Source organism: Equus caballus, chromosome 3 (genome assembly GCF_041296265.1).
Source record: "Equus caballus isolate H_3958 breed thoroughbred chromosome 3, TB-T2T, whole genome shotgun sequence".
NCBI classification, from domain to species: Eukaryota; Metazoa; Chordata; class Mammalia; order Perissodactyla; family Equidae; genus Equus; species Equus caballus.
This window is the reverse complement of record NC_091686.1, coordinates 117962309-118101787: the sequence shown is the minus strand read 5'-3', so window position 1 is coordinate 118101787 and position 139479 is coordinate 117962309. Positions and strand designations below refer to the sequence as shown.

Below are 139479 nucleotides of genomic sequence, written 5' to 3'. Positions count from 1 at the left end.
AACCTCATTTGGGAGGCTTGGACCTAAACCTGTGGTCTGCACTCCTTCACACCTCCCTGCAGGGGCTCTGGGCCAGTCACTCCACTCCTCTGCCATTCTTTCTTTTTGCACAAAGAACTCCCGTGAGTTGTAGTATGACCACAGCCACTTCTCCTCTTGCCTCTCCCTGCTGTCTGAGACTCAGCACGGTGGGTGAAGTCGTGTCCTGAGGGCTGGTGACAGAGTCCGTCCTCACCTCTGCTTCCCTGAAGGACCCTTCCTAGAACATCAGACTTTTCTGCCGTTGCACTTCTGAGCGCTTTCTGTGAGCCAAGCATGGTCTAGCATGCTCTCCCTTGGATCAGAGGGTATGAGTTACCCAACTTCCAAAGCAAGGAGTGCAACCAGGATTCAAGGTTGAATCTGCCTCCAGAGCCCAAGCTGTTGTCCTTAACACCTGAGGAAGGGCTGAATTGGACAGACCAAGATCTGCAGATCCCAGTTGTCATCTTCAACAGGCTATGCTGTCTTGTTCCAGTAAATGGTAGAATCCAGTGTCTCTTCAGGCAAGTTCAAAGATGGTCAGTCACACTCTCCAGTTGAAAAGCTTTGTTCTTATCAGATGAATATCCGCAATTACAATGCTTTTGCCTTTTCCTTCTCCTGACTTATGCCGAAAATGGTCAGGCCCTCTGGCTGTGTGGTCAGTCATGATCTGCTTGGCTCTAGGCAGTGGCGTCTGTCCTGGTTGCATGAAGCAAGGGCGTGGCTACATGATTGCTTGGCGTTCTGCAGTGCTGTGGGGTGCCCCAATCCTGCAGAACTAGATCTGAGTTGCTCTGAGGATCTTGGAGAGTGCCAAAGCATTCCAGAAACTCATCCTGGCTTCTGCCCACACTTCCCACACCAGACCACTACCCCAACTCCTTGGAGGTCACTGCTGGCCACTTGTAAACCTTCACACTATTGGTGTTCTCTCTAGTCCACTTTTTTTTTTTTTTTTTTTGGCTGAGAGGGCTATCCTGCCCTTCTGCTTCCACAGAGAGTAGCGCTGACTGGCTAGACATGCTCATTTTCTCCACCCTTTCAGCTTGGGGAGGAGTGATCTGACTGGTAGGTCAGCCTAGGAACAGGACAGGCATCCTGAGCCCTTTGGGTTCTGCCTGCATGCTGAGGACAGGTGTGCTCTGCTTCCTTGAACTGGTCACATGTTTCCATACAGACATCCCCACCCCAAAGCGGGGCCGACCTTGTCCAGGTCTGCATGTGGCTAGAAAGGTGTATTGGTTTACTTGGGCTCCTGCAGCTAAGTACCATAAGCTGAGTGGCTTAAAACACGTTGTCTCGGTCTGGAGGCTGGAAGTTTGAGATCAAGACAGTGGCAGTGCCTTCTGAAGGATGTGAGGAAGAGTCTTCCAGCTTCTACAGGCTTGCTTGCAGTCTTTGGCTTGTGGAAGCATCACCCCAATCTCTGCCTTTCATGTTCACGTAGTGTTCTCCCTGAGTGTGTCCCGGTTTCCCCCATTTTTATAGGGACAACAATTAGATTTAGGGCCCACCCTGCTCCAGGATGACGTCATCTTAACTGGTTACATCTGCAATAGGTCTGCTTCCAAATAAGGTCCCATTCTGAGGTATTAGGGATTCAGACTTGACCGTATGATTGGGGGGAGGGACACAATCCAACCCATAATAGGAAAGATGGGGCTTACCTGTCTTACCCCCTCTTATACTCCCCTCAATACCCTAACTCTGGCCTCAGTCCCCCTGGAGGGAAAGGATACAAGTCAGTTGATTTGCAGATACCCGCTTTGTCAGTGACAGTGGCATTTACCACCATAGTTTTGCCATCCATTCTGGGGTGTTTACCCTTGGGGAAAACCCCCAACCAGGGTACAAACTGAGATCAATGGGCCAGTGTCCTGCCAAAGAGTCCCCAAAGAAGTGACTATGAAACAGCTACTCCCCATCCCTCCCCCAGATCTGGCTTCCATTCTAACATGCTCAAATGCAGCAGCTTAAAATAAATAGCAGCCTTTAAAACAGCCACCAGAACACTTTTGTTGTGTCTGGCACCTGGTGGTACCCATGGGGCTGTGGGCCCAGTTCCTCAGCCTGGCTGATATGGCTGTGAGGTACCGTGTCCAAGTGCAGCTGGAGGATAGTGGTGGCCTCAGACACCCAGAAAATGCTGCTTTGCCTGGATGCCTCCAGCTTGAGTCTGAGCTTAAGGTTCCAGGACCGTTGTCCCCCTCTGGGTGGGGTCCAAACCCTACTGATGGCAATATTGGGACCGGATAGTAAGGGCCTCTGTACACAGACAACTTCAGTTGTGTGTTATGTTTAAGTCAATAGATCCAAAGGGAGATTCCAGACGTGAGGCTGTAGATGAATGAGCTCAGACTGATGTCAAAGTCGATGGATCGAGTAGCACCACTCTGTACACTTTGGGGACATTTGGCATCTGGTTTTGATTTTAAACAAGGCTCAGTCTTATCCAGGCATGTCTGTCCCATTGAAACCCTGCGTCTACTTGGGGCTAATAGTTCTCGGGAAGTTGGTACATTTGTCCTATTGATCCCAAAAAGTGGGGAAAGCTGCAGTGTTGGCCAGAGTGGAGACCTACAGACTCGTGGGAGAGAGTGAGCATGGGTCCTCAAGAGGCTCGGCTCTGCAAGTTAAAGATGACGAAAGCCAGGCAGTGTGACGTTTCCACATCAGCCAGGCACCTGGTGTCTGCCTGGTATGTTGTGGATGTTGAATAAATGATCCTCAATCCCTGCACCACTAGAAATCAACGGGAAGTAGTTTTCAAATTCCAAGACTGTTGGAAGTGAGAAATGTTCATAGCGGTGTTTCTTGTAACATCTAAAACTTGGGAACTGTAAGTGCTTAGTCCTGGGCAGAGCAGATGTTGAGTCAGCGGTTCTGGTGGACGTCTGTCTTTTGTGTATATACAATACGTCAGTATTGGTTCACAAAAGATCTTATTTGAACCATCTCTTGGGTGTCCCCCCAAACCACACCCCCATCTAGTACCAAAACACTTGAGTATTACCCTTGACTGTGGAGAAAATGTTAAGCCAACATAACCTTGAAATATCCCGAAATGTGACTATTTGTGGAATCATGCTTGTATATTACACGAAAAATCATGTACATACTCATTGCGCTAATGCGGACACAAAGTTTAGAAGCAAATGGAAAACGTTCTGGAGGTTGGTGCGTGTTAGCTTTTCTATCCCTCTTCGTGAAATTGTATCACAGGAAAGAAGCATAATCTTGCTGAGACAGGTTGTATTGGAAGAACCTGAGCATCATGTATGTGCCAGGGAGCTGGAGGAGCTATGGAAACTGGGGCATGTTGTCCCTCACTTTTCTAAGAAGGTCAGGGAACATCTTGCAGGAGAAGTGACTCCAGAGTTGAAACCTGAAGGATGAGTAAAAGAGTGGGGAGGTGTGATGGTGGAGGGAGACTGCGTACAATGTATCCAGCAGTAAACCTGAATGTGCTCAAAGTAACGTTCTGTGGAGTGGGAGCTGGCAGAGGAGGGTGAGAGAATGCTGAGACGTTGTCTCATACCGTCCTCTTGAAATTTCTCAAGTTCAGACTCAGTGGCACTGAGGAAGTGTTTCGGGACTTAGTTCCAGATTGTTGGAGCCACTCTTCTGGCCTTGTGGAGAGTGGATTGGATGGAGGCAGGAGGACCAGCTGGGGCCCACTGGAGTGCTCAGGGTGAGACAATGGTGGTGACCTAAACAAGAATAGTGGCAGTGGGGAATGGGGAGGAGGGAAAAGGGGGTGTGGGGGCAGTGGAGTGTACAGAACTGTACTTAGTGTTGGGGCTGAGGGTAAGGAAAGGAGCCCGGGGATGTCAGACTTCTGGCTTTGGACATCTGGGTGGTGGGTGATCTTAAAGGTAAGCCACAAACGTCAAGGGATCTGAGTACTGCTTTCGACCCACTAGTAAGTGCTAGTCATTTTCCTGACTCAGCATTTACAAACTTAGGCTCCTGGTAGCCCTATCATATTGTAGAGAAGGGAAATGGCTGAGGGTAGCCTGGTGTGTTTCGGTTGGGCTTAAAATTATAACTAGCGGTTTTTTTCCTAAAAAAACACTTGACATGTTAAACATGTAGTGATACCCTTCACTTAAAGAATTGCAGTTAGACCGTGACTTTCAGGGAGTAGAGCGTCATGCAGCCAAATCTATGACACTCTGTAACAAATAGGCTTCATTTTAAGTTCATGTCTACAGAGGAGTGGTGTCTATCAGGGGTGTGTAGATCCACGGTCGTAACTAATAGCTTATTACTTTTCGAGGTAATAGTATTGTTGGGTGCGCTACGCTCGGCTGCAGTCTGTTCTTTGGGGGTGTCACGACCACTATCGGCATGAGTCCAGGCAGCTAGAAGAACCTAAGGTGAGCCCTTGGACACGATTCTGAGAGTAAATGTTAAGTACCTACTGTCTTGCATTGTCTCTGCTTGATACAAACATTTGGATTTAGAATACACAGCTGACTTGCTAACCATCTCAATCTGGACAGAATTTGTGTGCAAATATAGTTGAAGAGGATTTAGAATCCCAAAGTTACTTCCTATAAAGCCTCATCTGATTAGTTAGCAAATCAACTAGTTTCCTCTGGCTGACTCATTAATGATGATAAGTTAAGTTCTGCTTAGGGTGAAGGGAATTGGCTGAGCTAATAGTGCATAAGAAACTTTAGTGTCGATAAAGTAGCTTCATATGTAAGGGGATATCTTGGCTGTAAAAAGACATTCTCATTCCTGTGGCAAATTACAATCACTAACATGGCAAATTACATGATAGCAAGCTAGACACTTAAATAGTAATTAGTTGCTACCTTGTCATTTGTGCACACACAACTTATGAAGTCTAGATAGACTTGGTCTTGTCACTGGTTATCTGTGTTGTTTGAATGCTTCTTGGCTAATCTGAAAGTGAGCGATGTCTCCCAGCTTAAGTTAGGCCCTGCAGACGGGAATCTTGACTGTTCAAGTTGCATCTGACATTGGATAGAACATACAAATGAGCGTTGGCCTCATGGACGCGATGTGGCACAGGCTATTTCTAGCTTCTCAATCTGCTTGACAGTGGTGAATACCTAATTTATAAGTGGTGGAATAGTTTTTTGGGGCTTAGAGAGGATGGTAAAGGTACTTTGTAAACTGTCATTGCTCTCCGAGTATGTGAGAAATCAACATAGTTAAAACTTAAGAGGCATATTATGTTCCAGACAGCTGCTGAGTGCCCAAGACATCTCGGCTAAAAGACTGAGGGACTACGGCCCAGGGCTGTCCCATGCCCAAGTCCTTGCTCATAACTCTTATGTTAGGGTACGTAAGGACTGCTAGGGCCTTGTTTTGGAGACTGCACTGGCAAGGTGTTTATCAAGCAAAGGAGCTTGGATTACTCATGGGGGAGGTGAAAGGATGATAGCGTCTACCCAGGAGGAGTCTGGGTGAGTTCAGATGGAGGAGGGGTGCTCCCTACCTCTTGTGATCTGGAAAGACTTTTTGATGGACATGGCCTTGGGGATCCATCTCACTAGGAGTGAGGGTGTGCCAAAGTAAGGAGAGCCTCCCAGCCAGGGGAGGAGTCTATAAAAGGCAATCAGAACAAAGTCTGGTGGCAAGTGGTAGGGTGTGTTGTGAGGCTGGTGAGTTATAGAGCCAAGGGTTATCATAGGGTATTATTCAGAGGGAGGGCTGGGGATGGGGCTGGCCTGGGTGAGTTTTCCTGAGGAGGAGGGTGGGCAAGCCTTTGGAGGCTTCTTGGCAGGGAAAGCTCTCCAGACTACTACTTGAGGGCCTGGCTTGTGTCTGTTGTCCCCACATCCTCAGGGACTGGCAGAGAGCCCAGTGAGTCCCTGATCTAGGGACACTCCTGACAGCTGTGCTGGGTGGACTGTGCAGATGAGGAAGAGAGCAGGAACAGGGATGGCTGTTAGCAAAGGCATCTTCAGGAACACCCTTTGCAGTCTGTTCTCTGAGATATGGGACTGTCTGGTTCTGCTGTGGTGACAGCCAAGCTCAAGCAGATGGGTCAGGGCCTTCTCGGAGTAGGCGCCAGTCCTTTAATACAGGCATACCTTGGAGACTTGGTGGGTTCAGTTCCAGACCACTGCAATAAAACGAGTCACGTAAACTTTTTGGCTTCCTAGTGCATTATAAAAGTTATGCTTATACTGTAGTTGATCAAATGCAATAGCATTTCTAAAATGATGTACATACCTTAAATAACTTTATCAAAGGGTCGAAAGGAAGAGAGGTGTTTATTGAGCTTCCTGGCTTGTGCATCTTAGAGATTTTCAGTGGTCTAGGACCTTCCAGCAAAGAGCTGTTCCCACATTCTTGGCCCTGACCTATAATCGAGGAAAGATGATTGTCCTGAGGGTGGGAATGGTCTCTATAACCCCTAGATTAGGGACCAATCAGTGGATATGTCCATTCTGGTCCCTCCAGAGCACCCATTTTCACGTACCCCAACTTGTATGGTCTTCAGACATCAGCCACACACAGAGGTGCCTCAGAAAAGCTCCATCCGAGAGAAACGGCTCATGGCTTGTCCACACAGGGAATGTTTGTGACTAAAACTTGAGAATCACAGGAAAGAGAACAAGACAAAACTCCCTTTCACCTAAGATAATACTTCGAGGAACACTTACAGACATACCTCGGAAATATTGTGGGTTTGGTCTGTTCAAGACCACTGTAATAGAGTGAATATTGCAATAGAGTGAGTGACATGAATTTTTTGGCTTCCAAGTGCATCTAAAAGTTACGTTTATACTATATTGTAGCCTATTAAGTGTAGAATAGCATATGTCTAAAACAATATATGTACTTTATTGCTCAAATACTAACCATCATCTGAACCTTCAGCAAGCTATATCTTTGCTGGTGGAGGGACTTGCCTCCATGTTGGTGGGTGATGACCAGGTTGGTGGTTGCTGAAGGTTTGGGTGACTATGGCACCCAACTTTTTTTTAGATTAGCATCAGTTGTTAGATCAGGTGCCAATCTTTTCTGCTTTTTCTCCCCAAATCCTCCCGGTACGTAGCTGTATATTTTAGTTGTGGGTCCTTCTAGTTGTGGCATGTGGGGCACCACCTCAGCACGTCCTAATGAGCAGTGCCATGTCCCCACTCAGGATCCGAACTGGCGAAACCCTGGGCCGCTGAAGCGGAGCACGAACTTAACCACTCGGCCACGGGGCCGGCCCCAACATTCTTGAAAGACAACAGTGAAGTTTGCCACATCGAGTTGACTCTTCCTCTCACAATGTGTCTGTAGCATGTGATGCTGTTTGACAGCATTTTACCCACAGTAGAACTTCTTTGAAAATTGGAATCAACCCTCTCAAACCCTGCCACTGCTTTATCAACCAAGTTTGTCAGATTCTAAATCCTGTGTCATTTCAACAGTCTTCATAGCATCTTCACCAGGAGTAGATTCCATCTCAAGATACCACTTTCTTTGCTCATCTGAGAAGCAACTCCTTATCTCTGTTTTATCATGAGATTGCAGCAATTCAGTCACGTCTTCAGGCTCCCCTTCTAATTCTAGTTCTCGCTATTTCCACCACATCTACTCTTACTTCCTCCACTGAAGTCTTGAATCCCTTAGTCATCTTCCGAACTGCTGTTAGTGTTGATAATTTTGACCACTTCCCGTGAATCATGAATGTTCTTAGTGGCTTCTAGAATGGTTGAAGCCTTTTCAGAAGGTTTTCAAACTACTTTGCCCAGATCCATCAGGGGAATCACTATCTATGGCAGCTATAGCTTTATGAAATGAATTTAAGACTTGAAAGTTGAAATTACAGTAGCATTTTCAGGCTGGTCACCTTAATGTAAGTACTTAGATTATGTCGTGCCTGTGCTGCGTAATTTGCATCTGATCCCCTCATCCACCGTGGTGCTCAGTTTCAGAGTGAGGGAACTAGGCAGACTTAGACCAGTCTGGATACAAGACTTGATTCTGTCACTAAGTACTTTGCTTCTATAATTTCTGATCATACATGGAAAGACGATTACTTTTAGAAATACAAATCAAGGTTGTTCAAAATTCTGAACTTGAACCCTCATTCTCAGGAAATTTTGCTGCTCGATTTCTCAGTTCTTCTATAGAACCAAGGATTGTTTTTTGCTTTGTGCAGTTCAAGACCAGAAGATCAATGTTTTGCCAGTTTTGGAAATCACTGTCCATTTCTAGAAAGCCCAGCTGTTTCTGGCATTGTTCTAAATGCTGGTTGTGACAGCATGACGTTGCTAGCTTTGAGAATTGGTTGAGTTCTAATTGCTGATTCTAGTTGACCATTAGGATGAGCTGTTTCTTGAGGTGTCTCTGGAAATTTGGTGCTAGGGTTGTGGGTGGTGGGTATTAAGCTCTAGAAGGTTTCTCGGTTTCTATAATGGGGGGCTCCATTCAGAGGTGATGGGGGTGAAGGGACAAGAACTGCCCACCTCTCCTCTCCATGGGGGAGGGGAAGGGGAACACAGCCCCCATCCCTGACCCTACTGGAGAGGACTGAGTTGTCCTTTTGACTTTCTCCATCCTAATCTCCATTGTTCTTGCCACAAGGAAACAGGTTCCTTTGGGCAGTAAAATCACAGTCTTCCCAAGCCCTGGCTTCTGGCTCTAGCTTTCTTAGTTTTGGGTCTATATGGCTGCCCTTAGTGTCCTGCAGTAAGCTTCCTCCTCATGTAAGCTCACTTAACAGGAGCTTCTCATGCTTGTGTTGGTGTCCAAATCCAAGCTTCGTTCCCTTGCAATCTCTAGAGGGCAGTGTACTCAAGGAACTCAAAACAAATGGAGATGGGTGAATCCATTTTTGTATTGGTAAAGCTCAGCAAAGATAAGTTGGCTCAGGTTCCAATCTGATATGGAACTTCTAACCTCTCACTAAGTGCATTGTTTTAATAGTCTAGTTGAAGCCGGAGACCAATGTGTTGGAAGAGAGAACTTGCTCGTGTGGCTACAAAGAACTGGTGGTGTTCTCTGCTTGTTCTTGGCAGGCGTGGGCTGCATAAGCAGGAAGCTGGGCTCTAAACCTGTGTTGGCTGAAGTTACTCTATTACAGCTATAACTGGCTTTAAGCTGCACAGCCGTATGGGTTCTTGTAACAGCTGGAGCATCAAACATGGTTTTAGCTGGACTCCTCTGCACGCTCAGTCTGAATAGACCTCAGGATTTGAGCAGTTTCTTTGCTGGGGTATGAAGAGCCTTGAGGAGAGCAGGCAGGGAAACCAGGACTCAGCACCAGAGCATGTGGCCCTGAGAGGAGCCATACTGGCTATTGCCTACTCATCTAAGTCTCAGTGATGCCTTCTGATAGTCCACTTTCATTGGGGCCATGCTCAGTGAGAAAAGTCAGACTTCTTAAGATAGAAGGCATGGGATGGGAGCCAGGAGTGCTGTTTGGCTGCATGGTGTTATCTATAGAGCCCTTGTAGATGTTGACCCTAGTGAAATAGACTTAGTGACCTCTGAGTGTGGAATGTATCCAGAGAAACCTACTCAGCAATATAATGCTGGCTAACTTTTGGAGCCTACTTTGTGAACCAGAGCAGGTGAGCAGATCAGGAGCATGGAGGCTCTACCCTCGAGTCTTGGCCTGCCTCAGATAGGCTTGCTGAGTGTGCTGCCCCTGTCCTGAGTGGATGGGGAGCTGACTTGGGGTTGCCCCAGGACACTGTTATTCAAGCAAACTTAGTATCAGTCCAAGTTGCAGTTGTCTGTCCCCCATGTGTGCAAGGCTTCTCTAGACCCTGCCTGTCATGCACAGGCTGCTGAGCTGATAAGAATCAATAGGCTATGGGGGTGTGGCTGTGGAATTCACCAAAGAAAGTAGGGCTGTGCTAAAATAGGGCTTTGCTGGGATTTTCTCACCCTACATAAATGATGCTTGAGCTGCAGGGAATGGGGTCTTTGAGAAATCAACGAGGCAGGCCAATTTTTATCCTATTTGCACCAAGATGACTCTATGAATGCAGCAACTATGAGAGACTTCGGTGACTCCTAATCCTCTAGGAGATGGAGTAACTGTCGCTGGGAGAAGTTCCCTGAATGTCAGTGTGAATAGCTTTCAGTGAGTACTCATCCCACAAGATACCCTAGAGCCCTCATACTGGCTTTATCTACCTGTTTATCTCCTTACTTCATGCTTTGTAACCTCTTGCTCACCCCCTCTTTTTCAGGTGTGAGGGCCGCCTTGAGGATTTCTGGGGGGGGGGGGGGCCGTCGGCGGTGCACATCTTGTGGCTCCGAACTCCCTTAGCTTTTGTTTATCTGGGAAAGTTTATTTCTCCATCATATGAAGGATATTTTTGCTGGATAGAATATTCTTGGCTGAAAGTTTTTGTCCAAAGATTTGAATGTGTCATTCCAGTCTCACCTAGCCTATAAGGTTTCTGCAGACAAATCTGCTGAAAGCCTGATAGGGGTTCCTTTGTAGATTATTTTCTTCTGCCTTGCTGCTTTTAGTATTTTTTCATTGTCATTTATTTTTGCCAGTTTCACTACTATATGCCTTGCAGGAGGTCTTTTTACATTGACACATTTAGGAGATCTGATAGCCCCTTCCACATGGATTTCCATCTCCTTCCCTAGGTTTGGGAAGCTCTCTATTTCTTTGAACAAACTTCCTGCTCCATTCTCCTTCCCTTCTCCCTCTTGAATTCCTATAATTCTTAGGTTGCCTTTCCTAATTGAGTCAGATATTTCTCAGGGACTCTTTTTAGTGTTAGTTCTCTCTCCTATCTGGAGTGTTTCAACATGTCTATCCTTGATTATGTGGATTCACTCCTCTGTGATGTCTACTTGAGTGTTCAGGGAATCTGTATTTTCTCTCTTCCATTGTCTTTCATCTCCAGTATTTCTGATTGATTCTTCTTTATAGTTTATTTGATAGCTATTTTGAATTCTGCCACTTAGATTACATATTTGTGTCTTCAGGACTGATTTCTGGGTACTTGTCATTTTCTCTCTGGTCTGGAGATTTAATATTTTTCATACTGCTAGAGGGCGTGGCTCTGTTTTTGCACATCATGGTATTTGGTTGCAGTTACTGCCTATCACCCCTGGGTGGAGGTCAAGAGCCACATATTCTGAGCCTTCTGCCGGAGTGCTGGGCAGGTGAGGGGAGGGGCGCTTTCTTCTGTGTGCTCTTGGATTTTCTTGCTCTTCCCTCCCTATCTGCTCTCCTGGGGTGTAGACTTGGGGAGGTCACCCCCATGTTAGCTTTGATGTTCCCGTGAACAAATGTGTCCCCTCCCCTGTCCCTTCCCTCTCGGAGGCCTCCTGTGGTCCCAGATCCCAGTCTTGTGGGGAGGGAGTGAAGTTTTCTCTTACCCTGTTCCACCTCCTCCGAGGGGTCTCTAGCCTCTCTGCCCTCTGTTGTATGGCTGTGTGAGTCTCTTAAATGTCTTTTGTGTTGTTTGGATGTCTCTGTTGGAGTATGAATGTCCTTGTTGTATGGTGGAGGGGGAGAGATTATTGGGAAAGCTCACTCCACCATGATGCTCCCCAGAGCCCTCATACTGGAGAGAAACACCAGGAATGTAGGAGATGTGGGAGGGCTCCCATGGGGAGAAACTCCAAATGTAACTGGGAGCACCTTGAACAGTCCTTATCCGTTATCCTCCATGGAGAAGAATCCTTCTGTGTCAGCCTCTTTGGGAAAAATCACCCCACACTAGAGAGAAACCCTATCCCTGAATTAGATGTGGTAAACATGTGAGCAAACCTCCTCCTTTCCTTCACTGGAAGGCAACACAAGCAGGGTGGGGATGCCCTCAGCATTTCAGTTAGTCTGGATTTTGTTGAGTAAATCTTTCTGGGATTTAACATATTTCTCTCGTTTGCTGTAAACAAGTTCTTCAGATTCCATGTTGATGTGTTTTTTGTAAGACGTCGATGAAGATCCTGTTAGATTGTCTGAAAGTGTGCCTCATAGGAGAGCAGTCATCTGTCCTCCACAGCTCTGGGCACGGCACCTTTAGATGGGCTGTGAATCCCAGTATTTAGGTCACAGCATCCGCTCCTCGGCAGAGTATACAAAAGACATTGAGTTTAAGATGGAAAACAAAGATGAGACCTGTGTGCATCAGTTTGAGGACTTGGTGGTCATGTCTCTGACTTCTGTGGGGACAACACTGTTATGTTAGTGGCATCTAGATGGGGCTACCTTGCCCTGGTCTTTCCTCTGAAGTTCTAGCTCTGCAGCCTTGGCCAGTTCTCTGTAGGCATCTGTCATGGTAATGCTCTAGTGTCTGATTAAAAACCCTTCCTGGATGGAGATATCTTGGGAGAGCTATGGAGACAGATGCAAGGTTGGCCTGGAAGGGGGCAGACGCTGTTCCAACTTTTTACTCATGAGATGTTTTGTTTTCTTGTCTATTGATGTTCACCTTCCAAATATGACTTGATGTTGTAGCCTATTTATTGCAGGTGCAATAAATAAAGGTGGTGGGGGGGAGAGAAACAGCTATAAACAATGTGAATAGACTGGCTATGGGAATCTGGATCCTACTAGGTTTTAATGGGCTCTAGTGAAGTACTCAACAGAACTAAATGAAATGTAGGAGAAAGTCAAATTAAATTCAAAAAAGCTATAACAAGACCAAATGCCTCCCTTTAAAAACAAAACCCCTCCATTGTGAGGGCTGCAGAGAAGGTCAGCTTTACCTCTTTGGCCCAACGTCATGGCACTTTCCTTGCCTAACTTTTCCCCAAATAACATTCCTTTATGTAGGGCTTCTAGTTCGACACAGCTGCTCCTTGAAATCTGTATCTTCACTGGCCAGAGGCCTAGTCCGTGAAAGAGGAGCCCCAGATGTGGTCGGGTGGCTGAAAGGAGACACAGGCAGAAGGGCAGGCTGGGAAGTGGCCAGCTCTGCACAGGAGCACAGCTGGAGTGGGCTCGCCAACACCTGCCACTAGGGGGCGCTGGAATCTGGGCAGTGGTGGGATAGGAAGGGACCAGGGATCCCATCCTGGGAGAGCTGGGCAAGATGGGCAGAAGGGCACCAGCAGCTTCTCCCAGTCAGTCACTTTGGAATCAAGTCCTACTTGCCAGAATCGCAGTTCTACAAGTCTGAACTAACACCAAGCTGTGTCTTCATATCCCACACAGCAAACATGTCCTGGAACTGCCGAGAAACAATCTGGTCTTCAAAACCTGCATGTCTGACATGGTTGAGGAGATAATGTCCTGATGAGGCAGGTGGGCACAGGGGCCCTTGGGGCAGCATCCACAGGGAAAAGGCAAGAAGCTGGAGTTGTGAGCCCATGATGGGGTGTGGGACGTGTGTGTAGTTGGATGTTTAGTAAACTGGTACCAAGTTTGCTCAGTTCTGGCTGTAATGGAGATTGCCATGTTTCTCTTACTGAGTGAATGGGATGGTGTCAGTGCTGATATTCTAGAACCCTGTAGATCTCATGGTAATTGGTTGAAAGTGTGGGAGAAGACTTAGGAATGGCCTCTTCAGTCCTTCCTTCCTTTTGTTTACATATGTTTGGACATCCTGTCTTGGAATAAGGTCCCCAAAGTCCAAGACCCCTGGCAAGACAACAAGCGGTGTCCTCTGCTGGGCACTCAGTGCCTCCAATGACACACAGGTCAGAGCCTCCTAATGTGCCAAGCAGGGAGTCCTCACTTGCTTCCTGCAAAGTGCTGGGGGCTCTGACCTGGGCCTCAGGATGGCTGCAGTCCGAGTGGTTTCCAAGACTGCCTAGAAAAGGGATATTGGGAATAAGAAGTTCATGGGGTTTTTTTTCGGTAGTGCCAGATGTCTTGGAGTGTCAGAGTCCATGACGGATATTACAGCTTCTTATGGGGGTGTGGGGGTGCTGGGGTGGGTTATGGCAGGTGCTTTTAGGGGCAGCATGCTTGGCTTGGTGTTCACCCTGGTGGACATGGAATTCTCCCCACAATGCCTATGTCATGTCGGTGAACTTGCAGGACCTGCCAGTTCTCTTCTCACCTGATTGACGTCAAAGTCACACCTTCTCCACTGTAGTCTCTGCCAGACTGGAAGCTCAGCGAGGGCAGGGAAAGTGTATTGATGATAGCTTTGTTACTGGCGCTTAGGAATGAAGACAAACTTGTTTCCATCTTAGAGCTTAGGTTGTAAGAGGAACGTTCAATTCCCAGAGGTGTTGCGTGTGTGGATGTTTCCTACACAGAACAGCCAAATCACGTGTTGGATCTCTGGTTTCTCTACACTAAGGTATTAAGGTAAACGATCAAGGCCGTTTTGAAGGGGGAGCTATGTTCCTCTGATCAAATTGAGATTTCACCCTTTAGGGTGGACAGAGCATGCTCAGCTTAAGGACACTTGATAATTGAGTTTGATCCCCTATGAATGGGATGAGGCTGCTAGTTCCTGGATGACTGACTGGTGTCAGGCTTGGAAATTGCTGGACTCTTGACCCTCGCTGACCCCTGCTTCTCCTGTTCTCCTTGCTATATACCTTGTCTTCCTTCATGGAGATGCCAGGAAAGGGGGATGAGGGTGAGGGAGAAAGGGGTCATAGATCTTGTCCTCAGAAGGGGGACAAATGGCCCAACTTCTGAATTCTGATAGTTGAGTATTTAATGACCTTGATCCACAGGCTGTTTTGGACTCGCCAAGTATCTCTGCCCTTTGTTGAATCATCTTAGATTTAGAATCCTCTGTGGCATGTGAATTTTATTAAATAGCTTTATTGCTTGAGTGGCTTTCACTGACTCTTCCTATGTAGATTTTTGAGGACACTCTTACTTCCGTCAGCTCCAACGACTAGTCTTTGAGGCTTTGTTTTAATTCCATGTTTGCTTTCCTCTGACCTGTACTCATTTTAAATTGGATGTGACAGATAACCCTCATCCATGGAAATGATAGCTAACCCTTGTCTAGTTCTGACTACAGACTTAATCAGTATAGGGGAAAGCAGTGATATCTCTGAAGTCGTTTCCTCATTTACATGCCAGACCTCAGGCCATTGGTGGCCTTGAGTCATGGCCCACAAGATGTTCCTGAGCTATGGGATGGGACACTCCTATACTGAGTGGTATCCCGGAAGAGTGGAGGGAGATGCACTTGCCAGAGGGGGATTTTTGTGTCAATGAGATTATTATAGGTTCAGTTGTTCGATAGGCTAATCCTGATGGTAAGAGAACCTTTTCTTTTTTCTTTTTTTTTTTGTTGCAGTCTCACTTGTGAGCTCACCATGGTTGACTCAGGGGAAAAAAGTAAAGTTTTCTTCAAACTTTTTTCTGCCAAACACTGGTGGAGCCTAATCTGAGGTGTTCAGGTGAGACTGAGCCTGCACTAACTGCATAATGAGGTTGGGGAGGATGCTGTCTTGTTTTTGAGCCCTGGCTGGATCCTCTCGGGTTGTCTTGCAACCCTCTGTGCCAGATATGCCTACCTCTTGTCTGCAAGGGACGTGTTTCTCCTCAAGGATCCTGTTCCCTCAGTGCTCACATGTTTGGATGATTTTGTGGGCAATGTTACCACCTTATTAAATTGAGGTAGAAGGAAGAATGATGTCCGAGTCACTGAGAATAATGGGAAGTGTTTTCCGAAGTGTATTCAGGCCTTAATGCATGGGGAGACGCCTTTTGTAATTATCTCGAGCTGTCACCAGCTGGGTGTCTGGGCCCTTGCTCCTCTGCATGGACTCTTGGCTCTGTCCCCATGGTGGGATGTGCAGCTTCAGGGCATACGAGCTGCACAGCTGGAGAATTGCCTTGCTGGGCTCCTGGGGGAGAGCAGGCTAGGCTCATGGCCCCTCTGCTCTTCTGTTTAGGCTGTCTCTTGCCATGGAAATGTCAAGATTTGCTTTGTCTTGGCTTTCTGAGTCTCGAATATGATATAGCCAGTGTAGATTTCTTGGTATCTATCCTGCTTGGATTTCTCTGAGCTTCCTGGATCTTTGGCTTGGTGTGTGTCATTAACTTTGGAAACTATTCAAGTATTTTCTCTCTATACATGAGACAGGAATGTTAAAGGGGCTGAAGTTGCATATTGCTCATCTCTCAGGTCCCTTAGGCTTTGGTAAAATAGTTTGCAGGCCTTATTGAGAACAGAGCTCTGAGCATATTTCAAAATGGCTATTCTGCCCTCTCCCTGCTGGAAGCACAAAGATATTTCTCTGATCCTGAGTGAGACCTGGTGGGGCTCCTAGAGGTGTAAGACAATAAAATTGTTGCCCCCCGCCCCAAGACTGGTCGTCCCGTGGGAGTTCTAACTCAACTAGCCCACACTGAGCCAAGCTGAACTTGTCAGTTAGTTTAAAATGTTCTTACAGGTACTAGCTCAGCTCAGGCTTCTCCTGGGCTTCTGTTCCCTGTAATCTGAGACTGGATCCTCTTGTCTGGTTCTCAGTTTGTCAGGGCAACAGTTTAGTCTGTGACCTCATCTTTGGATCAAGGAGTTTTTCCCATTTCAGTGTTTTTTCTTGTTTCCTACTGGCTTCTGTAACAAAATACCGTAGACTGCGTGAGTTAAACAACACATTTCTCACAGTCCTGGTGGCTGGGAAGTCCAAAATCAAGGTGCTGGCAGATTCAGCGTTTGGTGAGGGCCCTTTTCCTGTGCCCTCATGTGATGGAGAGAGCGCTCTGGTCTCCGTAATCCCATCATGGGGGCTCCACGTTCATGACCTCATCTAAACCTAATTACCTCCCGAAGGCCTCACCTCCGAATGCCATCGTTGGGGGTTAGGACTTCAGTATAAACTTTGGGAGGATAGAATCCTTCAGATTATAACACGTGGACTTTCTCTTTAGCTCTCACATCACCAAATAGATCTGCTCTTCCCGCCTCCCCCCCAATTTTTTGTGGTAAAACACATATAACACAAAATTTGCTATTTGAACCATCTTTAAGTATACTGTCAGTGGTATTAATCACACTTGCAATGTTGTACAACTGTCATCACTATCTAATTTAAAAACTTGTTCATCACTCTGCAAAGGAACTCGGCAACCATTAAGCAATAACTCCTATTCCCAGCTCATGGCAACCTGTAATCTACTTTGTGTCTATTAACTTGCCTATTCTCAATATTTCATAAAATTTTATCATAGCATTTGTCCTTTTGTGGCCGGCTTATTTCACTTGGAATAACTTTCTCAAGGTTTATGTTGTAACAATATGTTAACGCCTCCATTCATTTTTCTAGCTGAATAATGTTTGCATATCAAGTTTTATCTACTCATCTGTTGGATACTGGGATTGTTTCCACGTCTTGGCTCTTGTGAATAATGCTGCATTGAACCTCAGTGTACAGGTATCTGCTTGAGTCTGTCTTCAATTCTTTCAGATATATACCTAACAGAGGAATTACTGGGTCAGATGGTAATTATGTTTAGCATTTGGATCTAAAGCATAAACTACTTCTGTGGAGGTGGTTCTATGGGGAAGGCTTCTTCCTGAGGCCCTTTTGGAATAAAACCCCTGTTAGATGACAAAACCAACTGCTTGTAATTTCATGCTTGAAACTGAACACCCAGGTAGGTCATATCTGCTTCATAAAGGCCTAGATCAGGAAGCCCAACCTCCCACTTGGATGGTCCAGATCCTTTCTTACCTCCAGGACATTTTGAGATCAGTGGCTGTCAAGTCAACACACAACTGAAAGCTTAATTGGTCCTCTCTTCCCAGATCAAATATGAATTCTTTGAATATCTGGACCCCTTTGTCCCTGGTGAGAAATGTACCCAGAAAGGGCTACATGAGCCCCTGAGGCATCTTTGATCAAGATAATTTGGTACAACAATCTTGAGCGCCTACCAGTAAAGAGGTGGGATGTCCCAAGACATCAACGCCCATGAGATGCTTCTCATAGCTCGCCCTTCCTTTGAAGGTTACCCTCAAATGTAAGCCATGTGGATACACTCATCTGAAGGCATAGTGTGCCTAAGCGGATTGGCCACACAGAATAGGGAAGGTTTGTGCTGCCTGATGCCTTGCCCCTGTCTCATAGGACTAAATACGGCGCATTCTTATCACCCCGGGGCATGTGCCCCTCACAGAGCCCGGAGAATCTCCAAGGAGTTACCATCCCTTTGGATCTGAGTTCACTCTTCTAGAACAATTCCTGCCTATAAAGAGTGGTCTTTGGGACCGCAGAGAAGAGGATCCAGTCTTTGCGTTGAGGTAGGTGCTCTGGAAAGATGTAGTTGTTGGCTGAGACCGAAGAGAGAGTTGAGCCTCTTGTGCTTCTAGGGGGAAGGAGGCTGTCAGGACTGCAGGACAGGCACTTGTCTTGAGCGCCCCCTGCTGGTCTCCATTCTGCAGTCAAGTGCTGGCGCTGCTGGAGGCTGGGCTGTGATTCTGTTTGTGGAGTGGGGGCTAGGGGCTAGGTGGGTGGCGGGTAGGGCGCTGTAAGAGCAACCTGCAGGTCAACCAGGTTTTCCATCAGGGTCATCGGTGGTAAGTCTGGCCTGCTTTTCTGAACTTCCAATAGTGTGAATCTTACTCTTTGATAACTGAAGAGTAAAAATTTACATGAAATCCTGACTTAAGTGTATAACAAGGACTTTATATTAAGCTTCATGGCTTTTGTCTCATCATAGACTTTGAAATTTATCACTTACGCCAAGTGGCAGTGGATTTAACAATCGCCACCTTAACTGACTTGTTAGCCTATTCAGTTTTGTTCATGTTATTGTGGATATATTTTATAGTGTGAAGATACAAACACTGAAGCAATTCTTGGAAAACATCTGTTAACTGTCAACTTTGGCGGGGTTATGGGCTTTCAAACTAGCCTGTCCTTTGTCTATGACCTGGAATGGAATAGTATAAATGCTGCCCATCTCCCCACACTTCTGACCCCTTAATCTCAGTCTCCTACTGCTAAGGAAGGGAATGAACTGTAGAAACTACTTTATCCTGCTGTTGCACGACAGTGAGTTTTAAGATCTCATTAGGAACATATGTAGCGAGCATAGTGTAATGTCACCACACAAAAATGAGGTTCCACCTGATGTGCATAGAAAAAGCTGATTATTATGGCATCAGCTTTTGGGAAAAGAAATCAGCTTTATTGTGAGACTGATCTGCAAGGAGACAGAGGCATCAGCTCTTAAATCTGTCTCCCCAGTCCATAGCTTGGGGCAAAATTTATGAGAATGAAGGGTAGGGTGGTCTTGAAATGTGGAGGTAGATGATTGGAGGTAAAGAGAAGTGGGGTAATCGATGATCTGTGCAAGTATAGTCAAGCTTCATGCCTCTTCATGGGACACATGTTCACAAAATCTGAGGGTAGAGTTGTCAGCCCTTTGACATCAAAAAGGTTACTTATCGGGCATTTGTACAGGCTTAGTTGTTGGGTTGGTGGTCTCAATTGGCCTGAACTGGACAAGGGGTCTCAGTTCCTGAAAAGCCACTATTAATTACTCTAAGAGGGGGTCCGTGGTTATACTATGTACGCAGCATGATCTTCTGGACTCTGCAAACTATTCTTCATCAAGTGCCTTCCAAAGTCCCACCTGAAGGTGATCATGGGATGCTGCCTGTGCTAAGCAGATAATGGCCTATGTCACTTATCAGTCTAGCAACCAGTGAGCATAAAATCATCTAAGCAGGGACGTCTGTCAGGCCGGGGTCAACAGCGCCACTCCACCTAAATGTTGGATCTAGGAGATGACTTCTTCCGAGTACTGCTTAGCTTGATGACTGGGTACTTACACGTTAAGGAGAATGCATCCCCCACCTCCCCAGACAGAGCCATGCTAACGTCCAGAGACGGGAACATCTCCTGGGGAGTGTCTCATCTCGGTGTGTCTTGCTGCCTGTGAATAGCATCTCCAGCTCGTCCAGCTGTTCTGAGATGGATGTGGTTGGGAGCTCCTTGGGGGTCTCTGTTCTGGTGCTCTCTGGCTAGAAGATCATGTGGTAAGCAGGCTCTTGGCCTGTGCCAGCTAACCAAGGCCAGCCTAGCCCTGAGGCTGATGCAGGGCCAGCAGAGAGGACGCAGCTGGAGGAAAGACATGCCCAGGCATACCCCTGAGATGCTGAGTGGATGTAAGGGTGTTCCAATACCGGGCTTGGGGAGGAAATGGTTGCTAGTCCAGGCCCAGCCTGACTTCATGGAGTGTCTGATGTGGAGGGAAGGTTCTAGGGGGGTTCAGTTTTCAGAGTGGTCGTCAGATCATAGGAAGGGAGATGCACAAATCAACCCAAATGGGACTAGGGCAACCAACTGGAATACTATAGTTGCAGGATCCAGGGCTCAAGGAGTGATCTGGGGAACAGTAGGACAGATTGCCTTCGCAGCAGGAATATACCATTTCAGGTGAAAATTCCACATTCAACTTTGCATCCTCTTGTTCAAAATCGGCGATTGCCCTGACTTCTACCATGAAGCCCAGGAGGCCCCCAGCATGCTGTGGTCATTGACCTGAATGAGTCGAGTCCAGAGGCTGTTTGCTCTGTGAAGCAGTTATATAGAAGTCTGGTTCAAATAGGTGAATTCTTCAATGAGGCCTGAAGAGAACAAAAGTCTAGCTTATACAGAGGTGATTACTCAAGAAAATGGTAGACATCAGCGGATTTCTCTCAATATTGTCTTCTCGGGGGGTGGAGGATGAGCTAGTGTGGCTTCCTGGTGCCTGGATGTGGGCTCTGGGATAGGTAATAGAAGGATAAGGGACACGATGGGAACGTGTTACCTTGGATGGGGCGAGGGGAGCCATCCTACGAAACGATTTTTGGTAGAAATCCTTCGATGTATCCTCTAATGCCTGTCCTGTCAACTAACCCCTTTTCTCCTTCATCCGTATTCCTTCCCCAACACAAATATAACAATTTTTCTCAGTCATAGGAAAGTAGACGTCTACACAGTGAACCCAGAGCCATTTGGGGAGGCCATATGCTGCCTTTCTCCAGCTGACCCTTTGACAATGACCCTAGACTGAGGAGTCCCTGTCTCTTGGAGGCTCGGCTTCTGTCTGCCTGGAACCCGGGGGGCTGGCTGCTGTCCCTGCTTACATCATGAGAAGCCACAGGCCAGAGCCTGCCTCCTCATACCACTTCTATGTGACCACGTTGTCTTGTTCTCTCAACTCAAGTTCAGCTACATTTTTTCCCTCTAATGGGGTGATGTCTGTGTCTCTCTCTCTTAGAAGATCGGTTTACTTGTAAAGATTAAGGTCTCATGGCCATAGGGGGTGTGGGATCTCCCAGGGTGGGGTTGAGTCCAGACTGTTGAGCATCCACAGGCTTCTGAACTCCGCATCTGCTGTTGTGACATGCCAAGGCCACCAGGTGGTGCTAAAGGACTCCCCTCAGCCAGCTGCCAGGATGGAAACAAGTCCTTGGCTTTCTGGAGACTCTCAGTGGGGAATCTTCCCTCTACCTGACGTCTTTGCTCTTGCCCTGTTTCCCTTCAGAGGAATCTTGATCCTGTGTGAACCATCTCGCCCCATCCCCCCCATACCAAGCTCGCCTGCCTCTTTAGATGTAGGTAACTCCATACCTGGGTGTACCTCATGATGAGCGGGAGAGCCCGGATCCGCTGGAATGGGTTGGGCGCCTCCCTCAGAGGCCTCCCAAGCCAGGGGTCATGCACTTTGGATAAATTCATTTCTTCACACAATCCTGTTGATTGTGAACGTTTTGTGATGTGACTCATGTGGCCTCAGGGTAAACTATTAACATAAAAACACACTTAGGGACCACAATTTTAAAATCTACCTCTGCAAAGGCCAAAGTAAAATTGTTATATGATAAAGGATCTGATGCCATGCAATTAGTCATCTTTATAAATTCAAAAAGCCTAACATGACAAATTACAGTAATCCATGAGGTTGCAGTGATATTTTAATTTGCCTCTAAATCTTTGATTTTTTGAGTATTCAAGGCGTAGGAGTGAATTATAAAATTCTGACTTTGACTGATATTAACAAGCAATTACCTATAGTGATCCTAACAGTATGAAGCTTTTATTAAAATGTATTTTACCTAAAACATTGGTAACGTGCCCAATGGCCCAGAACTGCATTTCAATTGCTAGGTTCACAGGAGGATCTTTGTCTTTCTCTCCAGAGTTTCTCTACTGTTGATGAGCTAATTTCTTAAGCATCATATGGTCCAACTTACAGTCAACTGCTTTTGCTTGGAAGAGGATTTCTGTCGACACGAGAACTGAGAGCAAGAGCCTAGCATCAGAAATCCAGGTTAAGACCCCGTAGGCCAGGCCTCACTAGAAATATGAGGGGCATAGAGCGTTAAGAATTTAGCGAACAACTGTAAGCTGATGTCTGTTTCATGAACAGCTGGAGGGCACCCTAAATCTGTCAGATGTAAGGACGGAATAAGTGTTCTTGACCGACTCAAAGGACACGAGAACAAGCAGAAAAAGGAATCACTGTGTCGTTACAGAATGTCAAACTGTTCCTGTGTGGTTAACGTCATCCTATGTAGCTCTAAGAATAACTTTCTTGCCTTTTCAAACTACTTAGCTGCTTCTCTGATCTCTGGAGACAGTTTTTTCTCAAGCGTTTTCTCTTGTTCTTTCGTGTACTCCTAGGGAGACCTCTGACACGGTCTGAGATTCAAACTTTGAGAGGGGAGCCTACCTACTCAAACTTGGAGAGGAACAGGAAGGGCCTTGGGGACAGGCACACACATACCTGTGCTCAGTACCAGGAAGCTTCTCCCTGGGAGATCCAACCTTCTTCCCGCGAGGATGTGAATCTGGAGGCTCCACAGGGAAGAGTGAAGCTGAGGCACTGCAGCCTTTTGGAATGGGCAGAGGGAAGGAAAGCCTGAACATCTAGAGACCTGCTGGGTCCAAAGGAATGAAAAGGCTGGGAAGTCCAAGATCAAGGTGCCAGCAGATCTGGTTCCCAGTGAGAGCTCTCTTCTTGGCTTGCAGATGGCAATCATCTTGCTGTATCCTCATGGTGGAGAACAAGCAAGCTGGTCTCCCTTCCTCTTTGGATGCTAATCCCATCATGGGGGCCTCACCCATGGCCTCATCTAAACCTAATTACCTCCCAAGGCTCCACTTCCAAATAACATCATTGGCTATTAAGGTTTAAAACATAACCTTGTGGGGACACACATATTCAGTCCCTAACAAAGTGTCACTGGATTTGGGACTCGATCTACCCACTGTGATCTCTCAAACTTCCTTGAGCCTTCTTAGTTTGGCTTTCCCAGAGAGCAGACCCTGAGACAAGGATATGGGTGCAGGTAGTTCATTTGGTAGGCGATCTCGGGAAGCATGAGTGAAATGTGAGGAAAGCAGGCCTGGAAAGAAGGTCAAAGGTTGTGTTAAGTGGGTTTACCACCATGGGCAGCTGCAGTTGATTGTGCTGGGAACCTCTGATGTATGTACTGTGTAGAGCACACCTGAGACCCTCCCACTCCATGCGGTGGCTGAGGCAGTCATTCCGTGACGATCCCTCCCTCATTGGTTAGGGTGCAAGTACCTCCAGGGGCGTTAACTCCCTTGCAGTTTGTAGTTTGCAATTGTTTGAGCAAACTCCCATGGTACCAAAGAAAGCATTCAGGCAAACAGGAGAGACGTGGGTACATGAGGTGGGGAAGCTGTAGGTGTGCTGGAGATGTCTCCTGAAACTGCTGGTGAACTCAGGTGGGTGAGTAAAGAGGGCGTTGCCACAAATCTGAGTCCTTCTACCCCTTGGGCCATGTTAAGTCTACTGCCACTGATGCTTCATATGGGTTGTGCCATTGAGTTTTCTGGGAAGTTTGTGCTGAGAGAATTAACACACATACAGATCTCTTGCATTCCTATGTGCCATCAGGTTGGTTGACTCCTGGCAACCCTATGAATGAGTACTGTCTACAAAATCCTGTCCTTAACAGCCTTCGTGGCTCCTGTAGACTCTTGCCTATGGCCTCCTTTATGGAGTCAACCCATGTCATATTTGGTCTTCCTCTTTTCCTGCTGCCTCTACTTTTCCCAGCACTGTCTTTTCCAAAGAATCCTGCCTCCTTATGATGTGCTCAAAGCCTCAATTTTATCATTTTTGCCCCCAGTGATAGTTCAGGCTTAATTTGCTCTAGGACCCACTTGTTAGTCTTCCTGGACGTCCAGGTACGTGTAGAGCTCTCCTCTAACACCCTATTTAAAATGAATCAATTCTTTTCCTGTCAGCCTTCTTCATTGCCCAGCTTTTGCACTTGTATGTAGTAATTGGGAAGACGAAGATGTGGACAGTCTTGGCCTTGGTCTCTAATGACACTTCCTTACGCTTGATAATCCCTCCTAATTCTTTTATTGCTGCCCTTCTGGGTTTGTCTTTTCTTGACTGCAGTTTCCATTTTAATTGACTGAAACAAGGTAAACGAAATCTTTAACTTTCAAAGTCTTCATTGTCTGTTATGACTTTTGTCATCTTGATAATGTGGTCCTCTTTTGGTGGTACTTTCATTTTTGTCAGAAGTCTTAAGTCATTGCTGCTTTCTTGCCAGTAAGGGACTGTCATCTGCACATCTTAGACTATTGATCTCCAATTTTCACTCCGCTTTTGAGTCTAGCCCAGTTTTTCATACATGTTCTGTGTACAGGTTAAACAGGGAGATAAAGTGCACCCGTCTGACACATTTGCCTATAGGAAACCATTGTCTCGCCGTATTCTGTCCTCACGGTGGCGGCTTGTCCACAATGCAGGTTATGCCCTCATCAAGACAGTCAAGTGCTGAGACATGCCTCTTTCTTTTGGGGCAGCCCACAGCTTGTCATGATCCATGCAGTCAAAGGCTTACTGTAGTCTATAAAATATAGACTAGATTTTCTTCTAAAATTCTTTGGAGCACTCCAGGTAGCCAATGAATAATCGCAACTAGATGTCCTGTGCCTCTCCTTTTTTGCGATCTACCTTGGACAGCAGGCATTTCTTGCTCCATCTAAGGCAAAAGCCTTTGTGGCAGCACCTTGAGCATCACTTTACTAGCATGGGAAATGAGAGCAATGATCCTGTAGTTACTGCGCTCCTTGGCACCTCCCTTCTTGGGGATTGGGATGTATATTAAGTGTATCCAGTCTGTAGGCTATTGGGTTTTTTTAATATTTGTTATCATATTCTTAGGATTTCGACAGATTCAGTCTCTGTGGCTTAAAATAATTCTATTGATAGCCCATCTACCCCTGGTGACTTATTTCTTCCCAGTACTTTTGGGGCACTTTGACTTCACTTTCTAGAATTACAGGTTCTTAGGACACTTTCTCAAAGGCATCTGTCCTCCTTTTGTCTCTTCTGTATAGATCTTCAGTGTACTGTTTCCACCTTCTCTTTATCTTCTGATCAGACAGTGTGCTTCCCTGCTGGTCATTCAGCGTTCTTAGTTTGAATTTCCCTTTGACTTCTTCAATCTTCTGGAGGAGACCTTTTGTTCCTCCTCTTTTGTTTTCTCCTATCTCTCTGCATTGGCTGTTAGAGTAGTTCTCTCTCTCTCTCTGTGACAGTCACTGAAAAGCATGTAGGATTCTAACCCTGCTTTTGTCACCTTTTACTTTTGCTTCTTGCCTGTCCTGTCATCGGTCTTGATTTTTTTTCTGTAGGCGTCTTTTCACATTCTTAATGTTTCTGGTTTCAGTCCACAGTTCTGGTTCTTGGTCAATAAAGTTTAGCAATGCAAATCTCTTTATGTGGACTTCAAATTTGTCAGGAATGTCTACATTATATTTTGGCACTACAATTTCTTAGTGCCCTTCAGCTTTACTCTGATATTTGCTGTTAACAGTTCATGGGCACCATAGGCGTTTGGCAACACCATGGACCTGAGCACGTTGGTTTGGACCCACACACTACAGCAGAATGCAATGGTAAACCACTGCTGTTCGTTTTTTTTTTTAACTTTGCCTAGAAAGCCCTGTGATGAGATGGTCCAAAATGAAATGAGAGTGCTGGAAGAAGAGACCCCCTCCCCCCAGATCGGAAGGCACTGAGTTACAGGGGTAAAGCAAAGAAGTATGAGTAATGCTGTTGCTAATGACACAACCAAAGCCAGAAGGATGTCTAGTGGCTGAAGTGCACAGAGGGGAAAGGGAAGTCTGATGCTGTACCACACACACAGCTGGAACATGGAATGTGAGAAGCATGAGCCAAGGTAAACAGAACTGTAAAGCAAGGAATGGAACGTTTAAATGTCACAATGCTTGGCAGTAGCAAACTAAAGTGGACTGGAATGGGACACTTTGAGTCAGATGACTGCAGAGTACTCTACCTCGCAAATGACAAACTCAGAAGAAATGTAGAGGCTCTAATCCTGAGGCAGGGTGTAGTAGCACAGGCAGTTAGGGGCTATAATGTGAAGTCTGACCCAACAATATCAATCAGACTTCTGGGTAAACCTATTAAAATGACCTTCATCCAAATCTATGCTCCACCTACAGATGCTGAACAAGACAAAATTGAGTTTTTACACAAGTCTTAAAGAAGAAATCGATCATACACCAAAACAAGACAACTGTAGGTGACTAGACCTACAAAGGTAGGTAATAGAGCAGAATAAAATGTCATCAGAAAATTTGGACTAGGGGCAGGAGACTGGCTTGTGGATTTCTGTAAAGCCAATAGTCTGTCCATCGCGAACACATGCTTCAAGCAACTGAACAGCCTGTATACACGGACATCACCAGATGGCCAAGATAGAAAGCAAATAGTGTAATTGGAAGCAGGAGATGGAGAAGCTGTATTCTCTCTGCCAAAACAAGACAAGGAGCTGATTGTGGTACTGACCACAAGCATCAGAGTAAAGCTGAAGAAGAGCAAAATATTTACTGGGGAGTAATGTCTGAACAGAAAAGGGAAGAGGCAGCATTATGCAGAGGGAGCTGTCAGACTTTCTGCAGCCCAACAGGGAGTTCTGGGGCACAAACCAGTTGGAGGAGTCTCACATTGGATGGAAATGGCTAAGCTTGCTCAGTCTTCGGCTTGGAGCCACTCCAAGAAGAGCTTGAGCTAACAGCTAGAGGCTGTTGGGTAACCACGCTCCTCACAGCTGGACAGCAAGTTCTTTTGTGAAGGGGGGGAGCTGTGTGGCACGTCTCTGTCTACCAGTAATGTGCAGCTACGATCCTCCAATTCTTCAACTGCTGCTGCAGCTGGTCCGTAAGCAACATAATCATAAGATATAATATTCTCTATCTCCTACTCTCAGTCCTAGAGTCGTCCTCCCTTGGTCAGCACTTCCATTGGTTTAAGTTGTTTTGGTTGGTGACCAAGACCTTCATTCCTAGGAAGTCTGAACCACTGGTGTCCTTCTTAACAGGCCATGTTTGCTGTACTTGCTTACTTTTAACACTGGGCATGGAAGCACCAAGAAGTGTCCCCAGTGAATCACCTGCGTCCCATATTCTTCCCTTTCCTCTTTCATGTAGCAGAAAAATCTTGCTGGTCTACTGGCAAAAGGAGCCCAAAATGACCTGGCAGCACCGTTTGAGTCCCCTGGTGGAAGCATGTAGATCTGGGACTTGTAGATTTGCTGAACTTAATTTGTGCTTTTGAACCCCACATTTTCCCAGTTGGGTCACTGGGAGTTATAAGGGAGAAGCTTAATTCCACACCTTGGTTCCTAGACCTCTATTATAGCTACTGGGAACACAGCATCACATATAATGGCCATTAGTTTGCTAGCAAAGAACCCTAACCTGTGACAAGCACATTCAAATTGCAGTTCCTGTTTTGAACTGTCCTGAAACTGCTGGTGAACTTAAGTGGACTATGAAAGAGGGCATCAAATGATTCCTTCCACTCCTTGGACCATGTTGAGTCTACTGCTACTGACACTTCATAGTGGTTGTACGGTTGAGTTCACTGGGATTCATGGTCTAAGGTGACTAGGAATGCAAAAGAAAGTTTGGAGCATAAAATGTTTGTCAGAGGGGATAAGTTAGACTGGGATGGAAGATTGGCCAAGCTTTGCTTTAACCAGGTGGGGCACTCCAAAGCAGATATCTGCCATTAGAGTCTTCTCACAACAGACTGATATGGCTGGGATTCCTACTCCTACCTCATTCAGTCCCTGGATGTGGGCTGTCCCTGGAGTGACTGACAGCTAGCCAGAGGCTTTTTGCCAACTGCACCCTACCAAGCAGCATATCCTTCCTTGAAGGGGGATCTAGATGGCGTGTTTATGTGCCTATCAGAACACCCCATGCCTGTAGTTTACCCTCAGCCTGGTGCTTTCACTGAGCATTTGAAGTCATTCTAATATCAAGTCCGGCTGACAGCTTTTAGATAATGTATGGTAAAGTTAATGTTTCCTGTGATCATGTGCCCATTGTTTACCCTCTTTCACTGTAAAATGGGTCACTTGTGTCAGGTGATTAGGTATTCTGAAAGCCCATAATGGTGCTAGCACAGGCACTGTGCCTGGGCATGGAAGGTAAATCCATGTCTAGAATCGTTACCAATCACAGGATGGATGCTTCCTTCCTTTTCCAAGGCAATGAGGTCTGATGTAATCACCTTGCTAACAAGAGGCTGGAGGTGCCATGTGGAGGGCTTAACGTCTGTTTCTGCTGCTGACAGGTCATCCTTAAAGAGTGGCAATGGCAAGATCAGTCTTATGAGGGGGAGCCCACAGTGTTGGACCCATGGAGTGGGCAGGCCCTTTTTATAAGCACTTGGGTGGCTGTGCACTGAAGGCTGTCTTCTGGGCAAGTCATCCTGTCCACTTGATTGAGTATATCATCTGCGATGAATACTCTGGTAGGCACTGTCTGGTGATATAAGAATCCTTAGGCTTTGTGCCTATTCCGGTATGTCCTTCTACATGCCTCTTCCCCGCAACTCCTTGTCTCTAATCTTCTAATTTTGCTTCTTCCAGGACCCTGACAAGCCAGCCAACCATTTGTTAATGCATGTGATTCTGAGTATGCATCTTGGACCCCTTCTCCTTTCATATAAAAGAGATGACTAAGTGTGCCAACTGAACTTCTGCCCATTGGGAGGATTTTCCATGAAAACAGTGATTTAGGGTACCCTCTAAGGAGTCCTAGTATTGCAGCAGTCCGTTTACAATTTGTTATATTTCAAACCAATCCATATATGAACCAGAGCTTTAAATTTTCCCCTTTCTCATCGGGGATCTCCCCACATGGCCACAGGCGTGAGCTGAGAAGTGTAGGTGCAACAGAGGTGGGCGATGGAGGGGGAGGTTTGGGCCACTCATTCTTAAGTGTGACCTTAGATTTGCTTGGACTTGCCAAAAATATACTATTTCCTGTATAAAATTTATATTGTACCCACTTGACCTTATGCCTTTGAATCTTACAGCATCCAACTCATAATGGGAAATTCTAAACACATAGTTACTTGATGTTTCATGGCCAGGAGCTCAGTCTCTACTAACATGCTTGGAGCTGATTTCCAAGGACTAAGTTGCTTTCTACTGCAACTTCTTGGACTTACTTTGAAATCTTAAGGGTCTGCTGTGCAGCTTTCCTGTTGAGGCCTGCAGAGACCTCACAACAATTCCTACCATGGGTATGTCTCAAACTGAGACCTACCAGGATTACATTTTCAGTGGCAAGGCCACAGGTACTACAACCTAGGCCAGTTGGAGAGTCCTATTTTGCTCCAAGTCCTACTCAAAACTTGGCAGCCTTTGGAGCCCACTAAAAAAAGGTGGAGTAGTATTCCCGAGTGTGATGAATGCTGTGTCTACAATCCAAAGAGACCTGCCAATTTTGAAGTTACTTTCTTCATGGTAGGAAATAAAAGATGCAACAAATTGTCCTTGAATTTGTAAGTTAGAAGTGATGTCCCTGCATGCCCTAGACTCTTAAAAGCATCACTGATGTGGGAGGCTCCCGAATCTGGGAGGTTTACCTCCCACACTCTGGCATGTGGGTGCTTTCTAGAGTACTTGCTACTTCCTGATTTCCAAGTCTAATGGTATAGTGCCAATAATAAAGTGAACCAGCAAGATCTTCTGTGGAATGTCAGTATAATCAAGGTTCCTGCAGATTATATTATGGCAGAGATTAGGAAAGTTAACCCTAAAACAAGGCTCTGAATGCATACTGCTGACCTTTCCGTGAAAAAACAAACTAGTATTCTTTCTCACTGGGGATTGAAGAAGGTATTCTCTAGATTGGCAGCTGCATGCTAAATGCCAGAAGTGGTGGTCTTATTGGTAAAGATTCCGTATCCTGCATGACACCTATGATAGGTTAAATATATTGTAGTTCGTTGTCATCTGTCATGGGACTCCGAACGTTTAACTGAAACAAAGAAATACAAAGATCTCTGATCAAATGCAGAGTCACTTCCATTCCATACTTAATGGCCAAGTAAAGAACAAACACATAAAAGAAGGCCTCTGATATTGGTTAGTCAACTTGAGCCAGTGGTCAAGGTGAGTTTTTCTGTGCTGAGAAGACTTCCTGGTCCATTTGCTAAAGCGGAACAGAATTGCGCTTTGGGGGACATTCTAGAACCATTCCAATTTTCTTCAAAACGTGAGCCCTTGAAGCATCAGTTCCAATTCTCTTTTTGAGGCAGGACATTTTTATTGTTACAGACACATTCTTTATCTAGAAATCCAGGTTTCCTTAGGAGAACTGGGGTTCCAGCCCAAGACACGGAGATGATAGAAAAGGGGGATGTTCAGGCAGCAACCACAAGGAGGGTCAGCAATGGCTGCTCAACTCCTGTGGGGTTGGCTTCCTTCTAAAGACGCAATATCCACCCAGATTCTCAAGTCATAAGAAAAAATTACCTTCACTGAAGTGGATTCTTCTGCCAGTCTGCACATTTTTGCACCTAGAGTGACTTACGAACTGTCAAGGCAGTGGGGCGGGGGAGAATAGAAAAAGGTCCTAGGGCCTAGGTTCAATAAGTCTCTTACTGTGTGTGTATCAAGGTATAATTACCAGCTTTCCAAGCCAAGAAGCTTGTTCCTGACTCCATGTCTTTACTGCTTGCTTGAATTTTTCTTGTTGACCATAAATGAAGTGCTTGCAATGAAACCATTGTCTATGGCTCTATTCACACATTTATCCCTTGGACTGTCAGCAGCAGATAGAACAGGGATGAGGTTCACAAAGATCTACCTAGAGGAAAAACCTGTGCTTGGGAGGTTCGTGATGCAGGAAGCTTGTTCTTTTGACGAAGACACCAGCCTTCACTTTTTACAGAGACATGACATGCTAATGAGGTTATTTGAAGAGTGATGAGCAGCTTGCCACAAGGAGGTGCTCAGAGTTGATCCCTGGATGGCATGAGTGGCTCCAGGCTATGGAATGCTTTTCTGAACTTCCTTCTGGTTAGGTTCTTGTGTTGCAATGCTTTATGACTGTTTCTCCCATCTATGTGAAAACATGAAAATGTGGCTGGTGTCTGTGTGGTTCATGAGTCAGATGTGGTAATGCTGTCTTCAGAGGCTACTGAATGTCTTTTCAGTTTACTTGAGCTTTATTGTTCCCTGATATTTGGAGGAAGGGAACTATGATGCTAGTTGAAAGACTTAGAGAAAAGGAGGAAAGCAAGATTTTTTTTTTAATGGAAAGTCTGTTCTCTACTTAGGGAAAGATATAGAACTTTTCTGCCTGTTTTGTATTTAACCATGGAGTATTGGTCCTAGATGGTGAAAGAGGCTTGTGGTGTTTGGGACAGCTGGTCATCGGAGATTCCCGTACTTCGAGACATGCTGTTACTTGTGAGTTGATCAAATGTCCTAGAATTTCCTAGACCAGACCCAGGGGTCACTGTGAGATGGTGTGGCTGAGTAAGGAGTTGAAATTCTGAGTGCTGGCAGAACTGGGCTGAAAAGTCCATTCATGGCAGTTGAAGCTTCACAGGCTCTTTGCAGAACCGGAGAGAGGAGGCACCTTGGCTGGCCTCTCGTTTGTAGGCTATGAGTAAACAGATGTATCATTGGATAAAGGTCCCATGACAAATGAATGTTGGCAACTTCAGGACAAAATTGCTTCAATGAAGCTTGAAAATTAAGCACGTCCGAGTGAGAGGATTTTTTGGGTCATAGAATGGTTTAAAAGGCGTCACAACCATTTTCTGTTCTCTAAATCCTTTTATTTGTAGAGAATTAAAGCTGAGACATTGTCACCTCGAGTGTCTCTGGCTATGGCTTAAACCTTAGAGAATCCTTGTGTTTGGTGCCTTTTTTTCAGAGAGGTGGCCTAGGCCACCTGTTGATTGGGTGGCATCCAGGTAACTACTTACCCCGAGGAATGAGAGTCTATTAAGTGTCTAGATTGGGAACTACATGGCTCTGTAAACCTTGCTTGTGCTAATGAAGCATGAGGCCTGTCATTGCTACAGCCAGGTACTGTGTTTCTGAGGACCAGGGGATACTTCTGAGTCTGTGTGGTACTTGCAGAGAATTAGTACACTTCAGGCTTCTTTGGTTTTCCTTATTTCTTCGTGACCTGTCCTTTGATACAGGAAGATGTTACACAAATTCCTCCATAAAAATAAAGAATTGGTGCCATAACATCTCATCACATTTGAGGTCCTTCAGAGACTAAGATTCTCATATTTGATTTCTGCTCAGTGACTGAGCTGCATCTAGAATCCAGCCCCTCTGAGCTGCAGAGCAATTGATGGTAGCAGTGCACCTGGAGATGACACCTCATCACCAGGTGGCTGGGTATGAAAATCTGACGGCAGAAGTGTCTCCGAATGGAGCCTCTGGACTTCCAGAGTTTTCTTGCTGGGGCAAGCGTTGGAACAACTAGGACAAATACTTGAGCTGCCCTTTACGTCTTCCTTTGTTCCTATGAGGCCTAAAGATGACTTCATTCTACATTAATGTCTTTCACAACTTCTTCCTGGACCACCATGACCTTGAATAGTCCAGTCTGTTATCTGTCAACTAAATTCTACTCCTTCTCTCTTTGCTTCAAGAAGCTTTTAAAATCATAATTCACGGGGCTCCTAGCTATCAGGAGGCTTAAAGACAATCTTTAGTATGAGGCCACCAACATGTGTTTAGGGGATAATGACATGCATAAGTGTAAATATCGCAGGATGGAGCCCTTATGTCTGAATGCTTGGAACTTGGAGACCTGGGACCATTTTGGAGCCAGAGGTACATCTCCTATACATCTTTTACATAAAGCACAGCAGTTGAGTCACGTGAGATCGCGATGAGATCTGCATTGTGAAAGCTGACACGTGTCCTGGTGAACGTGAGGGAGATGGCTGGCCCCAGTCTCTGCACCCACATCGAGAGAGCTTTGATGGTTAACCCTTTGTTTTATGGAATGTATAACTCAGAGATGACCATTTCTTTCCTTTTGGGTGGACTCATACTGCCGGAGGAGTTCTGGGTCCTTATTCAGATGTTATGTAGTTCATAATTGGCTTGTATGCAGGGCAGGCGAGTGGAGGAAGGCATCCTCCCCTATTCATGACTGAGAGAGAAATTTCTCCTCAGCAAGTATCTGGACTGACCTTTGAAAGTGAAATGTTCCTCACTTCAGTCATATTTCCAAAAACCCTCCTGTGTCCTGCCCATGTTTAAAGAACCTGAGAGGACCCCTCTGGGTTATGGGAAGGATGCCTGTTTATGCAGAAATGGTTTTTCTATTGATCACTAAGTATATTTTCTCTATCTAATAAGCTCTAAAGCACCCAACCATCTTACCAGGAATTGCTACTCCCGTGTTAGACCAGAGCAGAGTGGGCGTTGCCCGAAGGGCTTTGTATGATGGAAGAAAAAATGCAGCTGGGTTTGCAGTACATCCATGTCAAATTCAGGTCAGAGCAGATGTTCAGTAAGTTTAGCCCCTTTAAAGCATATCCCATTCCAATCTTTTCAGGCATGTTGAAGATATGGATCAGTGGGAGATACCAATGAAATTATCATGGTGGATGTTCCCTATTTCCTTCAGTCCCTTGTTTTATTTATCATTTTACCATTGTCCAGTAATTCTTGGGAATATGATCTTGTGGGAACCATGGATGCTTCCCACAGATACTGACTTGAGGCATGTGAAAAACAAATTTTTTTTTTCAAACCGAATGGGTTTGCTTTCTGTTAACATGAGAGAGAACGTGGGATCTATAGCTATTAAGATCTATTTTGGCTTCTACTCAGGTATAAAATACCCTGACAGCTGCAGTTTGACTACAGTTACTCAGAATATTTATACTTTATCCAGATTAGTCATCTGTAGAAACTAGAACAAGAAATTCCTAGTGCATTTAGTAGACTTCCAACGAATATTGGCATTTTCCTTAAGGTCCATGGCTTAAACAGCAGTTCATTCCTCTGCATACAGACCCGAGTTCCCTTCCATAGACAAAATAGAATGAAATAGCCCATGCTGTAATGCCTTGTGGGATTGGTGTGAGGAGATACCCATGAGATCTTGGGTCACAGGATGTTGAACTTCCCCCTGGGAGTTTCTGAGCTAAGAGGTGCTTCATGACTCCTTGGTCCTCTCTCCTTTAAGCTCTCTAGGAAGTAACTTGGTGAAGGACCACACCAAGTCTATGACTTAAAGGATCTTGAGATCCATTCGCAGTTGGATGATGAACATGATCTGGGATGAAGGTGAGGCTTTTGTCATTATAATCTTCCCAAAGAACAGGAGATGAGTAACTCATCCTGTAGGCTTAGTGGCAGTTGAAACAATGCAACCTACCTTACTGCCTTCCTCAAATGATCAAAGAAAGTTCGGGACTGTTCTTTCCAATCACCAGTATTATCCAGTGAGTTGAGTGATGGCTGTTCTTCCCACTCTCCTTTATTTCTTTTCCATCTGCCAGGGTTGGAGAAAAAGGATGCCATGTCCACAGCAAACTTTGCTCTGTCCTTAAGGAAAAGTATTTATCAACTTAGGTTGACAATAAAGATCAAAGAACTGTCAAGTTTTGTAACGTGCTTTAGACTTGCCAGACAGGTTAAAGAACACCAATCTGTAATATGAAAAGAAAGGCACACGTGAGATTGGGTGTCTGCTAGGGCAGGCTGTGGGTGGCCCTCAGAACTTTCTCAATTTCGTTTTTGTAGTACGAGGTGAGCAGAGTCTTTAGTTGCAATTAACTACCATTACTGTGCAATAGTAAACCCAGGGAGCTGATGATAGTTTGACTCAAGGAACAAAAGTTTCGTTTTCTATGTCACCTGAAATTTGAGGATGATACAGGGTATGTGAAAAGCCAAGTGTCTGAGTTTGGGTTCTCTAGAAGCAGGCTTGGAGATGGAAACTTAGATGCGTTAGGTTTACAAGGAGTGCACTTGGGACAACACCAGAAAGGAAGTGAAGAAAGCAAGATAGGGCAGAGGGAGAAGCTGAATTATGTTTCTGTAACAGCAGCTTCAGCTAACCCCACGAGGAGCTCTGGAGCTGGGCTGGCCCTCCAGAGCCACCCTGAATTGAGCTATGTGGCTGGGCCCCTGGATACCTCAGACTAGCTGCTGAATATGGTTTCCCCTAGGGAAGGGGCATAACCTTGGGTTAGGCAGCTTCCACTGGGGCCAGGGCCATTCCTAGAGAGAGATGAATATCTTTGGCGCTTCCAGTCCAGGGGTTATCGGTGACATAGACAGCGCACACCTCAGGAAAGATGTGTATTATGTGTCCATCTGGGAACAAGCAGATCTTGGCAGAGTTCTTTTTGTCCTGGGCTTCCGTTGTTATCCTCATCTGGTGAGCTTTCCTTTACATCTCTGCAGGACTGTGAGTTCCTCAATTCCAGAGCTGCTGACACCTCAAGAAAAGCTCAGGTGATGTGCTGTAGAGTTGGAAGCAAAGCTCCTGGATGAAGCCCTAGTTTGGTTCATGCTTTGGATATTGACACAGGAAGCAGCCAGAGGCAATGGAGGTGGTTGTACTGAAAAGGTGATGTCAAGGGCCTTGGAGTGGTTTGGGAGCCCTCTGTACCATTTCTAGTGGGACATCCCAATCTTTTTTTGCTAGGGTCTTGTTTTTCATTTGGGGAGTCGCTGTAGCTATGTGAGGCTCCTCACCTGTTGCCACACACTAAGTGATGACATCAAATGAACTGAGTGGGTTAATCATGTCTCAGGAATGCCTCACTGCTCACCATGAACGTCGCTTCCTCCCTGGGGACTATCTCATATGAGCTAGTGGTCAATCTTTGAAAGGTTTACTCTGCCTACCTCACCTCTTCTGGAAGAAAAATTACCCAGAAGTCCTGGGTCTTCCATAAATATCTTGAAGCATAGTTTCTTGAATACCTGCCTATCTTTACTTAGTGTCAGGAAAGTCTGGTTAATTTGGGAGACTGCTAACATAACTGGAAAGTCAGAGCAAGCCCTCACCCAGAAATCATCAACGCTGAAAATCTATCTATGCCCTGAGCAGAGCTCAGTGGCCTTTGCTTGTGAATCAGGATATCAGAATGACCCATCTCTAATCAAGCAGTCTCTGTATAGATAGATGACCATAAATTGGTTTTCATTGTCCTTGCCGAATGCAGGGCTTTCTGCGCTTGTGACCCTGGAGTGTTTCATCCACCTTGTACTCTGGCTAGAAAGAGTACAGGATGTACAGTGTGGCTGGTGCAAGAGGTAGATGTGGTGCCCATTGGTAGATGTTACTTGGAAAAGTAGGTTATGGAACTGCTGACATTCAGGCTATTTGACCAGGATGCATCTTCTCTGGGATAAAGCTTGGAAGTATCCTGGGATTGACAGGAGGGCTTGGCCAGAGTAAGGGTGCTTTACTAAAGCTGTATCACCTCTACAAAATGCCCTCACTGAAACACCTAGATTAGTGTTTGGTGGAATAACTGGGAACTGTAGCCTAGATAAGTTGACAAACTGACCATCACAAGGTCTAAATACCTTACTTCTGGGGAAACTGAGTCCAATGCTGGAAATAAAAAATCCTGTTGTGCAATCTGACTTTTTTCTATACTAGTTCTTTGAAATCACCAGGTAGTTTCATCACCAAGACGTTTTTTTCCCAAAGCAGAAATTCCCACAGGTATCCAGTCTGACCTCATGTAGCAGAACCCAGGATGGCTACTCGTATAGCATATGCCAATACAAGGTACAGGGACAGGCTTCAGGTCTGCATGGATTCATGAATTCTTCTCTGGATTATTTCATGTGCTGCTGTAGTCTTGTCAGTTCTATAGGCTTCCGTGGATCTGGAAATGTGGATGGTACAATGAAGTTTAAGGAGGAGACATTTGGTCTCAAATTATATCTTACTGGATGTCTTTATTATCACCTGATAACAAAGTCCAACTCTTGGTGTGGGGTCTAGGTCACAACCATGGGTAATTCAGAGTAAGTGAGGGAAGAGAAGATGTTTCCCATGGAAAGGATGTTTCTATTTATGTAGGGAATACCTATACATTTAGGGCTTGCCTCATATTTGGCCTTGAAATATTGGCCCTGGGCAACCTCAACTTGCTGGTGAAGGGTTGGTGATATTGGGACAGCTGGTCACTGGTGATTCTTGCCCTCAATATGTAGTGCTATCTGGATAGAGAAAGCAACCTGCATTATCCTAGGGCATGTGCTGTGGCCTTCACTTGGGCCTCAAGTTATCAGAATGAACCACACAGGCTCATGTCTAATCAAGCAGTCCATCTTCTGGATGGACGACCTCAGAGGATTAATCCTTGTTTTCCGTGCTTTCTGGTCTTTCTGTATTTGGTGACAAGGAATGTTGCCCTCAATCCTCCTTGAGCTTGCTTGCAGGATGTATACATCCATCCTGTGCTCTGGCCAGAAGGCGTGGGCGGCTGCAGTTGATGGGAGAACTAGACAAGTTGAATGAGCTGCTTGTGTAGATGCCAGCTTGGAGGGTTGGTCATGGATCTGCTGAAACCTGACCTATTTGATCAGGGTGCATCTTCTCCATGGTGATGCCTGGAGATGTCCTGTATATGTAAGAGGGACCTGTTCAGGAGGAGTGAGGCTTTCTTTTGATAAGGCTGTGGTTCACCTTCCATTGTCTTCCCTAATCCTAGTCAAGTATTTGAGCATCTTCATGTGCTAGCCCCTTTCTAGGTGGTTGTGGAGCACAGGGAGAAGAATGAAAGTTTCTTGTCCCGTGAGGGGGATCCTGGAGGCAGACCAGGTAGTCTATTCAGGTTTGCTATCAATGTGGTCTTATGCTGTGTTCTGAGGCCCCCCTGCGTTGGTTGAACTCTCTTCTTCCCCATTAGATTGTGTTGCTTTGTGAATGCAGTCTCCTGCTTTCCACTGGCCCCGAGCTGCGCATAGTCTAACTCTCCTGCAGGTCTGTTTCTTGCATGTCCATGAGTAAGCTTTTTCAGGAGCCCCCTAATACCAGGCAGCGTGCCTAGTCTGGTCCTGAGGTGGGTAATAGCAGACCAAGACACTTCAGTTAGTGTCCTAATTTTCCTCTTAGGATGCAGCTGTTGAGGAGGACACAGGGACGGTGACAGGCTCTGTCTTTCTCACTCCAGCTCTCTGGACCTCATTTGGAACACGGAATATTTTCGTGGTTGTATGCAGTATCAGGCCACCTGCTCTGTGCCACCAGATCTAGTGTACTTGTGTCTGGTTGTTGTCACCTTGGCTGCATCTCGCCAACATGACAAGCTCCTCTTAGTAGGCTGGGTACTCCCACCGCTTCAGCTCCATCAGTGTTGCTACAAAGGGCAGCAGGAGCTTGTAAGAACTGACACTACAATGGGATTGAAAGGATGGCTGAGAAAATGGTGGTGGGAGTGGGCAGCAACTGATGGATGGAGGGCATCAGAGATGTTAGACACTATGAACAGGCTTACCTTTAATTCTAGGTGCTCCAGGGCCCTGAGGTTCTCCATCAAGAAGGTCAAAGACTTGACAAAACTTGAGGTTGCTACTGAAGACATCTCCTGGTAGGTGTACAGGGGGTGGTTTCTAGTATCTGTTGCAACACAGCTTCGTGGCTTCCATCAGTGGCAGTCAGCAGATGAACAGGCGTACGATCAGCTGGATGGGCAGGAATAAGACAAATACAGCTCCTGGAGTTGGCCCAATTAGCTCATTGGGGTCTAAAGTATCTTTGAACCTTATCAGGTACAGGAGGAACTCTGTAAGCTGAGGTTGCGTTCATTTGATTCAAACAACGGTCTTGTAATCTTGATCCGCATTGACTAGTGAGGCTCCATTACAGACAAATGACAGAATTTTCAGGGCAACAGCAATGTGGAGGCTGCAGAGGTGTCTCCCACTGCCAAAGTGTCAGGACCTCGTACTCTTCTTGAAGTTACCCTGCATGAAGGAAAATAATTAGTTTGCCAGTAGCCATTGAGACTAAGACATTAATTTCATGGGTAATCTGGTCTCCTGAAGCTTTAGAGTCTGAATTTACACTTGTGAGGTCCTTGTCCATGCTGGTCTGCTGCTGCTTTGTGGAAGGAATGCAGAGAGTGAACACAAAGCTTAGCACGGAAAAGGAACCTGGGCAGGACCACAGAGCTTGCTGTCTTGGGGTCTGAGTCCTGTACATCAGACTTGGTCTCCAGTGGAAAGAGTGGGCAGGTTGGTTTCCCAGTCACAGCTTTCTATGTCACCAAATGGCCCCTGTATTGACAATGTCCCCAGAAAGAAATGGGGAAAAGTCAACTTACGTTCACTGTCTGTGCACACTTTTGAAGGCAGCAGTGCATGGCAGAGAAGGGTCTTTGGGGAGGTCTTCTAAGAGATAGTTGGAAGACGTCTTATCTCTTTGCTCTGGGCAATGAGCACCAACAATTTGGATTGGGCTTGTTCATCTTTGTGCTTCTTCGGGTCATGAATATTTCAAAATCCTAAAGGTTTTACCTGTGCTCCTGAACCAGATACCAAAGGCTGCAAATTGCTCAGATTTTCTTTTACAAGCTTATTCTGTGTTTTTCAACCTCAGTACTGTTGACATTTTAGGCTGGATGGTTGATTCTTTGTTGGGGGCTTGCTGTGCATGGTAGCATTTTTAGCACCCTTGGCCTCTTCTTGAAGCTAGTAGCACCCTTCCACAAGTTATGAGGACTAAAAAACATCTCCCTATGTTGCAGAATCATGAATATAATAGACTGTCTCTCTAGGCAAGAGTGCTCTTGCGTCTCACGAAAGTTTATAGCACTACAGCCCCTCGGTCACTCACGGACCCTTCTGGTCTTGCTGAAGGGGTTTCCTGCAGGGCAACTTGCTGGGCTGCCCAAGCCCAAAGGGCCAGCCAAAGCTCTCACACGGTCAGAGCCTACTGTGGTGTGGGGAGCCTGCCTGACACTCAAGGGGACCTGAAACTGAAGGGAAAAGCTTGTGTTCTCTACGGAGGGAACTAACCTACTGGAACTGAGTAGAAATATCAGTCTTTTGCTGGCTCCTCCCTGCCATCTTTCTTTCTGCTACTGTCTGGGTAGTTGATGGGAAGAAGCCTGAACAGGGTTAAAACAACTCCCAGCAGTGCCCACCACGGGGCTCAAGCACTTGCTGACCTCAGGGTTGCAGTTCAGTCATTTGCCGGTTGATGGAGCCAGTTTGACCTTTGTTTCTGTTGCTGAAGCAAATTTGGAACTTACCTGTCTCGGTACAATTCACTGGCCCACTGGAGTTTTTGGAACCTTGAAGAGACTGGCTTGAAAATGGGGTTGGACATGGGATTGTCTTTCCTCTTAAAATGCCATCTCGTAAGTCAGATGTCCAGATGTTGGGCAGGTGAATTCCTCTTTGACACCCTCCCTATCACTTTGGACTCTGGGAGTGGTCATCTCCATGCACCTGTGTATATGAAAGTAATTTTACATTTCAAAGCAGTGTTTATTTTTACACTGTTTGACTGTTTATCCTTGGATGTATAAAGTGAACTTCTCGGCTTCTGTAAATATGCTCTACATACCTCTAATGTCTTATCATATATATGTTGTACACAGTACTGGCCTATTCTGTAAATGGATGTATTGTACAGAGAATTTGAATGTCTTTTATGTCTTTGGTATCATTGCATGAAAGTGGTGTAATTGGAAAAAAAAAATAGCGTAGTTGGGGGCAATATCGCTAAGCTCAATCTTTCCTGGGAACACTAGAGGGTATCCTGCAAGACCTCTTCCACTAATCAGACAGTGGGTGGAGTATTGGATGCTGCTGATTTGAAGTTTCCATTGATTCCAGAAAGTGGGGGGAGTTTGGATGGCCTTGGTCAGAAGCTGGGGGAGTTCCCCAAGAGAACAGGCCCTCTACCTCCTTGGGAATTGCTCTAAACTTAGCTCTTAAGGCTTCTGATAATTGTCTTACTCTATCCCCTCTCTCTTTGGGAAATCCCTTTTTGCCTCTTGAGTTGTCCTGCAAATTGAAGCTCAAAGTCATGTCCTCATGTTGTATATGCCAGTATGGGCTTCTCGCTACTTAAGATTCTGAATCTGACATTTGTGTCCTTGTGTGGGATGCCGTTCAGTTACATTTAGCTTGTCTGGACTGAGGCTGAAAGAAACAAGTCTGTCCTGAGCCACTGTGATGTGTATACCTGGAGGTGGCATGAGTGACTGCCCCTGACCGTAACCACCTTGTTGCTGATAATCACCCTTGGATGATTTCTGACCACCTTCAGGAAATCTCTGGAGACTTAAATTCTCAATCCCTGGTTGGTGTCTTAGAAAAGTAAAGTTAGTTGTACAAAAACACTTTTCTGATTTCCAACACTGACCGGTGTTTCTGTAGCCATTCTCCTTAAACCTCCAAGAGATGTTTTCTTATGGCATAATTAGAAATCCATAATGCCTGATTCCTGTCCATCCCTGAAATCCTTGCCCGTGGTAGAAGGACTGGATAGGGAAAGAGAATTTAGCATGTTGGATAGCTGGCTATGGGAGACCTCAAGGACATGCTGTTAGGTGTGGGCTGATCGAGTGTCCTGCAGGGACCCCACACCAAGCATGGGGGCTGGTGTGAGGTAGGCGTGGCTGGGTAAGGGGTGCTGGCAAATCTTGGGTGATGGGAACTGGGCAGAGTTGGAGCTTCACTGGCTTTTTGCAGAAGCAGAGAGGGGAGAGAGCACAGCCCTTGGCCCATTCTCTTGTTTGATGTGCTGGACCAGGCTGTGAGTAACAGGTGAATTGTTGGATTGATGTCCATGACCAAAATGAATGTTGGCAACTTCATAAGTGTTCCAGTGAAGTTCTCTTTTGGCATTAAGCAAAGCCCAGTGAGACTTTTGTGGGGTGAGGCGGGACGGGAGGAGTTCAGAAGGTTTCCAAAGAAATTGGCACAATTTATTCTCATTTCTCTAAGTGTCTTCAAGCTTCAATTCTCTGAGATTGTTGCCTCTTAAGTATTTTGGCTTTAAACCTAAGGAATACCTAATATGTTAGTTCCCCTCCCTGAACAAGGCACCTATGTTCTCACGCTTTCTGGTGTTTTGGTTTTGTTTTGTATGCCTCCCCTAGCTGTATTCCTGCTCTTTGCAGGTAATTTGGGAAATATTTAGTTGATACACCTGTGAGAGATGATGGAGAATGAAGCCTGTTCTCTTGTGATTATTTTGTAACAGATCAGAGCCATACCAAGCGTGTGGGATCTTCCCCGCATGTGTAGCACTGGCAGCAAATTAACATCCTTTTGATTTTTTTCTTTTACTGGTCCTTGGTACAAGAGAAAGATCTCAAGTCACTTCAGGTGATTCAAGAAATGTTGCTTTGGGGCTGACCCCGTGGCCGAGTGGTTATGGCCACGGTTCGGATCCTGGCCACGGACATGGCACCGCTCATCAAGACATGCTGAGGCAATGTCCCATAGAGCACAACCAGAGGCACCCACAGCTGGAATATACAACTACGTACTGGGGGGCTTTGGGGAGAAGAAGAAAAGTATTGCTTCAAAGGCGAAAAATAAATGCTACCTTGCAAGGGTTTCAAAATAGATTCTGAACGAGAACTAGGGCTGCTAGGCCTACAGGGGGTCTCCCTCTCTGAAGAGGCTTTGCCAGTGGTGTCTGACAGGTGAGAAGGGCCCTTAGGATCTTTCCAAACATAGCTTCTGAGTTGGAGATGGCTGCAGAACGAAGCCGTTGACAGGGCTTCACATAGAAACCTATAAATAACAACGTTCGGGGAAGCTCCATTGTGATGGGTGTGGTCTTTAACACGAATTTTTCAAAGCCTGCTTCTCTCGACTTCGGGCTGAGTTACTGTTACCCTCTTTTTGCAATATTTAATTTCTGGTCATATATGAATTTCTCCAAAGCTTTAGTCCATCTTTATAGGATTGGAAATTGGTGCAAATTCCCTTGGCATACTTGCTATACTGACAAATCCTTGTAGTAACGCAGGTGGTGTGCACAACCAAGAGTGAAGGATAAATGTTTTTCAGCTTTTCTCTAGCAAATCAATCTCAGTTCCAAAAAGCCAGAAGTTAAATAATTGGGTTGTCAAGGAATTTCTCAATCTTTTATGCATCTTACGTGGACAGCCTCCTAAATCAAGGGAGAGGATAGGGCAAGAGTTATTGAGGACAGCCTGTGAACTTAGTCACTAATCATCACTAAATGATGAGTTCTAAACCCTAGTGACTTTTTTTTTTTCTTGTCCAAGATTTCTGCACTTGTGCCGAAATGATCTCATGATGTTAGTCTGAAAGCATCAGGGAGTAACACTTCCTTTTTCTAAATCTCCTGGATTGAATCTGCAGTTGGACTGGGTCATCTTGCTCTCATTGGCCTTTCGTTGATTTTGTTTGCCCCATCTAGAAGTCTGAGGACACTCCAGGTTGAATTAGCCCAAAATGCTAGTCCTTGCTATGCTTCATTTTGATAAATGCCTAGTTTCTCCCGGCCACTTTCTACATCAGGTCCTGTTCACTGTCCAGGCCAGTGCTATTGGCTGACTGCTAGTCACTCTCTGGATAGGGTTCTCTTCCAGGATTCATATGTTAAACTCCAAGGCCAGACTTGTGGGAGACAGAGTTGCCCAAACCTCAAGGACAACTGTAGGTGAATTACCCGCTACAGACTTGTAGCTCAAGAACATCTGAGAATTTGCAGGAGACCACAGGCCTGAGGAAGGACACTGTTTTGAAGGCAGGCAGTGAGTGAGGCCACAACTGAGGCTAGAGGAAGAATGTGACCACTAATTGGAGGACAAGTGAGACCCGAGAATGGTAATCAATGTTCCAGAGAAGCAGGCAGAAGACTGAGGACTAAATACACACCCAGGGTCATTAGTGAGTGGGGTGGTCTTACTAATGTAATGTTGTACAGCCTTTGTTCACATTCATTATATCTCTGTCTTATGGCCTTATCTTGTCAGATAACCACTATGGCTTTCTGATGACATGGGCTTTATTGGAGTAGCTTAAGCTGTGGTCATCACATTGTTGTCATGCCACCATACTGGCTGCACTGCACTGTCTCCTGTGGGTGCATCTGTCGCTTTAATGTCACAAGTCTGAAAACTTATGTCTGGCTTCCTGTGGGTCACTTCTTTGGTGCTTGAGTCAGATTGCCATATCATGAGGGTAGATACGTCCTATAATAACTATACTTTTGTTACCACACTGAAATTCTGATGTTTACAAGACTGGCATTGTTGCTGTTGCCTGGACTATGTGGACACTGTGGAAAATTGTGCACTTATACCCTAGTGGACTCCGAATTGGAGCCTGCATTTTTGGGTTCTCCTGCATCACCAGTCTTCATTGTGTATCTTAGATATTTTCCTCTCAGCTGTGATCATATACCCTCGGTCACCACGGGATTTAATGGTGTGAAATGTCCAGCCCTGGCTGATACCAGGTCCAGGTTGTCTCTTGGTAATTCTAGGCACCAGAGACTTGATAGGACCTTTTCCCAAAAGATTCATTGATGGAGATACCTAGAAAGTGAACCTGACAATCCATTTCCTTCTTCCCCAAAGAACCTGGGGCCAGAAGAGAACCCCTTTCCTCCAACCTGGACATTCTTCCTTTGCTCTCTGATTTGGGAAACGTAGAGTTGAGAGACGTGGGAGATCAGAAAGGGTCACACTTGGCCAGGTGTGTCTCAGGTCTTTTTAAGCCACATCCAGATCTCCAAGTTCTATACAAAAAGGGAGGAAGAGAAGGATGGCTTTGCCTTCTTTAGGAGGATCTGTCATTAAGCTTCAAACTCAGTCATTGCTTCCCCCAGCACCTTTAAATAGTCTGTGTGTTTCTCTGGTGTCCCTCCCAAGTTTTCCTGAGGCAATCTTGGCCCCCCACCTTTTGATCCTTTAATTTCACACATGCCTGCTAATTCTTTGAGGACTAGGAGTTTTGTGAACTGAACCCTTAGGGTCTGGCTGCCTTTGCTAAAGGCTGAGCCTGTGGGAGGGAGATGTTAGCTCCTCTACTCCAAGGAATGCCCACAGCCAAGCTGTCCATGTGACACAGCCCTTCCAGGATGTTAGGAAGGTAACACAGGTCGCAAGGCAGGTGTGCAAATAGTATGCACGAGGGCACAAGAGCATTTTGCGGGGAGCAGTACAGCTTGAGTCTTAAGTACGAACAAGTATTGGCCAGATAGGAAACTATAGTATCCAGCTGGCTTTTTATTTTGGTATCTTAAAAGGATAATTTTACATCTTGCATCTTAAAAATCTAACCTTTGACTATTTAAGATTTCTGGAAGACTTTTTCTTAAATAGTTCAACTTCTCCAGGTGCCTTTTATTTGTTCATACATCATACACTCAAGTGTTAGCCAGGCTGTAACACAAGCATGAGCTAGTTTTCCCAAATAGTTAGTAATTGTTACTTTCAATTATGACTCTTTAAATCTGCCTCTTTGGAGATTTTCTATCTGTTGGAGAGAATTGAGGAGGAACAAGGGTCAAAAGACTTATCACTATCCTTCTTAGAAGACTAAGTTCTCTCCAGTTTCCAAGCTCTAGTAACCAGAGGAAGCTGAGTCCTGGTCACTGACTTGTGTTTGGGGAGGGTGAGAAGATCTCCCTTCCATGATCAGATCCCTTGTTTCTCTCTGAAGCAGTATTTTTTTTTTTGTCCCAAACGTGACACATATCTGGCCAACTCGAGGCTGATTTGATGCCTTCCTCTGAGGAGGTGAAAATACCCAAGGGAAGAATCGGAGTTCTCCCTGGAGGCTCTGGAGGGGCAGTGCATGGCTCCAGCCTGTGGCTCCTCCTGCTCTGCACTGCCAATTCTCCCCTACAAGGGGCCCTGGCAGGAACCACTTGTGTGAGAAACTCCATTTGATAGATTTCTAAGCACTCTATTTACGACTAGCATCAACAGAGTAGGTAGCTATCAGTCCAAAGCCTTTCTAAGGAGTAAGCAAAATGAGTGCTTAGTGCACAATGACTTCCTTTGCTCCTTCTCTTCCCCCCAGGATGGAATTCTGGATCATCAGCTGCTGGCGTGTGGCCAAGTTCTCAGGAGAATCTGCGTAGTTGAGCTATAGGTTTTAGAGGGAAGCTGTTGTATTTCCATTTGGTTTTTACGGGGCATATGGACTGAAGTCCATGGTGCCAGGCAGGGGACTCTGGGATTGTCTCTCATCATGGTCAAACTGAACCTGGACCCCAGAGGATGATGAATGAACCTTAAAGCCTGTGTGTCCTTGTCTCTGCTGATCCCCGTACGGACCATGGGCTCTAAGAAATTTCCAGGGACTGAACTGCCTCTACAGATGAGCAGACATTTGTAGGCCATGATACTTCAAGGCTAAAAGCATGTTTCAGCAGCTTCCTGAAGAACAAGTGGTTACTAAACACACCCTTCAGAATGTGTAGCCAACATGAGGTCCCATGTCTATGCTGGAAGTCCAGGAAGAACTCTTCTGCCAGGTGTTTGACTTAGAGTTGGGACTATTTTATAGCCAAAGACACATCTCACTGTCAGCTAAACTTACATATGTCCTTGAAATAAGCTTTCTCTTTATAAATCAAAACCTGTCTTTCTTGTAAACATTGACATGTATCCTGGAGGATGTGGGGAAGATGGCAGATGTTAAGTTCTGTACCCATGTTGGCATGGATCTCAGAGTTGGCACTTTGTAGCATGCACTATGGCTCAAGGCACCAATCCCTAAATTTTGGTGACTTCGAGATTGGCTATTTCTAGTATTAGGCCACAAATGAGATTTCCCTGAAGACTGTATCCCCAGTCAGGACTCTAGAGGGGTCATATTTGCAGAGGCAAAAGGCATATCTCCTACCCATACCCATGCATCAGGTTGTATGCATCCAAGTGGTGGTCTGTTCTGCCTTGAGAGGTATGAAACCCTCCTCATCCCACTGATTGCTAGAAATCTTCCCCAGTTTTTACTATCTTCAAGGTGGATGGGAAAGCCTTTCACTGTACAAATCTCCATTAGAATTGAGAAACTTTTTAAGCAAGATAGAATTTATTTTTTCATATTCAAGAAATCTGGATCTAAGGCTGGTACAGCATTCTACAGCAAAGGAAACCTCAACTTCCTCTGTGTTGTTTCATTGTGGGTGGATCCTATTCCCAACATCGCTTCATAATCCAAGATGACTGCAGAGGATCCAGCCAAAAAGGAAAAAGGAATAAAGCGCATACTCTCCCCACTTTATAGACGTACCACTTATACCAGGTGAAAGAACACGCATCATTCCCAGGGATGGTCCCGTTGGCTGAACATCTTTTTTGAAATGTCCCCCCAAACACTACATTTTCTCTAGTCAGTTGCTTCTAACCACCAGTCCTGATCTTCCTCAGGAATTCCCGTTCCTGTGCTCTTAGGTGAAACTCAGCAGGTGCTGACTGAGGAAGAACACAGAATGTGCAGCTTCAGAGTTGGCTGTTGCACAGGAAGCTAAGAACAGGTGACTGTTGGAACACAGCCCTATACTTTTTCTTCCTCAGAATATTGAGACATGGGACTCTGGAAAGGGCCTGTGTCTTTTTCTTTTGGGTAAATCAGTGTTTTCATGAGGGAGGCAAGATAATGCCTGCCTTTGACACAAGAAATAGAATCATGAGCACGTGCTTAGTGCCCCTGGAAACAATCATTGCTGGCGGTTGTGTACTCCCTACCCCAAATGGGAAATACATTAGTCCAAAAGCACAATATGAGATCATGCCCCCATGTGGTCCCCCACCAGGCCTCCCACCAGCTGGTCAGCTCCAGGGTTCTAGTCTGGGCAATTGACTCCAGTCCTTGTTTTCATCTACTCGACAAATAACTGACGAGGTAGGGGTGGCATCTGGAGGTGTCTCTTTCGTGGAAGTTTTGGTAGCTGGGACCATCCCCTGCTGCCTTGTGGACAGAACTTTCTGGTGGTGGATGGCAGACTCAGTGATCAGTTAAATTCATAATGCTCACAGCAGTTTGGCAGAGCCGCACTGGGTGTATTCCTGATGAAGGAAGTTTCTAGAAGCTGTCCTGAAAGATGAATATCATGGCTACCCCTATCCTGCGCCTCCCAGCGTCTGAGGTGATTCCTTCCAAGGTGTGCCTGCGTTTCTGCTCTCCTTCCACTGTCACAGAATCTGTGGATCCTGTTCCAGCAGCCACAACTCCATTCTTTCCCAGTCGTCCTTCCACTCTACCCACACCTTTTGTCCAGAGGGCCAGGTGCAAGAAGAGCAAAAGCATTTTCATAAAACTGAACCAGTATTAAGTCTGAATCCCCTAGCACTGCTTTTGGCTGAGCTGCCAGCTGGAGGGTGTGCCAAGCAGGTGAAAGAGCATACGTCATTCCTATGGTGGTCTGGGCAGAAACCTATGTTCTCAAAGCAGGCTCATGTAGCCCCATAGGTCCATATAATACCCCACTTCTTCCCTCCTGATTGTTGCCCAGTAAGCTGCCAAGAAGAGGTAACCCCTTTGGGGGCAACTGCATCTAATGATCTAACTGCCTTACTGTGCTGTGTGGCCCAGGAAGAGGTGAGGGAAGCGGACTTACCCTGTCAGCTCATTGTGGAGTAGCTTCTGCCATGAGGGCACCTTGTTGTCAGACTGCAAATTGTCTGGAAAGCCAAATGCATGACACTGGGCAGTTTCTTGGGCCATGTGGGCCTGGCTAGAGCCAGCTGATGGGTAAGCTGAAAAAGTCAACAACCGTGAAGTACCGCAGACAGCCCCAACAGGGCTTTAAAAGTCCCAAGTGATGAATCAGCCAGGAATGGGTCCGGGGACCCTCAGTACTCCCTGTGATGGGCGCCTCCACCTCACAGCTTTGGCAGGAATCATTTGTTTTTGTGTGATTATCACTTTAGCAGTACAAACAGCTGGTCTCCAGCAGCTTGATTTCACTTGGCTCATCAGAGAAGATGTCCTTACCGTGGACATCTACATGAGTACCCCAGACTGTCTACCACCTGTATCCACAGTACCCCACCAGGTTTATGTCCAGAAGAACTTTCAGTCCCTCCAAGATGCTGGAGGCCCGGTGAGGAAATGTAACGTGTGAAAAGATCAGCGTAGAAAGGGCTTGGTTCATTCTCCTCTCAACTCATCTCTCTGGCCCCTGCTGAAATCTAGATCCTAGATGGAAGGAATGACTGAGCTTTTACGTATGAGCAGGACCTCTTGTCCTGTGTCATATGGGAGAGGCTCCAGTGACTTCATGAATACTAACTTTAGGGATAAAAAAGTGACATCCAGGTGTAGCCTCCTAGGTCCTCTCTGCATAGGATGTACTTTGTTTCTAGATAACAAACCTCTAGAATCTACGTGAGAGATCTTGGTCTGAGGGAAGCTGAGGCACAAGCTTACTGAGGAGTCTTTTATACCCTACTAGTTATGTGGCCATAACAGGTAAAACAGGTGCAGACCATTGATCTATGAGTTCTCTGCAAAAAGTGTAGACAAACTGGTATACAGTGTCTCTGGGGTCGGGGGGGCAGGGTTCAGAATTTAAATACTATAAATCACTAGCTGCATCCTTGAGAGCTTGTCTGGAGATCTTAGTGGGAAGCACAGATACTCGTCTACCTTTAACTGAAGAACCGTCCTCTGCTATCAGGGAAAGTTGTCGTCTTCACGGAGCATGAAAAATGAGGGAGGGGTGCACACGGAGCAGAGGGGAAGGAAGATGACACCTGCCTAGCCAGCCAGATCAGCCGACTCAACCCTGGCAATCAAACGGGTGACAGATGTCACAGCCAGATTGCCCTCACATCCACTAGCTGCATCCTGATTTGGCCAAGGCCAGTGTCATGGTTCCAGATACGCCTTAAAAAAACTCTCGCAGACTAGCTGCAAGTTAACCATATCCCTGTGTAACTCCCAACTTCCCTTTTTAAGTCAACAAAATTGGGGGCCACTGATATGCTGGTGACACAGCAGGAATAAGAATGAGGAAGTTTATTCCTGTGTCCCACGGGGGACACCCCAAAATGGAGCATGGGGCCTGTGTAGGGTCATAGCTGGCAAGATCTCACATAATCTTCCCCAGGATGTCAAGTCCTCCATCAGGGAGACTTTCTCACCACCAGGATGTGCTACCTTGTGAATGCCTTCTCCAGCACTTGGAACAGGTTTGAATCGTGTTCAGCTGGGAACAGCTGAGTCTTTCTGTTCCATTCAGGGCCAATGCTGATGCCTGATCCAGGGAGCTCCAGAAGGCTGGGCAGTGCTCTAGCTCCAGTTCTGGTCAGATAAAGCCCAGGGCGACTCTAACACCTGGTGTTGAGATGATCAAGAGGAGTTCTAGGTACAACTGGCAGAGACTCAGTGCAACTGGGCCAATGAGAGATTACTCCAGTGGGCTGGGCAGGTCATGCCTGGCACCAGAAATGTGCCTTCTACTGTGGGGATGGATCTGGCCAAGATGGACTCAATGGAGATGGATGATGAACAGATTTTCACTGCTTAAGGAAGACTGTGTTTCTGTGGTTTAGGGGAGATGGTGCTGAGTAGCATGGTTCTTTCTCAAAGAAAAAATCAGGTGACACTCCCTTTTCTAACCCCCTAGGTAAGTTTTTAAGGGATATGGGGATCACGATTATTAAACTAAACATGGAATATCTATGCAAATTTTGTGGTCAGTGAGGGATGTCCTGTATTCCCCTCTGCATGGATATTCTAGATACATTCTCAACTATGGTCTACCAGAATGACTTCAAAACACAATGAGGCATCAAGTACGTGTAAATTGAGGCAAACAGGTGTATTTCTGGGATAGTTTTGGGTTTATCCAAGTATCATCATTGTTCTAGTTAGATTGATGTACCCTCGTGTCATATTAAGTATCTCCTGGGTTGTCCTTACAAAGTAGGGAAAGAGTTTCAATCAGTTGGCAAAGGGTAAAGTTCTCTAGGAGCATCATTCTGTGCAGTGGGCATGTTGTCTGGAGCTGCTTGTTTACCAGATCTTCAAAGGATGCGAGATGGTTCTCAGCTCCTTGTTGTTGAGGTTCTCTGGGAAACAATGCAGGGTGTTTATTAGGGAGTGTCCTTGAGATCCACACCAGCATAAGGGACAGGGTAGGGGCGGGACTGGGTAGTAGAGGAAGAACTTGAGCTTCAAGTTTAAGTTGGTCTGACAGCCTTGGCTGATCCTATAAGGGAGCTCTGGAGTTGATATGGCCCATCAGACTTTTCATGTGTTGGGCCCAAACCAGGCCCTTATACTCCCACATCGATTAGTCTTTGGGTATTGGCTGTTCCTAGAAGGGCATGACCTAGGCTGGTGAGATGGCTCTCTGCAGCTGAGACTGTCCCTGTTGGCTGACAGCACACTCAGAAGCCAGGACAGGTTGTTCTTTGAAAGGGGATCTGGTGGTGCATCTTTGTCTAACGCAATCTCTTCTTTGTGCCAAATCAGATCTCTTTAGGTACGTTTAAGAAACAGTTTCTCCAAGGTTTATATGGCCTGTCTTCCTGAGAAGAAACTTAGGAGGAGCAGGGTTAGTGGGGTAAACTAGAGTCTGTTGCTGAAGCTGGTCTCAGGGTTGTCATCAATATTCACTGTCTCGTAATGGTAACTCCTTCATCCTTTACCTCCCTCCACCATCCTATCTTGATTCCCATTCTCCTCAGCTAGCACTTCTGTTGGCCTGATTGTCTTATCTGGTGGCGTAATTTAGACTCTCATCCCTGAAAGGTCTGAGCCCCTGGTGGTTACCCTGTCCTTCCCAGGCTGAGGTTGCTTGCTGCGCATGTCCATTTATCATCACAATTGAGAAGTACCAAGAAGTGCTCAAGTGGATAACCTGTGCTCCAGACATTTTCCTCCTACACCCACTTTTGTGGCTTAGTAGCCCTACATTCTCTTGCTATCAAATACCTATGACAAGATGGTGACTCTCTTTCTTGCCTGCTCATCTCAGGACACAAGGAGCCCAAAATGTCTCCTGGAAGAAGTAGTCTCCTCTTGGGCTCTGCAGGGCTAGAGCTCTTGGTCCCCAAAGTTGCAGAGATGAAAAGCACACATCCTTCACCTGGGTCATTGGAAGTAAAGGTGAGTGGGGCTCATCCTGCTTTTGCCCCCTGGTTCCAGATATTCTTCTGATTAATGATGCAGTGCCATATAAAAGCACTTGAACCAAAAGTGTATGCTGCATCCTGGAAAATGGCATTTCATCCTTAGAGCGTCGCCTCTGAGGTGGCCTTCTGAAAGCACAGTTGAAGCATCATTGAAATTCTGAGACAGCAGCTGATAGGTATAGCATAGAGATGCCGTCAGTGGATTCCATGGTCATGCTCATGCCTGCACTTTCTTCACTGTGAAGTGGATTCCTTAGTCTAACGTGATGTTATGTGGAATCCCATATTGGTGGATTGAATGCTCTAAGCTCTCTGATAGTGGGGCTCACTAAGCACTTGTGGGCAAGAAACTCACACCAGGAATATGTCTATTTTTCCTGTTAGAACCAAACACTGGCATGTACAAGATAACAGAAGCCCTCTGCGGTCAGCTGCTACCAAGTGGCCAGTTGACTTGCCATCATGAGGGATAGTGCTATATTGAGGGCTCAGCACTGATCACTGTTGCTGGCAAGTTAGATATTCAGAGGCAGTAGTAGCTAGATCAACCTCTCCGAGTAGAGTCCCTTGCTGTTGTGCTCATGAACAGCAACTATCTCTGCAGCCATGGCCATTGTTCCCTTGGCCACTCCAGTGCTGTTTGCATGATAGACACATGAACAAGGGCTGTATGACATCAGCTGGCAAAATTAGTTTGTCTACTTGGTGGTTTAGTGTCTTTTCTGTGGTTGATGTTCTCTGGAAGGCCTTATCTTGTGATGTAAAGATCTTCCCACTTTGTGCCCACTCCCACATGTCCATCTACCTACCCTCTACCCCAGACCTCCTTGCCCTCCGTCTTGCAATCTTTATCTCTTCAAATCCTTGTTCAGCTGGCCATGCCATTTGCCACTGCCTGTAAGTCATATATCTTCTAACCTTGGGCCACACCTCTTCCCACACAAAGTAGATGACCAAGTACATTGCTGGAAGTGCTGTCTACTGGGATGATTTTCCTTGTCATTGTCCTTCAAGGCCACCCTTGAGTGAGGCTCTGGAATAGCAGGCCCCCTCTTCAGCTTGTACCCACATACTGAGATGACCCAATTATAAATCCAACTTCTCTCTCATCCTCCATCTATTTGTAATGAATCCCACATCTGGGCACAGGAGTGAAGTAAGGGAGGGGTGCTGGTACAGCAGTAGGTCCGTGGGGGTCTGCCAAACCTCAGATGTAAGCAGGTATAAGATTACTTGTGTCCTCTGGTCCTCTCATGCCCAGTCCCATATGCGCTACTTCCAAAGCATGACAGATTGTCATTGAGCCTGTCAAACCTTATGCCTTTGTGAGTCTGACAGAACCCAGCTAATGATGGGCAGTTATGGCTGCATGGCACATGATACTCCGTGGTGAGGCATTCCCTCTTTACCTGGGCCCAGTCGTATGCTAGGAGTTCTTTTAAAAAGGAAAATTCTCTGCTGCAGGTGGCCTAGCCATGTTCCAGAATCCCAGGAACCTGTGTTCTTTTCACATTGGAGCACTTCACAGCGTCTACGTGGCATCATTTTTTCTCCACCGCTTATTATAACCCAAGTACCATAGAGATTGCTGGGTTGTGTGGCCCAAGCTTCAGATGATCCTGTAAGAGCTCTGGAGCTGAAATTGCCTGAGTAAATGTTCCATGTTGGGTAGAAATATCCTGGCTTTTATATACCCGTTTATAGGTCACTGGATGTGGGACATCTCCTGAGGGAGTGATCATGGGCAAGATGGTTCTCTGCAGCAAGGATAATACCTGAGAGAGCTGACAGCTGTCTGCAGCTAGCACTCCCAGCATCTCGGGGTCTCACGTCCTTCCTTGAAAGGAGGATGCCTCTGAGTGCTACCATCCATCAGGATTTGCTATAGTCCTAGACTCTGCACCCTATATCCTTTGTGGGAACACCTCTCCTACTGATCTCATACAAGTCCTATTTCTCTTCCTACAACTGGCTTTTGTAACCAAATCTACCAACACAACTCATGCCAGCAGTGATGAAGCCAGGGACAGGTGCTTGGCTGTGAATGTTCACCAACTCTCTCCTGGCCAAAATGTTCTGGAGGGAAGACATCTAATTTGAGGAGTTTTCTGGAGCATTAGGGTAAGGATTGCTTTCTAGAGACTTTTCCTTTGGGCTGAACAGTCCACCATTTCTAAATCTGTTGTATTTTTCTTGATGTTCTATACAAAGGAATATGCATTGTGGTGTCAGAATGTGATGAATTGTTGGATCACAGGAAACCTATTAATGAAGGATGGAGTCCATGCACCCTGGGACAGTATCTCCAAAAACAATAGGGTTTAGTCTATCCTCAGCAGAGCAGGAGGCAACAAATAGCTGAGAAAACAAAACTCTGTAGCTGCCAGAGGATACCCCCTGACTACAGGAGATTCAGAGGCTCCTTTCTTCACTGCATGTTTTTGACTTTTTTCTCCCTATCACTCAGTTGCCACCCCCTCTCTCCTTTTTGCCATCTTCTCTAGAAGCTAGCCTTTTAAAGAATGACCTTTCAACTTATGTATACTATAGACTGTGCTCTCATCTGCCGGGCCACTTAAGTATGTAGAGCAGTTCAAAGGGTCTGTAGTTGGTGGGGATTTTTAGATGTAATAAGCACCAGTGTAATGGGACATCTCAGTGGTAAAGATGCAGTAGACAGAAGCCATAACTTTATCAGATTTTGTTCACTCATGATTACTAATGTGAAACTCTGTAAGCCTGAGTCTCTCCAATATCAGATCCAAATATCCCCGCTGATGGGGGTCGTCTCCCCATTCATCTGGGACTCAAGTCATATGTGAACTTCTTTGCTGTTTAGTCAGTGAGACACTGTGAATTTTGCTTATGGCCTTCAAGATCTCTGGGATAAGAGGAGGAAACACCAAATGGTACTGAGAAGCAGTGGTCAGTGCGACAGGAGGAAAACCAAGGAGGTGTTCTAGGATTCAACTCCAGAAAGTGGTTCCTGGAGGAAGAAATGGCCAACCATGTAGTGTTGCTGATAGGTGAAATAAGAAGGAATAGAAATGGTTGGTTTTATCAGCACTGCACAGTTTAGGGTTATAGGAAGAAACACTTGATTTGTGGAGTTTGAGAGGAAAGAGATGTAATAGGTTTCAGAGAACATGGAACGAAAACTAGGCACGGTGAACTAGATGGCTTTTGTGGAGTGTTGTAAAGGGGAGCAGAGACAGGCACAGCTAGAGGAGGATGTAGGGTTGAGAAGGGATGTTTAAGGAGGAACGGACGAACGACAGCACAGGTTGGGATCAAGGATGGCATCATTATGAGCCCTTCCTTGGAGTCATTGGCTCCACGTGTTATTTAGGCTCTGACGGAGAGAGAAACAACTAATGCATCTTAGCATTTGCATCTTCTGGGCCAATTGGTACATGCTTCTCCCAGCGTGTTACTGTCATCCCACTAGGGTGTTTCCCCTATACTGCCACCAACTGTGAACGTAGGTTTGAATTGACAAACTCATGAGATATAATGGGTTTAATCTAACGTTTACTAAGCATTTTAGAAGGACGTAATGGAAGAAATAAAGCATACATACTATTTTAACTTCATTGGGGAGGCTAGAAGCTACCCCGGGGCACTTATTTTGCTTCTTCATCCACGTGGGGTATATACGGCTTCTTTGGTTAAGAGCAAAGATATGTGTGACCCACCTTGAACAAGGCCTCCATTCTCACTAATCATTTATATAATTCTAATCACCTACCCAAAGCTTGCATGCTGACTCATTGTTCTCTCAGTACAGACCTGGTCCACAGAGCAGGCTTTTCATACTAAACAGACTTAAGATATGGAATGCTAAGTCCATAGTTCCCAAGAAAACGATACTATGAGACAACAGACCTGGAAATTCATTTCCCAGACAGGCCTATCTTCTATGTTAACACAGACTAGATGTTAGAATAGACCTATGTGGTGTGTAAGCTTCAAGGTCTTGGATCTGTGGCACATAAGTATGGAGGAGACCCTGGGATCCTTTCAGATTTGGGGGGGATAGTTGATGCATACCCCAAATCTAGGTCTTTGGGTGTGAGATTGGGTCCTCTTTGTGTGAAGGGAAGAGACAAGTGGGTACTATGACCTTGGCAAACCTTTGAATTATGACTACAGCACCCAGACTTCGGTAATTGGAACTGTCAAGTTCAGGTGGCAGCTGCTATGGCTTCTTGGAAAGCCTTGGACTTCCAAAGGTGGGGCCACAATACTGTGCTGGTCACCAGTCCTGCTGGGGGTCAGCCGGTGACCCTGCCTGAGAATGCTGCTCTCCTAGAGTAACATGGGAAGTCATCTCAATGTTCCAGAGCCTTCCTCCCTGGAAGTGGGAAGGCTACCCCTATACTTATCTGGGCAGTGCTACAGGCTCTCTGTCAAGTCGTTCACTTAGTGGGAGTACAGTTGTGACACGAGCCCCTGGGGTCCTACCCCATCAACTTGCTCACACAGGTGAGCAGTGAGAGGAGTGATCTGCATGGATAAACTCAATTTCTCTCAGATGTTTAAGCATATGCTTTAGAAAGCATGCAAAGGCCACACAGATATTAGTGTGACTCTTTATTCTAGTAATATTCTTATTTGAAGAACCTTCCTTTTTTGATCAAGTTGCATAGTAGGGCCACATGCTGCAGGCTCAGGAACATTTCCTGTGGGAGACCTGCAGTTACTAGACTTTGGGTGGAGACCTGAGTAGAACACAAAGCTTCTGTGTTTGTCCTTCCTTTGTAAATAACATGAAGCCCTGGGTGCCTACATAAGCAGCTCTGAACTCTCTGCCATGGCATTTGCCACACTTCAGGGACAAGGTGAGGGTAACAGAGCCAGAAGACCCTTTTGCCTTCTCACCGAGGCTACTCTGGACCCCAGACAACATCATAAAACCATTTAGTCCTTAGATTTGAGCACAGAGAAGGAACTCACGCTGCTGCGGCCCATGCATAGCCTTTGTGGTAGGCACCATGATGCACTGCCCAGATCTCACCTCAACAATGGAGGACCTCTCCCTCCACTTTTAGAAAGTCTTTTGGCACATAAGCATCAGATATTAACCTTCCAGTATGCTTACCTTGAGTGCCATCCTCTCCTCTCGGCACTGTGCCCAACTTACATGCAGTCCCCAATCAGTATGGAAGTACGACAGCCCAGCCCTCTCATCCTAACTTGGGACAGCCCTGAAGGCTCTCCTATAGCTTTAGCGTGGCCTGTGGGATTGGCTGAGCCTTCATGAGACTGCACTGCAGCTCGATTTCTCCCTCTGCTCTATCCTGCTTGCTTCCCTTCCACAGGTGGCGATCCAAAGAGCACTTCCTAATAAGCTTCTTTCAGGAGTAAGCCTGCCTGCTTCCTAGGGAACCCACCCTGTGACAGCCTTCATTCCTGTCTCCGTGTTCCCCTGGTGAGCAAGCTTGGGGTGGCTTGAGAGAGTGACTGGCTGATGTCCTCAATCTTGTCTCTGCCCACCAGCCAACTTGTTGGTTACTGCCCATGAAGATGTATAGATGGATATGTCAACCTGCTTCTCCTTTCATGCAAAGTGGGCAAAACTGCCTGAAAGTCTGCCCACTGGGAGGACTTCCCACTCCCACTCCCTTTCAGACCCTCCATTGAATGGGGCTGCAATTCCGTGACTGTCTACTTTGCAGGGTTGCCGGCATACTCTGCAGACTCATCTGTAACAAACGTTTGCATGTTTCCTCTTCAATTAATTGTAAATTCCTCAAGCGGCTTTAGGTGGGTTGAGAGGGAGCTGACGAATCAATAGAGGATACCATAGGGTTCTGAACCACCTGTTCATGCAATACATTTGTGCCTTCTGGAGTTATTTGGAGTTGGTCTTTATTGTCATTTCTGTTTTATAATGCAACATTGTGGTGCTTGCCTAGTCTTGATTTGAGATGTCCGTCATGAACTGGGTTTATCTGATCCATCAAATCTTATGGTCACGTGGTGTCCTATGGTCAGGTTTCTTGGAGCCCAGCAACAATCCAAAAGCAGTTACTCAGGAGATGAGGGCATGGCCTTGCTTCAGCACCCTAGGTGTCTGCATTGTGACTTTCTTACTGGGACCAAATGAGGCTCCATATAGCATCTGTTGACCATAGGCAATTCCCATGTCTTTGAGTCAGCCGTGTCATAAGCCTAGGTGGCAGGGCAGCTTGTACCTGCTACAGAGACCACTCTTGCTCTGGGTTCCACTTCAACTTGGCAGCTTATGGATTACCTGGTAAATGAGTCTAGGCAGTACCTATATATGGTCCGTATTGCCTCCAAAATCTAAAAGGGTGCACAAGAATTGGGCCACCTGCTTCAGTGGGCAAGTGCAAGTTATAGCAACTTGTCCCTCACTTTGAAGTGAGTGCTCTGGTGTGCCCAGGCCACTGACGTGGCGGGCAGAAACTTTCAGGACGTGGTTGTCTCCAACCTCTGGTACTTATATGTGTTGCTAAGTCATCTAGGGTGCTTGCTTCGTGCTGTTTATCAGGTCTAAGCAAATAATGACGTCAATCTTATGGAGCAGTGTGGTGGCCTGTGGGGTATCAAGACAAACAAGATCCTAGAGGGCTCCATTGCAATGGAGCAGGACAGTTGGCATAACCATGACCTTACAGTGAGGGTGTGCTGTTGTCCATGCCAAGTGAAGGCAAATTGCAACTGGAGTGCATGTTACTGAAACTAGCTTTTGCTAGTCCACTGACTTTTGTCTTATTTCTTACATCTGGATTACATTCCAGGGTGAATGAGGTTAAGGCTTTGCTGCATTTTGTTGCTCAAAGAATCAAGAGTAACTTCTTGCTGTTCCTCCCTGACATTTCTTGCCCACTCTGTTTCCTAAAGTATGGCCATATGAATGTTTCCTTAACAAGGGTTATCTCCTAGGTTAGCAAGGACAAGTATAACGTTTTACTATAAAAGTATTGGGCCAATTGTATGAAGTTCTAACCAGTCTTAGGCCAACATCTGTAGGTTTCCTCTGCTGACTTTTTTTTTTATTATGGTAAGAAAACTTAACATGAGCTCTGCCTTAACAAACTTAAGTGTACAGCACAGTGTTAACCACAGGCATAACGTGACAGCAGATCTCCAGAGCTTACTCACCCTGTGTGACAAACTTCACACCTGACTTCTCCAGTGGTTTCCTGGCACCGCATGGTAAAATGGGATGAGGGGATCTGGGAGGAGCACCTCCGTTGTCTGCTGCAAACCACCAAGTTCACTGCCAAATTCCCTTGTTATCTCAGGAGAAGGAGCAGCCATCTTTGGAGTGGGGGCTCCTGTCACCCCTGCTTTTGAGGACATAATAGCTACCTGGGACTCAGAGACTTTCTGCAGTGAAGTTGTACATGTGTGTAAGCATCTGAATGGTGTCCCACTGAGAATCAGAATGCTGATCTCAAATTGCTGACTTCCAGAGGTTCTTGACACACACTACAGAATCTCCAAGAAACGATTTTTCTGCAGCTCAAAATGGTAGAATGTCTTTTCCTAGAAGCCAGTAGAGAAGTAAGGTCTGTGCTTCCTGGTCCTTTTTTGTATGTGCTTTAGCATCAAAATGATTTGATGGCAGTGGAGGCATCTCTGCAAACTTTTAAAATGTTTACGGTATTTATTTGACATATGCAGATAATTTGAATGGGTCTGGGTATTATGTCAATTTTTACAATGAAAACTTCAGCTGCTCTGGAAATGACCCTCCATTAAGATTTATTCTATCTACACATTCTGAAATACTGTCCTAGTCCAAATCTGAGGTTTTCTTTATCACATCAGCAGCTGCCAGATGTCATGGGGCCGCAGCTTGTCAGCATCCTGTCCTGGAACTCTAATGGTGCATTCCTGCAGGTAAATCCCTCGGTTTTGCCACAATGAGTTAACTCAGATAGTCCAGCCTCTAGATCTGAGTCAGAGGGACTTGAAGCTCTCAGTGGAGATCTCAGACATTAAGAGATTCAGTAAATGATGATGTCGATGGGACAGAGCTTTTTTACTAGAGCCTTCTATCCTTAATATGCTGGTGATGCTTTCAGTGAAGAGGATATGGAAGAGCTTGCAGAGCTTGGGGGCACAGGCTTCAAGTTAGGAAGCAAAGAAAAATGAGGCAACTCTCATGAGAGTATGTCATTAAATTTTTCTCCTTGAATCAACTTTAAATTTTATATGGGAGAAAGGTTGCTTCCATGTGTGTCAGCCTATCTTCTGAGGTCCCAGAAAAATGAATGACTCCTTGTCCTCTGACTCTTCTTCCTCTGCCTGGTCAGTGCTTTTACTCTGGGACCTGGAGGCTGCTCCATCTGTCAAAATAGCCCCCTGGGAGTATGTAGGTCCTATGGAAATTGCTGCTTCCATAGGTCATGGTGTGACATTGCCTGTACTGTCTTCCAAGTGCCAACTGGTCTCCCTTGAGCTCTAAATTAACCACACAGAAGTTCATGAATGTAGTTACGGTCTTGATATTCAAGATGATCCCAGAGTTCAAAGTCCACTTTGGAACTGTTTCCCTTTGAACCAGAAAAGCTACCTAGTGCTGCAATCCCCTTAAACACTGGCCACCTGGATCTTCAGCCTCAGTTCATCTCTAAGTCAGGGCAGATCTCAATAGCACGAGCCATTGACAGACTATGTGGAAAGGACGTTATGTGGAAAACTCAGTACGTGTTGGGAGAACTCGAATTCTAGACCATGACCCTGGCTAGAGGGGGAAGGTCGATGTGAAAGTATTCATGACTGTTGCTTAACCACCAACCTAGGCATGAGATTTCATGGTCTTGGGGGGGACTCCTAGCAGCAAGGATGATGGGGAGCAGAGATGACTCCTTAGCTCCTTGTAGGTCTTCTGCCTTTCAAATAGACCATATTCATCCACCTACCTGGGTTATGAAGCAGAACTCTTTACAAAGTGGGGCCTCCTGAGGTTTTGCACATTCTCATACTAGAGTGACTTTTTATTTGTGCTGAGGAAGATCGAGCTAACATCTGTGCCAATCTTCCTCTATTTTGTATATGGCATGCTACCTCAGCATGGCTTGATAGCAGTGTGTATTTCCATGCCCAGGATCCAAACCTGCGAACCCTGGGCCACTGAAGCAGAGCACGTGAACTTAACCACTATGACACCGGGCCGGTCCCTAGAGTGACTTTTAAAAGATGAAGGTTATAAACTTTGCTATAACAGTCATAGCCTGATCCCTCCCTAAAAGCTGAGCCTTGACCCCCAAGGAACTTGTAGGTGGTTCCTGGTGAGTGGAGATTGTGGAGAAAGTAAAACAGGGGAAGAGAGAAGCCAATACAAGGGTGTATACTGAGGTGGTTGATAAAGGAGTGGGACTTTATTTCTTGGAACATTCCAGAAGCACGTAGAATGATTGTTTTCCATCTGAAGATCAACAGGGAGAAGCGTATATCCATGGCCTCCTTTTCTTCATTGGCTGAAAAGGAATGTTAACATTCCCTGGACACTTGTAGGCTATGCATGTCTGCCTGAAAAGCAGGCTTCTGTCAGCATCCTACATTGCAATGTCTAGGAGGCCTTGGGCAGAAAGAATCTGCCCAGCATAGACTTGAGAGAAGCTGTCAGCACTGAAACAAAGCAAGCAGACAATGGCTCAGAGCTGAGCCCAAAAGGGTGAAAGCTGTGGACTGGGCATGAAACATCCCCTTAACCCAGTGTTGACATGAGAAAAATGGGCAGCGAGCCCATGAGTCACTGACTTTTTCCTCCTTAGCTGGGAGCCCTAGCAGAGACTTGGACTCCTTAGCATCTCAGCTTGCCTGGAGTGAGTGCTCTGCTCCAGCTTGGGAGCCTGTGATAGTCTGTGTCTCACAGGCCTCCTGGCAGATGGGCTTACAGGGGTGTGTGCTTGGTACCAAGAGGAATTTGGGTGCTTTTAGATCCTGGACGCTGGAGAATGGCTACTGCTGTTACTGCTGGCCCCTATGCGAGAGGAGTGGTCAGAATGGGTAATCTCATTCTTATCACTTGGTCTGGCTGAGTCAACAAAGTTTCATTAAAAGTCTCCTTGACTACTTTACAGCCCAGCTAGATGGTACTGCTTGGACCCTAGGTCCCTCTGTGCTCAGAGTGCTGGACCCAATCTCTGCCCAGAGAGAATATTCTATGTCTTTTTAATCTGGATAATTTCTTTGTACTTGAGGATGAGTTGGTCATGCAAGAATGAACAAAATCAAACCAATATTTACCTGGGTACAGAGTAAGTGACCCAGGGGCCACTTGAGGAGGTACGCTTCTTAGTGTGTCACATGATCTGCTTGGAGAACCTCCTCCCCTAAGCTGACTATATTATTAAATAATAACAAACCTACCTAAGGACTAAGTTCTTGTCTAGAAATGTATTTTAAAGTAAACGATCAGGAAAATTCAGAGGGAGACCAATTTTCCTTGGATGAAATTTCCAGTTTTACCCTCAAGAGCAGTCATTTTAGGAGTTACTTTTGATTTACCAGTACACAAGATCAGAATTGGGTCATAATCTTGGTTGCCATGTGCCTCAGCCAGAACATTACCTTGTTAAAATACAGTCTAGTAGTTAGGGCTGATGCAATGTGATGTGTTCTCAGAATTCTGCATGGGAAAATGATGCTTGGATTTCTTTGGCCCAAACACTTCCCACTGGCCAAATAATGCAGGTTGGGTAAAATTCTTCCTCAATAATCAGAATTAGACAGTAGATGGAAGGTACTAACTGATAGATGATGTCAAGAAGGGAGTTTCTCATGAAATTCCCCTGCTAGTAGCCTAACATTTGCCTTGAGTTGCAGGATACAGATGACCATGGATCTTGTCAGCCATACGCTAAGAGAACCTTGATCCCAGGGTGGGGCACTTCAAGGCCAGGGGTGAACCATGATAGGGTGTAGGAATCCCCTAGGACAGTAGGGAAACACAATTACCAGAAGGAGAATTTTCTCTTGAAGTCAATAAGGTCAACTCTTTCTAAATCTTGGCTGACAGTTGAAGGGTTACTGCATCCCAGGGTTGCCTTTGTTCTACTCCAGAAAGTCTTGCATTTGTCTTGCCCATGGGTAAAAATTAAGTTCACAACCAAATGTTAAGTTGTATGGTGTTGATAACACAAAATAGGCTGTACTGCATTGTTTACTGTAGAACTTTTATTACCTTATGCTGGGAGTTTTGCTATTCTCCTTCTGGCTGGTGATAATCCTTTGGTTGAATGTCAAAATTTGAGGGTATATTTTTAGGCACTTTTCAGCCTACCACTGCTCCAGTTCATGTGAGGGGGGAGAGGTGGTTGTCTCATCTGCCTTTGTATTCCAGGACTACGGTACACTGATGACCTTGACCCTAGCTGTAGAGGCCCTGAGGAGGGGCAAGTTACGTTGTTCATTTGTATTCGTGTATAATCTTTTCTTTTTCCAAAGTGATGCATTTATCAGCAGGTCTCTTAATTCTTTTCTTTCATGGGAAGAAAACCAGCTAAGATGCCTGATGGAACCTGTCGCTTATCCAATAGTAGAACTTCAGAGCAGCATTTTCAAGTTCAGGGCTCCTGTTTTACAGAGAGAAACCTTACCAGCCTAGACATCATCTTGGGAAATCCACCAATCCTCTATTACTATAGGTAACTAAAAACAACAAAGAACATATTTACATGAAAAGCAAAACTTCATACTCAATATCATGCGGTAAATAACTCTTGTGTTTATTCCCAGAGTCAACGCTTTAAGATGACATACAAAACGAGAAGCTGAAATGGCCATGTTTATCAGAAGAATCTATTTCTGTATAAAACTTGTCTGTTTAGCTGCCAACTTCATCCTTGGTGCATGGGTGAAAGAATGCTGTGGACTCCCACATGGTTTCCAAGGAGTATGTGGTGTTTGGCAGTAGAGTCCAGAGGGCTTGTGTGCCCGGCTATGTTGTCCAGGGGCAGGTTTGTATTGGGTGCCCACCCAGCTTCCTTTAAACCAGTCTGTCCTGCCTGGGAGAAACCAGCGCTTGAACCACAACTCAATGCAGCAGTACCAAGTGATGAAATGCTCTCATAGACAGCTTCTGAGTCAGTTAGCAAAAATGCCTCAGTGGTCTACAGCAAGAACTGTTCATTCTCATCCTTGGGGGCCTGTGAGTTGTTTGGGGGCAGCTCTGTTGATGTGTGCTCCTCTGAGATCCAAATACGTATATGGCCAACTTCCACTGAGGATTTCCAAACAGGGAAGTGTGTTGTTGGGTTTGCTATGTTATTTCTTCAGGTTGTTCTGTGAAAGTGAACAATCCAATTACATGAAACAGACAGACTTTGAGCAAGGAAGAATTTGATGGGCCTATATCATGAGAGAGGAAGTACATCCAAAAGAATGTTGTAGTTATGAATCTTTTCTAGAAATGACCCTTACTCCTTCTCCCTGCAGTGCTGTTTTTGCAATTTTCCTGGCTGGGAAAAATCCTCTTTTCACTTCAATTACATCATAATCAGTTGCAGGTACTCTATTGGGAGTGAACTGAAATTCAGTTTCCTTGTATATTAACCCAGGAATAGATGCCTGACTACTTAAAGCAAGTGCTACTAATGTAAGTGTGTACATTAAGTGGCTCCCTCTAACTGGAGGGATCATAAGGGATGTTCAAAGGAAACACTTTTTTCACACTACTCCATCTACCACAACTTGCTTGTTCCCTGAAAGGAGAATAACTATGCCTCCTTTCCTGCAGGAGTGGTCAGCAAAGCAGGTCTAGTTTGATTAAGTTCATGTTCATTCTTCCCACTCTCTCTGGCATTTCTTTCTGTGAAGGAATAAATTAGACATTGATTGAGGGGGACCATCAATTTAAGAGCCAAGTTATCCCATGCTCTGTATCTGACCAAGAAGACGTTATAGGTAAGATGTGGGCTCTTGAATTCTGTCCTGTTTTGTACCACAACTGGTCTAGTCAAGAATGGGGAAGTGGGACAAGAGAGGGGATTGTCACCTCAGTTATTTCAGTTTTTGTTTATCTAGAAGTGTCTTAATTTTTCCATTTTTGAAGGAGAGTTTCATTGGATAAAGAATTCTTGCTTGAAAGTTTTTTATTTCAATACTTTTGAATATATGGTTTTACCACCCTCTGGTTTCCATAGTTTCTGATGAGAAATCAGCTGTTAATTTTGAGGCTCCCTTGTATGTGATAAGTTGCTTTTCTCTTGTTGCTTTCAAGATTCTCTGTCTTTAAACAGCTAGACTATGGTGTGTCTAGCTGTGGATCTCTTTGAGTTTATCCTACTTAAAGTTCATTAAGCTTCTTGGATGTGCCGATAAATACTTACACTTAAATTTGGGAAGTTTACAGTTTCTTCAAATATTCTTTCTGTTCCTTTCTATCCTCTTCCTTAGACTACCATTATGTACATGCTGGTGTACTTGATGCTGTCTCACAAGTGTCTGAGACTCTATTCATTTCTTTTTCTTTCCATTCCTCAGACTATAATCTCAATCAACCCCTCTTTGCTGATTCATTCTTCCACCAGCTCATGTGTGTTACTGAACCCCTCAAGTGAATTTGCTATTGTACTTTTCAACTCCAGAATTTCCATGTGGTTCTTTAAAAAACGTTATTTCTATTTATTGATATTTTCTACTTGATGAGACATTGTTCTCATACTTTTCTTTAGTTCTTTACATCTGATTTCTTTTAGTTCTTTGATATTTAAAATAGGTGATTTGAGTTTTTTGTAAAGTAAGTACACATCTGGGCTTGCTTAAGGACAGTGTCTACTGACATTTTTCCCTATATGTGGGCCTGTTTCTTGGTATTCTTCAATTTTTTGTTAAACTGGATATTTGAAATGATTGGCAGCCCTGGGGATTAGATCCTGCTACCCCCCAGGGTTTGTTGTTGCTGACTGTTTTAGTGACTTTTCTAACTGATCCTGCAAAATTTTTATTCTTTGTCATGTTCAGCCACTAAACTCAGCTCAGTTAGCTGTCTAATCTTTAGATGATGACTAAGATATTTCATTAAATGCTTTGGACCATTAGGTCTTCCAGTTGTGGATGCAGAGCTTTGTGTGTGTTGGGTCACACCTTTAATTATCTGGCAGTTATAACTCCACCTTAGCCTTTACTTTCTAATGTAAGAGACTCAAAATCAGTAAGAAGTAAGATAGTGAGACTTTCTCAGGTCTTTCCTGGGGGTGTGCACAGCCATGCACATAGGCATGGCCTTCAAAACTCCTAGAAGCATGTTGGAGCTCTTCAGAGTCCCCTGTGAGCATTTCATTTCAGTCTTTCAAGTTTGTAATAAACCTCTTGTTTGCCTCATATAGTAATGCTGCCTCAGACATCTATGTTAAACAATTGCTATTGACTTTTCTTTTTGATAAGCACAGAGGGGATAGGGCTGTTCCCAATAAGGCAGCTCTAAGTAAGGTCAACTGAAGACAATCTCCAAGAATAGGCATTTTACCAGGAAGTGCCAGATAGGTCAAATAGTTACTAGTTTCTGGGGCCAAGGATTTTTATGAAGGTCCAAAATGAATTTGCCCCCTACAGTGGCTGATAGGCTGCTGTTTTTCATAGCTACCATGGTTGTGAGGCTGTTGGTTTTTCAAGTCTACTGCAGAGCTGGAGAGAAAAAGATTGGAATAAGTCAAGTTAAAGTGCCACAAAACTCAATGTTCTTACTAAGTATTAGCCATATTTTTCTTGAATAAACACTCTTTGGATTGTTGCAAGCATCTGGAAAAGTTAACTTTGACAATTTTGTCATTGTACTCACTGCTTTTACGTAGGAACAGACTTTTGGAGGTCCTTACCTTGCCATTCTGGAAGTGCTTCTTCCGCTGTACTCACATCACAGGGGGAAATTCTTCCAAAGCTATTTGCTTTGACTTCTGATCACAAGTCTGTGTATATAGGGTGTGTGTGACGCACATTGCGAGACCCTGCTGGGTACAGTTTAGGTTGCCATGTTACCCTTGTCTACCTATTCCTTTGTCTCAATAAGGGGTTCTTTTCCATCCCAGAATGCTTGGAAAGGTCAAGGTGATGTTGCTCATCATACTGCTTCCCTGGAACATTAGCACTCCAATTTACCCCCAGGCCAAATGTCACTGGATATTGGTTACATGGGGAGTAATTCCTGTTGCCCTGGGATACTCAGGTCTTCTCCCCAGGGTTCCCAGACATTTGGCTCTCAGATATGTGGAGGCTGTGATGTCCCAAGGGCAGCATCTTAAATTCACACAGAGGAAGCAAAGGACTGAATGCAGAAAGTTTGGAACTAGGTGTCCCTTGCAATTTTTAATGGATGCTTTTGATAGAAATAGGGTTGTCCCAGACAGGTTGGGGCAGTGCCTCAGCACCTTCTCTGGGAAGGCAGGGTCCCAATCCAAGAGACATGAGGTAGACAAAGTTCTGAAACCATTCCTGTCAACATGGTGTCACACTGCTGGGCTTAGTTAACTTTAGTGAGGCAAAATTATGAGCCAGAGATGTATTCATTGAGAAGGCAACCAGTGGACATGTGGTAATCCTTTTGGTCCTCAGGGATAAAGTCATAGCATGACTGGGATGCTCTGTGTCCTCACTACCCCTACCGAAGGGGTCAGATCAATTCAGCCTGGACAGTTGTCATCTCAAGGAGTTTGAGGTTACTATTTAGTACCATGGGATGAGATTTCTGAGGTTTAAATTGGCTCTTCATGTTGATTGTGAATTTTTCTTCCTCGGACACCAGAATTACCAACTCAGTCTTACTCAATAGTGAGCTGGCTCAATGATGACTTGTTTGCAGCTCCTATTAATGGAGCTCCAACCAAGGCTGGTTCAAAGGGATGTGCTTTGTGCCTAAGGCTGAGCAACCTGAGATTTTGGTAGAAACCCAAGGACTGAAAAACAGTTTGAAGAAGGAGCTTGCGGTGGGATGTAGGCAACAGGCATGTTGCTGTCCTTCACAGCTGTGCCAGAAACAAGTGGGCACAGAGAATGTGGTGTGAAACATGCCTAGCCTCTGCCACACTTTCCCAATCATTCCAGAACATTGCCAAATCTCTTGAGTCCCAGTTTTAGAAGAGGGATGGGCTCAATACCTACTGGAGCAAGGCTATCGTGATTCCATAGCTGAATGCCAAACGTCCATCCTCTTGTGATAGTGGCTTTTCCTGTCTCCTGAAAGAGGTTCTTTGGACTAAATGTCCTGTTCAGCCTGTCTTTCTGTTTCCCAGTAATGTTTGCCAGAAGCAAATTTCTCTGAACTCTGATGAGAGAATATTTTACTTTCATTGGAGTCTACTGATTCTTTTACTTGAGTTATGTTTTTAAAATCTGCTATAAGATGATTGTGCATTAAGGATCTATAACTAGATCTATCTTAGATATGAGATTTCTCAAGTCATGTAAGAAATCTACAACCCATTTTTCCATTGGGATGAAATGGCTGCTCAAGTTTTAGGTTTCTACATCTCCATGACTAATGTGTCAGTTACTGCATTTCTGATGATACACACCTTGCTTTCTTAGTACTTAGGGAGAAATACAATCGAAGTCTTATTTTGTTTCCATTTAGTATTTGAACACCATCCTTTGTTCTTTAAGTGTCTAGAATGGGCTATTTTTCATATTTCAGCATTTTATGCTCTTTGTGGTGGGAAGAGTTGAATTCTTTCTATTGACATTTCACCTCCTTAGGCTCCCACACCTTGTAGTGAGACCTGGCGTGGGGCATGCTCCCTTCCCATTGAAACCTCCATGGTTGAATAGAGAGGGGAGAGTGACATGTTCTTAAATGTCTTCTCTTGCTTGCAGTCCTTGGCAGAGCCTAACCTGGGTGTATGGTTGGATTAGATGTTGTCCTGACACTTGAAGGCTAATGCTTCTGAAGCCATTTTGCTTGGATTTCCTCACAGCGGTGTGTATATGTGGGTGAGGGAGGAGGGGAAGTTGCGACTCCCATCATTCAAGCCCCCGCTGGACAAGCCTAGGTCTTCCTTTCATCCTTATCTTCATGATAATCCTGTTCCTTTTGTCTCAAAGTTCCTTTTCATCCCAGAATACTTCTGACAAACCTCACCTGGATGATCCCCTTCTGCCTGGGAAGAGTGTTTTGCATCAACTCACCCCAGGCAAGACCCAGTGAATGTTGATTACATGGACAATACTTCTTGTGGGCTTTGGTCATCAGGGTCAACTCCTACATCTGTGGCTCTGACTTAGGTGTTTAGTTTTCTCCCCTTTGGTATGGTGAAGACCTAAAGTCAAGAACTCAGTGATTTGAGTCTGAGTTGGTGTTGACCAATGAGTCGGGCTGGCATCCAGACTCAGGAAAATCTTTTCCCTCTCTGCTGATCTTAGGTGGAGCTTATAACCAAGGTTCCCTGGAGGACTTGACACAGGTGTGTCCTTCTTTGGGAACCATGGCTCTGACATTACATGATGTGGTGAGTGGGTTGAGGGAATACTGAATGAATGTCAAGCTAGGAAACCTCTTTGCTTGATTTTCATCATCTTGTGCAGAAACAAGTTTTATAGCCTACTGGCCACCAGAAGAGTACTGTGCCATGTGGTGGTGCTAGAGGCAACCTCTTAGTGAGTAGGCAGTTTCCCCTCATGCTTCTTTCTGGATGAGTAGACAGGCTCCTTCTTGAAGCTGCTCCATCTGAAAGTCTCAACCATGCCTTTCTTGAGAAGTAATGGCTTGCATTATTTCAGAAAAGAGATTTTCTTTTAGAGTTTTGTGATCTCAGGGATGCTCAAGAATGACTAGATCATAAGCTCAACATTAGATATTCTAGTTCTTTCCCTTTTTTGTGCTCACAAAAGCCAATGATCCTGAAGTGTACTCCTAATCAAGACTGAGGATAAATCAGTCCTGACTTACAATGGAATTTGGATCAAAATCTGTAAACCGATTAATAAGGATGATGTTTTATGGTGATACGGGTATAATTTTCTGAATATATAAAACAGGAAATGTTCAGTTACCTCTTGCTACTGTCTCACGAAGTTCTCTATCATGCAGAGTCAGGTGAGCTGCCCATGCACAGCAGGGCCTATAGTAGTTTACCACCTGCTCAATGCCTTGGAGGGGACCCTATAACCCAAATGCTAGAAGGTCCTGAGCCACCTTTTATCTTAACTGTGGGGGTCTCTGAGGAGGGGGAGTTGAGGGTTAAAAATGAAAACTGTCACACTAACTTGTCTCTGCTTTTCTTATCATTCAGGGCAGTGACAACCCAAAGGATTAAAGTGGTGCTCCCCAAAGGTCCAGACTCAAGTCTTCCCTCTCTTGATGCTCAGAAATGTTTGGGACTTTCAGGTCTGACTTTAGGGGTCCTCTAGGATGATTGCCTCCCAGCCCTTGTCTATACACTGTAATGTGAGTTCATTGAGCTCGGTCCACTGGACTCTCCCATCCCAAAGTGTGAGTGCAACCCCTATGTGTGGCTCCTGGAGAATCACACACCTCGGTGCATTGGGGATGATATTCTCAGGGGTGTGGCAAATGGGACTCTGATTCCTAGGCTGAGCACTGAGTCTGACCTGATGATATTCCTGGCTCTATGTCCAGTGTTGGTATCTCCCTTGGTGGGTTCAGGCTTCTTTCATGACCATAAGAATTGCCAATCTCATCCAATGTATAAGGAATTAATACAGAACTGGGCTTTGCCAAGTTACGGGGCCTTGAGCATCTTTCACTGTGCATTTTACCTTAAGTCTGATCAATGACATCCTCCTGAGTACAATGAGTAGAGAAATATTTTGGGTTTCCACGGGGCTTGCCAGGAGGATGCTGAGTTGTGTATTCAAGGTACTACCTGCAGAAGGTTCTGCAGTGTGGAGTCTATGCGGGGAACTGATAAGTAAGCAGCCGGGTGGTCAGTGCCACTGAGAGCACCTCAGATCCCTCAAGAATAGCTCTGAGAGAATCCAACTCCAGAGCATGAGCTACCACCCAGGGAAGAATTGCATGATGACCAGATGCTGTCAAAGAAGGTTCCTGAGTCTTGGTTCACCTCATAAAGCAGCAGGCAGCAACTCAAGGTGAGAGGCTTAAATCAGCCCCATTATCTGAGAATGTTCTTCTCTAAGACTTTTCCTAGTTATGACGTGAATCATTTCTAGACTGTTCTATGGAGGTTCCAATGGTCACTATTCTCTTAAAATGAGCAAGTATTGTTCCCTTCAGCAGAGTTGAGATATGACTCCAACACTGTGCTACATGTAAAAGTCATGCCAACCATGTGGATCTTAAATATGCCCTCATTCACTAACTTGTGGCAACACATGCTGGGATCTCATAAGGACCAGGTAACTCCTTGGAGCCACATGACTGATGGAGCATCCTATGGGATCCTGACATAGTCACTGCCCAGCTTCCAAAGAGCAGGTCTGTCCTGAGAAGCACTTCCTCAAGTGTCACTTTAATATTTTTGTTCAAGTTGCTGTGCATTTGCAGGATAATTCCTTAGCCTGGACCTGGCAAATTACTCAGCCCAGTTCCAGCGACTGAAGTCTAATCCTTGCAGGATGCCTGCATTGTCACCCTGTCCCCTAACTCACCCTCTGACTCTCCCTTAAATCAGGAGTTGGAAGTGGCTGTACATGGAGAAACCTGAAACCAAACTCCTTATGGTTATGCAAGGAACAGCTGCCTGGTCAGTTTTAGTGGAGCTGGTACATGACCCCAATCCTTATGTGACCCTGCTTACCTGGGCCGTCCAAGTCTAAGGGAACACTAAGAAATGTTTTCTTTTCTACTTTGTAGACCCCAGAGATGAGGGGGCATTCTCCCTGGTGCCTGGGAGCTGATGTGTCTCCGTGTCAATTATACAACCTTGCCTGGGGATCCGTCTCTCAAACTGGCTCCTTCCCCCTGACTCCCAGCTCACCTGGTGAAGAGCAGGTCATTCCTCCAGGTGACAGATTTAAATCTCTGCTGGCAGTTTCTCAGGTGACTGGCAGGTGCTGCGTCTAGAAATTGAACCAGACGGGGCGATGGCCTGAGCGCAGGGGTGCCGAGTGGCAGCTTGTGCTTTCCTTTTTCAATGCCTTTGGTACCAACTGAAACATGTCCTAGAAAGTCTAAAGAGATTGCTGATCTTGGTGAACATTACCCCTTTGGCAGGAAGGGCTCAGTGTCCTCCATCCAAGGAGCACAATTCTGGACTCATTCCCATCACCTTGATATTGGAATCCTGGGCCTGTCAGGCCTATGGGGCAAAGTGTGAGCCAGAGCTGCCTTCTGTGCAAACAGCTGCTGGTCTTGCTTTCCAGATCTTAGCCCCTTCAGGTTTGTGCTTGACAAGGTTTCTTTGGGGAGGTGGTTCAGAGGGCCTTTTCGATGGCTGCCACAGGAGAGGGTAGAGAAGGCTCAGAGCTGTGTGTCAGAAGCATAGTGAGAAATGTGCTGCCTCTTCTGGAAACTGTTCTGATCCACAGCTCTTGTGAAGCAGGGACCTCGTAGTTTGCTATGAGATGTGAGGCGTCTTATAGTGTCTTAGCATTTCTGGGGTAGAGAAGCTGAGAATGGGACCAGTGGTCTTAGACAATCTGCTTGGTCACCAGGGATAGAGCACCCTTCAGAGAAATTGGTCGTCTTCTGTTCTTTGCAATAATTTGCACAAGATTGGTGCATTTCTAGCTGAACTGGTGGTAGAATCCTATAAGGAACTTATCTGAGCCCAGAGAATTCTTTTGGGAAAGGTTTTTGATTTATATATTTAGTTCCTTTCACAGAAATCCTGGATGTTTGATATTTACTGTGTATAAGTCTTAATAGAATCTTTCAAGGCATTTATATCTATACATTTGAAGACTAAATTTAAATAAACACTGTCTTCATCATCATCTCTACGTTGGGATGCTGGGAGAATATGTTGCTATTTTTCTTGCCATTATTTTCGTGATAGGTGCTGTCAGGGAAAGAATAGTTATGAGGTCTATTTGAAATATAAACTTCAGTGAGTTAGTATAGATTCCCTTGGATGTAGAACTTGAGATAAGAATTTTGGACAGGTACTATATTAACTTCCTATTGCTGGTGTAACAAATGGCTACCAAGTTAGGGGCTTAAGTGAAGACAAATTTATTTTTAGAGTTTTGGGGATTAGAAGTTTGAAGTGGGTCTCTCTTGCATAAAATCAAGGTGTTGGCAGAGTTGCATTGTTTTTGGTGGTGCTAGAGGGCAATTCTTTTCCTTGCTGCATCCACCTTCTAGAAGCCCTCAGAAGTCTTTGGTTTGTGGCCGCCTCTTTCATCTTCAGGATGTTTCAGCTTCAAAGTTGGCAGTGCATCTCAATATGTCTCTGACTTTCACCTCACCAGTTTACTCTTGTGATGCATTGGGCCCATGTGCCTGATCCAGGATAATTTCCTTGATTGTTAAGGTCAGCTGATTAGCAAGCTTAATTTCCTCTTCTGTCTTCCTGCTTGTCATGTAACATCACACATTTACAGGTTCCAAAGATTAGGATGTCAATACCTTCGAGGAGTGTGGTTATCTGTCATCTTTATGGTTGTTTCTTTGGAAGTGATCCCAGGAAGCCTACAGGAGGAGTAATGAACCTGAGACGAGTTGAAGGGAGTAGCCACTGAAGTGGGTGGTAATAAGCTGGTCACCTATACAGGTGACTGGAGCTCAATCCCACTTTGGACCCCACAAGGTGCTGTGTAGAATGCATCTCATAATTGTCCCTCCTGGAGTCAAGAGTCTGGTCATCTGTCAGCTCTCTGCTATGTTCTTTGCAGTTACCCCCTCCCCCGAGCCATCAGTTCTCCTGCACTGCTGAGATGTGGCTCTGCAAGGAAACAAGCAGACCAAGAGGGTGAGGGTGTGGCACGGGGTAACCTAATCCTTCCAGGAGAATGCCAACCTCCTGGATTTCCCTTTTAGCAGAAAGACAGGTTTAGTGACTACCGCAGCAAAGTGGGCCCTATTGTATCTTCCTGTGATGGAGACGCTCCTCCTCTTCTAGGAAGAGATTCTTTACACACCCCTAGATCCCATTCAGCCTTGTCCGCATGGTGGCCTCCTGCAATTCCTGCCTGTATTAAATATCTTAGGATGCCCAAAATTATCAAAATTAACTTTCATTGTATTCAAAGGGTGATTTGTCTTTTTGTGACTTACTCTCTAACACAAAACATAGATGAGAATGTACTGCTTAAGGACGTAAAACTAAATCGACCTCATCTCAGATCTCCCTTACAAGTCATGAGTTATTCTAACATAAATATTGCAAAAGAATTCTACAGCTCTGACTTCTTCATTGGCGTATAATGGAGATCAGCACGTTTAGATTTCCACTCACGTGAATCCTGTAAATACTGTAATAGACTTCAACTACTGCATTTCATTGTTATGTATATTATTTAGGGAAAAATATCTAAAATCTAAATCTTCGCTTCATTAACTTTTACTTTTCTTAAGGTATCCTTTTCTCCATTCTTTGCGTTTCTAAGAAATGTCTACATCTCATCTGAATTTGAATAGTTGATACTGTTTTTTAGTGAGAATTCTCTGACATTCTACCTTCCTCAGCTCCCATTATTTCTAGTGAACCTACTCTGGTAATGCTGCCTCCCAGCCCCCAGATACAACTCCTAAGATTGAGAAGGAAAAAGATGTGTTGGACCCCTTTTCCTGCTTGCAGTCCCTGGCAGGCCCAGGCTGTGTGCCTGGATTCACCAGACTCTGTGCTGGCTTCTAGGGGAAGCTGCTGCCAAGAGTATTTGGCTCTGGCTTTGCTGACTGCTGTGTGTGGTGTTTGATGCCCATCATCTCAGCCCCTGCGGGACAAAGCCTAGGTCCTCCTCTGACTTGTGTCTGCCTGAAGCGCCTGTTCTTTAGTGCCCATACAGGAGTCATTTCCAAGCCAGCATATTTGGGATGGGCCAGGTGGGGTTTCTTACTACCTTATCCGCTCTTGGGGAGAGTCATTTCATTTTACCCCTACGGATGTTGACGACATGGGCAGGATTTTTTTCTGGGCCTGGGTCATTCAGGTGATCTCTCCCCATCTACCACACCTATGGATCCAAATCTCAGTTTTGAATCGCCTGTGCCTTGGGCTCCCTTTGGGGTGGTAAAGGACTGAGGTTTAGGGCCTGGTGGTGTCCATGCTGTGTGCAGGGCTGAGTCGCTGGCGGATCTTATCTCTGACGAGACAGCGTCTCTCCCTCTGCCCTGATGACCTTAGGTTGAGTTCCCAACAGGGTTTCCTGGAGGTCTTGACAGAGATGTGTCCTCTTAATGGAACCAATCCTGGCTTTCTGTGAGGTGAGTTGGTTGAAGATGAATTGAAGGATCTGTCCAATTAGGAAAACTCCTTGTCTGATGCTTTGCTGTGATGCAGGAACAAAGTCTATAGCCTCGTGGCCTCCAGACAAGTCATGTGCAGGTGCCTGCCTACTGCAGGGCCTGCAGAACACCGCTCATTTCTTGTGATTGGGCAGTTTTCCTTTGTACTGCCTTCTCTAAGTGTGGGTGGTTTCCATCAGAAATTGTTCCATCTGTAAGCCCAGTCCTGTGGTCCTTCTAGATTATTGGTGTGTTTCAGAAGAGAAAATCTAGTTTTCATGTTTTCCTGATTTTGAGTGGGCCGGCATGAATCAGGATTGACTAGATCAGGAATTCAACGTGGATATTCCAGGTTACTTTTTTAGTTCCCACAAAAGCTAACTATTTTGAATGTGCTATAGTCCTAGACTCAGTCCTGACTTCTAAATGGAATCAAGATCAAAATCTGCATTCCCATTAATAAGAATGATATTTTATACTGCTGGAAACAGATGACTTTCTAAACATATGATATAGAGAAAAACTGTCCACTATGTTCTCTTACTCCTAATGTTTTCTATAACTTAGATGAGTTGTCTGAGAGCAGGGGTGAATTAACCTGTTGTCTACCATGGTTGCGACTTTGAACCCAAATGCCTGAATGTCCCTCCTCTCCCTTGCACTCTGGGACCTGCTGTGAGAGGAGGTGTTTGAGTGATTGAAATGAAAACATTCTGTCTGCCTTCCACACTCCAGCCTTTCCTTTTCCTGATGCCTCTGGGAGAGTTCCTTCAACTGATCTGCAGCCACATTCATTCTATCATTGACCCTATATATTTTTACAGAGTACTTTATTTGGTGCTGAATATTTCCATCTGTTTTATGACTTCATATTCTTTAGCTAATATCTGCTGATTTATCTTTGAGGATGATGACTCTATCTCAATTTCTTGATCTTAATTTCTTCATGGAAGAGTATAGGTTCAGCTTGCTTAGATCGATCGGTGCCCTTTAGGTGACTGCTACTTTGTCCTGTGAGCACTTATCCTGACTCCTCTGCTTGAGCATACATCTCAGCAGAGAGGATCTATTAGGAACTACTTCGTCTGGTATCTGACTAAAGTGATGTCCCTCTGGGTTGAATGTGAAGAATGTTGTACCTGGGTGTTGAATGTGATACCTGGATGTCCTCTGAAAATGTGATGTCTCAGGTTTTGTGCATTGAATTTTTCTAGAGGAAGCAAAGAACTAAATGCTATAAGGTTGGGGCTGGATACCCTCTGTTATTCTCTGAATACCTTTGGCACCAATAGTAAAATGAATGTACTGACAGGAGTGGGGCAGGGCTCATCGTGGCATCATTATCTCTGCTCTGTTGGAGGATGGGGCCCGAGTGGGAGACATTGGATGAGAACTCTGGGACCATTACAGTCCCAAAGTGTCACACTGAGCCAGAGACACTTTCTGGGTGGGAGAGGCAGCTGTTGGTCATGCCTTCTGGACACTACCTCATTTCTAGTTTATTCTTGGTGACGCTTTCCTATGGAGAATGGCTGAGGTCCTGGGGGATGATGTAGTGAGATGAAAATAAATAATACTAGGGCTGTATTTGATAAAGGGCCATTTTCCCTAAGGAACTTTTTTGTTTCTTTTGGCAGCCCTGCTGACCAAACAAGCATGTGTGAAGCAGGGACCTCACCAGAAACCTGTGAGTCTGAGCACTCATGCATTTTAGTTCCTTTGGCAGTAAAGCTGGTAAGAATTCAGCCAGCAGACTGAGATAGTTTACTTGGCCCTCAAGGATGAGACAACTAGGTCTGGAGGGCCCTATGCATTGACTCCCCCTACAGAAGGGGCCAGATCAATTCAGTCTCGACAGTTTTGCCAAAGGGAAGTTCAAGTTGCTTATCAATCCCTTAGGAACAGATTTCTGAGCTTGTAATTGCCTCCTGGTGTATATTTGGAATTCTTCCTCACAGCTTAGCAGAGCTATAAATCTGTTTGTCGTCTTCAGTGGTGGGCTGTTGTGATGAAGTCTTGGCATGCTATAGCTCCATTCAATGGACTCCACCTTGGTTCTAGGAAGGTGCTTCAGTTTTCTTTTGTGTACTGATCTTTGCTGGCAGCTAAACATTATTCATCCAAGAATGGAGCCTGTTCAGACTTCTTCCACTCCAACTGTTCATCTTTGTCATCACTTGTCTCATTCCTTGATCCTACTGCTGGTGACTGTTGTCCTTAATGTGTCACATTCAGGATGGAAAGTTAGTCCTCCCTGTTTAAGGTGAAGAAAGCCTTCGAGTTAAAATTAACTGGAAGGCTGTAACCACCCATACTTGCTGTCTGAAATTTCTGTGTCAGTGGAAGATAAGAGCTCCTGTGTGTCTGCCCAAGGCTGAGATGGCTGTAAAAGGCTGTGGGTCCTTCAGAAGGAAGAGGATGGAGCAGGAAGCTCATTCCCAGTCCCTATGGGTCATCACTAACCCACATCCCTGGGAGGATCCCTGAAATGCTTCTGCTATCACAGCTGATGTTCAGTACCTGACCATATGGAGGTTTATTAGTTATTGTGGGGAAAATCCAGGTTTAGAAGACACTCAAAGGCTGTATGTCTCACATTTTCTGCGTGTAAGTGACAGACGGGACCCTGTCTGAGTAATAATCCCCAACACACATAGCCATCATCAGAGAAGTCTTGAATGTGGGAGCTTCCCCTGTCAACTGCTGAGAGAACAGGACTAGACTTGACTTTTTCCGGTCACTGAGCACCTCAGACACAGGTGCCCAGGAGACTTGGTTCTATGTGGAACAGTAAGATATCAACTGGGGCTGGTTAATCCTGTGGACCCACATGTGGCATCTCAGAATGTAAACCTTGTACATTTCATGGAATGTGTTATCAGGTGGAGGTCATCCTCAAGTTTGGGAATTATACATGATGTGGTAAATTTCCACTACAACAGTTTTCACAGCATTTTTTCTCACAGGATTAGGAATTTCTATCATCTTCTATTGTTCAAGGAGAGCCCCATCCCTATCTCTATCACTCACGTGATGACAAATTTGAATTTGTGATAACCATGTTTTTCCCTTGTCATTTTCTTGTATCCGCCTTCTCCCACCCAAGATCGCACTTGACCTTCTCTTCAATTTTGAAGGGATGTTGGCATCTTTACCTCTGTCTCATGAGGAACCTCCACTAGATAGACGGGGGAGAATTTTGTGTTTAGATCTAGGTTGGTGGCCATAGGAACTCTATGTTTCCAGAATTCTTGGTTAGAGATGGCTTCTGATGATGCCCCTTCTCTCACTTAAATAGTTTTAAAGTGGATTAGGATAAAGTAATTGTCTTTTTGAAGAAGGAGGTTTTGTGAAGAGAACAGTCTTTTATATAAGCACATCAATCCCCTACTGAAGCAGAAATGAGCACTACATTCCTTATCCCCAAACTGTTGCAGACTAGCTTTGAATAAGGCATCCAAATATTGGGAAGTCTGCAAGAAAGGGTGAAGGGGGTGTGGTGTCTTGTTCTCCAGTGGGTTTTTGCTTGGTCTGCCTCTTTGCTAATCTGCCCTGTGCTGCATGATCCAGAACATCACTATACATGTAGCTGGATTTAAGGGGTGGAGGGGCGGGGAGCTGCAGATAAAGAGATGGTATTCATCTACTTAACATGTTCTCCTTAGTTTCTCATCGGTCAACTTGAATCAAGATGTTTGTCTGCTCTATTTCACTTAGCTTTGGTCATGTCAGTTCATTCTGAGTAATAGAGTAGAAGCAGAAATGGTGTCTGAACTTTCAGGATCATGCTCTTTAAAAGGAGGTGGGCTCCCCTCCCTCTTCCATTGTCCTCATTGACTGAGGCCAAGAATGACACCCTCTAGGAATGGCAGGTCAAAGGAGAGGGGTGTTTCTTGAGCTTCCTAGCTAGTACATCTTCTAAGAGGTGTTCAGTGATCTAGGACCTTCCAGCAAAGAGTAGTTACCCCATTCATGACCGTGACCCACAATTGAGGAAAGAAGATTGACCTGAAAGTGGAAAGGGTCTCTATAACCCCTAGATCAGGGACTAGTCAGTGGGTATGTCCATTTTGGTCCCTCCAGAGCACCCATTTTCATGCACCCCGGTTGTATGGTCTTCAGATATCAGCCAAACGTAGAATGGCAGGTGTCTCAGAGGTTGCCTGAGAATAGCCCCATCCTGGAGAGAGGGCTCGTGGCTTGCCTACACAGGGGATGTTTGTGACTAAAACTTGAGAATCACAGGAAAGAAAACAAGAGAACAAGGTCCTTTCACCTAAGATAATACTTTCAGGAACATTTACAGGCATACCTCAGAGATATTGTGGGTTTGGTTCCAGACCACAGCAATAAAGTGAATATCGTAATAAAATGAGTTACATGAATTTTTTGGTTTCCCAGTGAATATAAAAGTTATGTTTGCATTATACTGTAGTCTAAGTGTACAATAACATATGTCTAAAATGTACATACCTTAATTAAGAAATACTTTATTGCTAAACCATCTGAGCCTTCAGGGAGTTGTAATCTTTTTGCTGGTGGAGGGTCTTGCCTCAACATTGATGACTGCTGACTGATCAGGGTAGTGGTTGCTGAAGGTTTGGGTGACTGTGGCACCCAACTTTCTTAATATAAAACAACAAGGAAGTTTGCTGCATTGATTGACTTTTCCTTTCACAAATGATTTCTCTGTCATGCGATGCTCTTTGATAGTGTTTTACCCACAGTAGAATTTCTTTCAAAATTGGAATCAATCCTCTCAAACCCTGCCACTGCTTTATCGACTAAGTTGATGTAATATTCTAAATCCCGTGTTGTCATTTCAACAATCTTCACCAGGAGTAGGTTCCATCTCAAGAAACCACTTTCTTTGCTCATCCATAAGAAGCAACTCCACATCTGTTAAAGTTTTAACATGAGATTACAGTAATTCAATTACATCTTGAGTCTCCACATCTAATTCTAGTTCTCTTGCGATTTCTACCACATCTGCAGTTAATTCCTCCACTGAAGTATTGAATTCCTCAAAGTCATCCATGAGGGTTGGAGTCAACTTTTTCCAAACTCTTGTTAATGTTGATACTTTGACCTCTTCCCATGAATCACAGATGTTCTTAATGGCATCTAGAATGATGAATCCTTTCCAGAAGGTTTTCAAATTACTTTGCCCAGATCCATCAGAATGATAACAGAATAGTTGTGAAATATATTACTTTTTTTCTTTTTGCAGATGATTATTTTTTTTATTGAAGTAACATTGGTTTATAACATAAATTTCAGGTGCACATCATTATATTTCTATTCCTGTGTAGATTACACCATGTTCACCACCCAAAAACTAATTCCAATCCATTACCATACACATGTGCCTAATCACCCATTTCTCCCTCATCTCACTCCCCTTTCCCTCTGGTAACCACTAATCCAATCTCTGTCTCTGTGATTGATTGATGTTGTTTTTATCTTCTATGTATGAGTGAGATCGTATGGTATTTGACTTTCTCCCTCTGACTTATTTGGCTTAGAATAATACCCTCAAGTTCCATCCATGTTGTCACAAATGGCCGGATGTTGTCATTTCTTATGGCTGAGTAGTACTCCACTGTGTATATATACCACATCATTTTTATCCATTCATCCCTTGATTGGCACCTAGGTTGCTCCCAAGTTCTGGCTATTGTCAGTAATGCTGTGATGAACATAGAGCTGCATGTATCTTTACACATTCATGTTTTCATGTTCTTTGGATAAATACCCAGCAGTGGAATAGCTGGATCATACAGTGGTATTATTAATTTTTTGAGGAATCTCCATAATGTTTTCCACAGTTTGCACTCCCACCAGCAGTGTATGAGAGTTGCCTTCTCTCCGCATCCTCTCCAGCACTTACTTCCTGTCTTGTTAATTATGGCCATTCTGACAGGAGTGAGGTAATATCTCATGATTTTGATTTGTATTTCCCTGATAGTTAGTGGTGTTGAACATCTTTTCACATGCTTGTTGCCCATATGTATGTCGTCTTTGGAGAAATGTCTGTTCAGATCTTTTGCCCAGTTTTTAATTGGGTTGTTAGTTTTTTTCTTGATGTGTGAGATCTTTGTATATTTTGGATATTAACCCCTTATCAGATATATGGTTTGCAAATATCTTCTCCCAATTGTAGGTTGTCTTTTAGTTTTGTTGATGATGTCCTTTGCTGTGCAGAAGCTTCCTAGTTTGAGGTAGTCCTGTTTGTTTACTTTTTCTAGTTTCCCTTGCCCAGTCAGACATGGTACTTGAAAATATGCTGCTAAGACCGATGTTGAAGAGTGTACAGCCTTTGTTTTCTTGTAGAAGTTTCATGGTTTCAGGTCTTAGATTCAAATCTTTAATCCATTTTAATTTTCGTGTGTGGTGTAAGAAAATGGTTTACTTTCATTCTTTTGCATGTGGCTGTCCAGGTTTCCATAACACCATTTATCGAAGACGCTTTCCTTTCTCCATTGTATGTTCTTGGCTCCCTTGTCAAAAATTAGCTGCCCATATATGTGTGGGCTTACTTCTGGGCTCTTGATTCTGTTCCATTGATCTGTGCATCTGTTTTTGTGCCAGTACTGTGCTGTTTTGGTTACTATAGCTTTGTAGTATATTTTGAAATCAGGAAGTGTGATACCTCCAGCTTTGTTCTTTTTTCTCAGGGTTCCTTTAGCTATTTGGGGTCTTTTGTTGTTCCCTATAAATTTTAGGATTCTTTGTTCTATTTCTGTGAAGTGTTGTTGGAACTTTGATAGAAATTGCATTGAATTGGTAGATTGCTTTAGGAAGTATCAACATTTTAACTATGTTAATTCTTCCAATCAAAGAGCACAGAATATCCTTCCATTTCTTTGTGTCTTCTTCAATTTCTTTCAACAATGTTTCATAGTTTTCGGTGTAAAGATATTTCACCTCTTTGGTTAAATTTCTTCGTATGTATTTTATTCTTTTTGTTGCAATTGTAAATTGGATTGTAGTCTTAATTTCTCTTTCTGATACTTTGTTGTTAGTCTATAGAAACACAACTGATTTTTGTATGTTGATTTTGTATCTGCCACTTTACTGTCTTAATTTATTTCTAAAAGATTTTGGTGGATTCTCTAGGGTTTTCTATATATAAAATCATGGCATCTGCAAATAGTGACAATTTCACTTCTTCCTTTCCAATTTGGATCCCTTTTCTTTTTCTTCCCGGATTGCTTAAGCTGGGACCTCTAATATTATGTTAAATAAGAGTGGTGACAGTGGGCATCTTTGTCTGGTTCCTGTTCTTGGAGGGACAGCTTTCAGTTTTTCTCCATTGAGAATGATATTAAGTGTGGGTTTGTCGTATATGGCCTTTATTATGTTGAGGTACTTTTCTTCTATACTCATTTTATTCAGAGTTTTTATCATAAATGGATGCTGTATCTTCTCAAATGTTTTCTCTGCATGTATTGAGATGATCATGTGAATTTTTTTATTCATTTTGTTTATGTGGTGCATCACTTTGATTTGCAGATGTTGAACCATCTCTGCATCCCTGGAGTAAATCCCTCTTGATCATGGGTGTATGATCTTTTGAATGTATCATTGTATTCGATTTGCTAGTATTTTGTTGAGGATTTTTGCATCAATGTTCATCAGTGGTATTGGCTTGTAATTCTTTTTTTTTGTGTTGTCCTTGCCTGCTTTTGGTATCAGGATGATGTTGGCTTCATAGAATGAGTTAGGAAGCTTCCCCTCCTCTTCAATTTTTTTGGAAGTGTTTGAGAAGGATGCGTATTAAGTCATCTTTGAATGTTTGGAAGAATTCCCCAGAGGAGCTGTCTGTTCCCGGACTTCTATTTTGTGGGAGGTTTTTGATTACTGTTTCAATCTTCTTACGGGTGATTGGTCTACTTAAATTCCGTTTCTTCTTGATCCAGTTTTGGAAGGTTTTATGAGTGTAAGAATTTATCCATTTCTTCTAGATTATTCAATTAGTTGGTGTATAGCTTTTTATAGTATTCTCTTGTAATCTTTTGTATTTCTGAGGTCTCTGTTGTAATTTCCCCTCTTTCATTTTATTTGAACCTTCTCTCTTTTTTTCTTGGTGAGTGTAACTCAACATTAATCAATTTTGTTTATCTTTTCAAAGAACCAGTCTTGGTTTCATTGATTTTTTTTTTTATAGTCATTTTTTTCATTTGTTTTTCTTAGTCTCTATTTCATCTTTCTGTTCTGGTTTTTATTATTCCCTTCCTTCTACTGATTTGGGGCTTTGTTGGTTATTTTTCTAGTTCCTTAAGGTAGACCGTTAAGTTGTTCATTTGAGATTTTTCTGGTTTGCTGAGGTAGGCCTGTATTGCTATAAACTTCCCTCTTAGAACTGCTTTTCCTGTATCCCATAAATCTCTTCCCTTGTGGTTTGATGGTTTTGATATTATGTTTTGGTTCCTTTCTCTTAATATTTGGTGTATTTATTATAGGTTTCTGGTTTGTGATTACCATGAGGTTCTTATATAACAACCTATGTATATAGCAATCTATGTTAAGTTGGTGGTCTCTTTACTTTGACCTCTTTCTAAAAGCTCTACTCTTTTACTACTCTCCTCCCATGTTTTATGTTTTTGATATCCTATCTAACCTTTTTGTGTGTATCTGTTACCCTCTTATCATTGAAATAGGTAATTTTAGCACTTTTGTCTTTTGACCTTCATGTTATTTTCATAGGTGGTTGATCTGCTACATTTAGTGTATTTTTGCCTTTACCAGTGATTTCATTGCCTTTTTTCTTTTTGATAATTTTCTTATTCCTATTTGTGGTCATCTTTTTCCTACTTAAATAAGTCTTTTTAACATTTCTTGTAAAACCGGTTTCTTGATGATAAACTCCTTTAATTTTTGCTTGTCTGGGAAACTCTTTCTCACTCTTTCCATTCTGAATGATAACCTTGCCATATAGAGTATTCTTGGCTGTAGGTTTTTTCCTTTTAGCACTTTGAATGTATCATCTTGCTTCCTTCTAGCCTGTAAGATTTCTGCTGAAGAGTCAGCTGATAGCCTTATGGGGTTTCCTTTATGTGTAACTTGTTGCCTTTCTCTTGCAGCTTTTAGGGTTCTCTCTTTATCTTTAATTTTTGACATTTTAATTATAATGTGTCTTGGTGTGGGGCCCTTTGGGCTTACCTTGTTTGGTGCTCCCTGTGCTTCCTGTACCTGGGTGACTTTTTCCTTCTTTAGGTTAGGAAAGTTTTCAGCTATTATTTCTTCAGGTAGGTTCTCTGCCTCTTTGTCTCTCTCTTTTCCTTCTGGAACACTTATAATAAGTGTTAGTGTACTTGATGTTGTCCCAGAGGTCCCTTAGACTGTTCTCATTTTTTTAGTTGTTTTTTATCTGTTCAGCTTGAATGATTTCCTCTAGTCTTTCATCCAGCTCTATGATCTGTTCTTTGTATCTTCTACTTTGCTATTGAGTCCCTCTAGTGAATTTTTCAGTTCCAATATTCTTCAGTTCTGATTTGTTCTTTTTTATATTTTCCAATTCTTTGTTGACATTCTCACTGAGTTCATCCATTCTTCTCCCAAGATCAGTGAGCGTCCTTATGACTTTGTTTGAACTCTTTGTCAGGTGGATTATTTGTTTCATTTAGTTCTTTTTCTGTGGTTCTGTCCTGTTCCCTTACTTGGAAAGTATTCCTTTGCCTCCTCACTTTGCTTCTTTCTCTGTACTTGTATCTATGTATTAGGTGGTGGTGCTACATCTTCTGATCTTGGAGAGGTGGCCTTATGTAAGAGATGCCTTATGAAGCCCAGCAGTGTGCTGCTTTCTCATCACCAGTTCCGAATGTTCCAAGAGTGACCCCTGTGTGGGCTTTGTGTGTCCTTCTGTTGTGGCAGGGTTGCTCTTGCTGCAAGTGCCAAGGAAGGCTATGCTGTCCCCCTGGCAGGCTACTTGTAATTCTCAGCTGCATGTGGCTGCTATGGACCCTTTGGTCACTTTATTGGGCACAGTTGGCTGCAAGGTCTAATAGCACATTCCTGTTGCAGTTTTTCTGTTAAGCGAGTAGGCCCCCAGCATGGCTTGTTGCTAGGCTGAGGGGCTTACAATTGCTGTAGGCCTCCAGCCTGCAAGGTTGTAGTCAGCTCTCTCAGGACGGCTACTGTGTGGGGCTGGTCCCACGCATGGAAGCAGCCAATTGTTTCAGGCCTTGGAAGGTGGGGGCAATCCCCTATGTGGCTGTTTGAGAAGCACAAGTCTTCTGCAGTTGACAAGTCCTACCACCCACAGGGCCACACACACTGTCAACATAGTCCTGCTCTGTGCATGTGTCCAGATCCCCTGAAGCAGACCCAGTTGCCCCACTTCAGAGACTCCACACACTCCACCCACTCCTTGCACACACCCTACCCCACAGAGGCAGACTCACTTGCCCAGCAGCAGAGGATCCAGGAACCCAGCCTATGCAGGCACACAAGTTACCCAAGGCCTTACTGTTGGGTGGGGCCAGTCCCTAGGGCAGCCTGTCTGCCCTGGCTGAACTGGATTAAATTGATGCTCTAGTGGGTGGGGCAGGCCCTAGGCTAACAGGCCAGGGGAAGAACTCCAATGGCTTCTGCCAGAATCTATGTCAGCACACCTGTACTAGGTCACAATAATGGTTGCTGCCAATGTCTCAGTCCCTGGGAAAGTCTCACCTCTCACAGACATGCACCCAGAGCACATCAGGTGAGCCTCTTTTCGCCAAAGGACTCTGCACCTTTCTTTCTGGTGATTTTAGGTTGCTTTCTGAAATGGATGAATTTGTGTGTGGGCCCTTTAAGAGCTGGCTTATTTCCCCCTTATGTCTGATAGCTTTCCTGGGGCTATTCCCTATTGTTAGTAGCCAGCTAAGCCAGATATTATGAGACTTGTCTCAGTTGTGCTGAGTCCAGAGGATGCTCATAGTGGTAATTATCCCCCACTCAGGTCCCCTACTCCTCCAGTGAATGCTGCGTACTTTAGGATTGCTCCCAGCCAGCCACAAAGCATCACGGCTTGTGTAGGTGGATTTTTTTTTTTTCTCTCCAGAAAGGGGTTTCTGCCTCTTCCACCTCAGTTAGGACTGTCCCTTATTGTGGGGGTTATTTTTATCCAGTTTTCAGTTCTCTTTCAGGGGTAATCCTTACCAGAGTAGTTGTAACTTGGTTGTGTCTGTGGGAGGAGGTGAGTTCAGCGTCCACCTATGCCACCATCTTGACCCCTCGCTCTGAAATGTATTTCTTAAATAAGACTTGAAAGCAGAAATTACTCCTTGATCCGTGGGCTGCAGAATGAATGTTGTGTTAGCAGGCATGGAAACCTTAATCTAATTATATGTCTCCATTAGAGCTCTTGGGTGACAAAGAGCATTGTCAACAAGCAGTCAGATTTTGAAAGGAATCTTTTTTCCTGAGCAGTAGGTCTCACCAGTGGGCCAAAAATATTCAGTAAACCATGCTTTAAATATATGTGCTGTCATCCAGGCTTTGTTGTTCCATTTATAGAGCACATGCAGAGTAGATTTAGCATCATTCTTCAGGGCCCTGAGATTTTCAGATTGGTAAATGAGCATTGGCTTTAACTTAGTCACCAGCTGTGTTAGCCCCTAACAAGCTTTGAAGCTTTGAAGCCAGGGATTGACTTCTCTCTAGCTATGAAAATTCTAGATGACATCTTCTTCCAATATAAGACTGTTTTGTCTACATTGAAAATCTGCTCAGTTTAGCCACTTCCATTAATTATCTTAGCTAGATCTGGATAACTTGCTGCAGCTTCTACATCAGCACTTGCTGCTTCACCTTACAGTTTTATGTTATGGAGATGGCTTCTTTCCTTCAAACTCATGAACCAAACTCTGCTGGCTTCAAGCTTTTCTTCTGTACCTTCCTCACCTCAGCTTTCATAGAAACGAAGAGAGTTAGGGCCTTGCTGTTGATTAAGCTTTGGCTTAAGGGAATGTCGTGGCTGGCTTGATCTTCTATCCAGACCACTAAAACTTTCTCCATATCTGTAATAAGGCAGTTTTACTTCCTTATCATTCACGTGTTCACTGGGGTAGCACTTTTAATTTCCTTCAGAAACTTTTCCTTTTGCATTCACTACTTGGCTAATTGTTAGGCTGAGAGCTAGGCCTCTTGTGCCAATCTTGGCTTTTGACATGTCTTCCTTACAAAGCTTAATCATTTCTAGCTTTTGATTTAAAGCAGGAGACATGCAACTCTTCCTTTCAATTGAATACTTAGAGGCCATTGTAGTGTTATTAGTTGGCTTAATTTCAATATTGTGCCTCAGGGAATAGGGAGGCCCAGGAGGGGTTAGGGGGAACAGCCAGTTGTTATAGCCATCAGAACACAGACAACATTTTTAGATTAAGTTTGCCATCTTATGGGTGTAGTTTGTTGTGCCCCAAAACAATTATAATAGTAACATCAAAGATCACTGATCACAGATCACCGTAATAAATATAATAATGAGGCTTGAAATATTGTGAGAATTACCAAAATGTGAGAGACATGAAGTGAGCAAATGCTATTGGAAAAATGGTGCCTATGCACTCACTCAATGCAGGGTTGCCACAAACCTTCAGTTTGTACATGCAATGTCTGCAAAGCACAATAAAGTGAAGTGCAATAAAATGAAGGATGCCTAAATTTCTATATTTAAGTTTGCATGAAAATGATAGGAAATATCAGAATATAGTTTCAGTCTCTTTGGAGTATTCTTTCTGCTCATTAATTTTATTCCTGAGCTCATTGAACTGTCTTGCTGAGTTTTCTTGTAACTCCTTGAGTTTATGACAACTATTTTGAATTCTGCCATTTAGATTGTAAATTTCTGTGATTCAGGATTGGTTTCTGGAGACTTGTTGTTTCCCTTCTCCTCTGAAGTGTTACCATAGTTTTTCATGGTGTTCGATGAACTGATCCTTTGCCAAGGGTTTTGTATAGTAGTATCAGGTCACAGATTCCACCTGCCCCCTCTGCGGGGAAGCAGGGGGTCTTTTCTGAACCTGCTGCATCTGTGGAAGCTGTGCCAGCAGGGCTCAGCTGCATTTGCCCGCTGGCCACAGCTGCTTGGTGGGTCACACATGCAGATGCTTTGGTGTGGGACTGCTGCCTTGGCAGGGGACTGGCCAAACTGGTGCACTGGGGGTTGGGGTGGGGAATGGCACTTTCCACTGCTTTTTTCCATGCATGTGGCATGCTCTGTCTTCACAGGCAGTTTGCCTGAACTGCTGTGCTTGGTGAGGGGCTCCTTCATGAGGCCTGAGCCTCGCCACTTGGTGTGGTGTGTTACCATGGGCAGGGCTGCTGCCACGTGGTGGGCACTCCTACGAGCCAGGCTGCAACTTGGAAGTATTCAGGCATAGGCCTCCCTACCCGCCTGGTTCCTCTTACAGTTGGATGCTGGCTTCTTTGTGAGGACTTGCGACTGAAATCACTGCTTCTGGGGAGGAGGAGGGATAAGCTCACCTCCTTCCAATGCTTCCTGGGGATCTAGTACCCCCACCTTCAGATATGGCTGCGTGGATCTCACATCCAAATGTGCTTTGTGGGGAATCCTCTATTGGTTAATGAATGTCCATTTAGTTGTAATTTTGAGGGGAGACTGAGACAACTCACTTGCCATGATGCTGATGTCACCTCCAGAAAAATATCAGAATAAATTCATGATATCTTTTGTACATTAGAGTGGAATGAATGTTGAGTTATTAGGTTTCCATTCCTGTGGATATTTTAAATAATGCACATTTCACTATATTTAGAGAGAGATAACTTTACATTATCTTACTTGGTTTTTGTAAGCTATACTTTTGTTTTTTGAGCTTTAGATCTGTTGAATTCTCACTTGAGTGTTTGCAATTTAAGTTCTTTTTGTGGAAGAAAATGTTTAAGTCTGTTCTCAGACATTCCATCACCTCCTTCAGCTGCATAAATTCTGGTAAAATCTGTCCTGGGGAGGCTGCCTTCCTGTTAGAACTTCCCAGGAGTGAATCGGAGGGAAGCTAGCTCCATGCCCTGTGAAGTCTAACCTGAAGTACAGGTTTGGACTAGACACTGCACTGACTGACCAAGGGAAAGACTTCCAGGCTATTTTGCTTTGACTTTTCCCACAGGAGTCTGTGGGATGTATGATCCTCATCCTGCCAGCCCCTGATGGCCACAGTCCAAGACTTTATTTACCTCATCTGAGTGATTCTCTTGTTGCTTATGTGTCAAATGACGTTGTGGGCCATTCTTGAAGAGGATTTCAGGTGGTCCAGTGAGGTTTGTCACTTTTCTGATAGCTTGGAAGAGATTTTAGCTCAAATTTATCCTGGGAAGTGTCCATGAGATGTTGATTATACGGACAGTGTTTACTGTAAGGTGGGACCACTCGGGTCTTCTCTCCAAGGATTGTACATCTGGGCTCTCAGATCTCTGGATCTTGAACGTACCATCAAGGGATCATCTTCCATTGTCTCCATGGTTATTGGGGTCAGTATCTTAATGTGGTGGTACCTTCAGGTGTTAGTCGTCTTTGATCTGTGGATTCCATTTGTTTTGGTTTCTCTGAAAATGTATTTTTGGGGAAGTGATCAACCTAGAAAATAGATCAGATCTCTGTCCTGTTGAAGGATGATCCTCCTGGGTTGGATGTAAATCTATTTGCTAAGTTGATTGATCCTCTTACACTGTGTCAGATATGCCTGCTGTAAAGTGCACATAGAAAGTGCAGGTTGAATGTAGGAAGGTTCCAGCCAGATACCAAGTAACTTCATGATGCTTTTGGCACCACCAGCAGCATGATTGTCTCAGACAGGCTGAGGACAGTGCTCATCGTGGTCACCAGCAGCACTTTCTGCTCTGGGCAGGTGCAACTCTACTTGTAGCCATGGAATGGAATTCTGAATCCGTTCCAGTCACCACGGTGTCACCCTGCTGGGCTTAACTGACTCGATACAATGAGCATGAGCCAGGGGATTCTGTGTGGAGGAGGCTACTGTTGGTCATGTTTTCCAAGCTTTAACTCCTTTCTGGGTCATATTTTATGATAGTTTTCTGAAAAGCATGTTTCAGGGGTCTTGGAGGATCAATGTCAGAAGATGAAAAAAGATAATACACAGTCTCTGCTTCAGATAGAACCTGATGTTTCTGGTCCGCAGTGACAAGGGGTTCCAGCTCTCCAGACAGCTCTGCTGACCATCACACGGGCGTGAAGCAGTGACCTCACTGGCCAGCTTTGAGCAGAAGCATTCCCATCAAGTCTGCTTTTTCTCTTTGCCTAATTGTGGTAAAACCAGTATGGATGCCTGGTGGTATGAGTCTGCTTTGCCCTCAAGGTTGAGCCCAGGGCACTTTTTGTCCAGACGATGCCTGGAGAAGGTGTGCTATCCTTTCATCCTGGAATTTTTCCTTTGGGAAAATTTGAATTGTTACTAGATGCATGGGAGTCGATTTCTGAATAGGAATGTCTCCTTGTTTCTCTTCCATGTCTCTCTCCCTCAGAGATCAGAGGTGTAAGACTGAGTCCTCCATGTGGACTGTAATGACAGTATTCCAGGTGATTATAGCTCCTGTCAGTGCAATCAGCTGGGTAAATGTGATTTTTTCTGTTTTATGACCTTACTGGACCTCAAAATCTAATATTAAAAGGTGGAGGCATATTCTATTTAGAGTCACCTCTGCTATTATGTTTGTCATTATTGGTGTCATTGTTCCTTGTATTCTGAGAGTGAGCATTGATTATTAAAAAATTATCTTCAACATTTTCCAAGTCTGAATATATGATGTACTCCAAGATCATGAGGCTCTTGACCTTGAACATAATCTCTAGAAAGCAGGGCAAGTTGTCTCCAAGGAAAGAGCAATTCTTGATTGATGTTCACAATTTCAACCTCTGGTAAGGGACAGTGACTGAGGACTGTTACCTGGGCATTGCCTTGGAGGCCTCTGGCCTTCAGTGGAAGTCTTGCTTTTACCTGCAGAGTCTGTTTCAGGTTTGTGTCTTCTCTCTGAGGTGCTTTTACCTGTATGACAACCCCCACACACCATGTCTAGAGATCTACTGAGATCACAATCACCACATTTATCTAGGAAAGGATGGGATGAGTGGGAAGATCTAGGTTTTGTTATATGTATGTTCTTCACTGCCCAGGTGTGAGACCTGGAATAACTTGGCCAAGAAAACTTTCATCTCTTTGAAAGCATGAGCACATGTGTAAGAGTTGCCTCCTCTAGAGAGGTAGAGTGTGGATGGTGGGCATGGCCAATGTAGATTAGGTATGTCATCTCCCTGTTCTTTAATGTGCTGAGCTTCAAGTTGGGGTAAGTGGGAACTTCAAAAGGGCCTGAGGGTGAAGCTGCTTTTGCATATTGTCCTGAGCTATGCTTCAAACCTGAGAATGTTCCAATGGACAAGGCTCCATTTTTTTTTAAATTATTTTTTGTTGAGTTCATAATAGTTTACTTCATCATGAAATTTCAGTTGTACATTATGTCTTGCCTGTCACCACAAATGCTCCCTTTTACCCCCGTGCCCATCCCCCAGCCCCCTTCCCCTGGTAATCACTGAACTATTTTCCTTGTCCATGTGTTTGTTTATATTCCACATATAAGGGAAATCATCTGGTGTTTGTCTTTCTCAGTCTGGCTTATTTCCTTAACATAATATCCTCCAGGTCCATCCATGTTGCAAATGGGATGATTTTGTCTTTTTTTCTGGCTGAGTAGTATTCCAGTGTGTCTGTGTGTGTGTCTCTGTGTGTGTGTGTGTGTGTATCACATCTTCTTTATCCACTCATCAGTCAGTGGGCACTTGGATCGCTTCCATGTCTTGGTTATTGTGAATAGTGCTGCAATGAACATAGGGGTACATGTGTCGCTTTGGATTGTTGATTTCAAATTGTTTTGGTAGATACCCAGTGGTGGGATAGCTGGGTCATATGGTATTTCTATTTTGGGTTTTTTGAGGAATCTCAGTACTGTTTTCCATAGTGGCTGCACTAGTTTGCTTTCCTACCAGCAGTGTATGAGGATTCCCTTTTCTCCACACCCTCTACAATGTTTGTTATTTTTACTCTTAGCTATTATAGCCATTTTAACAGGTGTAAGTTGATATCTTAGTGTAGTTTCGATTTGCGTTTCCCTGATGATTAGTGATGTTGAACATCTTTTCATGTGTTTATTGGCCATCTGTATATCTTCTTTGGGAAAATGTTCATATCCTCTTCCCATTTTTTGATCGGGCTGTTTTTTTGTTCAGTTGTGTGAGTTCCTTATACATTATGGGGATTAATCTCTTGTTGGATATATGATGTGCAAATATTTCCTCCCAATTGGTGGGTTGTCTTTGTTTTGATCCTAGTTTCTTTTGCCTTGCAGAAGCTCTTTAGTCTGAAGTCCCACTTGTTTATTTTTCCCTTTTGTTTCCCTTTTCTGAGAAGACATGGTATTCAAAAACATCCTTTTACTTTCAGTGTCAAAGAGTCTACTACCTGTATTATCTTTCAGGAGTATTATGGTTTCAGGACCTATGTTCAAGTCTTTGATCCATTTCAAGTTTATTTTTGTGTATGGTGTGAGATAATGGTCTACTTTCATTCTTGTGTAAGTGGTTGTCCACACTTCCCAGCACCATTGATTGAAGAGACTACCTTTTCTCCATTGTATGTTCTTGGCACCTTTGTCAAAGATTAGTTGTCCGTAGATGTGTGGTTTTATTTCTGGACTTTCAGTTCTGTTCCATTGATCTGTGTGCCTGATTTTGTACCAGTACCATGCTGTTTTGATTACTATGGCTTTGTACATTTTGAAGTCAGGGATTTTGCCTCCAGCTTTGTTCTTTTTTCTTAGGATTGCTTAGCAATTTGGGGTCTTTGGTTGCCCCATATGAATTTTAGGATTCTTTGTTCTATTTCTGTGAAGAATATCATTGGGATTCTTATTGGGATTGCCCTGAATCTGTAGATTGCTTTGGGTAGTATGGACATTTTAACTATGTATATTCTTCTGATCTATGTGCATGGAATCTCTTTCCATTTTTTTTTTTGTGTCATCATCTATTTCTTTCAATAATGTCCTATAGTTTTCATTGTGTAAGTCCTCCTCCTCCTTGGTTAAATTTATTCCTAGATATTTTATTCTTTTTATTGTTATTGTAAATGAAATTGTGTTCTTGAGTTCTCTTTCTGTAAGTTCATTATTAGAGTATAGAAATGCAACAGTTATTTGTAAGTTGATTTTTGTACCCTACAACTTTACTGTAGTTGTTAATTAGTTCTAATAGTTTTCTGATGGATTCTTTAGGTTTTTCTACATATAAGATCACGTCATCTGCAAACAGCAAGAGTTTCACTTCTTCACTCCCTATTTGGATTCCTTTTATTCTTTTCTCTTGCCTAGTTGCTCTGGCCAAAATCTCCAGTACAATCTTGAACAAGAGTGGTGATAGTGGGCATCCTTGTCTTATTCCTGTTCGCAGAGGGATGGTGTTCAGTTTTCCCCATTGAGGATCATGTTGGCTGTAGGTTTGTCATATATGGCCTTTATTATGTTGAGGTAATTTCCTTCTATCCCCATTTTGTTAAGAGTTTTTATCATATATGGCTGTTGGATCTTGTCAAATGTTTTCTCTGCATCTATTGAGATAACCATGTGGTTTTTATTCCTCATTTTGTTAATGTGGTGTATCACGTTGATTGATTTTGTGGATTTTGAACCATCCCTGTGTCCCTGGTATAAACCTCACTTGATCGTGGTGTATGATCTTTTTTGTGTGTTGCTGTATTTATATTTCGGTTGCTGATATTTTGTTGAGAATTTTGTCATCTGTGTTCATTAGTGATATTGGCCTGTAGTTTTCCTGTTTTGTGTTATCCTTGTCAGGCTATCAGTGATGTTGGCCTCATAGAATGTGTTAGGAAGTGTTCCATCTTCTCTAAGTTTTTGGAGTAGCTTGAAAAGGATAGGTATTAAATCCTCTCTGAAAGTTTAGTAGAATTCTCCTGGGAAGCCGTCTGGTCCTGGGCTTTTATTCTTTGGGATGCTTTTGATTACTGTTTCAGTCTCTTTATTTATGATTGGTCTATTCAGACTGTTTCTTCTTGATTTAGTTTTGGGAAGTTGGTAAGAGTCTAAGAATTTATCCATTTCTTCTAGATTGTTCATTTTGCTAGTATATAGCTTTTTTTTTTTTTTAGTATTATAGTCCTTTGTATTTCTGTGGTATCTGTTATTTCTCCTCTTTCATTTCTAATTTTGTTTATCTGAGCTTTCTCTTTTTCTATTTGTCAATTTTGTTTATCTTAAAGAACCAGGTCTTTGCTTCATTGATCCTTTCTACTGCCTTTTTTGTTTCAATTGCATTTATTTCTGCTCTTTTATTATTCCTCTCCTTCTGCTGACTTTGGGCTTTGTTTTTCTTTTTCTAATTCAGTTAGGTGTAGTTTGAGATTGCTTATTTGGGATTTTTCTTGTTTGTTAAGGTGAGCTTGTATTGTGATGAATTTTCCCTCTTAGTACCACTGTTGCTGTATCCCATATGAGTTGGTATGGTATGTTTTCATTTTCATTCCTCTCCAGTTATTTATTTATTTATTTATTTTTTAGGAAGATTAGCCCTCTGCTAACTACTGCCAGTCCTCCTCTTTTTGCTGAGGAAGCCTGGCTCTGAGCTAACATCCGTGCCCATCTTCCTCTAGTTTATATGTGGGACGCCTACCACAGCATGGCTGCCAAGCAGTGCCATGTCTGCACCCAGGATCCGAACCAGCGAACCCCGGGCCGCCGAGAAGTGGAACGAGTGAACTTAACCGCTGCGCCACCGGGCCGGCCCCCTCGTCTCCAGTTATTTTTTGATTTCTCCTGTAATTTCTTCAATGATCCATCAGTTGTTCAATAGCATGTTGTTTAGTCTCCACATATTTGTCCTTTTTTCAGCTTTTTTCTTTAATTTATAGCTTCATAGCATTGTGATCAGAAAAGATGCTTATTATTTAATCTTAAATTTATTGAGGCTTGCCTCATTTCCCAACATATGGTCTGTTCCATGTACACTTGAGAAGAATGTGTGTTCTGCTGTTTTTGGATAGAGTGTTCTATATATGTCTATTAAATCCAACTCGTCTAGCTTTTCATTTAATTCCACTGTTTCCTTGATTTTCTGTCTGGATAATCTGTCCATTGATGTGAGTGGAGTGTTGCAGTCCCCTACTATTATTGTGTTGTTAATATCTCCTTTTAGGTTTGTTAATAGTTGCTTTGCATACTTTGCTCCTGTGTTGGGTGCATAGATATTTATAAGAGTTATGTCTTCTTGGTGGAGTGTCCCTTTGGTTAATATATACTGCCCCTCTTTGTCTCTCCTTTACCTGTCTTACCTTGAAGTCTACTTTGTCTGATATAAGTATTGTGACACCTGCTTTCTTTTGCTTGCCGTTAGCTTGGAGGATTATCTTCCATCCCTTCATTCTGAGCCTGTGGTTCTTGTTAGAGCTGAGATGTGTTTCCTGGGGACAGCATATTGTTGGGTCTTGTTCTTTAATCCATCTTGGCACTCTGTGTCTTTTTATTGGAGAATTCAATCCATTTACATTTAGGATGATTACCGACATGAGGGTTTAATGCTGCCATTTTATCGTTTTCTGGTTCTCCTGCATTTCCTTTGTTTCTTGTTCCATGTATTTCGGTCTACCAATTGAGTTATGTAGTTTTTTATGTTGGATTTCTTAGTTTTCTCCTTATTTAATATTTGTCTCTCTGTTCTTTTTTGTTTAGTGGTTACCATGAGGTTTGTATGCAAAATTTCATAATAAGACAGTCCATTTTCTAATGGCCTCTTATTTCCTTAGACTGAAGTGATTCAGTCATGTTCCTCTTCCCTTCCTATGTTGTTTTTGTCACCTCTTATGCCATCTTGTGAATTTGAGGTTAAAATGACAAGATTATCTTTGGTTTTGGTCTTTTCCTTCTCTTTATCTTTAATGTTATACTTGAGTATTTGCTAACCTGTTCTGATGTATAGCTACAATTTTCTGATGTTGTCTACCTACCTCCTTACTCCAGACTTTGTAACCCCTTTTTCCCTGTTTTTTTTTTTTTTTCCAGGTATGAGGGCCTTCTTGAGGATTTTTTATGGGGGGGGGGGTCTTGTGGCTATGAACTCCCTTAGCTTTTGTTTATTTGGGAAAGTTTTTATTTCTCCATCATATCTGAAGGATGTTTTCACTGGATAGAGTATTCTTGGCTGAAAGTTTTTGCCCTTCAAAGATTTGATATCATTCCATTCTCTCCTAGCCTGTAAGATTTCTGCTGAGAAATCTGCTGAAAGGCTGATAGGGGATCCTTTGTAGGTTGTTTTCGTCTGCCTTGCTGCCTTTAGTATTTTTTCTTTGTCACTTACTTTTGCCAGTTTCACTACTATATACTTTGCAGTAGGTCTTTTTACACTGATATATTTAGGAGATCTGGTAGCCTCTTTCACATGGATTTCCATCTTCTTCCGTAGGTTTGGGAAGTTCTCTACTATTATTTCTTTGAACAAGCTTTCTGATCCATTCTCCTTTTCTTCTACCTCTTTAATACCTATAATTCTTATGTTGCATTTCCTAATTCAGTCAGATATTTCTCAGAGACTTTCTTCATTTCTTTTAAGTCTTAGTTCTCTCTCCTCTATCTGGAGCATTTCAATATGTCTCTCCTTGATTATGCTGATACGCTCCTCTGTGATGTCTGCTCGAGCATTCAGGGCATCCATATTTTGTTTTATCTCATCCGCTGTGTCTTTCATCTCCAGTATTTTGATTGGTGGTTCTTTATAGTTTCAATCTTTTTTGTGAAGTAGCTCCTGAACTTGTTGAATTGTTTCTCTACCTTCTCTTTTAACTCGTTGAGTTTTTTGATAGGTATTTTGAATTTTCTATCATTTAGATTACATATTTCTGTGTCTTCAGGACTGACTTCTGAGTACTTGTCATTTTCTCTGTGGTCTGGAGATTTAATATAATTTTTGATACCACTAGAGGGTATTGCTCTATTCTTCCACATCCTGGTATTATTGATCACCATTACTACCTATTGCCACTGGGTAGAGGTCAAGAGCTGCATATTCTGAGCCCTCTGCATTCCACTGGGATCCCAGGCACTGGGCAGTTGGGGGGAGGAGTGCTTTCATTTCTGTGCTCTCATGGCCTTACTTGCTCTGCTCTTGCTACCTGCTCCCCTAGGGTGTTGGCTTGATGAAGTTACCCTCACGCTAGCTTTCACCTCAGTAGGGGGCTTTCCCCTAGGCTGAGAGGGACCTCAGGGATCTTTGACCTTCCCGTGAAGGGGCACCACTTCCCCCTTCCCTTCCTCTTGGGGGCCACGTGCAGTCCCCAGATCAGTCTTTTGGGGTGCGAGAGAAGTTTTCTCTTACCCTGTTCCACCACGTCTGACAGGGGCTCCAGCCTCTCCACCCTCCAACGTATGACTGAATGGGTCTCTCAGATGTCTTTTGTGTTGTGTGGGTGTCCTCTGTTGGAGTACGAATGTCTTTTTCATTGTATTATGGCACAGAAAGATTACCAGGAGAGCTCGCTCCACCATGATGCTGACATCACTCAATGATTCTATCTTTTTTATTGTCCAGAAGAATTTGTATAGAATTAGTATGTGTTCCTGGGTTGAAGTTCTTCAGTATAAAGAAGGTAGTGAGGAGACATTGAACCTAGAGGGGTTTTGGTGGGAGATTTGAAATTATGGATTTTTTTTTCATAGACAAGTTGTATATCCTATACCAACTTGTGTAAGATTTGGAAGTTGTGTCTCTCAGGCATTTATGAAAATAACTTTGAAATTTAAACTTAACAAAGCTCCTTAATATTCCCTTATCTTCCTAACATACAGACCTTAAAAAGATAGATCCCAGTTTTATATCCTGACATAACTAATTTTGCATTTTTAATTTTTTGCTCAGTCTTGCCAATGCCAAAATGGAAGTGAAACCTGAGGACCCTACTATGAATCCCTGAAACCAGAATCTGAGACTTGGACTTAGGGCCTCGACTGTATTTGGAACAGAGGAGAGAATGGTGCATATGAGACAGGACAGGATGAATTTCCAGTGACAGGCACAGCATTGAGCTGTTCACCTCTAGGCTGTATGTGGCTAGTCCCACTGGGACCCTCTGAGGAATAGGTAGACTGTATTGCAGGATATCATTCCATTGGGTCAAGAGTCTGCTCATTTGTCCATCAACTCTATCTGTTCGTACACCTCCTATGAGTCATAAATTCCCCCGAGTAGCTGAGATGTGGCTCTGCATGGAAATAAGTAAACTAAGAGGGTGAGGATGTGACATGGCTACCCAATCATTCTAGGAAAATGCCAACCTCCTGGGCTTCCTTTTCAGCAGAAGAGGAATGGGCTCAGTGCCTAATGCAGCTAAGGCACTCCCTATTCCGTCTTCCTGGGATGAGAACTTTTTCCCTCTCCTGAGAAGAGATTCTTTATATACCCCTAGATCCCATGCAGCCTTGTTGCCATCTCAACCTCCCACAATGCCTGCCTAAACTAAATCCCCGAAATGTAAAAACTAGAGAATAAATACCTCTCTATATTCAAAGGATGATTGGTTTTTTAAATCTCATGCTTTCTACTTCAAAAAAATAGATGAGAATGAGATATTCAAAGATCTACATTTAGATCTACCTCGTATATCAGATCTCCCTTTTCATGAGTTGTAGATAAATATTTAAGAAGAAATCTATAGCTCTCATTCCTCATTAAAATCTAATGGAGGTTAGGGGTTTAGTTTTCCACACTGCGTGGATATTGTGTTATATTTCACTTTTTGCATTTAATTACTACATACCTCTCTATATAGCTTAGGGGCAAGTATGGTCTAAAATCTTAACGTTTAGTTGTTGTATCTTTTTCTCCATTCTTTGAGCTCCTAGAACTGCCTACATGTCACTTGAATTTGAACAATTGATACTTGTCTTGTTTTGTTTTGTTTTGGTAAGGAGAATTTATTCTCTCCTCTGATATTCCCCTTTCTTTAGCTTCCACGAATTCTAGGAAGCCAAGCCAGTTCACCTGTCCATCCATTTAAAACTGCTAGAATGAAGAGTAAAGGGGATTTGTGTCTGAAACCTTTCTGCTTGCAATTGCTGGAAGGCCTAACCCAGGATCGAGCAGATGCTGTGCTGACCTCTAATGGAATCTTCTGCCAGGTGTGTTTGGCTTTGACATTGTCCACATCTGTGCCAGATGTTGATCCCCATCATCCTAGCTCATGTTCCATATAGCCTTGTCATCCTCTGACCCTTGTTTCCCTGCTGTTGTTCTTTCTCCTTATTTATCCATATGGGGGTCCTTCCCAAGCCAGCGTATTCGGGATAGTCCTGGTGAGGTCCTAGCTTCTCTTGGAGAGATTCATTACATTACACCCCCATGGAAATTCCACGGGATGTTGGTTATATTTATTGTGGGCTGGGTCACTCTGGTCTTCTCCATACTTCTATGTCTGTAGTTCTCAGACACATGTGTTCAACCTTCAGTGCCTTGAGCTCCCTTTGGGATGGTGAAGGCTGTATTTCACGGCCAGGATGTCTGCTATGTGCAGGGCTGAGCCATTGGTAGAGCACTTTCCCCTCTTCCCTGGTCTTATGTTGAGAACATAAGATCTTCAGATATGGTAGGCTGGAGGTCTTGACATAGGTGTGCCTTCTTTATGGAACCTGCCCTGAATATCCTTGTTGGGATGAGTTGGCTGAAGGTGATTGAGTGATTTGTCTGACTAGGAAAATTCATTGCTTGGTCCTCTCCTGGGAACCATTATCAGAGTCTCTAGTCTCCTGGCCTCCTGACAAATTACATGGTAGGTGCTTATGGCAGGAGTCCTTGTCATTATCTTTCCTGACTGGACAGTTTTCCATTGTGATGCCTCCTGTAAAAGTAGATGGGTTCCATGTTGAAATGGCCCCATCTGAAAGTCTTAATCTCACAGTCCTGGATCAAAGTTTTGCCAGGAAGAGAAAATAAGCTCGATTTTAGGGATTGCTGATCCTGTGAGTGATCCAGCATACTTCAGGAATGAATGGATCAGGAATTCAACAGTGGACATTCCAGGTCTCTTTTTCCAGTCCTCCTGAATGCCAATTATTTTGATATGTTGAGTTCTCAATTGAATCTGGATAAAAATCTGCCATCTAATTAATACAGATAATCTATTTCCTTCAATATATTTTCTGTATATATGATATAGAAAAAAATTGTTCTGTTACCTACTGCTATTCCTGAGAACATTTTCATTAACCCAGTCATTGGGATAATCTATCCAAGCACAGCAGAGTCCATAGGTATTTGAACCACACGTTTAGGGCCATGGAGGGGACCCTGAAGCCAAGTGCCTGGAATCTGGTACATCCCTCTATAGCTCAATGGGAGAGGCCCCTAAGGTGTGGGATGTTTGGGTGACTGAAATGAATAAGTTATGGCCCTTTATCCTCCCCATTTAGACTTTGTAATTTCCTGAAGCTTCTATAAGAGTTCTTCCATTTGAGCTTCAGACATATTGATTGCATTATTTATCCTATGTTTTTACTGTACTATGTTTTATACTGAATATTTTTGTTTTATGACTGTATTCTCACTTTGGCTAATATCAGCTCCTATGTCTTTGAGGATATAAACCATACCTATATTATTTTCTTGATCTCAGTTTAGTAATTCCCTTTATAGAGTATAGGTTTAGTTTTCTTAAAGGCAGTACCTTTCGGTGACTTTGTCCTGTGAATTCTCGTTGGTGACTCTCCTACCTGAAAGTATATATTGATGGAGAGGCTTGATTGAGAAATATTCTGGTTGTCTGAGGTGATGTCCACCTGCATTGAATGTCAAAGTGTACAGTACCTGGATGTCCTCACATGTGATGTCTTAGTTGCTGTTCCTTCGATTTTTCCCCAGAGGAAGCAGAGACCTAAATGCTAGAAGGTGGGACCTGGATGCCTCTCATGTCTATTCTGAATTTGTCACCCTACCTGAGTGTAGAACTTAATGGTGGTTCCAGTTGTTTTCATCAGGGGCTTTTATGATAATGTCTCATCTGGTTGTAGCTCTTATCAGTGCCATTAGCTGGGTCAAAGTGACTTTTTTGTCACTTATTTAGCGATCTGTCCTTGTATCTCAAAATCAAATGTCCAAGTTTGAAAGCTGTGAAGCCTAGGCTTATTTAGGCTATTTCATCTTCATCATTATTGGTCCCTTGTTTTTATTTCTATTGCTGGTGACTGGTCACCATGATATTTAGACCAGTGCACTGTCAGAACGGAAATTGATTCTTCCTTCGCATAGGCTGAAGGAAGTGGTAGAGTCAAAATTAATGCAGTGCATAATCACCTTTGTGTCTCTGAAATCTCTGGCAGTGGAAGACAGGAGTGCTACTCCTCTGTGCAAAGCTGGCATGGAGGCTGCAGGTGACAGCAGGAAGGTAAGAGCAGGGGCTCACTTCCAGACCCTCGAGTCATCATGAAGCCACATCCCTAGGGATGGTCTCCTGAAATGCTTCTGCTGGGCAACTGAGGCTCTATGACCTGACACAAAGAAGTCTGTGAATGACCGTGGGAACCACCCAGAAGAAATAGAAGAAATGGCTGCATCATTCAAAGATGAAAAAGCTTTAATAGATAAGAGCAGTTCTGAGGCGTCTCTGCACAGCACACAGTCCTGATCATCACGATTTGGGGGGAAGTTCAGTGTTGAGGAGCCCCTTCCTGTTAGCTGTTGAGAAGACAGGGCTGGTGTTGACTGTTTCTCCAGAACTGAGCATCTGGGGACCACATGCCCAGGAGGAGTGAGTCTGTTGGAGCAGTGAGATGATATCACTTGTGCTGCAGAAACCCCTGGGCTCATCCATTGGCCCATGGGATTTTATCCCCTTAGACTACGTGGGATGTGCCATCAGATAGAGGTTTTCTTCTTGTGTGGAGTGTGACATAGGATGTTCTTGTGTTTTTCCACTATCAACAATTCAAAGCACCATCTTTCAGGCAGTGAGAGTTTCCTCTTTCCCTCCTTGGACAGTTGCAGGAAGACCCATCTCACCCTGAACTGCTCATACAAGGAGCAGTTGGCACTAGTGCTCACCGTATTTATCCTTGTTGTTTTGATGGAGCTGCCCCTCCTCGCCTCTGCCTGTTCTTTATTTTTGCATCCTTCCTGCTCTTTGTTATGCAAGGTCCTTAGCATATCTTTCTCCTCTCTGGTTAGGAACTTCCACTGAATAGGACCTGGGGAATTTTAAGCCTTTGGATATTCCTTGTTTACTGAAAGTTGTTGTTTGTTCCTAGAATTCTCCCTTGTCTGTGGATATTTTGACACCTCCCCTGACACCCACTAACTTTCATGGCAGTGTCATAGTTTAGGAGGAGGAAAGTGCCTTTTGGGGAGGTAGTGCTGGTAGAGAGACCTGCTTTCTCCTTCCCTCAAGCTCTACTCTCCTCCACTGATGGGGGCTTGGGCCTTACACCCCTTCTCCTAAATCTTAGGAGACTGTCTTTGAAAGGACAAATGTTAGGCATGTCTGGAAGATGAGATGGTGGTATGTGGCTTTTTCTCATTTTGATTTCTGCTTTGAAAGCCTTTTTTGCTAATCTGTGTGCTGCCTGATTCAGGAGAAGTTCTTACAGGTAGCTGCCCTGAGGAGGGTCCACAGAGAAGGAGCTTGTGTTCCTGTAACTTGTCTCATGGGAGCACCTGAGTCCCTCATGAGGCAACTTGAGTAAGACGATTTACCTGGTTTACTTCAATTAACTCCTGTCACATAACTACATACTACTGACCATTTGGTGAGAGAAGAAATGACATCTGACCTTTGTGATTATGAGCTTTTAAAAGAGGTGGCTTCCTCTCTTCTTTCCATTATCCTTGTAGCTGTCTTTGAGGCTAAGCGCCAACCCCCTAGGAATGGCAGAGCAAAAACAGAGAAATGTTCCTTGAGCATTGTTTCAGGTGCATTTTCTAAAAGACGTCCACTGGGCTAGGACACCCCAGCAAAGAGGCTTCCTATTCATGGCCCTCAGCTACATTTGATGGGAGATGTTCCTGGAGGTGGAGAAGGGTGCTTGTAACCTCCAGATCAGGGAAACATACAGTAGTTGTCCATCTTGGTCCCTCCAAACACTCATTTTCATGTGTCTTGAGATGGCAATTGGTATCTGAAAAGCATACAAGATGATATTGAAGGCAGCTTAGTGTTAGGAGGAAAGACAGCCTGATCAGGGAGAGAGGGTTTCAGCTTGCCCATACAGGGAATGGAGGTTGCATTGCCTTGTTGTCTTCCTGAAACTAATTCGTATTTGAATAATCTGTGTTATTTTGAAAGGAAAGGTTGTAGTTTGTCCTCTGACATGCTACCTTGTTTTTCGGCTCCCATTGTTTCTAATGAGGCCATCCTGTTCTTTCATTTGAAACTCCATGGTCAAGTCAGGGGAGAGACTGACACTTTCTCTATACACGAATCTTGGCAGAGCCTAACCTAGTGGTATGGTCTGACTGGCCCCTGCGCTGATGCTCTAAGGGGAGTCTTTCCAAAATGGCATTGTTTTGACTTCTGTCCAGAAGTCTGTGTGTGGAGTAGGCGGTGAGGTGGGAAAAGTTTTTCTTATAGTAAAACGTAATTCCCTGAGCTCTGTTCTGTTTAGACTTAAGAAGTACACATTGAAGATGTTCAGAATTGTCATTCTTTTGATGACAGTGCTTCATCAAGATTTGCTGAGCTGTATCAGAATACATACTGAAGATTGGTGCCTGCTCCTATCAGGTGGGATACTGGGGAAGAGATCCTACCTGGGATGCTTGGGCCATCTTCCCTGGGGAAAGTAAGGTTTCACAAAGTGATCTGTCTCAGAAAATGAAGACCCTACAAGATCCAGAGCACCCCAGAAACATCTGCTGGTCATCCTGAGGTGGAGAATCCCATGATGATTTCCAAATTAGAGGCATCAGCCTGGGCAGATACCAGAAGATGTGGGCATAGCAGGATCATAGGCATTGGAAATTCCAGGACTCAGTGGTGAATGTTGGAAGCAGTTCTATATAAGGGAACTTCCTCCTCCACCACTGAATTGATCTGGTTGGTCCTTTTGACGATGGCCGTTGCTCAATTTTTTGCCACTGCTTTCTCCATTTGATGCAGCAATGCTTGAATTACCAGCCTGTCAAGGTTGAGAGTTAATGCCAGTTTCTCCAGGCAGCCCGACCTGGGTCTATGGGCTGGCTGAATACATCTTTCAGTGCTCTACAGCTGTAAGACTGTGCAGCCCAGATGGGCACACTTTGGCTCTGCTGACAAACACTTTTTTTGAGAATGCAATAGTTCAATCACCTGGGTCACCTCTAAGTTTTTCTGCCTCAATTTACTTTGTCAGATATCCTTTGAAGTCACCACCTTTCTATACCCCACATCTTGCCTCATATTAACAGGGCAATCTTGGTATTGCATGCAGAATTCTAAGATGACACCAGGGTTTCCATTCTGGGCTGTTAGGACCACAATTAAATTACCTTGTATGGCAAGGGTGAGGGGTTTTCCAGATGTAATTGAGATCCTAAATCAGGTGAGTTTGTATTCAAAAGGGAGATTATCCTGGGTGGTCCTGGTTTAATTTAGAAGTCCTTTAAAGAGATTTTAGTTCCTTCTGACCGAAGAGACTCCAATATCTACTGAGACTCGCTCTCCTTTTCTGGCTTAGACTGAGGTGACTGTCACAAGGAAATGAGTTCTGCCAACTGAGCGAACTTGGAAGTGACATCTTGGCTAGTTCATCCTCTAGATGGAATGTAGCTCAGGTATCACCTTCGTTTGCCTCTTGTGAGACCCAGAGGAGATCCCGGTTAAGCTGTGCCCAGATATCTGAGCTACAGAAACTTTGGTATAGTAAAGGGGCATTGGTTTTAGCCACTACATTGGTGGCAATCCTGTCATACAGCTACAGACAAAACACCTTCGCTAAAGCCTTTCTCAGCCTCACCTCCTCCAGGGTTTCCCGAGCTGTTGACGCCGTGCCGAGTCAGCTGGGTGGAGCTGCCCTCCCGTGTCTGAGCAGAACTGCACCGGGTGCCCTTGACTGGGCCTCAACCGCTACATAGTTTTTCCTTGTCAAGTTTCCTTGTCATAGTTTCCTTGTCAAGACCTACTCTTCCTTGTCGTCTTTCCATTTATCTGCTCTTCATTCTTGAAAGTACCTTGGCGACATCACTGTTGTCTCCTCAAAATAGGAAATGGAGAAATATACGCTTTTAGTTCCTGGTTGGTGATTAATTCTTGGATCTCTCCTTTGTTGGAGAGAAGAGGATATGATGACCATTCTGCCTCCACTTCCCCCACCCTGATCAATATAAGGTAGATGAGAAGTCAAAAAAGACCCTTCAAAAAGACGTCTGTGAGGAGGCCCATTTCCTGCTCTACATAAGCATAATGTCACACAGTGAACAAATTCAGGTTCTATGCCTTGCCCCGGCATCTGACTAGTACGTGGTCTTTTGTTCCCTGTGGACTTCTGCTTTGGCCTCCTGTAGTTAAGTTATCTGCCCTGTGCTGCCTGGTCCAGGAGAAGGCTGTGGGGTAGCTGACTTGAGAAGGGCCCTGCAGACGGGCCCGTATGCCCATGACTTCCCTGACACGGGCCTGTGAGTCCCCAGAGTCAACTGCATGAAGTTGATTTCCCTGCTCTCCCCCTTAGCTAGGTCCATAACTACATTCTTCCTACTCTGGGGTTCTGAGGCATAATGGTAAGTGATGGGACCTTCATGACCTTGCTCCTTGACTCTACCAGTTGAGACAGAAGACTTGAGCAACTTTATATTTTGAAACACAAGATGGAAAGCTAATCCTCCCTTGGCTTAGGTAAGCAAGATGACGTCTCCTGGTCCTGGATAATCCTCTGGGCCCACATATGAGATCTCAGGATTTTAATCTTGTCCATCTCCTGCTACATTTCATCAATTACAAGTGACCCTCATAGTTTAAAAAATTACTCATGACGGGTTAGTTTCTGCTACAACCATTTTCAGAGCATTACTCTCTAATTGGTCTTGAGTATTTTTTTCTCTTTAAGATGTACATCACGCTGACCTCAATGACTCATACGATAAGAGGTTGGCACTAATGACAAACATTTATTTTCCTTTCCATTTTGATGTGGCTGTTCTCTATTATTGATATCACCTTGGCATTGTTACTGCTGTCTTGTGAGGTTCCCTCAAGTAGGATATGGAGAATTTTGTGTGTCTAGGTTGTGGACCATGAAGAGCTGTTTCTAGAATTCTTCCTCATAAGAGAGAGGTTATGATCACCACCCACTCAGAATGAAAAAAAAACGTAGATAGGACAGAGTAAATTGTATCTCTGCAGAAGACAGTACTGGTGAAGAGGCCTGTTTCCTCTCACATATGTATCCAGCAATCCCTACCAAACTGGACACGAGGGATGTATTCCTTACCCTGAAGTCCTAGCGGACTGGTTTAGAGGGAAATCTTTATTTAAAAACAACAACAACAACAAACCTCTGCAAGGAGGGATGAGAGGGGTGTAGTGGATTTCTGCTTGAGCTTCCTTTTTCTAAGCTTCCCTCTGCTGCCTGATGGAGCGAATGAGTGTACATCTAGCTGACTTATGGAGAGCCACATGGTAAGGACGATGAGTCCTATAACTTACAGGGTCACGTGGGTTCCTCACGAGACAATGTGTATGAAGTCCCTGCTGTCCTCAGTTAGCTGAGGTCAGGTAAATAAGGACTGATCATGGAGCTGAGCAAAGTGGTACCTGATCTTCAAGACTGTTCCCTTTAAAAAGAGGTGGTTTCTCCTCCCTCTTCCAGTGTCCTCCTTACTGATGACAGTGACTCCTTCTATGAATGGCAGCACAAACGCAGAGGAGTGGGTCCCGAGTGCTCCTGCTGGTGCATTTCTATGAGGTGTCCACTTGACTGAGACATCCCAGCAAACATCTGCTCTCCCATTCATGGCCCTGAGCTGCATTTGAAGGGAGCAGATGGTCCCAGAGGTAGAAGATTGTCTTTAACCCGCAGCTCGGGCACTTATCATTGAATGTGTCTGTCCCTACAGAGCACCCATTCTGCTATCACCTAGAATGTGTGGTCTTCAGACACTACCCACCCAGGTGGAATGGGAAGTGGCTCAGAGTTTGCCTGAGGGTCCTCACATCCAGGAGTGAGGACTCCACGCTTGCCAAGAAAGGCAAGAGAGATTTGTCTTGTTTCTTTCCTGTGATTAAGTTTTACTGTCTCCTTTCAACTAAAATACCCTCACTGCTGTTTTGTGCTGAAACAAGAGTCCAGAGGATGTGTCATAGAGCACGCCAGCCTCTACCACACTTGCCACTCATTCCAGAAAAATGCCAAACTTCCTGGGTACCATTCAGCAGGAAAGGGTCAGACCAGTCCCACTGCAGCAGGGTTGTAACTATTCCATAGTTTGTGTCTCTGACATTCATCTTCTTGTGATGGTGTCTTTTTCCTCTCAAGAAAAATTTATAGGCCCCTAATCCCATTTAGTGCCTTGTCCCATCACTGCCTCTCAGTAATGTCTGCCGGAATCATTCCTTAGAATTCTGATTACTGGAGATGAATTTGCTTTCCTTGGAATCTGAGTGGTTTTACTTTGTCTTTCCAAATATAATTCTCTTCTATCAAGAATATAACACTGTGTTGTGTTATCTAAAATTCAATCTGACATGAATGTAATGAGTTTTGAAGAAAGATTCTGTGGGAGAAATCTGCAATGTTCCTTTCCTACGTTGCAATGGAACAGACACTGAGGCTTTAGATCTCCATTCCTTTATGAATAATTTAATGTCAGTTACTGCATTTGAATGGTACACGATTCATTATATTCCTGTCATTTAGGGAAGAACGTGATCTGACAAATACTATCTTATTACCTTTTAGTTTGGTAAGTGATCCTTTTCAGTTCTTAAGATTCTAAGGACTATCTCCTTCTCTCTTGAATATGATCAATTTATGCTCTTTCTGTGGAGGGAAGAATTTAAATTTCATCCTCTGCCATTTATCTTTATTTAGTCCCATGATTTCTAATGAAGCCTGGCCTGAGGGCCTGGGAAATGCTGCCTTCTCCTCTGAAACTCCAGGACTGAATCAGAAGCAAGAGTGAAGTGTATATGCAGTGAAGTCAGAAGGACAAGCATTTCGATGTCGAACCCCTGGTCACAGTGGTTTTGAGGCTGTGCTGATGGACCAAGTCAAACCCTCCCAAGCTTACTTGGCTTGGACTTTCCCACTGGTGTCTACGAAGGTTTTGTGTGAACTTCTCCTGCCAATCCCCCCGTGTCACAGCCTAAGATGTCCTTTAATTGTGTGCCTGATACTTTTTTCTTGTGTGTCAGGACTGGGGTCCTTCCCTCCATGTCATTTGACATGATCCGTGTGAGGCTTCTCAACTTCTGTACACTGTGAACAAGATTTTAGCTCTCAATTATCCCCAGACACAGGGTGTTGATTACGTAGGCAGTGTGTACTGGGGGATGGGCCACTCTGGGCTTGCCCCCAAGGCTGGCACACTGGGGTCTCAGATCTCTGGGCTTCGTTGCACTGCCATGCAATCCCGCCTCCAGTGTTCACTTTCATGCTTCTAAGTTCAGTATCTCAAAGGGGTGGAAGCTTCAAGTGATGGCCTCTTTGACATGTGGGATCCTTTTTCCACTGGGGGTGGTACTCTGAGAATGTGGGTCCATAGGTGTTTGAACACTAGTCAAGAACCATGGAGGAAACGTGAACCCCAAAGCCTCAAAGTCTATCTCTTCCTCTATACTCTGGCGGGGTGGGGTGGGGACACTGAGAAAGGGGTGTCTGAGGGACTGAATTGAAAATATTCTGTTCCTTTTCCTTACTACCCTCTATTTTTTCCCCTGTAATTACACAGAGAGTGGAAACATAAGAGATTATTAAAACTGTGTTCTTAATAACGCGGAATATAGGCATTCTTTTCCTCTGATGTTCAAGGGCTGGGGGCCTCATTTCAGACTCAGGGTTCCTCCTAGATTGGCTCAGTCAAGACTGTCATGGAGCCAAGCCCACTGGGGTCTCCCTCACTCCAGAGGATATATGTAGCCAGATCCGAGTTTCTCCCATATGTACTGCATTCGGGGCATAAAGTTATGTCCCCAGAGAGATGGGCACTTTCAGCTGTGATTCTGGTTGCTGTGGCTGTACATCTGCATAAGCAGTGAGTCTGCCTGGACAGTAGCCCACTGTGTGATGTCTTTGGTTTGTGACTGTCCAGTTGGGCTGAGGGCCTATTGTCCAGGTCCTGAAAACAGGCCAGTAAATATGATCCGATATATTGAGGAATTCCCAACAGAATCAGATACATCATTGTAGATATAAAAGATACTTCAGTAATATGGACCAAAATACCCTGTTTCTTTTGTAACTGGTAACACAGGTTGACTCTCATAAAAGCCAGGTGACTCCTTGCAGCCACGTGGCTGATGGAGCATCCTGTGGGATCTTGAGCTGGTCACCGCTCAGCTTCCACAGAGCAGCTCTGTCCTGAGAGGCGCTTCAAGTTTCACATTAACATTATCATTCATTCTAGTTGCCCCAGCATGCGGGAGAATTCCACAGCCTGGAGCCACAAACTTCTCAGCAGCCCAGTGGCAGACGTGAGTCCATGGTGAACTGAAGGCCACTCCTGACAGGGACTGTGATGCTGTTCCCCAACCTGCCTCTGACATTCACCTCCCTCAGGACTGGGGAACCTATATGTAGAGAGACCTAAAACCAAACCCTTCTCTTATGGTTAGAGAACAGCTGCCTTGTCAGGTTTAGAGGGGCTGGTATGAGACTCCCACCCTTATGTGACCGCTAAGCAGGATCCAAGTTTGAGAGCCTAAGAAATGTTTTCTCTTTCTTCCTTGTAGACTCCAGAGAGGAGAAGTCATCCTCTCTGGTGCCTGGGAGCTGATGTGTCATCAGTGTCAATTATATCAACACCAGTGCTGACCGTGATCAACACCACCACTTCTCCTCTGGGCAGGAAGGGCTCAGTTTCCTCCACCCAAGGAGTGGGATTCTAAGTCAATCTCATCACCTGGGTGTCGAAATCCTGGGCCTGCCAGGCTTATGGGACAAAGTGTGAGGCAGCGCTACCTTCTGCGATGTGCAAACAACTGCTGGTCTTGCTTTCCTGGGCTTAGTCCTTTCGGGTTTGTATTTGCTGATGTTTTGGGGGCAGTGATCCAGGGAGCCTTTAGAATGGCTGTCCTGGGGGATGATAGACAAGGTGCAGAGCTGGTTCTCAGAAGACTTGCTGGAGAAGTTGAGAACGTGACCAGCATCTTAGTCACTCCCCTTGGTCATCAAGGGAGAGCACCCTTTTGGAAAATTTTCAGGCATTTTCATTTCAAGGGAATAATTTGTGTATGGTTAGTACATTTCTCTGAACCCATGGTAGAATCCAGGAAGGAAGTCTTGAGCCCAGAGAATACTTTGTGGGAAGATTACAAATATATATTTAGTTCCTTTCATAGGAAATCTAGATAACTTCTATTGTTTCTGGGGTAGTTTTAGTAATATAAGTGTTCGGAGTCATTTACGGCTCTACCTTTGAAGTTTAAATTAAATGAACACTGGTTATAATATTCTTTCAATATGACAGGTTGAGATACTAAGAAGACATATTCTTTTTGTCACTATGTTCTTGATCATTGCTGCCAGGGAAAGAATACTTATGAATCTTATGTTTTGAAATATAAAACCTCAGTGAGTTGGTATGGATGCCCTTGAATACTGTATGCATTTCTTACTGCTGCTGTAGCAGATGACCACCAAGTTTCTGCTTAAATCAGAATTTATTTTAGCTTTCAGTTTTGGGGGGCAGAGTTTGAAATGGGTGTCACTTGGATAAAATCAGGTGTTTACAGAGTTGTTCCTTCTGGTTTTCTAGAAGACAGCTTTCCTGCCCTATCCACCTTCTGGAGGCCTCCTGCATTCCCTGTCTTGGGCTTTTTCTTGGTCTTCAGAGTCAGCAATTCTTTATCCTTTCAACGGTGACCTTGCATCCTGAAATCTCTTTGACTCTCACCTCCACTTCTGAATCCCTCTTCTACTTTGTCACTTTAATCACCCTTGTTACTACATGGTGCCTACGTAGATAATCTCCTTAATTTAAGGTCAGCTGATTAGCAACCTTAATTCCATCCACCTTAATTCCCTCTTGCCATTTAACAAGACATGTTCAAGAGTCTGAGGATTTGGACATGAACTTCTTCCGTGGTCCCTTTAACTGTCTATTTTTTTGGTACTTGATTTGGCAGTGATCCCAGGGAGCTCAGGGAAGGGAGTGGTGAACCAGAGATGAGGTGTTGGGAACAGCCCCACTGAATTGGGTATTGTTGAGCTGGTCACCTATAGAGGTGATGGGGCTCAGTCCCCCTGGGGACCATCTGAGGATCCATGTGGAATGTATCTCAGAATTCACTCTGCTGAGTGACAAGAGTCTGGTCATTTATCCACTGTCTGCCACATTGTTTATAGTTACCTCTGTCCTCAAAGGAACCCCTGTGGAACAAGGGGGCCAGGAAGGTGAGGGTGTGGCATAAAGCAGCCTGTCTTTCCAGAAGGAAGGTGAACCTCCTGGATTCCCCTTTTAGCAGAAGAGGGACAGGTTCACTTCCTGCTGAAGTAGTGCAGCCGCATGCATCTTCCTGTGATGGAGACTTTTTCCCTCTCCTGGGAAGCGTGTCTTTACGCAGCCCCTAGATCCCATCCAGACTTATCCCTACCTCTGCCTTCTGCAAAGCCTGCCTGTATACGTTTTGGGTGGCAAAGATAACAATCATTAACCTCATTGTATTTAAAGGATGATTGCCTCTCTGAAAATCGCTATTTTATGCCAAAAAAACCCAGATGAGAATGGATCATTTCAGGACATAAATTAGATGTACCTCATATGCCAGATTTTCCTTACTGCAGCTTGGGTCACTCAGGTCTTCCCCCAAGGTTTGCACACCTTGAACTCTCAGATCTCTGGCCCTTCACACTGCCCAGGAGATCATCCCCCAATGCCTTCGTGGGCCATGGTTTCAGTATCTTAATGTGGTGGTACCTTCAGGGTGACAGCCTTCTCTCATCTGTGGGCTTGTTTCCATTGGTTTTGGTTATTCTATCCAAAAATATATTTTGGGGGGACAAGATTATCCCCAAACATGTATCAGATGTCCACCCTGTTGAAGTGTGGTCCACCCATAGAATGGAGATCTATTCTATTAATTGTTCCTTTAATTAATCTATTAATAGAATGTAAATCAATATGCTAAGTGGACGGAATGCTGTCTGCAATGTGTCGTGTGTGCCTGCTGGACAGTACACACAGGAAGCGCAGGTCGAATGCAGGAAGGCTGCAGCCAGACACCCCTAAGTTTTTCTTGATGCCTTTGGCACCATCAGCAACGTGATTGACTCAGGCATTGTGAAGGCAGTGCTGATCTTGGTCAGCAGCAGCACTTTCTGCTCTAGGCAGCCAGGGCTCAGTCTGGAAACACGGAGCAGAGTTCTATAACTGTTCCAGTCACCATGGTGCCACCCTCTGTGAAGTAAAAGTGAGTGTCATATTATACCAGTGCACTGTCAGAATGGAAATTGATTCTTCCTTTGCGTAGGGTTGGCATTTGTGCTATGCTTGTGCCTTCCCGTCTGGTTGTGCTTGGTGATATGCTTCTGAGTTCCTGGAGGATGGGTGCCATGGGAGGAAATAGATAATTTTCAGACTGTCAGGCAGACTTGCTTTGATGGTGCATGGTGACAAGGGTTCCATTTCTCTGGGCCGCTCTGCTGACCCACAAGCTAGTGTGAAGCACGCTTTCACTGGCTGTCTCTGAGCAGAATCACTCCCATCACATCTCTGGCAGTAAAGTTTGAGGAGCCCCCAGTGTATTTAAAAGTCCACTTGGTCCTCAGGGATGAGACTTATGTGAGCCTGGGGAACTCTGTGTCCAGACCACACCTGAAGAGGGTTTTTTTTTTTTTGTCCTGGACAGGGCTCCTCTGGGGGTATTTGATTTGCACCATGAAAATATCTGGATTTAAAATTGGCTCCTCATATCTGTTCTGAATTTCTCTTCCTTCCTGAGAGTATAGAATTTAATAAAGAGATTGTCTTTTTTCTTAGGGGCTTTTATGATAATGTCTCATCTGGGTATGCTCCTATCATTGCCATCAACCGGTTCCAGGTGATGTTTTTGTCATTTATTTGCTGACCTTTCCTTGCATCTCAAACTTCAATGTCCAAGGATGGATGCTTGTCAAGTCTAGGTTTACTCAGGCTAGTTCATCTTCCTCATGACTAATCCCTAGTTCCTGGATTCTATTGCTGGTGACTGGTCACTGTGATGTTTAGACCAGTGCACTGTCAGAACGGAAGTTGATTCTTCCTTTGCATAGGCTGAAGGAGGTGGTAGAGTCAAAATTAATACAATGCATAATCACCTTTGTGTCTCTGAAATCTCTGGCAGTGGAAGACAGGAGTCCTACTCCTCTGTGCAAAGCTGGCATGGAGGCTGCAGGTGACAGCAGGAAGGTAAGAGCAGGGGCTCACTTCCAGACCCTCGAGTCATCATGAAGCCACATCCCTAGGGATGGTCTCCTGAAATGCTTCTGCTGGGCAACTGAGGCTCTATGACCTGACACAAAGAAGTCTGTGAATGACCATGGGAACCACGCAGAAGAAATAGAAGAAATGGCTGCATCATTTAAAGATGATAAAACTTTACATAGATAAGAGCAGTTTTGAGTCATCTCTGCACAGCACACAGTCCTGATCATCACGATCCGGGGGGGAGTTCAGTGTTGGGGAGCCCCTTCCTGTTAGCTATTGAGAAGACAGGGCTGGTGTTGACTGTTTCTCCAGAACTGAGCATCTGGGGACCATGTGCCCAGGGGGAGTGTGTCTGTTGGAGCAGTGAGATGATATCACTTGTGCTGGAGAAACCCCTGGGCCCATCCGTTGGCCCTCAGGATTTTATCCCCTTAGACTACGTGGGATGTGCCATCAGATAGAGGTTTTCTTCTTGTGTGGAGTGTGACATAGGATGTCCTTGTGTTTTCTACTTACCAACAATTCAAAGCACCATCTTTCAGGCAGTGAGAGTTTCCTCTTTCCCTCATTGGACAGTTGCAGGAAGACCCATCTCACCCTGAACTGCTCATACAAGGAGCAGTTGGCGGTAGCGCTCCCCGAATTTATCCTTGTTGTTTTGATGTAGCTGCCCTTCCTCACCTCTCCTGCTCTTTATTTTTGCATCCTTCCTGTTCTTTGTTATGCAAAGTCCTTTGCAATGTTTCTCCTCTCTGGTTAGGAATTTCCACTGAATAGGACCTGGGGAATTCTAAGACTTTAGATTGTCCTTGCTTGCTGAAAGTTGTTTGTCCCTAGAGTTCTCCCTTGTCTATAGATTTTTGACACCTCCCCTCCCACCAACTTACTTTCATGGAAGTATCATAGCTGCTCTGATGGAGGGGCCACAGAGGAGCTTGTATTCCTGTAACTTATCTTACTGGAGCACCTGAGTTCTTCATGAGTCAACTGGGATCATGCCCTTTTAAAGGAAGTGGCCTCCCATCCTGCCCCATTATCCTTATTACTCACTGAAGATGAGACTCAACCCCTGTAGGAATGGGCAGAGCAAAAGAGGAAGATTGTCCTTGAGGGTTCTTGCTGGTGCATCTTCTAAGAGGTGTCCACTGGGCTGGGCCATCGTAGCAAAGAGGTGCTTCCTATTCACAGCCCTGAGCTACATTTGATGGGAGAAAATGGTCCTGGAGGTGTGGAGTAGGGTGTTTGTAACCTACAGAGTGGAAAAACATGTACTGTATTATGTCCATGTTGGTCCTTCCAAAACACCTACTCGTGATCACGTATTCCAATTGTGTGGCTTTCAGACACCAGTTGTAAGCTGGAATTGAAGGCAGCTCAGGGTTAGGAAGAAACAGCTGTATCTGGGAGAGACTTTTGTCTTGCCCATACAGGGAATGGAGGTTGCATTGCCTATTTGCTTGCTGGAAAACATTGTCTTTGAACAATTTACAATCTTTTCAAAATATCATAATCTGTTCTCTGACATTCCACCTTCGCCTTCAGCTCCCATTATATGAAATGACATCATCTTGTTTTCCCTTTTGAAAGTCCCATGTTTGCCTCAGAAGGGAGACTGAGATGTTTTTCCACTACTTATTTGCAAATCTTGGCAGAGCCTGACCTAGGGGCATGGCCTGACTAACCCTGCGCTGATGTTCAAAGAGGTGTCCTTCTAAAGCTTTGACTTCTGTCCACAGGTCTGTGTGTGTGTGTGGGTGGTGGTGGGGGCTGGGAAGTAGGGATAGATGCTCACCACCTGAGCACTTGTTGGATAAAATTTTGATCTTTTGTCTACCTAATATTCTTGTTCATACATTTCAAAAGTGGAGTCCATCCTTCTCTGCATGTTTGGGATGGTCCAGGAGAGTTGTCTTACTTACACAGCTACCCTGGAAGAGACGCATGCTCCAACGTAGAGAATTCTCAGTGAATGTTGATTACGTGGGCAGTATTTTTGTGGGTCTGGGTCAAATAGATCTTCTTCCCAAGACATGCACACCCATGGCTACTGGATCACAGGTGTTAAGCCTTCTCTGCCATGGGATCTCTTTGGGATGGTAAAGAGCTAAGATTCAGGACCCAGGATGTCCATGTGGTATGGACTGACCCACTGGTAGATCCTACCTTTGACAAAGAACGCATTCTTCCCCCTGCCCTGAGGGCCTCATGTTAAGCTACTAATATGATTATCTCGAGATATTGATACAGGTGTGACCCCTTCAATGGAACCAGCCCTGATTCTGCTTGTTCAGGTAAGTGGGTAAAGGAGAAATGAGGGAGTGTGAAGCAGGAAAATTCTCTGCTTGATGACGTTCTCGTGATACTTAGGGCCATCTAGAGGCTGGGAACCCACAGAAATGTCACAGTAGATAATCTGCATGAGTATTGAAAGAGAAACATGGGAAACAGGAAATCTTAAGTTGTATTGACTTTGGTTCTGGTGCTTTTATTGACCTAAGCTCAACCTGAGGCAAGGTGGGAGCCAGGGAAAAATGTCTGGTTTCTGCAGTTGATCCCAAATCACCTGATGGTTGTCTGATGGAGAAACTAGGGTGTAGAGGCATTCTAAGAGAAGGCAAAATGTGGGCATTGAATAAAGAAGGGAAAACTTTTTTCTAATAAGAAAAGATAAATCCCCAGGCTCTCGTCTGTTTACATTAAAATCTACCCATTAAAGTTGTTTGGGTATGTCATTCTGTTAACCACAGACATTGTCGGGATTTGCAGAGCTGGATCAGAAGCCATAGTGAAGATTAGTGCTTGTTCCTCTCAGGTGTGCACTGGAGAAGAGATCCTCCCTGGGATGCTGGGATCATCTTTCCTGGGCAAGGGGTAGGGTTGCACGAACTTATCTATGTCTCAGAAAATGGAGAACCCAGCAAGGTCCAGAGATCCCCAGTCTGCTGGCCATCCTGAGGTGGAGAATCCCCTGATGAATTCCAAATAGAGGCATCAGCCCCTCCAGATACCAGAAGACTTGGGCATATTGGGGTCATAAGCATCAAAAATTCCAGGACCTAAAGATGTGCAGTGCAGATGGCACACTTTGGCTCTGCTGACAGGATTTCTTTGGGAGTGTGGTGGTTCAATCAGTCGGGTCATTTCCAAGTCTCTGTCTGTGTCAATGTACTGTCTCAGGTGGCCTTCTTATTTACCATCTTCTTATACCCCATATATTGCCCCAGTTCTTTTTCCCCTAGATAGCACGAGGTGTGGTATTCACCACTGTCATGGCTAAGTAAAGATGATATTATCAGGGAACAGTTGGTGTTGTATGCAAAATTCTAAGACGGCCCCAGGATCTCTGCTCCCTGATGTCATGATCATAATTAGATTACCTTGTTTAGCAAAGGTGATGGATTTTTCAAATGTATTTAAGTTCCCATATCAGGTGAGTTTAAACCAATAGGGAGATTATCCTAGTTTGGCCTGACTTAGGTACAATCCTGTGCCACGTAACAATGCTTTGGTCAACAACAAACCACATATATGGTGGTGGTCCCATCAGATTATTATGGATCTGAACAATTTCTATTAATGACATCATAGCCATAGTAACGTCGTAGCACAATGCATTACTCACATGTTTCTGGTGCTGCTGGTGTGAACAAGCCTACTGCACTTCCAGTTGTATTAAAGTACATCACATACAATTATGTAGAGTACATAACACTTGATAATAAAGGACTGTTACTGACTTATGTGTTTGATGTACTATAGTATTCATGATTGTTTTAGAGTGTTTTAAACAATATGCTGTGTTAACGCCGGCAGCAGCCTCATACAGCTCATGTTTACTGCATCTCTTACTGGTATCATTTTCTCCTGTGCTTGAGTTAATCTTGTTTAGTTCTTCATAGCCCCTAAGCATACAAAATTCACTGCCAACATTGCAAGTAAGAGGCCACATCCAGTGACTGACCAGGAAATGAAATTAAAAGTGATTAAGGACTATGAAGGTGGAAAATCAGTGATGGTTGTTGTTTGCCTGTCAGGCATGTCCCATTCCACCATAGCTACAATCTTGAAGAACAGGAACAAAGTGACAGAAGCTGTCAAGGGATCTGCTTCATTGAAGGCAACGAGACTAATAAATTCAAGAAGGGCCTATATCAGACATGGAGAAAATTCTAATGATCTGGATTGAAGGCCAGACACAGAAAAATGTCCCTCAGCACCATGACAGTCATGGCCAAAGCACAAAGTTTGTGCTGTTGAAAGAAAAGGCTGGACCCAACTGTGATGTTGAATTTACTGCTGGCTATCGTCATTTAAATAATTCAAAAATCGTTATTCATTATCTAATGTGAAAGTGAGTGGTGAGTCTGTGAGTGCTGATGTGAAGGCAGCTGAAGAATTTTTGGAAACTCTACAAAAGCTGATTGTGGAGGAAAATTACTTGCCAGAGCAAATATTCAGTATGAATAAAACCTCCCTGTTCTGGAAACAGATGACTCAAAGGACTTTCATCCATAAGGAGGCCAAGTCAACGCCATGTTTCAAGGCTTTTAAGGACAGGATAATGGTTTTGCTTGAGGGCAATGTTGCAGGCTACAATTTGGAACCCTTTGTAATTTGGCACAGTGAGAACCCCAAGGCCTTCAAGCATATCAGCAAGCATACACTGCCAGTGGACTATAGGAGCAGTTAAGAAGTCATGGGTGACTCAGCTCTTCTTACAAGATGACCTTCTGAATTGCTATGCCAGGGGAATGGAAAAGTACTGTTTGGAGAATAACATACGTTTCAAGATTTTCCTTATTGTTGATAAAGCTCCAAGACATCCTCCTTTTATTGGTGATCTTCATCCCAATATCAAAGTGATGTTTCTCCCTCCAAATACCACCTTTTGACCCAGCTCCTGGATCAAGGAGTTATAGTGGCTTTTAAGGCCTACGACCTCAGGAGGACCTTTGCCCAGTCTATTGCTGAAACTGAGAAGACACTGATGCAGTTCTGGAAGGATTACCACAGCTATGACTGCATCAAGAACCTTGCTTGGGCTTGAGGTGATGTCACCAAGGAGTGCCTGAATGCATCTGGAATAAGACACTCAAGAGATTCTCAAAGGATTTGCCAAGGATGAGGAGGGTGCAAAAAAGGCTGTGGTTGAGATGGCAAACAGCTTTAACCCGGGTGTGGATGAGGATGACGCTGAGGAGCCCCTCCAGGTGCTTCCTGAGGATCTGACTAATGGGGAGTTATTGGAACTGGAACAAGAACGCACAGCTGAAGAGGCAAGAGAGAAGGAAGCTGCAGGAAAAGGAAAAAGAAGGCCCAAGAAAATTCACAGTGAAGGGTCTAGCAGTAGCTTTTGTAGACTTTAAAATCTCCTTTATCTGCTGATAAGCAAATCTATGGTGAAAAAAAGAAACCAAGAAAACCACCACGGACATATTTCTGAAAAGAGTGACACCTCCTCACGAAGAGCCTCGGGGAAGTCCCTCAGGAGGTATTCTAGAAGAAGGCGTTGCCACAGGATGTGACAGCTCCATGCATGTGATTGCCCCTGAAGACCTTCCAGTGGGACAAATATGGAGGTAGAAGACAGTGATACTGATGATCCTGGCCATGTGTAGGCTAATGTGTATGTTCGTGTCTTAGTTTTTAACAAAAAAAGTTTAAAAAGTAAGAAGAATCTTAAAACCAGAAAGCTTATGAAATAAGGATATAAAGTGTATTTGTACAACTGTACAACGTGTCTGTGTTTTAAGCTGTGTTATTACAAGAGTCCAAAAGTTAAATTTATAAAGTTATGGTAAGCTGTTGATTTATTAAATATTTTTGATCAATTTAGTGTAGCCTAATTGTCCAGTGTTCTAAAGCCTAAGGTAGTATAAAGCCCACAGTATTGTACAATAATGTCCCAGGCCTTCAGTCACCACTCACTCACTCCCTACCCAGGGCAACTTCCAGTTCTGCGAGCTCCATTCAGGGTAGGTGCCCTATACAGGTGTTCCACTTTTTACCTCTTAGCCTGACAAATAAAAATGGCAAGCAATAGGATATATTGGAGTATATGAGGAAGCCATTTGGTATAAACCTAATTCGGCCTGACTTCTTTTTTTTCCTCCAAAAGGGCCTGACTGGCTATTGAGCACGCATTGTATATCTGCTTAGACATTTCCTATGGCCAGAACAAAGGTCCTTGAGATAAAGATGCAACTTCCCCCCGACATTAGCATTTTTCCTTAGGCTAGGAACTGATTGCTGCACTCACCTCCCAGCTCACCTGTGACCACTCAGCTGGAGACAACAGACTGCCACCCTGCTGTGTTCACCGAGACAGAAGACCTACCTGCTATTTCCATCAATCACTGTGCCGACAGAGTAGTCTCGCGACTATTGTAAAAGGGACATTCCAATCATATGTGAAACATCCTCTTTGAGGGTATATAACGAACCTGTATACCCCACCCCCCCACCTCTTTGGAGTGCTCTGTTCCTTTGTGGAAAGACTCTCCCGGGTTATAATCCTCAGATTTAAGCTCAGAATAAACTCACCCAAATTTTCATTTATAGATTGGATATGGATTATTTTTGTCGACATAGCCCATGTTTCTACTGTAGCTTTTCTGTGTTTAGATATGCTTAGACATGCAAATAGCATTGTCACAGTTGCCTGCAGTATTCAGTACAGTATGCTGTACAGGTTTGTAGGCTGGCGGCAATAGGCTATACGAGATGGTATGGGTGTGTAGTAGGCTATACCATCTAGGTTTGTGAAGGTACACTTTTTACGATGTTTGCACAATGACAAAAGCACCTGATCAGAATGTAGCCCTGTTAAGTGATGCATGACAATTAGTGAGAAAACAGCAAGGCAAACAAGTCCAGGGGCATTGCCTTCTCAACACTGACCACTAAGGAAGACACGTCTTTTCCAAGATGCTGTCAGTCACTCTGCACTGGGTCATCTAAAGCAGAAGGAAATGGAGAGGCTTGGCTCTTGCATATATACAATCCTATAGGTTGCTGTAGACAGCAGATGTGCAGGTTTAAACAATTGTTCATGAAAAGTCCGCTTCAGTGGGTCATGGCTAGGGGCAATTTGTTAGAACACAGTGACAGCATTCTAGTAAATGGGTCTTTGACAGAAGTCATCTTAGTGTCATTGACTTAAAGATGCTAATTAAGAGATTCCAGTCCCAACATTGGGCCCATAGAAAGTCATAATCCTGTACTCAATATTCATGATGTTACACTGCCAAATATCTGTATTATCTGATTCTCTTTTATTGGATCTCTTTAAAAATCATTTATTCCCAGGTTTTGGAACCCACCCGCCCCCCCAAAATTAAATAATTTATGTAATCCTACTTTCATGAAAATATTCTTTTTTTTAAATTGTCAAGTTATCAAATTGATAGAGCACTTTGCTTCCTAAGAAAAATTCTGGCTTATATCAGAAATTTATAAAAATCCCAAGACTTTTCACCCACTGGTGTGCTGATAAATGCAGTTGTCCAGGGAAGAAAAGTTCTGATTTGTAGCATTTGCCAGTTTCCATAGTGTGAGTTCTCCCCCTCTGGCTGATTTAAAGCTACCCACGTGATATCGCTGAATGCTGAGTACAAAGAGATGTACACACCCAGATCACGAGCAGCCACAGCCAGCTCTGCCGTGACGCTGCTTCCATCCCAGGCCCCGTTGGGATAAAATTTTTTAAAGCTTTCTTCCACATTATCCTAGAGTAGGTTTTGCTTGGGTTCTTATACTTTGGGTGTTTGCTACATGCTCCTTTAACAGGAGTAGATCGGGCAAGCAGGATCCTACCCCCCCATTTTCTCTGGCTTCTATGGCCCATAAGTCTCCCTCCCCGGAGTTCTACCAGATCCTTCGATATTTTTGTCACACAGTCGTGTGTGTTAATTCTGCCTCTGATGGTTCCAGGCTTTGGGCAGCATCTGTTTCCACCACATCTTCCCTATAGTGGTGGTACATGTGGCTGAAGGCTCACTCCCACCCCTCCGCTCCTCTCAGGGATGGGTTTGCTACCAGCTCAACTGAATTCCTTTCCTTCTCCGATGCAGGTAAATCAGGCACTGCTTGCTGAATCTGAGTGCTGCCTTTCCTCTTGGTACCCCGTTGTTTTCTTAGTTCTTGATTTAGCCTCCAAAAGAAAAAATTGGTATGTGTGAGAGAGACAATGCCAAAGCCTCCACTGTTCCAGGGGAGGATATTTAGCAAGCCTAATTGCTCTTCTCTGATTTACCAGCCCTGTGCTCTCCATTGGAGAGGATCATTTTCCTTAACGGTTAACTTTAATGTAACTTGATGTAATGTGAACACACACACATGCGTGCATGTAGTCGTAAGTCAGTGTTTATAATACACTGATTTTAATCATCTTGTGTCATGAACAGATATGTGGATAAGATACGCAAAAACACATGAAAATAGTATAGTGGCTATGAACATTATTTCCTCTTTCTCTGAATTATGTCTTTAGAAAACTCCAGAAAGCAAATTTAATAACTCGAGTATTGTAGTAGTCTGCATTACCAAAGTCAATTAGGCATTTTAGTAAATGTTAATATCTCCGTTCATGTCAAGAATTTGTCAGGGAAGTATAACACTATCCTATCAAAGTTTTGAGATACATGGAATATAGTTTGTTATGCGGATCAAGGCTGCCCCAGGGAGAGAAGCCCAAGGTGTCCTGCCCTACATACTGATATCCTCCAGGAAGCACAGGACTTCCTGACCTGATTCGATCTGATTCCTATCCAAAGTTATAGGACCACCCAATAACCAGACCCCACGTGCACTGATACCATTTTAACGACTTTTTTACAAAATCTTTCCTTTGTCATGTAAAGAGAGAACTCATACCTATACCTTAAATTTAGCCCTAGCCTCAACCCATGTTTGCAGCTCTTCACTGCCCAGGGGTCCTGTCACCATGCTACTGTATGCTATTCTCTGAATAAAGGAGCGCGACTGCCAGACTTTGAGTAACTCCTCGGCTCACCGAGCCCGCATCAGTTTGCAATATAGTATGAATTTTCCATTTTATAAACATACTAGTTTTATTAATTACACTAAATTGAACATCTCTATAATTTAAAATGTTAATAGAAGTAATAATTACCTGACTTATGAAGCAAGTATTAAGATTTACAAGCATTCCACTTAGTGTAGTAGTCTTTTGTTTAAAAAAACTGTTTTACGTGAAATAAAATTGAAATTCAAACACAATGTTTTCCATTTCACACTGTGATAGAATCAGGAGAAAGCTGTCAAACCCCAAATTTGCAGAACAATTTCAATGATCAAATGGTTTTAATGGGTTCTATGTTATGTGAACTTGAATTAAAATGTAGTTATTTTGATTCCTTTTGCCTCTAAATCTTAAAAGTCTCTAAATCATGAGTAGAAGAGTTCCTTACAAGTCTTTCAGGATCACTAACACTGGGTCTAATGACCGTTTGCATATCTTTGTTCTTTATTTGGTAGCTCAGCAGGGAAGCTAAGGAGGGTAAGCCTTTTTCTCACACAGAAACTTCAGAAAGAGAAGGGGTTTAGGGAATTTCAAAATAATTCCATTAACTCGCACCAAGAGGGCAAAAAGGGATCTGAGAAGCTTGAAATTTAAAATAGTATTATGAAATGGAACAGGGATCGTGTAAATTTTATTCTTAACATAACTTCACAATAGTCTTTAACCCTGACTGGGGTGGGGCACACAGATGAGGGAAGGGAATACCTTACAAATATATCTTACAAAAATTTAAAGATAGCAAAATATCCAATTATTAAATGAGTGATGAGTGCATGGTAGTCTGTTATATTAACTTCCTCTATATTTCTGTATTTTGAAATAGTCAAAAAATTTTAATGAGAATTTCCATTCATGTCTAAGCACTGTGCTTTTCCCACAGGTGAACGGACCCCTAAGCCTCTGGAAGTCTCTCTTCATCGCTGGAAAAGGAAATGGTTAACAGCCCCTCAGGTACTATAGCACCTCTGTTTCCCAAACCATGCCTCCCTCTCTTTTTTAAAATAACAGAACAGAATTGCAAATATGGCCCTGGTGCATAGAAGCCAATACTATGGTACCGGCTTTTGAGAAAAGAAAAAGCGCTATTGAGAGGTCAACCTGCAGGGAGACAGGCAGCAAGGCTCAAATCTGTCTCCCTGATCCAAGATTCGACATGAAATTTCCGGGGTCAGGGGGTAGAAATGCTGGTAGAGCAGATTTTGATTGGAGGGCTTTAAACTTGGCCATTTACGGTAAGATGTGGAAAGGTAGAGTTCGGCACTGGATCTTCCTGGACGATGGACCCCTCACTTCTGAAAAGCCTCTGCCGTTCAGGTTCTGGTCACGTTCCAGTCTTCCTGGTTCCATGGGGAGGGAACGTTGGTCCTGACTACTTGAGGTTAAGTTAAGGTTTTCTTTCTCTATGCAGGCCCAGGTGACATGACCTGTAACTGTGGTTCTGCTGTATCCGCAAAACAGCTTGACATCCTGTTATGCCCAAGTAGGGCCGGGTTAAACTGGCCTCCTGCAGTTACAAATCCCCCCATTTGTGTCGTATATCCCTCAGTCTTGAGGGGAATATGGTGACAACTGCTCTAACTGCTTCCTGCTGCTTAGGGGTGCAGATCTGGGTTTGGGGAATGAAATTGTTCTGCATTTAATTGCAAATATTCAGGGTCCTGGGGTCTGGGCCTTTATGTTGAATGGTCATCATATGCGTTGGGGGTGTGGGTTTAAGGATACGAGACATACAGCAAAAACAGAGTTTGACAAAAACGAACGTAAATCCTAACAAGCACAAAATGATACCTAGTTTAACTAGTCCCTCAGATATGAACCTTATTCCCAATGGGATCCATGAGAAAATATTAAGAGATTGAACCCAAGTTCTTGTGGTGACACTTGTTAAAGCCAAGTTGCCTGTTGTCTAATTCTATCTAAATGAGTCTCTACTTCCAAGGAAGTGTTAATGTAGACACCACATGATATGTTAGCTACAAACACCTCTTTCTTCAGCTAGAATGTAGTCTAGAGCAATTCTGTTGTCTAACACTACTTACTTTGGCTAAAGAATCTAGTGCTATCTGATGGGCAGCTACGGCTTGACCTGCCTCACTCTCATTCTTAAGGTAAGAGACTTCTAATCGTGCGTTCACGGGCAACAACTCCACACCAAGGTATAAAGTTTCATCCACAGAAATACCTGGTGGAGTCTGGTAGTCTGCTGGGCAAATACTTGTCTAGAACTTTCCAGATTGAATCGCTATCTAATATGGACCTTGTAGTCCTGGAGAACAGCTTTGAGAAACTAGTCCAGTGTTGAGTGTCAGTGGACTTTTGGATCGAGAAAGGGGTGACTAGGTAAGCTAGCAAACATTGTCTATCCATAAGCCATCTGTGTGAACAACCATATGCCCATGGATCTCCTCCACACCTCCACAAGCAAACCAAAGCCAGCACAGGCACACGTGTTGTTATAAGTATTGCTGACAATTAGTTGTCTGGTGTCATTTAGCCAGGGATCAGATAAACCGTCATCACTTAAGTCCAAGTGGGGTCCTTTTTTCTCCTTTGAGCTTCTGAAGGAAGCTAGAATGTCCTTTCCTCTGTGACCTTATGAAGTACTTCTGATATACTCCTGTTAAACTTGACCTTATAGGTTAAGTTAAAACAAGGAACTTTAGCATCAGTGTGTGTTAGCTGGACCCAGTATCCTATTTCTTGTTTTTTGGTTTTATTATACGAGCAGAAAGGAACGTCTGAGAAAATTGTCACTGGATGTGCTAACGGGTCACTAGACGATGTGCCTAGTAGGGCATTGGGTGGCAAATCCAATGGTCAGTTAGGTTTCCTTGTTTTGAAAGATCCTTTGAAATTCTTATTAAGGAATGATCTCTTCAAGCCTGAGAACAGAGGGCGAACAAAAGAACACAGCAAAGAAAAACAGGGAACATCTTGTAGTCTGGACTCAGACTAACAGGCTCTGTCCTTTTGGGAGGAGGCAACTGACCTGTAGGAATAAGAAGTGAGAGCAATTGCAGTGAGGAGAAGATGGGAGACGATGTCCCAAAAGGCGTCAGGCATCGACGTGTCAGTGTGAGGGGTTCCCCCAGGGAGGGAACGAGTCATTAAGGAAGTATACCCAAGAAAGGAGCCAAAGTTCCTGAATAATCTCTTCTGGGATTGAATCAAGGAGGCAGGCATGGTTAATTAAGTAATGCAGAATAGCGTGTCTGGGAACAAGGCAAAGATTAGGTGGCGTCCATACAGGCCTGGTCTGCTATCTCGGATAAGCTGTCTCCTTTGGTTGTCCTCTGCTTCTGGCCTCCCAGTCTGATCAGCAGAGGCTGCTCTTAGAGACAGAAACAGTTTTTCATTCATCTGGAGAACCCGGAGCCTTTTCAGTTTTGTTGCTTTTTCTGAAAAGTAACTTAAGATCAATCAGAGGTTCACAAGAATATGTTTGGGTGGAGAAGTCAGCCATGGTCCTCCATAGCCACCTAGAGTTTGGACAATTTGATCCCTCTGTTTCTTGTCTATGAAGGGCGTGAGCTGTTTGGGGATTATAAAGAGGACAAGGGGAGTCCTGGCTAGAAATGGGTACTATCTTTACTCGTGAGTGGTGTCTCCAAGGTTTACCTCCCTTAGCTGAACTGAAGAATGAGTAACCAGAAGGACTTGAGAGCGTCTATTCCTCTTAGGTGCAGTCGATCCTCAGGTGCTGATTTTTCTTAGTTTTGGGGAGGACCCAGCCTCCTGGGCTTATGCAGTGAGGGGAACATCTGTGGGAAACATTAACTGACTAGAGCGTATTTATGTACAGTAGACAGAGTAACACCTAGAGACTGCGCACGTTTTATAGTGTCAAATTTCTTTTTACAACATGATCATTATTAAGACTGTAATAATACTTAGTCTTAAGGAAGGGTCTCCCGTGTAATGATTCATAAGGGCTCAATTGGAGCCTGCTTCTAGGGGCTACTCTCACCCTAAGCAGGGCAGCTGGCAAGACCTTATCCCAAGTTAAGTTGGTTTTGTGATATATTTTGGCGATTGTCTTCAGGTGAATGGGTACAGCCACCCTAGCTAATGTTTTCCTTCCATCCGGCAATAAGTTTCCTTGTCCTTTTGATAACTCAAATTCTAGATATTTTGCGGTTGGGTGGGAAATTTGTGCCTTTTTCTTGGAGACTTTATATTCCCGGTCTGCCAGAAAGTTTAAAGTGAGGCTGGTATTTTGGTCTGAAGGTTCCTTACTTTTATTAGTAATTAGTATGCCATCCACATGTTGGAGGGAAACTCCCTTATTTAATTGGAGGTCCCTTAAGTCCTTGGCTAAGGCTTCCCTGAAGGTGGCGGCATTCTTCAATCCTCGTGGAAGTATCATTCAGCAATATTGTTGTCTTATGTTAGTCTCTGGACTGTGCCATTCGAAGGCAAACAGTTTCGAGACTCTGGACTTAGGAGTATGTAGTAAAAGTCATCTTTTAAGCCCAGAACTGTAAACCAGCAGAAGTCTCCAGATAGAGTTGTAAGCAAAGTATAAGGATTTGGCACCACCGAATGTATATCCTCTACAATTTGGTCGATGACTCTCCAGTCTTGTACAAAATGATACTCTCCAGTCCTGGGTTTTTGTACCTGCAGGATGGGAGTGTTATGTGGAGATTGACAAGGTCGGATTAATTCGTGTTTAAGAAAAGTGGTTATCAGAGGCTTTATTCCTACCTTTATATGTCTCTTTAAAGGATATTGCCTTAAATTGGGAGTTTGGCATCTGGACGAAGTTTTACTGATACTGGTCAGCCGCCTTGGCTCTTCCTGGCCTCTGGTCAGCCCCAAGATCTGCTCTTACCTTTCGTAGAACTTCTTTAGGGACTTCTGGTTGAGGTTTGTCTCCCAGTTGTAATAGCACAGCTTGGAGGGTGCAGGTTTGATCTGGGAGGACTTCAATGTCTCCTTTTTCTGCTGAGAAAGTCTCTCAGGCATTTAACTTTGTTAGTAGATCTCACCCCAACAAGGGAATAGGGCCCTTAGCCATATACAGAAAGTGGTGCTTTAAACTTGTTTTTCTTCTGTGACATTCAAGCGGGTGTAGAAAATGTTTATGAGAGCCTTCCCCAGATACGCCAGTAATGAATGTGGTCTTGGGGAGAGGGGATCCTGCCTGGTGTACAGAGTAAGTATCTCCAGTGTTAATTAGGAAGTCTACATTTTTCCCCAGCGTTACTATTACCCAGGGTTCCTTGCGGGAAATGTCAATGGAGCTAATGGTCGCTAGCAGTGAGTTGCGGCATCTAGCGGAGGCTTTGAGGTAAGTCCCTTTTCTTTCTTGCTGAGGAAGGTTAGGGCACTCCCATTTCTAGTGTCCTTCCCGTCTATAAAAGGCACATTGTTGTGGCCCAACAGATGGATGGCCTTTTCGGCTGGGTTGTGGGCATCCTGGGGGTCTTACCCACGGTCGTTTGTTTTTTCCTGCAGACATCTTGTTGGGTCTTGACTGGTCATAGCTGAGCCTGTGGTGAGCAGAGAAGCTTATTATCTCATGACCTGTTGCTTCTGCTTTTCCTGAATTTGATCTGGGCTGTTGAACACTTTAAAGGCAATCCTGACCAAGTGAGACATTGGAATCCCCAGTCCCCCTTCCAATCTTTGTAGCTTTTTTTTCTTATATCTGGGGCACTCTGAGTAATAAAGGTCATATTGACCAATCTTGTGTTATCTGGGTGTTCCAGATCAATATCAGGATATTGTCTGAAGGCCTCAAAAATCCTTTCAGGGAAAGTACATGGATTTCTTTTGGTCCTTGCTATACTCTCTGGATCTTATTTAAACTTTTCAGCTTTGGGAACCCTTTGTGAAGTCCCATTATTAAACATTCTTTGTAATGGTTTAACTTTGCAGGTCTCTTGGGTCATTGGGAACCCCTCCTGGTTCTGTTCCAAGGATGGCCTGTGCTGCTAGGGTCCCGATTGGATTGTTTGGTTATAATTCATGGAGACTTTTGGCTTCTTGGTGGGCCTTCTCTAATACCAGCCTATGTTCCTCCACAGTGAGGAAGGTATTCATAAGGGCCTGTATGTCAGCCCAGTTAGGATGATGAGGAGCAAAAACAGAGGTGAAAAGATTTTCCATCTTTTTAGGATCATCTTGGTAAGACAGTGTTATTCTTCCAATTATATAGATCAGAGGGTGAAGTGACCATATAACCTGCCGCATCCACCAGGGGGTCTGATTTGACCAAATGTTCAGACTCATAAGACTCGCATTGACTCATAAGGCTATGGGACAGAAATCACAGCTTGCCAGTAGGAATCATCAGCAGCAGCATCAGGAATTCCATTTCCAGTATAATTCCTTCTAATAGTCCGCAGAGCCGCCCGTGTAGCCTCCCGGAACAAATCAGGTTCAAGGAGCCGGATCCAGATTGAATAAGCATGGGAACTACTTTGGCTTAAAAGCCTTATTCTACACAGGAGCCCAGATCTTTTGTAATAACACCACTGGTAGAGTTTCCAGAGTTCCCACAAAGGACATGCAGTTACAAGAGCCCCTGTAGGCAGGGAAACCCAAAATATGGTGTCTCCATCAGGAATTTATCGTATCTCAAAGTCCAGATTTGATTTACCAATCAGGGGTCATTTTTACCATAAGCAATGTTGCCTAGTAACATCATTGATATATCACTTTATCAGAGTATTAACCTTATCAAGCTAGAGATTTAACCAAATTCTCATGCAGAAAGGGCAAGAGTCTTGTTAGTCCCAACCACATGGTCCAAATTGACCATAATGGGCACCATCAGACTCACTAAGTCAAAAGGTTGGGCAGGCCTATCCAACAGCAAATAAAGTGACACACATGGAATTGGTCTCAAACAGGTCCAGAGGGTACAAGTAAGCTCCCTCAGTTTAGACCTATTGCCTGATTTAGGGGAGTTCCCTATGACTAGCTAATGGAGGAAGAAAAGTTCAGGTTTAGAAAGGTTGGTATGGTATGTGGGTACAAATGGAAAATGGACCGTTGCTGCACTGCAGCCTCACTCAGAGGTGGCCCCTGCAGGACAATGGGCAGAGATTTAGGTTGTGCACCTGGTCAATGACTTGAAAGAGAGAAGTGGCCTGAAGTAAAGCTATGCGTGGACTCACAGGCAGGGGAGGGTCACTGATCTGGGTTGATCAGGTACGTAGAAGTAGCATTATTGGAAGTGACTCACTTTCATGAGAGATCTAGAAAAGGCTATAAACCCTGGAAGAAACACCTCATGCAGCCAATTCGAATATAATTTTGAATGATGGCTAGATAGAGGCAGCAAATTGATGACCTTAGAAAATGCTGTCTTTCCATGACTGTGAGCTGCTATGATGGGGCACAGACATTCTGGAAGGGAAAGCAGACTGATTGAGGCTTGATAAGAAGTAGAGCATCCCTAGTAAGAGGGGCTTTCAAACAAAAGGAAGATTTCTGGAACCATACATTCTAGAAACAAATCTTCCAAAAATCCAGAAAGGACCAATGTGATGGTTAATTTTATGTGTCATCTTGACCGGGCTGAGGCTAGTCAAACATTATTCCTGGGTTTGTCTGTGAAGGTGTCTCTGAAAGAGATTCGCAGTTGAATTAGCAGACTGAGTAAAGAAGAGCACCCTCGCTAACATGGGTGGGCGTCACCCAATCCATGGAAGGCCTGAATAGAACAAAAAGGTGGAGGAAGGGCTAATTTGCTTTTTGCGTGAGCTGGGACATCCATCTTCTCCTGTCCTTGGACACCAGCACCCTTGGTTTGGGGGCCTTTTGACTCAGCCTGGGACTTACACTCTCAGCTCTCCTAGTTCTCAGGCTTTCAGACTCGGGCTGAATTACTCCACCCGCTTTCCTGATTCTCCAGCATACAGATGGCAGATAGTGGCACCTCTTGGCCTCTATAACCATGTGAGCCAATTCCTATAATAAAAGTCTCCTCTCATATGTATCTACATATATCCTATTGGTTCTGTTTCTCTGGAGAACCCTGACTAATACAACCAGTCGCTCCTCTGAGGTCATCAGTCCAGGGAGCAGTCCAGACCCACCACTCTGATGTTAACAGAGAAGCCAAAGATACTGTGGAGTACAAAGATCTTGTCTCTCTCACCTCCATCACCGGGTCTTCATGGAACTTAGTCTATACTTCTAATTCTCTTTTGTAGAGTTGCAGGAAGAGGACACACTTTAAAAGAGAGAGTTTTCACCTGCGTTATGAAAGCAGAAAGTGAGTTAGGGAAAGAGACAATTGAAATTGAGGGTTACTATACTAGATTTTATTGAATCCAAATTTCCCCCTTCACTGCTCAGTGGAGAAGGGAACACTTGAGAGAATCAGTAATTTGGAATCTGCTGTAGATTGTGGTATCCTTGAGAATGCATCTGTAAGTTTGTGAATAGCTGCTGGCATGTATTGATTTTGTTTGGGTTTTTTTTGTTTGTTTCAGTTTTCTTCTGAGATTAGTCACTGAGGTCTGTGGAAACGGCTATCGTCAGAGGAATAATGGCCTAGGGTCAGGGGGTCACGGTTTTTAACTTTGGACCAAATCCATTGTAAAGCTTCCAGAGAAAAGACAACTCAGTATAAACAACAAGAGTTGATAACTTAGGTTCTAAGAAAGAGCAATAGAAGTTACGCAGTTTGAAAAACAGGGAAAAAAATATTGGAGAAAATGAAGAGCCTTAGGAACTTGTGGGACAATATCAAAAGAGACACATTACCTCACAGTTACCTTTTCTGTTTGTGATGAGAACTCTTAAGATATACTTTGTTAGCAAGTTACAAGAATATAGTATTATATGGTGTATGCTACTCAGCCTTATTTCAAAAGAGACAACATACAGGTAATTGTAATCCTAGAAGCAAAGAAGAGAGAGAATTGGGCAGAAAAATATTTGAAGCAATAATGGTCAAAAACTCTTCAAATTTAGGGGCCGGCCCCATGGCTGAGTGGTTAAGTTTGCGCACTCTGCTTCGGTGGCCCAGGGTTTTGCTGGTTTGGATCCTGGCCGTGGACATGGCACTGCTCGTCAGGCCATTCTGAGGCAGCATCCCGCATGCCACAACTAGAAAGACCCACAACTAAAATATACAACTATGTACTGGGGGGATTTGGGGAGAAAAAGCAGAAAAAACCCCAATATTGGTAACAGTTGTTAGCTCAGCTGCCAATCTTTAAAAAAATCTTCAAATTTGAGGAAAGACATAAAAGTACAGCTCTAAGAAGATCAGCAAGCCCTCAGTAGGATAAACACATGAAAACAATGATGCACTTCTCAGACTACTGAACCCCAAAGATAAAAAGAACTTTACAAGCATACAGAGAAAAATGTTCAATACATATAGGAACAATGATTCAAATTATCACCAACTTCTCATCAGAAACTATAGAGACCAAGAGACAAGAGAAAGCTTTCACTGCTCTCTAAAAGTCTAGCTATCAACCGACTTGTTAGATACTTGAAAGAAACAACTATCCCCCTAAAATGCCATATCAAGCAAAGTTGTCCTTCAAGGATGAAAATGAAATAAAGACATTGTTGGGTAAAACAAAATTAAGAGAATTTGTCAGTATTCACACAGTACAAGAATGCTGAAGTAAATTCTTCAAGTTGAAGACAAATAAAGCCAGAGGAAAACTGGAATCTTCAGGAAGGAATGATGAGTATCACCGGAAATGGTAAATACTTGGGTAAACATTCAAGACTATTTTTCTTCTTAATTGCCTTAAATTACGTAGGACTGTTTAAGGCAAAAATTACACCTTCGTCTTAGATATATGTTGATGGTAGTACATATAAATGTAGCAAAAAGGATGATGCTGGATAAACGGACATACATGTTTACAAGACTTTTACACATTTTGTGAAGTGGCACAATATCAAATCTAAGTAGAGTGTGAAAAATCAAGGGTGAATATTGTAACTCCTGGAGCAACAATTTAAAATTGCAAAAAATAGCTAACAGGCTAATAGATAAAATAGAATCCATTGCATAAAGGAAGCCATCAGACTCTCAAAAATAACTCTTGAAAAAAACTAGTATCATAGGACTTGCCTTCTGTCTAGTTTTGCTTGGTTGTCCCTTCTCCTTGAGTCTACCTATGGTCATCAGACAGCCTTCAGAACAGTTATTTTGAGACACTGTAACAACACAACGGATAGTGGGAGTAGGGGAGGCTGAGCCAGGAATGTGGGTCAACGGGCAAGAAAGCTTTCCTGTCTGAGAGGAAGATTGGAAAGAAAAAATTCTTTAATATTCTTTCAGTTCACAAAAATACAATGCTATGAACAGTGCAGAGTGAGGCAGAAGACCTGGGCCAGCCACTTGTAGACTCCATGACTTTCCATCTGTACTTGCTCTGGATGTGTTTCCTTGTCACTAATGGAGCATTGGTCCACATTTGCACTAGCTCTCAGAATTACTATCACCATATAGCAGCAGCACGACTTACAAATGTTGATAGTTTACAAAGTCCCTCCAGCAAGCTCTAAGGGCTCCAAGAGCAACTGAGAATTAGTTTAATGCCTTTATCCCTTACGACAGGTCTGTAGCCAAGGATTTTTCTTTTACTAATTGAACACTGCCATCTGGTGTGTAAGTGCAGGAAATAGCAGGGATTGAATTCCAGGAAGGAAAGTCCTTTAAAATAACAAAACAGTTTTCTTCATTTCTTGTCTCTCTAACCTCATCTCTCAGGATATCAAAGAAGAGGTCAAAATAGCCTTGCATAGGCCGCTAAGACTTATTTGAAAGGGTAGAAGTAAACGGTAGAGGGCAGGTAGGATTTGAATAGACCTTAAGGGGAAAGGGAGGGATGACGCGAGGAGAAGCAATGAGGAGCCCTGGGAAGGCAGGACAGTAGTTAGCGGCTCAACCTTGGGGGAAAGACTGGGCTGGGGTTGCTCCTGAGCTTGGCCACTCCCCAGCCGTGTCCTGAGTCTGGGGTCCCTCATGTATAAGGTTGGGATAATAAAGGTACTAACCTTTTAGGTTATTTCACTAATCCAACAACTCATGGACTGTTTTTAGCACAGCACCTGTCACAGTAAGCATTTAGCAAATATTAGCTGTTGTACTTTTACAGTTCAGACTGGGGAGAAATAAAAGAAGTTAATTAAAAACTCACCAGCACCTTTAGAATGAACTCCACATTAGTCCCATTCTCCCAGAGAGACTTGAGGCAAGGAAGTGAAATAAGTCAAGTGAAAGAGTGTAAACACAGTGAGAACCACAGTAATAATAGTAATAGCTACCATTTTTTGAGACTTTACTATGCACCAGGCATCGATCTACATGTGTCACATGTATTAACTCATTCCATATTTAAAAAATTCCCCGGCTTTATTGAGGTATGATTGACAAATAAAAATTCTATATATTTACGTTGTACAATGTAATGGGTTTTTTAAGGTAAATGACATGATGTAATAGACCTATATATTGTGAAATGATTACTGTGATCAAGTGAATTAACACATTACCTCACATAGTTGCCTTTTCTGTTTGTGATGAGAACTCTTAAGATATACTTTCTTAGCAAGTTTCAAGAATATAGTATTATATGGTGTATGCTACTCAGCCTTATTTCACTTAACATAATGTTCTCCAGGTTCATCCATGTTGTTGCAAACGGCAGGATTTCCTTTTTATGGCTAAATAATATTCAAATGTACATATATACACTACATTTTATTTATCCATTCATCTCGATATATACTTAGGTTGTTTCCTTATCTTGACTATTGTAAATGGCGCTGCGATGAACATGGGGATGCAGATATCTCTTCAAGTTACTGATTTTATTTCCCTTGTATTTATTCCCAAATGTGGGATTTCTGGATGACATGATAGTTCTACTTTTAATTTTTTGAGGAACCTCCATACTGTTTTCCATAGTGGCTGTACCAATTTACATTCCCCCCGACAGTGCACAGGAGTTTCCTTTTCTCCACATCCTTGCCGACATTTCTTGTCTTTTTGATGATAGCCATTCCAACAGGTATGAGTGATAACTCATTGTGGCTTTGATTTGCGTTTCCCTGATGACTAGTGATGTAGAGCACCTTTTCACATACCTGTTGGCCATTTGTATGTCTTCCTTGGAAAAATTTCTATTTAGTTTCTCTGTCCATTTTTAATTAGATTGTTTGGGTGTTTTTTTTTTTGATGTTGAATTGTATGAGTTCCTTATATATTTTGAGTATTCACTGCTTATCAGAGATATGGTTATGTTCAGTAGGAAAACCATCAAGTAACCTTTTGTGGTATACCTACTGGGTAGAGCTAAGGTAGAGTTGCCAGATAAAATACAGGATGTCTGGTTAAATTTGAATATCAGATGAACAACTACTTTTTTGTAGCATATGTTCGAAACAGGGTATGGGATATATTTATACCAAAAACGTAGTCATTGTTTACCTGAAATTCAAGTTTAACTGGGCATTTTAATTTTTATTTGCTAAATCTAAGAATCCTAAGGTGCACATTCCATGAACACACAGTTTTGAGGCAAAGAAGCCAAAGATGACAAGCGACTGTGTTGCTAGATTCCTCCACATTTGCATAGAATTTAACATGGAGAGGACTCAGTAATTATAGTAATAGCTACCTCTCCCCACCAGGTAGGTTTAGTTTCCAGTAGTTCATGTAGTACTTAAAACCTGGGGCAAGATCCCATGGATTTATATTCTAGTTCTGTCATTCGTTAGCCTTGTAAACTTGAACATACTTAGCTTCTATGCCTATTTCCTCATATATAACATGGGAATACTAATAGTTCCCACCTTATGGAGTTGATATAAAGATTAAATGGAAACATCTAATAAATATACAAAAGATTAAGAAAAAGGGGTCAAAGCACATCATGGCAAAAAATTCAAGAAATCACAGAGGAAGAAAGGAATTACAGAACAGTAAGAAAACAACAAAATGGCAATAGTAAGTCCTTACCTATCAATAATTACTATCAATGTAAATGGATTAAATTCTCCAACACAATGAGTGGCTTAAAAAACGGATTAAACAGGATCCAACAATATGCTGTCTATAAAAGAGTCACCTTAAGGACACATACAAGCTGAAAGTGAGGGGATAGAAAAAGATTTTCCATGCAAATGGTAACCAAAAGAGAGCAGGGATGCCTGTACTTAGACAAGAGATAAAGAAGGTCATTATATAAAGGTAAAGGGGTCAATTCAAGAGGATTTAATAATTGTGAATATGTATGCACCCCATAGTGGAGTACCTAAATATATTAAGCCAATATTAACAGAACTGAAGGAGAAATAGACAATAAAATACAATACCAGGGGATTTCAATAGCCCACTTTCAACAATGGATAGGTCATCCAGACAAAAAATCAATAAGGAAACAGCAGACTTAAATAACACTCTAGATCAAATCCACATAACAGACATATACAGAGTATTCCATCCAACAGCGGAATAGATATACTTATGCACACATGGAACATTCCCCAGGATAAATCATATGTTGGGCTATGAAACAAGTCTTATCAAATTTAAGAAAATTGAACTATACCAAGTATCTTTTCTAACCACATGGTATGAAACTAGAAATCAATAACAGAAGGAAAATTGGAAAATTCACAAACATGTGGAAATTAAACAACACACTCCTGAATAACCAATGAGCCAAATTTTTAAAAAGTATCTAGTGACAAGTGAAAATAGAAACAACATACCAAAACTTATGGGATGCAGCAAAAGCAGTTCTAAGAGGGAAATTTACATGATAAATGTCTACATTAAGGAAAGTGAAAGATCTCAAACCAGTTTACGCCTCAGGGAACTGAAAAAGAACAAACTAAGCCCAACGTTAGCAGAAGGAAGGGAATAATAAAGCATGCCAATCCACTATATTGATGACATTGTGATAATCTGACCTGGAAAGGAGAAAACGGTCAGCGCTGTGGAAACCCTGCTAAGGCATATTTGCACCAGTGAGTGGGAGAAATCCCCACTATATTGGTGAAATTTTTAGAGTCATAGTGGTTATTGCATCTTGTACACACTTTCTTCCATGAATCAAAAGGGCCAGTACTAGGTACGTCTTCTGGATTTGAAAAGACCATACACTATGCTTGGGAATATTGCTCCAACCCACTACTGGGTTGACTCAAGGGTGCCAGTTTTGAGTGGGGCCAAGAATAAGAAAGCAATCTGCAGCAGATTAAGCTGCTGCCACAGTGGCCACGCAGGCCACATGCCTGGGATATATTATGGTTCTAGAGCAAGGGTCAGCAAATTATGGCCTGTGGCCTGTTTTTCTAAAGTTTTGTCTGAACATAGTTATGATTGTTTATGTATTGTCCATCGTTGCTTTGTGCCACATTGGCGGAGAACTTATGGCCACCAAGCTGGCCCTTTAAGAAGAAGTTTGCTCCCTCTGTTCTAGGACAATGGTTCTCTTTGTGTATGTATCTATATGTGTGTGTGTGTATTTGCTCTATCTGCTCCGAGGGCCTACAATTAATGACCCGCGGGTATCACTGAGTACACCTAGTGCCTATATATATCATTCTCAACTAAAAGTTGTCTTGGAGAAAAGGCTGATTTAAGGATCAGGACAAGGAAAGTACATGATGAACCTGGAACATCTTGTGCCAGAAAGTAACAAAGTGCTCAAAGAATGATAGGGACATATCAAAAGTATACATAGGCCAGCTTAAAGAAGTTCTGTCTAGCCAACTCTGGGAAAATGTGAATGGCAAGATAAATGATAACAGGAATGAATTATAAACATTAAAAAAGGATTCCATGAATCTATACATATACAAATATTGAGTAAATATATAAATAGGGAAAGCTCTTGTTTATGATAGAATAACAAGTAATATAGAAGACACAATGGCATTAAACCAGCAATGGCTACTAGCACGAGTGGATGGAAGTCTGATGAGACATTTACAGAGTCTCAAAGTGCCTCCCCACAAATTGCCTATTGCTTCCAAAAGGAAAAATAGTAACTTTAAAATCTGACAGGCCCCTTCTAACCAATTGCTCAGAGTTAACATTCCCAGTATCACGTGGTTCTGGTGAGAGGCACTGAGGAGGACATGACAACACTTTTGTGGCATTCCTGCTGTGCATAACCTGAACCATGAAAAAACCTCAGACAGACTTAACTTTTTTTTTTTACTTTGACAGATATTCTACCAAGAAAAAGAGACTGTTATTCTTCAAAAATATCAAAGGAAGGATGAGGAACTATTCCAGATTAAAGATATGACAACATGCAACATGTGATCCTGTATTGGATCCTGTGCTGGGATGGGGGGTGGAGCTATAATAGATATTAAGAAAATTGATGGAACTTTGAGTGTGGGCTATGAATTAGATAATGTCAGTATTAAATTTTCTGAATTTGATCACTGTACTGTTATGTAAGAGAATGTTGCTGTTCTTGGGAAATACATATGGGCATGCTTAGGGCTAAAGGACTTTGATGTCTCCAACTTATTCTCCAATAGTTTAGGAAAAATGTGTGTGTACCCACATGTGTTTATATATGTATGTGTGTACATAAATATATACACTTACAGAGAAAACAGTAAAAATGTAAACAATTTGTAAATCTGGGTAAAAGCTATATGGAATCCTTTATACTACTGCAATGTTTCTGCAATTTTGAAGTTATATCAAAATAAAGAGCTCTAAAAAATTGCTAAAAGGTGAGATTTTGTGAGGATACAAGGCCATGACACAAGGATCTGGTGGGTCACACTCAGGAGCCAGGACTTGACCCAGTGGGACCCAGCAGTGGACTGTGGGAGGGGCACTTTAGAGAGATGATTTTGACCACAGTACAGAGAAGGAGGAGGAAGACTGGAGGCAGGAACAGTTTGAAACAATAACGGCATCAACAGCAGGCTTCTGAGACAGCCCAGGGACCAAGTGATAGACCATAACCTGAGCAAGCGTCAGCACTTCTCAACATGACTCCTACTAGTGTCGTCCTATTCCTGAAAGGCTGAAGTGAGGAAAAGCACACCCAGTGCTCCTTGACTAATCCATACTCGTCTATTTGCCAACGTCAAGAGAGTAAAGAGGTGGCTTATTCAGTGCTGGGTGGTAAGCAAACTTCTAAGGTAAAAGGTTTATGGTAGTGACTTTAAGGGAATACAAGTCAGATGAATGCGTAAGGACCCCTTAACGCTGTTATTCCAGAAACTGTTAAATGCTTATCCAGAGCTTTCCCAAACCTAAGCTCGATTGAACTTGACCTAGGTCTATACGGAAA

At 43.9% G+C, this 139479-nt stretch overlaps 1 long non-coding RNA gene across 3 annotated transcripts; it reads left to right on the top strand.

Annotated features, from left to right (window-relative positions):
• Positions 1-26141: 26141 nt before the first annotated feature.
• On the top strand, positions 26142-138909 carry LOC111772967 (uncharacterized). 3 transcript variants are annotated; one of them, XR_011437219.1, is made up of 4 exons: positions 26175-27084; positions 38702-38782; positions 124092-124162; positions 138387-138909. It is a non-coding gene; the product is annotated as an uncharacterized lncRNA (long non-coding RNA). The 3 variants fall into 3 exon arrangements; XR_011437218.1 differs by lacking the exons at positions 26175-27084; positions 38702-38782 and adding exons at positions 112421-116459; positions 116916-117039; XR_011437220.1 differs by lacking the exon at positions 38702-38782 and having other exon boundaries at positions 26142-26468.
• Positions 138910-139479: the final 570 nt, after the last annotated feature.